Source organism: Fringilla coelebs, assembly GCF_963513975.1.
Source record: "Fringilla coelebs genome assembly, chromosome: 5".
NCBI classification, from domain to species: domain Eukaryota; kingdom Metazoa; phylum Chordata; class Aves; order Passeriformes; family Fringillidae; genus Fringilla; species Fringilla coelebs.
Window position 1 is genome coordinate 56,637,510 of NC_140033.1, and position 142,700 is coordinate 56,780,209.

Below are 142,700 nucleotides of genomic sequence, written 5' to 3' on the forward strand. Positions count from 1 at the left end.
TTTAAAAAGTGAACTTCCTTTCAGCTTTCCTCTGAGGTATGATGGATGCAGGAACAAAAAAGGATTGACCAGCCTGAAGATTCAGGCTCACTTTTCTAGCTCTCAGCTGCCACAGCAGACATACCTTCTTGATAGAAGGAAGGCTGTGGAGGCTGCTCTCTTCTGCTGCCAGAGGTATTGTTGTGCTAGGAAATTTCCACTGCACGTGGCCATGCACGTGACACTGCATTTTGCAGCTGCTTTCATAGCTAAACTAGGGAATATTTAATAGCTCTGGTTATATGAATTATTAAATTAACTCTTTCTTTGTAGTTGCATCCTTGAAACAGCCTATTACCGTAGCATCACCCAGGAAATCATAATGTATATTTATTCTACTCAGATTATTTGGGGAATTAAAGCTCTTAGGAATTTGCTGTACTCCAACACACTGCAAGCTGTTTATTTCAGCTACTGTCTTAATGTATCTATTTTTTAATGAGTAATTTGTCTTACAGAGACAAAATAAGTATCAGATGTAATTTGTCTTACAGAGTCTCCCTCAAAGACTTTCCAGATCTCTGGAGCTCACTATGTAGTATCTTATTGTTTTGTATCAAGCCCATCACAGAATGTTGGTGACCTTCATATATGGCAGATGTCTTGCTGATATCTTTTTGGAAGGATTTTTGTATGTGTAGGTCAGGCTTCTCTGCACAGGAACTAAACCCCTATCTTCTTGGGTACTATTTTTCTCACTCAGCTCTCACTGAGTGAATTAGAGCTGTTGACCACGTTGTTGCTCTCATCGCTGCAGGGTGCCCAGAGCAGCTGTGGCTGCCCCATCCCTGGCAGTGTCCAAGGCCAGGTTGGATGGGGCTCTGAGAACCTGGGCTAGTGGAAGGTGTCCCTGTACATGGCAGGGGGTAGAGTGGGATGGGCTTTAAGATCCCTCCAACCCAAACCATCTGGGGTTTTGCCTGTTTCCTCTGAACAGTAGCTGTACAAAAGCAGCTATTCCTGCAGCTGTACGGTGAGGAACATTTTAGCATCTCATAGGCTCAAACGCGGACTTGAGCTTCCGCATCTGAGTGTCCCTGGGGGTTTTATATTCTGGTAACATCCGGGGAGGTTTTGTCACGCGATGGCCTTTACTCAAATTCCCATTTACTCATGGACTGATCTTTGTTAGGGACTTGTTTCCTGACGATGGGGCAGGCCAAGCCGCAGACGCTTGAGACCAAAACATCCCCAGACAGCAGGGACAGCCCTGAGGCGGCTGGGCGGGGTTCGGGGATTCCCCGTCGGGCCTGCAGCACATTCCTGCCCTCGGGGGAGGGCCGGCCCCGGCCTCGCCGTGCTCCGCGCCCGCCCCGCACACAACATGGCCGGCGGCGGCCCCGGCAGCCCCGCCCCGGGGCGGCGGCCGGAACGGGCGGGGCGATGGCGGCGTTCGGCGGGGACGGCCCGGGCTGAGGGGAGCGGCGGCCGCGCTCCCGCCGGCAGGTGAGCGCGGGGCGTGGGGCGGGTCGTGGGTGTCCGTCCCCTCCCCGACATCCCCCCCTACGCACCCACAGCGCCTCTACACATCCCCAATTCCATCCCCTTCCTCCCCGTACCTGTCCCACATACTCCTCAACACGCCCACACTCACACACACACACACACACACACACACACACACAGATCCCCACACATACACCCACACACACACACCCACCACACACATGCACACAAACACACCACCCCACACCCAGAAATGCACACCCCTCCATCACCCCAAACACACCCGCGCACACACAGGCGTGTGTCTCTTTCAGTCTTGGACTCCTCCTCCCTAACGCTTCGGGAACCTCGCAGCAGGCCCTCCTGGCCTCCTCTGATGGCACAGCCAAAATGGATTTTCCAGTTGTAAACTTAATGGTGAAGCACAATTACATTTTGTATTGTTGGGAGGAAACAGAGGTTGCTGGGTCGGGTGCCAGACGTGCAGCTTCACCCCTGTTTTGCGGTGTGGAAAGTCTGCCATCAGCACCACTGGCTCCTCAGAGTGACGGTGATGCCAACCAGGCTGCTTTTGGATCTCAGTTCATCAATTTGTACCAGAGCAAGAGGTCTCACCTGGGGTTAGGCTGCTGCCAGGCTTCCTTGCTGCCCGTGGGAGCAGTCTGGGCAGGAAAGGCAGTGTTCTGGAGAAGTGACAGGCCTGCTGTGCCTCTGTCACATGCCTGCTGTCTCTGGAGTAGGAGCTCTGGTGTTTTGTGAAACTAAGGATCTTAGCTGACCAGAAGTTTGAATGTGTAGCTAGCTTGTGCAATCTCATCGGGTTATCTAGAATACCTATTTCCAGATTAGAGGATTCCTCTAGAAAAGTACATTGTATTGAAATTATATTATTTGTTGTGCATTCTTGTTTGTGGGTTTTGGCAATCAATTTGTACAAAATTGGAAGATTTTGTTACAGGCCACTTAAACATCATCTGAGATTGATTAAATTCTGCAGAAACCAAGGACTAATTTTCAGTCTGCCTTTGATCCCTCTGTAGCGGGAGGGATAGGTGAGACACCAAGATCCCAAAACAGGAGAAGAATTGTGCTCTTCTAATTTTTCTTTTGATTTCTTGTAAAGCTGTCTCCAGTGTTTTGCTCTGGCTTGATTTCAGCTCACTTTCCTGTGAGGGAATTGCTCAAGTAGTCAGAGAAACAGGTATAATGTTAGGTTTGAATTTTGGTGAACCTCTTGGGGTAGCTTGGAGATGTGAAGAATGTTGGTTTAAAGCCTTTTGAAAAGTTTACATTGTGGTTGCTTAATACCAGTGTAGCCTTTAATGCATTTCCTTTTGAAGGGACAATTGTATCGCAAGCAGACTAATCCCTGAATTTTTAAAACCACAGCAAGGTTTATGCAAACTTCAGTACAAATAAATTAATTGTTTCATTTACTTTTGTTCTGGTAATACCTGGAAAAGCCCAGAGAAAGATCATGACCTTGTAGAACTAAGGATTGTATAAAAGCACACACAAGAAGACAGACCCTGAGCCTTTGTATACTCTTTTCTATCTAAGCTTGATTTCAGGTTGCTTACTAACATGAATAAAAATATACGTGTGCTAAACTTTCTTGAATTGAAGTTTGTTAGTAAACATTTTGGCTTTGTAGGATTTGACAGGATAAATAGTCTGTGTGGGATTATATGGGTTATACCTCCCAGAAAGAAACAGTAGGGGCCTGAGCTTGGTGGCAAATGTACATTCCCATATCTAGTCCTGGAAAATGAAGACCCCTTGAATTCCAGTCCAACATGTTACTTGTAGAAATGGCATTAATATTAAATTGAATTAACATTCATTAATTACATTACTACATTTAGTAAAGGTGGTTTTATGTTTTGATTTACTTTTCAATGGAAAGTTATGTGTAGAAGGAGCAGTAGATTGTGGGTGTGTGATAACCCAGCTCTCTCCTGCTCCTTTGCACGGTGAGTTTTGTTCTTGGGAAAGTAATGTAAGTAATAATAATAAATGTAGGGAAAATAATACAAGTATAGGGAGAACCACCCCCTATCCCCACCCCCATTAGGTTAGTGAGGAAATGGGATGGGATGCCCAGAGAAGCTGTGCTGTGTCTTTGGGGCTTTTCAAAGCATAAATCGGTAAAGCTCTGAGCAAACTGTCCACACCTCGTAGCTAACCCTGCACTGAGCAGGAGGCTGGACCAGGGGACTTGCTGGGGTCCCTTCCTGCCAGAATGACGGAGTGATCCTAACAAAAGGCTGACCTGGCAAGTGAGAGATCTAATGTAGAAAGTGACCTCTGGTGTTAGGAGCTGAACTGCAGTTTGTAAGCATTCTTCTGACAGCCTGGCATTTAGGGAAATCCTCCTGTAAGGGTTCAATGATACCAGTTGCAAGGTCAGTAACTTTAGTTCCCTCCCCTGAGGTACTGCAAATCTTGGTTGTTGATAGAGCATGTACGAGATTTCTCTTGGAATCATGGGTTTTTATTCTACAGGCACCACGTGATCCAGATGAACTTTCCTGCTTCAAAAGAAAGCAAAAATACATGTTCCTAAGTTAGAAACAATGTAATGTCTGTATTGGTTCTTTAAACATTACCCAGTGTAGAATAGGGGGGTTCTGTCAGTAGTATATTTAAGGCAAAGTTTTGTGCCTATTTATAAAAGGTGGGGAGTGTGAAAACCCTCCCTGTAATCAGTGTCCTTGTGTGCAGTTCTCCAGCTGAGAAGTGCAGGGTTTCAGTCTGAGCCTAGATGTTATATTTTCCTGGGGTTTTAAGCTAATAATACTTATGTGAAAGTGTTTTCTAGGTGCCACTTTTCTTCTGCTTTTACTTCCCTGTATCCTCCCTTATTTTCAACTTTAAAATTTTCTGTGTGAACAGGTTGATTCCACTTCAGGATAATGGCAGGAAAAGTAAAGTGGGTAACTGACATAGAAAAATCTGTTCTAATAAACAACTTTGAAAAAAGAGGATGGATTCAGGTGGCAGAAAATGAAGACTGGAATTTTTATTGGTAAGTATGCTACAATTCCCAATTTCTTTTATCAATGTTATGGAGGCTTGCCCTGTTACCAGAATCCAAACTTCTGTGATAAATTGTACTTTCCTTCTCTTCATGATAATTTATATTCAGGCTAACCATTCAACATTTCAATACTGAGAGTGAATGAGAAATTAGACCAAGATTGTGGTAAAAGGAGGACAGTAAATAATCTTCTCATTTGGTGTTTGTCTAATATAAGCCTAAAATGCTGTCCTAGAATGCAGTAATCTATTAATGGCCAGAAACAGTACTCTTTAAATATAGACACAATTTATGATGTTCCTTTCAAATACATCAGAATGGCAGTTTGTGCTGCCAAATGGACCCTTTGTGAACCACTCATTTAAATGGAATCTAAATGGGCAGGAATCTAGTAATCTGTTCATGCTTTTGGAATGCAGTTGGGAGAGTGGGGAAACACTCATGGAAATTGCTGTGTTGTATTGTTTTGGGTTAGTTTTTTTTTCTTTCTGAAATTATAATGTAAGCAGATCGGTAACATTCAGGAAATATTCTTAAATTTTCGCATTGAGACATCTAATTTGGAAAATTCTTTGCATTTATGTCCCTGCTCTTATCTTCTGTGAAAAATGTAGTTGATGACTGATTTAATGACTCTGTCACTGCAGCACTTTCATCTGGTATATAACTAAATGACACAGGTGTTTCTGGCAAGATCTCTTGACCATGTTTGAATTCCTTTTGTAATCCAAGTCACAAGGCAGTCAGTAAAAGGTTGGGTTTGTGGCTTTTCTGAAGAGGAAAGGTGAGTTTCAAGAGTGTGAAGTAACAGATTTAGAAAGAGAATTCTGTAGCATTTGGGTGCCCTTCAGTCATTTTTAGGCCCTGCTGGGGATTGACCTGACTATCAACAAACCAGAGTCCAGTAGGACCCACTTGTCATCTTTCTGTCCTCACTTCCTGCACCAATTTCAGTGGTAGTGGAGGGACTGATTAAACCTACAGCAGGATTTCATTTGCTTTGTTAATAGAACTTCAGGATATTTTGTTGGACTGTCCCTGCAGCAAAATATTAAATATAAAGAGAAAAGAGAGAGAGAAAAAATGAAGAAATTTGAGGGAATATATCTCTAATTTGTCATCCTGAAGTGTGTTTCTTGACAGAAATCACTTGGTGTCTGTCTTTGGTTTCAGGATGAGTGTCCAAACAATCAGAAATGTGTTCAGTGTGGAAACTGGTTACCGCCTCTCTGATGACCAAATTGTCAATCATTTCCCAAACCACTATGAGCTGACCAGAAAAGATTTGATGGTGAAGAATATCAAGAGATACAGAAAAGAACTTGAGAAAGAAGGAAGTCCTCTTGCAGAAAAGGATGAAAATGGGAAATATATTTATTTGGGTATGTTGTTCTTATTTTCAACATTCAGCTTTTTTCTTAGAGAGTCAGTAATTGGAAGAGAACCAGCTTTTTTATGTGTGAAGTGCTGAACCTCTGGAGTGTTATGGCATTAAAGTGGCTACCTTGAAGTGCTCTGTTCCTCTTTTGGGTTTGATTCATTTGGGGTTTCTCAAAAACTGTTTTGGAGAGGTAAAATTGTGGGTTTAAGATACTTTGCAACTAGGTTAGTGGTGAAATCAAAGGGCTCTGCTACTTCGTATGAGAGAGGATTACAGTTTCTTTAATTCAAAAGTGAAAAACTATTATGTGAAAATCTTACAACGGAGCAACAACTAAATCTTTTTGAAGGAAGGCTCTAGACAGGACTGAATGAACAAACACCTCAGAGGGGATATTTGGGAGACGTTGGAGAAGTAATAATGACTGCTAAAAAATAAAATTAAAAGCAAACCAGACAAAAAAAAACCACCCAAGAAACTCAAACCCCAAAACTAAACCAAGGAATGAGGAAAGCAGAGTTGGTTTGGAGGTCAGAAAGCACTGAAGTGAAACAGAATGAGGTATGTGGAGTTGAATTACATCTTGGAAAAGTGAAATGAAAACACTTCATCCATGTAAGAAGGCAGGTCTTCAAGAATGGAACTGAAGGTAATTTAATAGCAAAAAATAAAAAATGTTTTTCTTTAGGTTTCAGTAATCATGGTAAAACTGAGTGTGGGAGCAAAGAAGAATGATAGTTCAGAATAAGATATAATAAATAAGAATAATGGGAGTTACATGGAAATAAAAATTACACAGCCAAAGGGGTTTTTGCCTGCACAGAGCATGATAAAGAATGCTGGTGGAAGCTGATCAACAAAATTGAGAAATTTTAATTGTTTTGTTGAAATGGCATCTAATACTGTAATGGCACAGTATATAAGTGGAAGAAAAAAATCTATCCATGTGAATTAGAATCTATTATTATGAAGTTAGCATTGTGCAACATTTTGCAATTGTTTAAGTGAAAACTGGTATGTAAATGAGATTAAAAGCAACATGAGTCTTAATGAAGGTGGATCATGCCAGACTGGAAAACTGAAAATACAGAGCTTTTCTTTCTTAGTCTTTATGTGTCAGTAGCCTTATCAAATAAAGTGTCTTTAATTGTGCACCTTTTTCCCCCCTTAATTCAGATTTTGTTCCTGTGACTTTTATGCTTCCTGCCGATTATAACCTCTTTGTTGAGGAATTCAGAAAGAATCCCTCCAGCACATGGATTATGAAACCTTGTGGCAAAGCTCAAGGAAAAGGAATATTTCTAATCAACAAACTCTCCCAAATAAAAAAATGGTCTCGAGACAGCAAAACATCTTCGTAAGTTCTTGAAACCAAACCCCTTATTGTACTTTCTGTAATTAGGTGAACTGCATCAACATGCTGATTGTCTGATGCATGGGAAAAGTATGCCATTATTATTATGATTGCTTTGTCATTTTATAGTTAGGTTTGCATTTAATCTCAGTTGTTATCTGGCTTCCTCCTTAAACAGGTTATAATACAACTTGTTTTGGTATGAGGAGGTACACAGAACTGTTCAATTAATATTCTTTATAAAATTGCTTTCAGTGTTGTTGGGGAAAAACTTGGACAGAAAGAAATTGTTCTGCTTCACAGTATTAAATAACAGGAAGCAAGAGAAAAATCTTCCCCTCAGCAATTTCAATAATTGTTTAATATATATTAAATAATATTTTAAATTGGTACAAAAGAAGAATGCATTTCTTTGAAATGAATGTATTTTTCTTTTGTAACACAGAATAATACACATCATGGTGATGATCTCCTTCCAAATGGATGAAATAGGGCAGCAATTTTATGTTTTTCTCTGACTAGAAGTTTTGGTCACACAACTAGTGTTTTATCCTGTGACCAAGTGATTGGCTGAATATCATTGGAGTATTGTTTCCCCTGTTTGATTGGAATCTGAAGAATGTCACAGTCTAAAAGTTACATTAACTTTTCCCAGTGGTTTGCAGTTGCACACCAAGCAGAAATGCAAATATTCCAGTAGTACAAGACCTTGAATAATAAAGGTAATGCACTACATTCTTTTTGCTTGTCTGGACTTTGCCAAGCTCTGAATTCTCTTCAAGGGGAAAAAGGCTGGCTTGTAGAGCTGCATTGTGAATGGCTTGGTCAGCTACTGTGGGAGTTTAAATGGGTAATTGATCTTAGTCATCTCTACAGTAGTTTCATCTTTTTTTTTTAATATATATAAGGCCTGATGCCAAGTGTGTATTATTAACCTCCACAACTTTATACACTGTCTTGGTAAAAGATGCAAGATTTCAGTAAACTCAAAATTTACAGAACACTTCCAAAGAAGTAAAAGACTTCAGGGATTGTATTGTTGCAAATAGCATACTGTGGGACACGTTTTGTGTTTTTCAGGTTTGTGTCTCAGTCTTCCAAAGAAGCCTATGTGATTTCACTCTACATCAACAATCCCTTACTAATTGGTGGAAAGAAATTTGATCTTCGTCTCTACGTTTTGGTGTCTACCTATCGTCCACTGAGATGTTACATGTAAGGTCGCATGTCTTTGTATTTTGTTTAGAGAAAATGTCCAATGTAGTCCAAATAATGTTGTGCATGTTGCACAAGGAAGTTTAACCAGAAACTGGTATCCTAGGATGCTCACTTCCTTGCTTCTCACAGGGATTTAACACATTTTAATGACTTTTTGCATTTAAGGTATAAGCTTGGGTTTTGCCGGTTTTGCACAGTGAAATACACACCAAGTACAAGTGAACTGGATAACATGTTTGTACATCTTACAAACGTTGCCATTCAGAAACATGGGGTAAGTGTGCTGATTTCTTAGATGCTCTTTTGTAGCAAGACTGATTTTCTTTAATTGTCCCAGAAACTTGGAATCAAAAGGTTTTGTCGTACTCTTGCAATTAAAATACTTCACCTTGCACTTACAAATAAATATATTTTAGAATGTAGACATTTTAGAAAGCCACAAATCGGAAGTCAAGATAATGAGTTGCAGCTCTGTAATTGGGTGTGATATTTTCAGTATTGGCTCACAGTAGTTGAGAGCAGGAGTCTCCTTTCATTTAAAAGCCAACATGTTCACTTATGAATTGAACAATGAAATTAATGAGTTTGGATCATGTGGATATGTACTTTTTAATAGTAGTTTAACATCCCCTTCCTCATTTCCCCTTCCCTCTCTCTCTCTGGCAGTTAATTAAATTTCTTCTTTCCAGCACTTATTCATCACAGGATTTTCCAGCCTCTTCCAGTGTTCTCCCAACCTCCTGCCCCTGCCTTCCTTCTGTGGGAAACAAAGGGAATGTGCAGTTGCAAACTTGAGATAAATAAGTGCTGCCTGGCCATCTGGTGGCTTCCTCTTGCATGGACAAAGCTGAAGCTCTGCCTGCAGAACAGTTCTGTCCTGTAATTTGCCATTGATATTCTTGTGGAAACGTGAGAGCTTTGGCAGCCCTTCCTTATGTCATAGTAGGCTGAAATTCAGCAGTGGGGAGGGAAGGTTAGTGGGGCAGGGGTGACATAGATGGGGATAGTGTCACTTCCCAAGCCTTGTTCAGTTGGGGAATGACTTGATAATGATTGTCCCTTTGGTGTTTTTAGCGGATGTCTGTGATTTACAAACCATGCCTCTGGTACAGTCATTAAAACTCTATTGTTGCACTTCCTAATGCCAGAAGCTTTATTTTAGTGGTATGGAAAATAATGTGCACGGACACACACGCACACACGCTCCTGATTATATTAATGTAGGTATACCCATGCACTCATACACAAGATATGTTCAATATATCTTTAATTGAAACCTTGCTTAATATGCCTTCTCTGCTACTGTTCCATAAGATGTGCAGCATAGCAGAACTGTTTTTGTCTGGATATTGCTGCAACAACAATGTAAATGATAATGCTGATAGTTCTTAACCTGGGTAAGTGGTCAAATATGCCATTTTTCAGTACTACAAACATTTTACTGCTCAGCTGCTGATTTGTGAAGTACTTCAAACATGTTTCAGTTTGATGGGACACACTGAGAATTACTTATGGTGAAAGCAGGTCCTAATACAACTTTGAGAAAAAATCCTGGTGGTGTTGCCAGTAGCAGAGAAGATGTGAGGCACGTGGTACATTGTCTGCCTTGTTATTATGCACCCTTCCATCTTCTCTACCAGTTAAAGAATGGCCTTCAAGATTTTTCCCAGATAAGAAAAGTGACCGTGGTGGTGATGTCACTTAGAATAAAGGACAACAGAAATGGGTATAGAAGTAGCAGCCTAAGAATGTGGAATTATTATTAGAATATTTGGAAAACTTTTTATAAATTTTAAACCACTGATATTTGTTCTGTTTTAAATGTGCCTGTAACTTTGGAGGCTTTTAGACTGTACAGCTTTAGTCTTCTAAAACTGTACCTAGTTTGAGCTGTCAGTAATTTATAAAAATTTTGATGAGGTGCTGGAAAATGCATGTGTAATACAAACAAAACAACAATAATTCTTATACATAATTATTTTCACATTGTTTTAATGTCTTTAATGAAACAACTGTGACTGTGTAAAGCTCTACCCAGTTGCAATCTGTTTTGATTTGAGTACTTGTTCTGAAGGGCAAAGAGGGCTGAAACTTTGATCTCTGTTCCCTTGCTGGAATCTGGTGACATTTTTATAATGGAGCAAATCCTGAGAACCATGTTTCAAGTCTTTATTTGTACTGTCCAGTTCTCCAAATTTACTAATGGAGGATCTATAGGAGAAAGCCTAATAATAAGAAAGATGATTCTCTGACCTTGTCCTAGAGGATGACAGAATTTGTTCTTCTGAGAGGTTTTTTCTGCTGTATGCATTCTGTGTTTTGTAATTTAGCAGGCATACAATCATTAATTCTCAGAAATGCTCTGAGGAGAACACTTTATAAAGGGACAAGGCATTTGTCCTGAGAGTTCCTTGAACTGAACATGGGCCTTTCCATCAGTATGAACACCCCTTGCTTTGCTCTTGTCTTTCCATTTAAAGAGAAATAATGCACAGCCTTGATAGCCTCTGAAAAGACAACATAAGGTAACCTCCTGTTTCCCCCTGTTCATTTTCAGTAACACTTCGTGGGGTTTTGTACTGAATTACTTGAAAATTGTAACTTTTAAAAACAATTCAGGTGTCATTTCACTATGTTCTTGAATGTAACTGTTATCAGTAACACCATTAAGAAGATACCAAGGAACAGACAAGTTGTACTTTAAATAAATAAACACAGACAAACACTTTCAAGTGCTCCGTTTTACAACAGCTACCTTCAGTGAAATTCTGCTGTTCCTCATTAATTGTTTTTTCCTTATCCCCAGAGGAGCAAAGTGTTCAGTTCTTTCCTTTTGCATTTTAAAACTTCTATTTCCAAATCATAACTTATACTTTATTATAAAACTAAGTACCCAGTTTTCTTTCTCCTAACAAAGATTTATTACTTTATTTACGATGTGTGATACAGGCCTATTAGAGCTATAATAAAAGCAATTGTTTATGTAGAGGGCAGTTCAAAGTTGAGGTGTTCCTGAAGCTGCAAGAGCAATTAGCCAGTTTTGATTTTAGAGCAGTACTTGTAAATATAAGGGGACTTTTTGTGGGGATGAGAAAAAACCTTCTAGAACAACTTCAAAATCTTAGACTGAGTGAACTCCTTAACTCTTCAGGATGATTACAACCATATCCATGGAGGCAAGTGGACAGTGAGTAACTTACGCCTGTACCTGGAGAGCACCCGTGGAAAGGAAGTCACCAACAAATTATTTGATGAAATCCACTGGATCATTGTGCAGTCCCTGAAGGCTGTTGCGGTGAGTGCTGCCAGCGATAGCATTCCAGCTGCAGGCTTCCCATAACCATTCCAGCTGCAGGCTTCCCATAACCATTCCAGCTGCAGGCTTCCCCATAACCATTCCAGCTTCCCATAACCATTCCCATAACCATAGAAGCGAGCTTGCCATTTAAACCCCTGCATCTCTTTTCTGCTCTTTGAGTGATTATGTTGATCCTGATTTCTGCAGCTCTCTTATCTCTTGATTTTTTGATATCTCTTGAGGGAACTGAATCTTGGGTGGGTGAGTGGGTTGAGCTGTCTGTGGATATTTGAAGGAGTGAATAAATCTCTTTCCTTGAGGCATTTGTGAACGATTTAATATGACTTGATACTGCCCTTGTGAATAGTATTAAGTTCTGCCAAAATGTGTGACGTCATTCCAGCAATAACAAGTATGACAAAGAAAAAAAAACCTCTGGAGGACAGTTTATCAGAGGAAACCTAAGGCTATTAGTTCATCAGAGTTACATAACGTACTTTCGCTACTTTTATGCATAAGTCACAGAGTTATCATGAATTTATTTAAAAAAAAAAGAAGCAGCAGCTAGTTCTCTGCCTGAGTGACTTTCTAGTGTTGGGCTAGTATTCTGTGATCACATTACAGGGCAGGTACCACTCTGGGAGTCAGCTGGGGTAACTGAGTTGACAAGGACTTTCCTGGTCCCAAGTACATTTCTTGTCCTCTCTTTTGGATTGGACCTGGCACCATTTAGAGCTGAATCAGCTCACTTGTGCACTGGCAATTACTACCTTGCTTTATTGATGGCTTGGTGTTCTGCCAGGGGAATAAGCTGAGTCATGGAAGGAGCAGATGAACACCAGAATCAGCACGAGAAACAGGGACAAGGTCGTGCAGCTAGGATCAGTGGGAGCTGGAGAAGCATGCCTTAACCTGGCCTCTGCTGTGCAATCATATCTGAAGGTACTTGGGAGAAAAAAAGGGATATAATGAAATGCTAGCAGAACCTTAGAAGAGGAGAAGTGGTAAAAATGATGGAGCATGAAATCTGTTGTTCCTCTGTCCTTCTGACAATGGCACATGTAATTAGATTCTTGTTCCTTCTCCCCCTTTCAGTCCCTGAAGAAATTAAAATCTTCATTATTAATTATGGGGAAAACATCTCAGAAACTTGCACAAAGTTTTCTCTGAAAGATCTAATGAGCTTCACATAGAAGAAAGTATTATACCATGCATACTGCAAATGTTTAGCAGATGCTGGAAAGCTCCTGGTTCTCTAGCGGATGTGCATCTAAGCAAACTTGATTCTTGGTCTCTCTAACTTTGGGGTTATAGTTACCTTGAGTAATTAAAAATTTTAAATGTATTTTGTAATTGTTTGACCTAAAATTTCTGTATAGTTCAGCAGAATAAAAGAAATATCTTTGAATTGCTTTTCTAAAGTTTAAAGAATTCATAATTATATGAGGCTGTAAATTTTCAAACTTTCTGTTTTCTCCTGATGCATGCAGGCTTTAAATATGGTTATTACTTTTGCAAAGTATAAACCCACTTATTTTCACTATGGAAACATAATGGGAAATGAACATAACTCAATACTTGGCATCAATGCAATCATTAGTATTGAAATATTTACATCCAGCCTCAGAAAAAGAGGCATGCTGAACCTACTAGTTAGCAAGTTTATATTTGAGTTACAATACTGAAAAGTGTTGTAGAAGATTTGTAATGTCATTACATGTAATTTCTAGCAAAGAAAGTGGGTGATTGGGTTACATACTGAAGAGTAGATTTTAATACATATTACTGTCTTTTCTTTTTCCCTAGCCTGTAATGAATAATGATAAACACTGCTTTGAGTGTTATGGATATGACATTATCATTGATGACAAACTTAAACCCTGGCTAATTGAGGTAAAGTTCTATAAAATACAGGAAAAAAAAAAACTTCCTTCTCATTTCACAGAATAAAACTAAGTAGATTTCAATGTAGTCTTTCCTCTTTTTAAACAATATTTTTTGTTTATCGGGTAAGTTTAAGATTAAGAAAAATACTGGAAAGTGAGATAGGTCATGTGATGACCAAGCTAGCATGTGCTTTTCCTTCCTATTTTTTTGGTGTTTCTGTTTGTTTGTGGCTTTCTGTTTTGGTTTCTAAATCCAGTGCATCCATACAACTGCACTTCAGAGCAGTCTGAATGTTAGCAGCCCTGTTAAATATTGGATCAGTACCTGGAAAATGGGCATCGACTTGATGTAGCAAACATCAAATTTAATTTTTAAATGCTGTCATGGCCTTAATGTTACAGATTGAGAGGAAACAAGAGGGGCATACAAGGTATAATTAGTGTATTTGGAAAGCTTTTTTATTTTTTACATAAATTTCTCTTTCGTATATTAACTTTAGCTCTGTATGTTCAATATAAATTTTATCTACCCCTCTTCCTTCTCAATCTAATTTGAAGTGAACTTCGTAAAAAAATGTGTATCATTCTGATACTACTTCTCCAAAATAAATGTGGAACAAAGATACGTTAAAAGAATCCCAGGTTTAATTAAAACAAGATACAATGCAGTGATTTGAATAGAGAGGACTCTCCAGCTCACAATATAACAGGGGAGAACTCAGGTAAGAACTTAGAGAAAAGTTGTTTACCCAGAAGAGAGTCACAGATTTCTGTGTGCGACAGTGGTTCATGTAAACTGGGCAAATTACAAGGACTCAAATGTGTGGGGTTTGTAACCATGTAAACAGAAAATGAAATAAAAATCCTGTCTTGTTTGGTTCACCCTGGTGAAAATCATCTCAACAGAAATCTTCAGGCTGACACTGCAGACACTTAACAGAGTGGTACTTTCCTGTCTAAGTAAAAGGACAAATGCCCAGTGGGGAATTCCTTCCAGAGCCTGAGGAACTGAAAGATGTGCTTTGAGCCACCAAGGCTCAATTTCCCATATGATACACACACACATCACACATGCTGTTTGGAGAACACTCCAAAAAGTGATTCTGACTGGTTTTTTTTCTCCTTTTGTAGGTTAATGCTTCCCCTTCTCTTACTTCCAGCACCGCTAATGATCGCATCTTGAAGTATAATCTAATTAATGACACGCTTAACATTGCTGTGCCTAACGGGGAAATTCCTGACTGCAAATGGAATAAATCTCCACCGAAAGAGGTTCTGGGCAATTATGAAGTCTTGTAAGTTTTATCAATGTTTCATAGAAAGGCCAATGTTTTTCTTTCACCTCACTTTTTTTCATGTGTAATGTAGACCAAAAAGATAAGGTAAACTTCATTCTGATATGGAAAATGGGCACAAAGTACTATTTCATTTCTTTGGACCTGCATTGGAGGGGGGAGTGCATTAAAGAAGAGTTCCCTTGCCTCATGTCCAGAGACAATGTTGTCTGATAAGCTCTTGCTTGCACCTTCTGAGCTTCTAGCAGCTAGAACTGAGAGACAGAGCAAAGAGAATGTTTGTCTTCTACATGTGCAGAACTTTAATTTTATGGAGGCTAATATATACATGGTACTTAAACAGTCAAAATAGTTGGTTCTGGTTTAAAAGTTATTTGATGCAAATTTTCTCTCAGTTCATAGAAACAATGCCTCTTGAGTCCTGTGAATAATGAATGTAATAATAAATAATAGAATTGTCCAATATGTTTTAATTTCCTTGGTCTGTATTATAAGGAGAGAAATTAAGAAAACTGAGATTTTTATATTGGAATGTCTGCAAGATTTATCTAGGATTGATTGGTTTTATGCAGAAGAACAGTGATTTGAATACCATATTGCTGGACACAGTTTCTCATCTTTTTTGAGAAAATGTTTGGATAGATTCTCTAGCACTAGTGGTGCAGTTGCTCAGTATGTCAGGAATGCCCTTTATGTACATAGCTGATCCACTAGTTCATGCTCATCTTAAATACTTCTTCTCTATACTAGTAAAAGCAGTTAAATATAAGTGGTCTGAATTAGGATTTAAGATTTAATGAATGTTATATACATGGTAGCTATGAATACCTATGAAACAGTATAACTAAGTATATTTTATGATTTTCCTACAACATTCTTTAGTATTATCTTTTGTTAATTACAATTACCAATCTATAACCAAATTCTGCTTGGAATTTGCGTAGCAGCTGAAATGTCAGTTTATGCTAAGGTTATCTGAGGCCATAATGGATTAAGATATTTACAGAACCACTCATCACTGTGGTTAAGTGTTACCAAATACGTGTCATCAAATGCATTTTGTTTGATCATGTGGCTCTTTAGTTCACGTCAGTCTTTCCCTTCTCTCTTTGTGATGCAACAGGGGAGTTTTAACACTGCAGCTAACAATCCTCCCTTTGAAGCAATAGCTCAGGAGTTATTTGAACTGGCAGCAGGCTGATCTTCTGCTTAACCACAGACCTGCAGAAGTACATGAGGAACTTCACAAGCACAAAATTTCACAAACTCAGGAGTTTAACTAAAGCTGCCAGATGACTTGTTTCTTTCAAACAGGGGCTGAAGATATTTCAGGATGATCTGTATTGTAAAATTATCGATTCATAGACTCATAGCTGCATGTCATGCTATGCCTGCATAAAGCTGTATGCAGAGCAGCTTGTATCAAACTCCAGTTCTAGACAGTAAGCAGAATAGAATGTAGAAGTAGAGTGTACAGGTCCACTGCTGTTTGTTAGCAGCACAAGGCACTGAAGGGGTTTCCTTGCCTGCAGATATGATGAAGAGATGGCGCAGAGCGACGGGACTGATCGCGACCTGCGGGGTCGTCCTGGGCAGTCCACGGGGGTCAAAGGAAGCCGTGCAAGAGATTCAGGAAAGCCTGTCCTGACCACCTGGAAGTGATGACAGAAAAAACAGCTGCACTCTTGGTAGGAAGACATCAAGATAAATTGAAGTTTTGGAACAGATTTCTATGTTTTGCTGCATTGCATGTGGGAAATACAAACAAAGACAAAACAGCCTTTGAAAAGTGAAACAAACACTCAAAACCCAGGAACTGTACTAGACATATACTGACCTGATAATTATTACAACAATAGATATAGAGTGTGTATGTATATACAGTTATGTTCATATGATTTGTATAAACTAATTCTCAATAATGATAAAGAACTTTATTTATAAAGGTGGCAACTCAAATGCATATTCTGAAAGAAACTCTTTGCTGTTCTGGATAGTATTTATTTCCTCTAGTAGCCTATCCCTTCCTGCCTATAATAAATGAGCTGTGGATTCTATAAAAGGATGATGGTGGTAAACATTAATATTTTCACAGTGATGGTTCAGATTTTTGTAGTAAAAGAAGAGCAACTAGAAAAAATTAGCAATACATGTACTTGAGACTGTTGCCAGTTAATGCAACTATTGATTTATAACCAGTATTAACAAATTGAAAAGCAAGTCTTTATATGCTGAGGGTTGGGGGTTTTTATTTCTTTTAAGTGTTCTGAGCTGCTAACTCTTTAAAGTAGGAAGGTTTATGGACTGAAGAAGTGTTTCAATGGTATATTGATGGACTGTTTTACTAGCCATTAATTTTTATTTTGAGATAGTGCATGTCTGTGAAAAACAGACAAAACAACCAGATACTGTAATAAATCTCATTGCTTGGAGCTGAGGATAAATCTTTATTTGCACCAATATCTCTCAGTATATTTATGCATGTATATAAGTTAAATAGCTGTATATTTTTGTATATTTTATTTAACAAAGGTATTGTTGCACATGGCAAGCTATTTCTGGTAGCTATGATAACAGTTGTGATGATCAGCTACCAAAACTACGATGCAAAACTTAGCTACCAAAACTAAAGAGCAAAAGATAACAATTTCATCCTTCTAACAGCAAAGCATATGAATAAACTAGTGGGGTCTTTGATTGGCTGTTGCTTCCACTTGACTTTCAACGAGATATTGGGTGGTGATTTATAAATGGTAACAGGCATTGGTTGGTTTTATTCTCCTTCTCCCTCCCTCCCTCCCTCCCCCTCCCCTGCCATTCCCCTTCCTTTTTTTTTTTTTTCTTTTTTTTTTTTTTCCCGGTAAAGTTTAACTCTTCCAAATTTTTTAGTTTCTTGAACGCCAGAACCAGACTACCTGCAACTGCACCACTTCACCTGTTTTGGGATGTCCTCCTAGAAGAGGGCAGCAAACTGTGGTCTCCTGGACAGCTGAACACAGTCTGTACAGGGAAGCCTGTGTTGGGGAGGAAGGGCAGATGTGGACTGAGCTGACCAATACCCTTACACAGAATCTAGGGTTTATCCTGGTAGTAAAGAATGAAATCTGTAGGCTGAGTCACTGCAAGCATAGTCTTCATTAATCTTATATATTCCACTTAAATAAAATCTAACTGATTCTCTCTTCATCAGCTTTGAATCTTCTCACTGGCCTCTACAAAAGTATATTCTAGTTGACTCTTGAAATAAATAAGTGAAAGGTAAGATGATCACTGCAGGATGGTAAAGCTCACCTAAATTCCAGGTCTCATATTTTATGTTTGGGTTATTTCGCTTGGGTTTTTTGGTGTGGGGTTTATTGGTGGTGGTGATGGAGGATTGATTTGGTTTTTCTCAATTCCTAACTGTGAGTTCTGCTTGTATATTTGAGCCTTGACAGGCAAGCTGCTCTTAAGTAGTGGTGTAGTCAGATGTGTTAATCATCATAGTGTTGTTTTAATTACTGACGTTCAGTGGGCAGATGTTTTGGGTTTTACCCCTAAGTGCCTGTTAGGGATACAGGGGAAGCAGTAACAGCCCTAGGGACTGTGGGTCTGTAGTAAATAGTATTTTGTAGTATGATTATATTTTTGACAGACAAGTAACACAACAAGGGTACTGTGATAGAAGGAAAATGAAGCTTTCTCTCACTGCTTGTGATTAATTTCTGTAGTGGCTGGGTCAGAGTTTGTGTTGTTGTGGTATTCTTGTATTGCAACAGTAGCACTCCTTTCTGGGAAGGCTTAACAGCAAAACCAGGTCTGGGATTTTAGGATTTATTGCTGTGGAAGGCTATGGAGACTAAATCTAGGGGATACTTTTAGGTGTAATTTCACAATGACCCAATACTGATAATAGCATCTAAATAATCTTTGTTTTCCAAACTGGTTTGTTGGTGGTACTCTGCATGGGCAGTGGTGTTACTGCAGGTAGGCAGTGAGTTGAAACTGGGCCTCCAGAGCACAGATATTAACAACACAAAATGGTAATGGCACTTTCTGTAATATTACTAATACACATGTAATATACTAATATACTGAATATATTAGTATGTAATATACTAATATACTCAATATTCTTATGTAATTGTTTAGGGAGTTTCTGCTGGTTTAGAAAGGGTCAGCTCATTTAAGCTTGCATCCTCAGTATGCAATATTTCAAAAGTCAGGACTGCAAATCTTGCTGTTGCTTTCAAACATTTCTGTCTCAGTGTATAGCAGATACATTAAGTAAAATAAAGTATTTGTAAAGAAGTATTTTATATAGAAAATGTTTTTGTAGCAGACCTGTCAGTTTTAAACATGTAAATCCTTCTCTCTGGCCCAGTGTAGTATTGGGAAAGCATATTTCAAACCCTTGAGGATGAAAAAAATGTAAATGAGATGTAAAATCTCTAGTGAATTATCAGTACTACCTCAAAATAAAAGCACTGAAATATTACTAACTAGGGGAAAAAAGGAAAATAAAAACCTGATAGGAATCTTTGACTATGTAGTAAATAATCTCAGAACTAGAATTAAGATTTCAAATGTTGATACCGCATTTTAGTTATATCTCCAACCAATGTATTACTAGTAATTTATCTTGCTGACCCAAACATGAATTTAATCATGCAATGTTCTTTTTAAAAAACAAGAATTCAAAGACACTGTAAATGCAATGACCCTCTCTTCCTGATCCCATTCCATTTTCTTTGTAAAAACAATAGTCTAGTGATTATATACATCAGACTGCTTTCTTCTCATTTCATTTTCTTGACAGGCTTTTTGCAGAAGTTGTAGTTTGAAGGCCTAATTATATTTTCACTTCTAACATGAAAAACATATGTATGTAAAAGGAGTTTTAAGGAACAAAACTGAAATAACATGGAATTCTAATATACTGAGATTGGTTATCAGTACTAAACTGTCCTGTTTCAACTGGGATAGAGTTCATTTCTTCTCAGTACCTGTTGCAGTGCTGTGTTTTGGGTTTGGAATAAGAATGGTGCTGATAAGTCACTGATGTTTTGAGTTTTTACTAAGTTATGTTTATCCTAAGTCCAGGACTATTTTTTTGTCTTGTCTCATGCTCTGCCAGTGAGGAGGTGCACCAAAGGAGGGGAGAAGCTGGGACAGGTGACCTGAGCTGGCCAGGATATTCCACACCATGGAATGTCATGACCAGTCTCTAAACTGGGGGAGTTACTCAACAGGTCTGATTTGGCTTTGGGAAGGCAGGGTCTGCAGATGGTGAGCAGTTGTATTGTGCATCACTCGTGATTTTTTTCATCATCATCATCATCATCATTATCATCATCATCATCATTATTACTACTACTACTACTAACCATTATTATTGCATTTTATTTTACTTCCAATTATTAAACTGTTCTTATCTCAATATACAAGTTCTACTTCAGTTCTCCTCCTCACTCCACCAGTGTGGGAAGGGGAAGAGAGGGAGCTAAGAGCGGGAGCTAAGTGAGTGTCTGGGTGGTGTTTCATCTCCAGCTGGGCTTAAAACCACAACAGAAGCTCCAGGAAAGCAATCTGTAAGTGAGCAGCAATTCTTCCTTCTCTATGCAGAACTTGAGGCCTCGTGTACGTCAGTGAAATGTTCTTGAGAAACTCAAAATTAGGAAGCTCTGTTGCTACGTACTGTCTGTTTTTAAGGCTCGTTGAAAAATTCTCAGGAGGAATTTGAGTAAGGAAAGAATCTGTGTTAGCTGGAATGAGTGTGCATAAGCAGCTTTTCTGCAGACTTGGAGGGTGCCAAGGAAACAAAAACAGTCATAGCTAATAGTTCTGTGGGAGGAGGAAGAGGATGATATGTGGAAATTATGCTGTGAGATGCTGGTTCGTGCCTAGTCTTGAAAGGTAAAGGTGAAAATCGAGTTAGGAGGAAGAGAAACTGAAAGGGAGAACTTTAATTGCTTACTCAGAGATACAATCTTCACCTTTTCACTAATGCATCTTGAACTAAAACTCTTGCTGTAGTAGGACAGAGCTAATGGTACCAAGTGGTGCCCAGGCTGGTGAGAGCCTGGAGCATGCTAAGCGCTGGAACTGAGGTGATGAGGGACGTGTTCCCCGCTTGAGGCAGGTGTCTGCTGCAGGAGTTCAGGGGAATTGACTACAGGAGTGATGCTGACATGTGTAATAAAAGATGACAAACTTCATGTGGATGCTCTCATTTAGAGATAAGGTAGCTCTTTTTGCTGGAGTCTGATTCTCCAAAAGGTTCGGCTCTGAATGAGAGGACTTAAATCTGAGCAACTGCAAGCAGACAAGCTCTTAGTTTTGAGTAACTAACTGTGGCCTTGGGCCAGTCATCCTCCAAATGTATCTCACAAAGAAACTGTTTTGGCTTTCCCCTTGGCTTTGGGGAGCAAAATAAATCAGAAATAACAGTTCTCAGAAGTTCTGACTTTAGCTAGTATAATAACTTGCCAGGCAGAGCTTATAATAAATGTGTGTCTCAGTCCTAAAATACTGTTCTTCATATGCTCCAGTGCTCCCTGGCATAAGGACAGTATTGTATGAAGAATTAAATGGACAAGCTCTAAACAGCTACAGGAATTGTTATAATGGCATCAGTGTAGAAGGAGTTTATTGTTACAGTTGAATAGTGGGGCTTGCTTCCTAGGCACTAACCTTTCTCCCTATTAATTCTTTGACATGGAAGGAATTAATAGGATTCCCAGAGAATAGCTTCTGTACATGTCTTGAGGAACTTAATTAGTATAAAAGAAACAGTATTATTCCTAAAGCTACTTCACTACTGTTGGCTTTACAATAGGACTTCTGCCTAAAATGTCCCTGTCTCCTGATTCACTTCCTGCTATAAACTCAGAAAAACAATAGACAATTCACAGAAGATATATAGCCCTGTATTTCATCAGCAGAACATGTCAGGCAGAGCTCATTTATCTGTTCAGTTGACTTGGATGGAAATTACGGAAGGGAGCTGACATTCCGTGCCTGCTTTGAGGCAGGCGTTCACTCCAGCCTTTGGGTCAGTGGGAAGGACTCAGTGCCCTGTGGTGCAGAGGTATCCATTTATGCTGACCTGTGTGGCTTCTTAAAAAAAAAAAAGCCAACAAAACAAACAGAAACTTTATTCCTGTCTTCTCTGCAGAAAACGAATGCGGACAGCTGGGAAAAGCCGACTTTAGCCACAATTTTGTTTAAAATTCCATTATTAAGAGGAAATAGAAGCATAAATGAATATCTTGGAAAAATTGGTTGTTTTATACTGAATTGTAGGAAGTTGTGTAGGCTAGGCTCTATGTTTTCCCACCTTTTTTAAGTTGCCTAGGCAAGCTCTCTATACTTGAACTTTCCCAGTAATGACAATCACATAGATAGCTTTGCTATTGACAGAAAGTCTTGTGTGTCTTAAATATTCTGCAATTTTGTACCTATTAAAAGTAAATAATTCACATCTGAGGTAGTCATAGACAATTGTTGTAAAATAGAGTTTGGACGGTATGAAACAGTAATTAAAAACACTCATGAAAAACAAGGAGACAACAAAAAGTACTTCAAATGAGAGTATGGCTTTTATTTGAAAGGTTCTTTCCTAGTGAAAGCTGGGCAGTGAAACAGTGAAATTGATTGATTTGAGTGGAATTAAATTTAATAATCTGAAATTTGTTGTCATTGGTTGGCATATATAGTCACTAATGGCATTACATTTGCAATCAAAATATGGTTTTTGGTTTTTAAATATAGGATTTACATATACATTTAAAGTGTAAATAAAGATTGTAACACATGGAGTTTCTTAGCAAGAGAGGAGTTTGAAGAGAATTCTGGAACGTTACGGCAGCAGTCGAGAAACACAAAATTTGTTCTGAGTGAAGGCAAGAGACAAAATTTCTTTACAGGGAAAGTACTAGTGCCTAGAAGGAAACATGGAATTTCTGAGGACAGCAGAAGAAACAAGAAGCATATTTAAAAATAGATTGTGTTAAAAGTAAAAATAACCGTGGGATACTTATCTAAAATGAGAGGATTATTTTTTTCCCCCACAAACTTCCTGTCCTCTCCTAACAGTCTGAATCAAATGCTCACCAGTGGGGCTGGAGAGACTCTCAGCTGTTCTTCTAAGGAAAAAGATTAACGTAATCTTTCACTGGATGTCACATTTTTATGATAACTGAAAATGTACAGAGAACAACTGCTTTTTAATACTTAGGAAAAAAACATCAAAGTACCAAAATTTTTTATATGGTGGAGTGTGATTCTCTACATAAGTAAATTATTTATGGCATCATAATAGTGTCATCTTGCTGGGATCTTGCATCACTGATGACAGATATAATTAGACCACTAATCTCTTTTAATTCACTATGAGAAAAACTTAATCTTTGAATATACATAAAGCCAATTTACATTAGATAAATTGAAAGAAATTGTACTTTATTAACCTTTGAGGTGTATTTCCCCAAGCAGTTTTTCAAGTGCATATATGTATTTATTCAGTGCATGTAGCCTCAAGCCCTGTATATATTTATACAGACATTAAACTGTGTTACTATAAGTAATGCAGTCAAATTACTATACCTGCATGTAGTGTAGACAAATTCTGCCTTCTTCACAGGAAGAGCAATAGTGTTGATTCAAAAAGTACATTAAAGTGACTCTAATAATGTTGCTTCCAAATTTTTTCAAATACTAAACTTGGAATGGGGTAAAAACTTGGCAGTAAAAAATGTATTTTCAAAACTCTGGCAACATTATTGTCTTACTGGCTTCCAGTGGTGTCTAGGCATTTTTCATTTACGTGTCAAAAGGATAGAAAACATCTTGCAAGCAGAAAAGAATATTCAGCAGGCTCAAAAATACGATTCCCTAAAGTGGCGCCTTGAGAAACTTCCAAATATTAAATTAAGATGTTCATAAAAATTGCCTTTTGGTAAGGTTTATTTTTTCCAGCTAATAGTCTTGATTTTTTTCTCTTCAAAATTAATATTTCATAGCATTTATAAATATATTTCATAGTAGTTATAAAGATGCTAGTTGAGTCATAAAGATGTTTAAGTGAAACACTGAAAAACACAATTGTTATTTCTCAGGTTGTACTAAAATCTGAGTCCAGTTGTATGTACAGAAATGTTGTGTAAATTCCTCATTTCTGATCAATCTCCATCCCCTTGGAAGCCAGAACCAGTTGAAATTTCATATGAAGGTGACTCCCAAAATAACACACTGCCTTTAGACTATGACACAAGGGCTAAACTTATTGTACCTATATGTGTGTGTGTAAATTCTATATTCTATATTCTATAGAAATTATATATTATCTATATAAAAAGTATAATAAGTGTATACGTGGAAATACATTAAAATGTATGTAAATTGAGTAATACATTTGTATACAATTTCCATGTACACATTACAATGTAATAGATATAATTATATGTTATACATATAAATATATATGTATATAATGCTATAAATATGCGTGCATATAATGCATAAGCAGTACATCAGCCTACCTAAGTCAATGCATGGGAATAGCTGAATTGAGGAATATTTTCTTCATTGTTAAAAGACTGTCTGATAGTTTGTGTCACCAGACTCAGGACTTGAAGATCCATTTCTTACTCCTTTTACAGTAATTGTCCCCAAACTGGCCTAAGATAAGAATGTGGGCCGTGGCTTTCACAGGGAGTAGCATAGATGCAATCAGAACTGGGTTTGTGCACAGTTGAGTGGTTTTGGGGCACAAGGTGGTAGCATTCAATGAACTCTGTGTGGAATAGTTGGGATTTTCTGTGTCAATCCACCCCAGGCTGCAGGTTCTGTCCTCTGCCAAACTGGAATTCCCTTTCATCGCAGTATGAGCTCTGTCCTATGATTTACGCTGAATTCCTGTTCTGTTTCTTCCATCTTTGAACAAGTTTGAGCATTATTTGAGCAAACAAAGAGATGAATGACTGTTTTGATGTTAGATTGAAGAAAGTCTAAGTGTTCTGGCATGGAGAATTTCCAGCTTTGACAATGCTCTAGGCAAAACAGAAGCTTAATTCCTTACAGAAAGAGCTGTATTTATGATTGTATATGTCCCCTGTAGGGTGCTGTAAAGAAAGCTTGATCTCATATTAATGAGAGAGACTGTAGAAGACTAAAGTGCAGCTCTGGTCAGAAGTGTAAGAAACAATAAATTACAAGATTTCTCCTCTCAAATGTGAACTGTTAACTTTCAACCCAGGAGAATGAGGAAAGGGAGAAATCATGTTCAGTCTTAGGAAGCTTACCAACCTGGCCAAATTTCACAGTAATGTTAATAGCAATTAATTCAAATCCATTTGTCAAGGACATTCCGAAGATAAATTTTATCCTGGTGTTATGGTCTTACAATCCTACTCAACTAATCTAAGTGAAGTTAATGAGTCACAGACTGAGTGAAAGAGTACAGGAAGACTTGGCGTCAATCTGATTATATGCGGACTTGCATAAGAAACTCGGCCAAGAGGAAAGTACTGTTTTGCAGCCCTACCCAGTGATCCAGAGCTCTTGCTGTCCTCGAACCAGGCTGTCCCCGGGGACAGCGCTGGAGGCACAGCAGTGATGAGAAGGGCAGATGGGAGGGAAATGCAGAAACTAGTGGCGAAGGCAAAGGCTGAAGGGACGAAGGAAGGTCACCGTGGTGGCTGCTGCTTGGAACTTGAAATAGTTCTCTGTCTAAAACAAATAAATCCGAAAGATAGGCGAAGGCGTGAGTAACAGTTCTGATACCGGGCGAGAACCGCGTAGCTCCGCGGAGAGCGGTGTAACCAAAGCAGCAGTGCCATGTCAGAGCTGGCCCCTGTCCTTGAGCCCGTGCCCGGGGCAGCTGCGAGCCCGGCCCGGCCCGGCCCCGGGCGGGCGCTCCCGGTGCCGCAGTGCCGGCGGAGCGCACCGCGCTGTGCGGAGCGGAATCAGCGTCTGCACCGCTGCCGGGCGCGGAAAAGTCCCCGGCACTTCCCGGGATCTGTCAACTCGCTCGCATTTCGCTTCGGGAAACAACATCTGCTTATTCACGGTGCCCCGCAGTGGAGACGGGACACGGACGCAGGGTTATTCCCGCCGCGCCCTGCCACGTTCTGCAGTGCTCCTGTCACCGTTTCCTACACTCGGACACCTGGCTGACGCTGCGGCCGGGCAGGCCGGGCAGCCGCTGTCCCCGGGGTGAGCCCGGGCCGGGTCCGGGGCGGTCGGAGCCCCCCGGGGTGAGTCCGGGGCGGTCGGAGCCCCCCGGGGTGAGCCCGGGCCGGGTCCGGGGCGGTCGGAGCCACCGGGGTGAGCCCGGGCCGGGTCCGGGGCGGTCGGAGCCCCCCGGGGTGAGTCCGGGGCGGTCGGAGCCCCCCGGGGTGAGCCCGGGCCGAGTCCGGGGCGGTCGGAGCCACCGGGGCGAGGGCCGGGGGGACGGGGCCGCGCGCGTGGCTCTGACGGTCCCCGACGGCCACCGGGAAGCGCGCGCCGGTCGCGGGCGCGCGCACCGGCCCTCACCGCCCCCGACGGGGAAGCGGCGTTGATTGGCAGTCACCACAAGCCAATAGACGGCGGCGGAGCGGGAGTTTGCCCGCGCTCTCGGCCAATGGGAAGGCGGCTGGGCGGGCGCCAGAGGGCGGGCGGGGGCGGCGGCGCCGAACGGAGCGCAGGGGTCGGGTCGGTTCCGCCGCGCTCTCGCCGTCTCGTCACCCCCCACCCCCGCCGGGCACGGGCGACGGGCAGGTCCCGGCGCTGCAGGTGAGGGCCGCTCCGCGCCCCGGGGTCCCGCCTTCGGTAGAGGCTCGAGCTGGCGGCCGAGTTGGGATCCCCGTCGGAGCCGTTGGGCAATGGCGGGCGGTGGGTCCGGGTGGGGGGAGCCGCTGGTGCCGCGGCCGCGCCGGCGGCGCTGCCCGTGCTGGGGTCGGGCCGAGCGGGCCGGGCCGGGGCACGACCCCCGGGGAGCCCGCTGAGTGCGGGTCGCCCGCCCCCCGGCGCTGCGGCGGACGCAGGGAAGGTGAAGCTCTCCTTGCACGGCGCCAGGCGGGGAAGGGCAGGGCCGGGGCTTGCGAGGGATGACGACACTGGCTCGGTTCCTGTAGGAGGGGAGAGCTCCCTGCTCGGGGAAGTTTAGTGACCCACTCGGTGGTGGAGGTGGCTTTGGTTTGGGGAGAAAAAGAAGGCGAGGATGGAGTCCTAAACTTGAGCAGCTGGGTTTTCACTCGAGGCTTTGAAAGCTCGGCGCTCCGGATGACGGCAGGTAACGATGCTGATTTGGTGGGAGATGTTTCTACGGGGGAGACTGAGGTTTTAGGCAGCTCAAGCCCTCCTGAGTGCTGGTAATGATCCAGCTCAGTCAAGCTTCTTGGTCTTGCCGTTGCCGCCTTCTATCTTAACTTTCCCTTTTTTGGCCTATGGAAAGAATCTCCTCATGTCCCAGAGCGAAATGCCTGTGTTAGAGACAGACATCTCTTTATGTGCACTGAGGCTACCTGGTTAGGGAAGAACAGGATGGATACAGTGTCTGCCTGGCTCGCTCTATCTGTCCTTCTCAGCTGTCTCTGCTTGGAGTGACTCAGAAGCTGATAGATTTAGTCATCCTTTTGCCTGAGCACTAAAGGAAGCCAGAAAGACGCAAGTGCCATACGCTGTCCTTTGTAAACTGAACATTTTGAAAACTAAATGCAGTCTTGCAGTTTTAAACGCCTGAACTACTTGATTAAAATCATAGATTAGCTAGAATAATTTAAAGCTTGTTCACCACTCCTTACATTTCCTGTACCTGTTTGTGTAAGTTTGATCATTTGACACGGGCTGGGGTAAAAAACAAGCCGCGGTTGTGCTAGGCACTTTTGTTTCTGTTGTGCTCCACAACCTCCTGCTTAAAAGGCTGCCACGAGACTGTTCTCTCTTGCTATTGGGGAGTGGGTGAGGGATTCCCTTCTGCTAATTGGGATTTAATGCCATCATCTGTTCAGCTCTTCTTTAAAGCCAAAAACCTTTCCCTTTTAAAAGTTAAAACAATAGTAGTGTGTTATTATAAGATCCATAGTGAAAGCTGCATTATGTAAGCAACTGAGTGTTCATTCTGGTTTTAGTGCAATAAAAGGATCATTTTCAAACTAAAAGAGTTTGCCAGCTGTGTTTCAGTTGGTCAAAACTTGTTAATTGCATTCTTTACTATTAAGGTTATTAACACTGAACGTTCATGTGCTGGCTGTTTTATACCTGTACCTGCCTGAAATTATATTTTGTCAAACTTGCAATTTGCCTTCAAAGATAGTAGTTATATTCTGCCAATTATGGCTGAATCAGCTTAAACAGGAGCACATATTAGCATAAGGAGCATGTCTGCTGAACACAGTGCGGCATCATTTTAGACTTCCCTGATCTCTGTTCACCACAGCTTCAGTGTGGTGGGCAGAAGAGGTGTGCAGGTGCCACCTTGCTGTGACTGTTCTGTGCTAAAGTGCTCCAAACTCCCTTTGGGAAGTCGTTTACAAATCTGGATCAATTTTTCCCTTTTTTATGCCTTTGAAATACCATCATATTAAAATGGCTTTTTGATTGTGATCTAAATTATTGTGGTCTATGTTTTTAAACAGTGCCTTCCGAAAATACCTAGATGATATATCTTTCTAGTGGGTGGATATCTGCTTTCTTTTCTTGTGACAAGACACTTGAATGTTGGTCTGAAATCAGTGAACCTGTTATTTTTACCAGGTGACATGTTTGGATGATTTAGCGTCAGGAATGAGAAGTTTTGTTCTCGTGGTCTGTCTGTGGAGCATATGGGCACCTTTTCCTGCTCTAGAGCTGAGTGAGCTATGTGCTTAAAGATGTCCATATGTCAGTTCTGTGCTTCCCTGATTGTGGTTAAAATGAGCCTGGAGGTGACTGTGGGTTGTATGGGTAGCCTATAAATGAAGGCTAAGAAAATTCTGTGTTCATTGCAGGAATTTGATGAAACGCTTAGCAGTGCTGCCAGTCAAAAGTTGCCGGTGCTTGTACAAATCTGTGTTGTAATACAAAGTAGCTAAAAGGTAGCTTTGTGTTTCTGAGTTGGTGTCTGGTTTTCTTAGTGTAGGGGCTCCTGGAAAAGCGGCATCTTCTCATGCATTAAGCCAGGAGAAGAGTGGATGCAGACTGAAGGTGGTTTTCAGTTCGGTTTGTTGTTTTGTTTTGTTTTTTTTAATATATTTTTAAACATCCATATAAACTAATACATGCCTTTTTAGTTCTTAGAATCTCTGCTTTTAAAAAAAATACTATGATTTAATGACTTTCTTGTTGCCTGAGGCCTGGAATGAAGTGTCTAATGCTTGAATTTAAGGCTAGTCTGTGAGATTAACAACTTCTTTGTAACATGGGATTTAATTCAAACTCTGTCATAATCCCCAGAAATTCAAGAGGTGACACTGTTCCTTTCAGCTGAACGCAGTTACTGATTTTTGACTTAATGTAATGATTCCCAGGAGATGAAAAGGAAGAAGTAGGAACTACAAGAGTGATGTAACTGGCTGAGGTAAACCAAGCTAAGTGTTCTGTGATTGAACAGGATGCTGTGTTTATTATGAATGTTACCTGGCTTCTTGGCACACTGGGGTTGAGAAGAATAACCTGGAGTGGACAGTAAAACAGCTGCTTACCCTGTGGTTGGTTCACAGTCTCCATAGTCCAATTTATCACAAAACTTGAATGTTGTTCCTATATGTGTTATCCTTTAAGGTCCCTTGCTTAGGAGAGGGGAATTATCCAAATTTCTCTAATGGTGTTGGTCTAGAATCTGCCTTGATGAGTGCTCCTTAGAGTGTGAGGGATTCTGCTTAAGCCACTGGTGCACTTGCTTAGAGTCCTGTGGATCTTGGTGGACAGGATGTGTCAATATTTGAGGAGGTTCCCAGCCCTAATTAGTAAATAGGGGTAGAACTAACATGGCTATTGTAATACTGCGCAGTAATGAGCTCCAAGGCAAAAAGAAAATGTCTCTCAGGCTTTAAGTAAGGTGTTTTGGCTCAAGTTTTTAGATTATGCAAATATTTTAAAACTGTTCTGATTTACCAAGGTATTGTAAACATTTTGATAGCATTGGAAACCTGTATCTCAAACTGTTTGGCTTTGGGCCAGTGCTTATTGTTAATCCTTTCTGCTTGTGTAGGACTCTGCTTTAAAGAACTCATTCCAAGGCATCTAAAGACCAAAAATTTTAAACAACATTCTTTGCCTTTTATCACATACCCTAGAGCAGTGAATGACAGACTACAGTATAAACAGCAGAAATATTGTGAATGAGAAATCTCTATGGTATTATTAAATCTTTCTTTGACAGAGTTTTACTGAAACCAAAAAGGCTGGATTTTATGTCATCTTTTGACATAAACTTGTAAATGTAACGTAGTATATGCCCTGGAAATGGGCACCACTCAGACTTTAAGTGACACTGTGGATGTGAAAGTATGTTCTAAGTATCTTCTTATGCCTGTTGTGATTAATGCTTCATGGAATCCTGCTGTACTTGCAAGCTTTTAGCTTTTGCTATAAAGTAGTAAGTCATTTGCTACTGATAAAACTGGCTGACCTTGGTGTTACTATACTGTTCATCCTGAAGTCCTTGTTGCAGAAGTGTGATATTCTTTCTGTCTTATTTTACTGTGTCTTTGTGCATGAGTAGCACAAACAGTGCTCATAAGTCTGACTTTCATGTGTGATTGTACATTAATCTCTCCCACATACCAGGCAGATCTATTGCCACCTGGTGATTGTAGCCAACAAAATCTGGATGTTGACTGGGCTCCAAAGGGCCTAGCAGAGTTTTTGTGTCTGGCATCTCACAGCTAGGGTTTTGGGTTACAAAACCAGCTTGCACAGAACTTCTTACCTGGCATAGCAATAGTAGGTGAATATTGAAATAAGAATTTTTTTAATTGTTTTTTTTTTTTATTCTCAATGGCAGATGCGCAGCCATACTTGATTAACTTCAAAGTAATATGACAAAGAATATAATGAGCTGGGTTTTTTTCTAATTTCTAACTTAATAGGTTAAATAAAAGGTGAAGGGTGAATATGTTTAATATGCCCTTTTTAAAAGGGGTAATGTGAAGTACAGATTTCAATAAATAATCCGCAGTGAGTCAAAGGACAAATGGGACATGCTTTTGGTTTGACTTAAACCTTTCATCCTGTTCCTTCATTAAGGCTTTCTTGGCAATTTGACAGATACCTACCTCCCTGCTGAGTGGAACAATGCTGCTTTCTTTTTGGAAGAAATGATAAATGGATAATAAACAGGTAGAGATCTGTTAAATGAACTCTGTATTTAATGGGGCCACATATATGCAACATCAATTTGTAGGCATGCTTACTTCCACAGTTCTTAAACAATATTCTCAAAAACATTTTTTCCAAAGTGTTCAGGTTCTCTTCATCCCTTAATAGCTAAAGATAAAAGCTTCAAAACTCATTTTCAATTACCTGAAATAATCTAAGCACTCAAAGTAATCTGATACCTGGTCAACATATAATTGTGCTTAATTTCTAGGTGCTGCTGAGCAGCTTGCTTTAAGGTCTAGAGGGAATTAATTTGAAGGAAATTACTCCTAAGTTTTTGCTGTGTATAGTGAGGTTACGGTTCCATTCCAAAATGTGAACACTGTTCACTCTGTTTCATGTAGGAGAAACTGGGTAACCATTTCCTTTACACAATTTTTCATTAGTTTTTGGGTGTTAGAGAGCTGCATATAAAGAATGCTGTCTGTCTAGTGTCATTCAGATACAGATAGAAATAAATTGAGTGGTTAGCTTTCCCTCTTTTGGGCAATTAAATTCTTAGAAACTGTTACACCCACACATGGGAGTCTTGCCTTTTCACTGATTATTATGTTAGGGCTCTGAGAGTTGAGGGTTTTGTTGTTTTTGAAAGCTGGTGCAACTGAAAGTAGTAACAACCAGCACATATGGATAAAGAATTATCAACCAATAACTTTTGATTCATAGTTCCTCTTCTCAAAGCACACTTCCATGCTGTCTTAAGCAAAGTTCTAAATGGGAAGTTAAGTGAAAAAAAGTTTTATTCTGTTCCTGTGTCATTGATGGCCTATGGTGAGATGACCATAGCTGGATGCCAGCTGCCCACCAAACAACTCTGTCACTCTATTTAACTGGATAGGGCAGAGAAACTCTAACAAAAGGCTCACAAGTTGAGATAAGGACAGACAGAGATCACACTCCAGTTATGATCATGGGCAAAACATACTCGATTCAGGGAAATTAACTCATTGCAAATCAAATCAGAGTAGGGTAGTGAGAAATAAACCCAAATCTTAAAACGCCTTCAACCAACCCTTCCCTTTTTCACAGGCTCAACTTCACTCCTGATTTTTCTGCCTGAGTGGCACAGGGTGGCAAGGAATGGGGGTTGCAGTCAGTTCTTCACAGGTTTATCTCAGCTACTCTTTGCTCTTCACACTCTTTCTCTCCTCCCACGGGAGACAGCCCTTCACAAACTTCTCCTATAAGAGTTCTGTTAGGTTGCAGTTCTTCACAAACTGCTCTGGTGTGGGTCCTTTCCAGGGGGTCAGTCCTTCAAGAGCAGCCCACTCCAGTGCAGGTCCCCCACAGGGTCACAGGTCCTGCCAGGAGCCTGTTCCAGCCTGGGCTAGCCATGGGGGGTCACAGTCCCCTTTGGACTTTCATGGCTCAACTGTGGTGTCCTCCATGGGTTGCAAATTTGGCTGTATCCTCAGGAGCATGGGATGGAGATGGCTTTAATGAATAGGCAGTTTTGGTATGTGGATCATGCATTAGCATTCTATAGACACTTTAAGATATTATTATTTGATTAAACATATTTTAATTGCTGCATCTCTTAAAAGATGTAATTAAATTGATTATTATCCAATTGCTAATAGTATGCAGAAGAAATGCAAAGGAATCATTAATAGACTTAATCCAGGAAAGAACCATTTGTAATCATCTGATCTTTTCTGAAAAAGACTATCCATAGGACTTGTGTGAATGGATCCCTGTTGGAATTTGATACATCCACAGAGAAAATTTCTCATTTAGGTAAAATGGATGTAGAGTCTACCACAACCCTGTTAGGTGCCCAGTTAGCTAATTAGTCCTGCCACCCCTAACAGAGTAATCTCTCTGATGTATAGTCAGGTAATATATACTTAACAGCACTTCATTTAGGTCCTAAAATTAATTAAGTACGTTCAGCTGAGTGTTCTACTCCATTTCAGAATTCTTCAAACTTGATGCTTAAAATATTTGTTCATATTTATGAGATAGGGAGATTAAACTTTGTCTTGGTACAGCCCAATGCGAATTGCAAATTAGAATATTTAGGTTGTGCTCATTTCAGCAAACAGTCCAGATAGGTTTATCAGCACTGATTTTGGTCTTATTTTATATTTCCTCAGGCTTTTTTAAAATTTGTCTGGGCAGCAGATCAGTCACAATTCCTGATCTGTTCACAGGTCACCAGTAATAATGGTAAATAGCTTAGCAGTAGCTTGATTAACACATCCAGCTTTGTAATATTTCTTGACTCAGTCTTTTCAGGGTTTAAAATAAATGTATCATCAGACTGAGCTTGTATTATTCTGTATCTTGATCAGAATAACTAAACCATCACTCAGAATGGTGTCCTCATAAAAAAGAAAGTGATGCTAAGGATTTGGTTGTATAGCATCTTTCTTTTTACTACGTAATAATGATTATCAATTTGGTATGCTCAGATGGAATCTCACTTGTTCTAATTGATTTATCCTGGTTCTGGCCAGGACAGGTTAATTTGTACAGTAGGCAGGAGGGGCATGGCCAGGACCTGGAGGTTATTCTGTACCACATCACGTAATTTTCCAGGGATGGGGGGAGAGACTCCCTTCAGGAGCATGAAGGAGGGAATGCCTGAGCATTGTCGGGATGTTTCTTTGTTCTGAGCCTGCTAGAGCATCCCAAATTGTATTTTAAAATTCTTGAACAAAACCTCGTTTGGGCTCCTAAGTCCTTTTAATTTCTAATTTGAAGGCTAATAATCATACCACTCAGATATTTGTCAGCATTCTTCTTCTGTCTTGTTACTACATTAAAGTGAGTGATAGCATTGTTGTGAAGGTTGTTACAGTAAGGATAATAACGAAGCTTTAAATATATTTGCAGTCTACCAATACAACTATTTCTGTGTTCATTCTGCTATCTTCCATCATTTCTATATTTTCTTATATTTGTTACTGTGAACTTCCCCTCTTTTCCACTTCTCATAGAGGTATTTCTGTAGGTAAGGTGGTTTTGTTCTCTAATGTGGCTTTGAGGACAGCTATTAAAAAAAGTCTTGTGTAATTTTTTGTTATTCTCATATTATATAGTAATATTAAAATAATACTGAAGTAATATTGTTTTATCAGGTTGCCAAAGCTGAGCTTCTCAGGACAGGATGACCTCTAGTTCTGTCATCCATTTCTCTTTTGAGGTATGGATGCATGGAGTTCCTTCATGGGGAATGCAAGGTGCTCTTTGAGTTAGGACACTGTCACCTATAAATCCCATACAAATTTTGCGGTTGGGAGGGTGAAATGTGCAACGTACATGGGTGGGACCAAAGGGCCCCACAGTGATGTGCCATTCTGCTTCCCACAGCAGCTCATTGCAGAAGCAGCTGTGTGTGCTGTGCTGTGTAGTGTGCATTAGTGGCCCCTGGTGGATACCACTTAGTGCTGGTGTGGTGCAGAGACTCTGTGGAGTGTTAAGTGTTCTTTAAAATTGCTAATATTTCAAATGAATATTTTTGCAGAAGTGTCGCTGCTCCTTTCTTGACCAGTCCTCTCTCCCTCATAACCACATACAAGCTCTTCAGCTGTGTGACATGTACAGTGAAGTTTCAGTGTTGTTTAATAGGCTTGATTTATGTTCCCAGAGGCAATAATAATCTCTTACCTGTATGCCTGCTGCTTACACATAAGCAATGAAAAAATCTTTTTGCCTTTCTTTCAGGGTGCCAGCCTTTTCTGAAGGGTATCTTGTGTGTCGTCTGTGTACTTGCCTATTCTTTGTGTTAGCATAATGTCTTGTAGCTTGTTAAAGCAGCTCCAAAGTTTGTTGCTGTTTCTACTGGCAGTGATAAGTTACTTCAACCCCAGTGATAGTCTGTGTTGTGACTAAAACAGGAAATCAGTTTTTCACTGGTACTCAGCTATTTGTTCTTGCTATGTGCCCCGTGGCGGTGTTTATCTTGCTGTGCTGTGTCTGGGGTCAGTTCTTTGGTCCAGCAAGAAACTTTTTATTTTTGCAGAGTCATTTTCAGCTGGATAAAGCTTAGCACCTGACTTCCCAAACAGAATCGATGGCAGAGGGATGACTGGGGGTGTGGCACAAACAGTATCAGTCACTGTCAGTGGAATGAATTTGTGCCGTAACAAAGAGATCAGACTACGTATGAGCTATGGAGTGCAGTGAATAATTTCTGTAAAGTTGACCTATAAAGTGAATGCTGAATGTAAACAGATGCTTTTATAATCAGATGCATGCCAAAGGTGGTCAGGTGTAATCAAGGAAGGGAAATGGAATGGATATAATGCAACGTTGCTGTTTGCCCTGGCAGCTGAAGCTGTGCTACATGAACTGCTGAAATACAACTGAGAAAGATGTGATTCTTCTTGACTCACACTCTACCCTTACACTGTCTACAGTTAAGGGAATTGCAGATATGCTTGAACTTGTTTCTTGTTTTTACCAATTTTAAATGCATGGGTGAATAGAAAATAAGTATAAAATTATATTAAATTCATCAATTTAAGGGTAAACTTGTGGGTGTTTTTTGCTTAAAATATTTTGGAGTGGAAGAAGACAATTGAAATACTTTTTAAACTTAAACAAGTTCTAAGTGGAAAGGAGACAGAGTCCTTGCCTTTTTACTTTTAGAATATTCACTTGTAAATTATATTGGTGTTTCTAAAGGTTAATGCTGATATTTTATTCTTATGTAATGAAATACAGTATTTACAGGAAAAAAAGTGGATGCTCAATAATTGTTTTGAAACTCCTAGGAGATAATTTAGATTAATCTGTTGGCACATTATTGTTAAACCAAGTGTTGAAGAAATAGCTTTGAATTTCAATTCAATATTTAATTTCCAAAATTGATGCAATTTTGTGGAAAGGATCAAGTATGTATTATAATGTTAATATCTTCTTTCCTTTTTTTTTTTCCATTCTCCCAGGGTAAAATGTGGGTGTACAAAAACCCCATGCCATTGCTATCATTTCCTAAACTGAAAAACTGCTTCCGTCCCCTATTAAAACCTCTTTGGGTTTGTGTTTTTGGGTGTTTGTTTTTTGTGCTTTTTGGTTTTGTGAGGATTTTTTGTTCATTTGGTGGATTTTGTTTGGGTTTTGCTGATTTTGAGGTCTTTTTAGGGTTGATTGATTGATTGATTGATTGGGTTTGCTTTTGGGGTTTTTTTAAGAATTACTGGAATTTGAGTAGTTGGTTTACTTTTGTTCTGTGATACTCTCCAATCTGCTTTCCTTGGGTATTCTGAGTGAACTACTGTACCACCAGATTTATTTTTCTTTTGGCAGGTGCTTAGATTGGCTAGCAGAAAACATCTTAGAACAGCATTGGAGAACATTTTGTGGTTTTCTTTGTTTAATTGTTATCTGCACTGGTAAAGGTACTTGGGATATCATGAATGTCTTGTCTCTTCATTGAGCTAGGACCAAATTTATTAATGTTCATACACACAAATTTGAAGGAATTAAAGGACAATCCATATAGTTGTAAGTGATCTGTATGTGAACCTTAAAATTTATTTGAAATGAGATTTGATCATAAAATTGGTTTGAATTTGGCTAAGAAATTCTTTGTCCTAAGTAGCATATAGACAACTGCTTCTGCTTTGGCTTGTTGCATCCCTAGATCAGAGAGCAACATGTGGGTTTAGTCTGTATCAAATGACTGTATTTTTAGCTCTTAGTTTAGCATAGGCTATTCCATAGTTTCTGGTAGCATGTAAATCCCGTGGTGTGTGATGCCATGAGTAAAATCTGTGCTGTGCAATGTTAATCGTTGTCAGGTCAGTCCCAAACAGATCCATAACTGATAAACACAAATTGATGAAACAAGTATCGTACAGTGATTCTGAATTTATTTTGGGCTATGCAAGATAACCTATAGTTTCTGTGCTTTATACTTTGATTAGTCTGATAAAATATGCTGTTGTTTCTGTTTCTGCAGAGATCCACTTTGCTGGGGTTTTTTACTAGCCCTGTACAGAAACTAAAACTGTGATTGGAGATCTCCCTTTATCCCTCCTCCCCTTTCTTGCAAAAGAGGCTGGATAGGAAGCACCTTTGTTTCTACTTGTTGTTAGGCATTGCAAAAACACTTTGTGTAATTAAGGAAAAGTAGTACTAACTTTAGCATGTAATTAATGTGTTGCTGAACGAAATTACTAGTTTTACAGTAATAATTTTAGAAGCTTTTATGTCACTGCAAAGGTATCATTGCGCAGCAGGAAAGAAATGAACAATTTTGGAAGTTTTCAAGTTCATCTAAAGGTATTTTATTTGGTTTGTGGTTTTTTTTTTTGCATTTGAAGTATTTATTTCACATATGGATTATTTCATACATACGGATAAAATACTGTGTTTTCTGAGTGAATATTGCTATCCCAGTATAATATCTTTTGCTATGATTTGGTATGAGTTGTGAATGATGTTAGTATTTCAGTTTTGAAGTTTATAGTGTGTTTGGGTTTTTTGTAATTTTCAGGGTTGTGTAAAGCATCTAATTTATCTATACTCACTGGGATGAAATTTATTAGGTAGGAAAAATACCATCAAGATCTGTTGTACAAATTGGCTCCTTAAAGCTGAAGATTTTATAAACACGCTTCTCAAAGTATGTTTTGAATTTGCCAAGGAAAAATGTACCACATGAATCCTTCAATTTTTTTTTTATTGTAGTGAATAGTCAGAGAACAAAGTTATGTAATCTCATTTCAGGAAAAAAAAAGCTTTTCTGAAGATCTTGTGAAACACTCTTTGTAATGCAATACCAATTAACTTGTGCAGTGTTCAACCCTGCAAATGGGGAGAAATAAGCAATGTAGAACTTACAGCTCTTGTTAAATTGCTTTGTCAACTGTTGTTGCAATCCTCCAGGAATCTCCACATTGCTTCCCAGAATGAATTAAATTTGAGCTACTTTCTCTAGTTATGCAGCTGAAGCGGCTCAAGAGAATTACTGGAATGTGCAAAGAATAGCATATTGCACCTAGGCTTTGACATTAGAATTTATGTAGCTGTGAATTCTGAAAGAGCTCCTGGAAGTCCAACCACACAAGCTTAAAAAGACATTTATGTCTTGTTTCCCAGTTGTTTTTCTGTCCTAAGGGGAGGAGAAATCATCTCAGGTGAAAGACAAGTACAAGTAGGGATTTGGCATATATATGTCAAATATATAAAATGAAAATGCAACAGCTTGGAGTTTTGTCTAAAGCTAGGCTGCTGAAACTTAAATATTCAGGCAAGAAGTTAGGTATTTGAAAATTCATTTAAGAATTTGTTATTTGATTCTTTCTGGTTTTCTCTGGAATTGAGAGTTTGATACAGAATTGTTATCTGTGTTAAGCTGAGTAAGCCATATGGAAGTAACTTGCCTCCAAATCCTGAAATAATTTAATATATTCTGGAATATTAGTGCTGAAATGCCCTAACTAGAGGATTGTAAAATATGAATTTAGAAGTTTTCAAAATTTGGATAAGTTTTCAGTGCCTTTATCTTGTAGGCAAAAGTACTGGCTTTGTACTTTGATATATTGGATCCCTTGAGCCTGAAGTTTTTCTCATAGCTAAAAGTACCCTTCCTGTGTAATTGTGTCCTGATTACTTTGTATCAGTGACATTAGGAGGAGCTTTTTTCAACCTGTCTATGCTGGTGCTGTCTTCCTTTGACTTTCACCTTTCCATACACCAGAAAATGGGCAGTGGTGATGCGTTTTGATTGTTAGTTGGAACCACGGGGGAGTTAGTAAAAGTAATTTTAAAGCTAATTTTGCTAGGACTTAGTCACAGCTGTGAGCCAGCAGTAATGTTCAAATGACCTTCTTTATTGCTGCACTATTTTTAGGTTGAAAAGGTTGTCTTTAGAAATGTCTTTATTTGGTGAATGTTGTAGGGATATAGTTCACATATTCTCACACAAGCATCCAGGGAGAACTTTGAAAAACCTGTAGGACTCTTCTGATATTGCTTAACAGTTATGATGCAGTTCTAAATTGCTCCAGTTGGTACCAGGCATCATTACTGAGAGCCTCATAGTGAAGACCCACAGAAGATCTGTGTGGTAACTACTCTGTCTTCTTTTAGAAGAAGTTCTTACAGCTGAACTCCAGGTGGATGTTAGCTCTGACAAAATGTTGGCTAGACTGGTTGGGTGTCGTTAAAATTCTTCAACTTGTGTGTCAATAAGAATAGACACACAAATATTTCTGAAAGAACAGCTGCCTTCCTTTGAAAGGAGTTTTAGGTGTCAGTGGTAGAAATGCAAGTCTGAAATAGTTTGGATTTAGGGCTTTATCTCATGCCAGTGGATGTTACAATAAAAATATGTTCATATGATAAGGAGCAGATAGTTATACCAGGATGTACCATGGCCATACCAAAGACTACTTGTTGAATATGTGTGTACCAAATGAGTGTTTTTTCTAGCCTAATTATCTGAGTACCTGCAATTTATGTCCTTTAAAATGGACCACACTGAAAGACCTATATCATTACATGAATTAAGTATGGTGTGAACTTTTTGTGTTGTACCAGTACCATAATTTTTTCTTCACGTATTCATAGTTAAAGGATTAGCGAATGGCTTTGGCTGCAGAATTCATCTGTGTAGCTTTTTACTTCAGCATAAGAAAAAAAAAAAATGGACTACAGTTGTGTGTGTGCAGAAGGTAAAAAAGCATATGAAATGAATGCAACACAAGAATGACACTAGCTTTTCCCTTTCAGAAGTTGAGTAATGTCTTGTGAATTGGTAGACAATTGATTGCAGAGTCCCCACCACTGAACACTTCGAAGCTGTGACTGGACAGGATGCTGGGTGATCTCAGCAAGGCTCCCTTTCCCATGAAAGATTGGACTAGAGAGGTCAGGCTGCTGCACAGTTCTGTGATCATTATAACTTGACAAATACTCAGCTGAAGTATTTCTTGTGGGATCTGATAACTGTAGAAAAGTGTGGCTGTTGAACACTCTTTGAAGAGATATTGAGTAGTCCAGCCTCATCTGGTCCCAGGACTAGTTTTCAGGATCCTGTGACCCTCACCATAATCCTCATTTTTTTCCCAATTTCATCAGTTATTGTGTCGACTTCCCAATTAAAATCTGGTGTTAAAAATGCAAACAGATCTAATGTCTATCTTCTGTGGACCTGAAAGTAATGGATTTTTTTCCTGATGAAAACAAGGACAGCTAGACTGTCCTCTGTCACAATAACTAGATCATCAATTGTCAGACTCAAATGAGCAGAATTTCCAATGCTAAAGTGTCACTGGTCCATGACAGGATCAATAATCATTAGCCTTCCTTGGTTTGAAATTGGCATTTTCAGCTGGCTACAGGCTTTTAAAGATATTGTGATAAGTATAAAGTAGATATGAAGATGTTTTCCCATGAAATATACTGAATATTCAAATTCTTCATAGCTCTTTTAAGGGGAAAAGGTAGGCAATTTGTTGGAAGGTGCCAAGAGTTGGACATTTCATTTTCAGTTTCATAAATCACAAGATAGAGAATAAATACATGTTGTCTAATGAATCAAGCTTATTAAGCTCTTGAATACTCTACATAGCACATTCTTTACCCAGTGCTCTTTTTTAGAAGTAAAATATAGTTGGTTTTTAGGTGTATTATCTGTTTGTATGATTTTGGGTGACTGATGCATCAACTAGATATTTTGCCTTGGTGAAGCAGCTCTTTTATCCTTCAGATATGGACAGTTGCACAGATTTTTTTCAGTATAAAATGAATTTCAAGTTAAACACAAAAGGAAAGAAAGAAACCTCTCTAGGAGTATATTTCTGTGTACCCTTCAGATATTGTACCACAGGTTAATAATACTTAATGACAAGAAAACCCTTATAGCTATACTCACCATCTCTCTTTTGTGCCTTTAGTCTTCTCTTTTTAAATTATACATCTGTCTTAAAAATTACTTTGCCTGTTCTGAGATAACCTTAGTAGATACTCCAAAGTATATTTTAAAAATATTTTTTACAGTTGTTCTTTCATGTGCTCTCTACCCTTAAGCTTTAGGAGTAAGGACAAAACAACTTTGAAACAGCTGTGGTCTGAGCCATGACTGTGTGAAGGTTCCTTGTGACCCTGACTCTTCAGCTGTTGTGCTGCCTTTATTAGGAACAAGTGTTAATGAGCTCATGGCTGGAGTTACTGGAGGGATTCTCTTTGTGGGTTTGAGAAACTTCTCACCTTCTCCAGAAAGATTGAAGTGACCAAGGAGTTACCATGGGTACTGTTTATTACTAGAGGGGGCATTAGCTTTGTGGGTTTAGGAGGCTTTCTGGAGGTGGGGCGACTTTTTCCCACAATGTTTGTATATTAAGGCTTTAAGCCTTCAGAACCAGAAGTGAGAAATGTCTGTAGTTAAGTTTCACAGGTGTTCTCAGCTGAAATTCTCTTGACTTGAATTGTGAAGCTAAAGAGTGTGATTATGAAAAGCATCATATGAGTTGCTTGTAAAATATTATAAACAATATCTTTCTGTATGCAATTTCTGTCATGTTCTCTTAATTGTCTAATGCTTTTTCCTGCAGTATTTCCAAGTCTTATATATCTATTTTATTCTACCATAAGATAAAGATAGTTCAATGTGAAATTTATTATTCATTGAATAAGAACATCACTTGGCTTTCTTATTCTTGGAGAAATAGAAATCTTATTTTCAGTTAAACTTGGAAGGTATTTCTCTATAATTGAAGCTTTCATCTTGCAGCTGTTTCAGCTGTTGAATCATTTAATCCTTTTTTTGATTCCTTTGCTGCTCAGCCTCTTAACTGACAAGTCATGTGGAGATATGGCTTTATAATGGCAGTCATATGTGGACAGGTGACTCATTTCAGTAACCACAAACTATTGTAGAGCACTGGCTGAGATATTATTGTCAGCAGGGACACAGAGCCCTGCCCACAATGTCATGGTGCAGTTCTGTTTGTGTGCATTGTCACCTCACTCTGGCCTTGGACAGGCACTGGGGATATCCCAGCTGTCAGCTCAAATACAAACCTTAGGAAGCAAGTGTGGGATGGAATCTAGTGAGACATTCAAGCTGAACTCAAAAGCACAAGATCATTTCTAAGTGGTAGGTAGTAAAATTCCTTGGAGGTGGACCCTGGCAGTGCCTTTTATAAGACGGCTGAAAATCTCAATGTGTTAAACAGTTCTAGGCTAAAACTCTAGTTTATGTATGGGTTTATATATTTGTGTGCATATAGACCATTACATATGTGGCTTATGCACAAAATACATGTTAGAAATCCAGTTCAAGCTGTTCCTTTTGAGCATGTGCAAGTTGGATGTTGTAATTCAGAATAACTTTATTACATGATACTGACTTTGGTCTGTTGAGATTGCTTCACGTTATTATGCATCGTGCAAAAATACCAATTGAATTCTATTTTCAGTTAAAAGATGATGTTGCATTTGAATGTAATGACTCCAGACTTTCTGGAGTCTAACATTAAGCAGTTTTGTGATCATGATGTAGAATGATTTGCAGTAAACTAAATAGCTTAAGAAATTTGATCACTTTATTCTGAAGCTATTTGAGCCTGCTTTTCTCAGCTGTTACAACCATCATACAGCTATTTTGTGAGTGTGGGTGTTACTGACATATGAGTTAAGTTAAATTCAAAAAGAAAAAAGGTGTGTTATTGTACCTTTAGTAGCAATTGGTTGAGAATCCTTGTGTAACCATTTAAAATGCCAAAGTTAGCAGCATATATGACAAAAAAGGCAGTTGTGTAATTCCTGCTTTTACTAAGACTTTGTTTCTATACTGCGATCAACTTTAGTCTTATTTGATATTAGTCTTGTGTGCTTGAATTTTCAACAGCAGGGTTTTTCAGACTCTGCCCTTGAGAGAGCACTAAATTGAACTTGGTTGGGGTTATGTGCCTTCCTTTTTTCTGTCTTCTGATTGTTTCCCATATGCAGGTTACATGCTGCTGTTTCAGTGCTCCACAGTCAGTGATGGCACAGCTTCATTAACTGCAAAAACACAATGGTGACGGTGTGGGCAAGAACTGTCAGCTCATGGGGCCTCTTGTCCCACTTTCCTTGAACTTCAGTCCAATTTAGGTTGCAGAGTCGGTAGCTGACCTTACTTGTACTTTGGTCAAGCATTATTTTGAAATGGCATAAAAAGCTTTCCTTTTCCTGAAAAGTGGTAGCAGGGTAGAAAAGACTACTCTTTGTGAGGTTAGTTGACCAAATTTAAGCATTCATTTCACATTATTATGTTTAGGGATTCTGCATTTGAGTGATTTGTGTGTTTGAGAGCTGTGTAAGATCACATAACATGTATCCAGATTGCTGAAAATCACGGGGAAGCCTGGCTGCTCTGCTGTGCTTTCCTCTCTAAACCCTTAATAAGATTAGTGAAACCTTTGCGAACCAAAGAAAAGCTCTCACCTTGTCCCTTGCCTAACCTGGATCTCATGTGCCACTTTTAAAGCAGCTCCTTGTTTTGCACGCTGAAAACTCCTGATTTTTCAGTTGCATTAGGGTTCAAGTAGGTGTAAGTGTACTGTATGAGTTTTTAAAATAGCCCCAAACAAACCAAAACAAACAACCCTCCCTATTCTGTCTATGGTTGTCAAATTGCATGTACAGGGAAGGCCATAAAATATGATCTCTGATCCTAATATTTAAGTATGATACTTCCAGGTAGCTTAGACCAATGAGTTTAGTACACGGTAAGGAGCCAGTTCATTATATTTATTACAAAAAAAAATTACATGTTTTTAGGGAATGTTTAATTCTACTAAGTCAGCAACTTGTGTTTTATAGATTACTAAGTTGTAAGTAGAGGTATTCTGACCTTTTTTCAGTAATTGCCATTTCAGGACCAGAAAATTTAATTGCCTAGAAAGATGAGAAGTACTGGCTAAAATTTACCTCAGATTCACTGAGCTGAAAATCTGTTTAAAGAGAATTCAAGAGTTTCTTTTGTAAGTGGCCATGTTAATGAAGCTAAGTATTGAGTAACCTTCTCTCCAACTTTAACACAGCCAAACAATTTAAATTCTCTTAGTAGTTCTTTCGAAGTTGCATTCGGTTTGCTTTAAAATCTGAATTAATCTTATTTAATCCTAAATATGAAATACAGTCACATGCTCTTTTGTGCTGTTACAGTAGCATGCATAGCATTCATTTTAAACACTTGAACAGATCTTTTATTGTTCATAAATGAATAATTACTTATTTAACTTACTGTAAAGAAGGATAGTTGAAGTTAAATGTGCCTGTGGTTGTTTTCTTTCGTCATTTATGAATTGTATTCTGCAGAGGTCTGTACATTTTGTATCAGTTCCAAAAATGAAACTGATGAAATGGTGCTCAATCTGATGACTGTCACAGCTGAAAATGTTGCTTTTAAGTTGTAAGGCCATCTTCTTTAGCAGTTTTTACATTGATAGTGTTTTCCCCAAATGCTGAACTACCCTGTAATGTATTTTGAGAGTCAAAGAATGTTGCGTGATGATTTGACCTGCTTTTTGTCAGCAGGGCTTTGGCAGTGAGGGGATAATGACTGCAGAAAGAATTTGTAATTATGGAAACTACTTTTTAAAGCCTTTTCACAGCTTTGATGTGAGCCAGCAGTTATGGAAGTGGTAACTTAATTTCTGCTTTAGGGTACAAGTCCTGGGTACAGTTCTTTGCTAGCTTTGGCTGTCCCTTGAGCAAAAGCTATACTAGCAATTAATTTCTGGTGTTATATAGGCTATTTGTGTTGAGGATCTAGCCTAGAAAATTGCTGGGTTTGCTGACTGGAGAACAATCCATTCAGCTCCTAGGGGTTTTGTGTGGAACTGTGATGTCTCTGTACTGTTTATATCAAGTATAACATGAGCACATTGTGGTCTGTTATTTTACTGTCTGGGGGTCTTCTCTTTCACCTTCAGCAATGTCTTTCTGAAACACTCTGTAGGAAGGTCTGTTATTCTTTGTGCTTTCTCTTTATCCATGGTAATGAAATCATCACTTCCGCTTTTCCTTGTATTTATATCTCCAAAAAGTGACAGAAAAATTCACTACTACTTGAAGAGTTCACAGATTTTCATGGGCTCACTCGTGCAGGTTCCCCTGCCTCAATCAGCCTTCCTAATTTTTGCCAGTTATAGTCATCTGTATCTCTCTAAGGTAAGCAGAAAATAGGGCGTTCTGGCATGTTGTTAATGCCCAGATTTAGGCTTTGAAAACAAGTCTCTGTTAAAGACCAGGCTGAATTTGGTTCAAGTGAGGTGTCTGAATTGGTTCTTTCCTCAAGTAAAGAAAAGTAGCTCCTCAGTGCAACCTTCAGATTCAGGAAGACTGCCTGGTTTCACCTTCATTTAAAGGTTTAGATATACTTCTATTCAATGCATGTCAGTATTTCATTAATTTTTACTACAGCCCTGTATTTCCTGAGATGGAAAAGTACAGCTTTTGACTATGAAACACTGAAATGACACATCTGTTTCCTAAGTGACGCATCTGCAAGGAGTGCCTACGTGTTTCACTGAAATATTTTAAAACACTCTCATCCACTGAAGCCAGTTGTATGATTAAAAATACTTTCCTTTCAAATGGGCCACCCATAGTCTTACCTAAAGGTTATAGTACACCAAATATTCAGCTTTGCAGCTATAGAGAATCATATTATGACTGAAAACCCTGTGTTATTTTGAGTGCTGCAGTGTGGAGGGGGGAGGAAAGACATTAGCTTGAGCTACAAGGTTTTCATCAGCCCACAGGAAGTGCTCAAGTACACGCTGATGAGAGAATTGTGTTTGTGGAAATGGAGGTTGGGCAGTACTGTGCAGGTACTGTGGTTATCTGTGCAGTTATGCTGCCCAGCTCCATAGCTGGAAAAAATACAAGTGAATTAAGGCATGCCTTTTCAGGTAAATGGCTTGTAAACAGAATGTGGAATGACTTTCCAAACAACTGTCATAGTTGCTTTTTCCTACCAAAATGTAGTCTACAGTGTCACAGCTACAGTGATACAAAAGTACTTTTGGCTGAGTGTGATGATTTGCAATGTTTGTTTGAATGTAAGGGAGTGTGTTTATCATGTTTGTATCGATGGCTCTGGGCTCATACAGCCTGCTGTCCACAACACACATCCATTTCTAGAATGGTTATTGAATTGCTTTTTATTTATGTCCTTTTGTGAGGTTTGTGTTTTGAAGTAGAGCAGTGTTCATGCTGGGTGGTAAGTTTTGATGTCTGAGGCAGTGCTTCTTTTAATGCTCTTTTTTGCTTCTTAATTATAGACTGTTTTAGAACAGTTGTGTGTGTGTCACTGCTCTCTGCAACTGTTTTGTCAGTGCAGCTGTAAGTGCTGTTTTATGGTTCCTCTCCTGGAGAATCCATCGCTATCACTGCTTTGCATTCTCCTTGTTTTTGCACTGTTGTAAAATTCTATTGAAACCAAATATGAAATATATATGCTTTAGATATTTCCCTTGACATTTTACAAAAGTAAATTTTCATTATGAGTGTATATAGCAAGCCATCTAATTCCACTAGATTAGGGAATTAAAGGGTCAATTAAAGGGTCAATTATTTATTTTTTTAAAGTACCTGGACACTTAAAGATTTCTTGCAAACTAAATGCTTACAAAGTGTAATTTGCAAGTTGAAGACATGTGGTCTTTTGCTGCCTTCATGCTTTTTTTTTGAAACAAACCTAAAAGCATATTTATCTCGAATTTATTTATTGAGGGATGGCAAGATATTATGGTTAATTTCATTTTGGGAGACTTTGACAGGACATATAAATTAGTGTGTGATGTCACAGGCGTTACAAAAGTGAACATTCTGAAAGGGTGAAGACCTATAATTAAATTAAAGTTCTTCCTGCATGTTACCATTTTAATCACTTGATCCTAAACAGTAGAAAACCTCTGATTTGAAAAATCAAAGAATATTTTTTAATGTTATTTTAATTGACAAATAATCCTGAGTTCTTCAGCTGGTTTTCTGGCAAAATTTATTCAAAGACAAATTTTATGCACTTTTTTCCTTGCAGCGAAGAAAACGTTAATGTGGATTTTTTCCCTCATACCTCCAGATCAAAAAAAAAGTATAGTCTGAAAATGTTAAGATTTGTTTTAAATAGATGCAAATATTTTAAAGCTCCCCACATCACTTCATCAACTTTGCATCTTAGCTGGTATACCTATGCCATTTAAAGCATGTATTTTGCAGTGTTAATAATTTCTGTGGTCCATGTCTAACTTTAAATAAAAACCTCTGCAAAGCCTCTGAAGGCAATTAATAGCTTCCCTGGTTAGAACAAAAATTGCACAATTAAAATAAAACACCTACAGTCATTGGCTTGTCAAGCTGAGGATAAAAAATAACTTTTCCCCAGTCAGTGTTGCTATTTCAAGTATTTCCTGGTTAATTGGAAAGATGCAGAGGGAGGCTCTGCTGGCAGCATGTGGGAGCTCTTAGGGATGGTTAGGTCATGAATGTGCAAAAAACCAGCATGTGTAACAGCAGCATGTCTAACCAGCATGTCTGGCCACTAATTATAGGGAGGGAGGACAGGAGATAAGAGCTGCTAACTCCAGGGCTCTGCCAGTCTTCTTTGGAGCGTGAGAATGAGGTTTTAATTTACATGGATGAAACCAAATGTGCAGGCTAAGATCTTCTTGAGAATGTTGGGTCGTTTCATGTTTCAGGTATACTTCTGTGCTGTGTGTTATTCCAATTGTTTGATCAGTAATTTTAAGTTTCATTTATTTAGTAAAATAATCAGTAATGACCAAATGGCCGTTCTTACTCTTTTTCTTATGTATTGTGAAATGTATCTGCTGTAAGATTGCATCACACAGTGTTAATGTGCCTGAAGAGTTCAGTTTTAGAGACTGTCTCCTCACAAGAGTTGTGGGGGGTTTTTTTACAGGTGGTAATTATCACAGAAATTTAATCTCTTTAGTGATCTTCTGATGTGTGCTGAAACTATGGCTTGAATGTGTGTTCATGGCTTGTATATTTAGGGCAGTGAATGTGTGCTACTTTCAGTGGTTTCACATTCAGCATTTAACAGACGTGGGCATGGGCAAATATAATCCAGTACCAAGGAGGTTGTTGTGGACCAAGCAACCTTAAACTCAGGATTTCCTTAATTGAGAAGTGCAGAGGGTTGTGTTACTCAGGGTTATGAATGACATCTATGAACTGATAGCTTTTTTGTTATCTAATGTCATTTTATGTTATTTGCTAACTGAAAAATATCTAGGTGGCAAATTATTCAGTTGTCCAAACTAGAAAATCTAGGAGTAAGCATTTTTCTCAGTCTCAGAGGAGTGTGCCTGGTAGAAAATAAGCTTGCAGGGTCTGTAACAGCATGCATTTCCTAGATTCCTTCCTTTAGTGCTCACGGCTCATCGAATAGGTTGCTGTCAACTTCTTTCCAAAAATCATTTGGTGCATGGCTCTGCCAACTATAACATAGAGGCTGAATTCCCCAAGAAACAGTGATTCAATTTCCTTTTATGGACTTTTCTCTGGTGTTTGTTGCTGTGGTTGTTTTCTCGATGGAGACTAAGGGATTATCTTAAATCCCTGTGGAGGAGGGTGCTATTCTGCCTGTTTTATACATTGAAGAAGAGCTAGGTCCAAGCCATCAATTTGAGACTCTGCCTTTAAAAATCTAAGGCCTAACTTCTGTTCATAAAATGCTGTCATGTCTACTGATTGCAATTAGAAGACTTCACAGCACTGAGTAGCAGTGATTAATTATGGTTTGATGCATTTCTTCCCTGCACCCAGGGGCTGGAATTTTTTGGTGTCACTTGAATGTATAAACCAAACCATTCTTTTTTCTTGTATTTACTTTTCATATTAATTCATGAACTTCGCAGTGTCAGTAGCTGTGATTCTTAACAGCTTTTGTTACGTGATTTCACAATATTGCTAAAGAAGTTATGTCACTTTTTTCTATGTAAACAGTAAACAGATTCCAACACTGAAGAAACTGGGAAGTCTTCTAGAGCAAGTTCTTTGGACAAAATAGAAAAGAAAATAGCATCTAAATTGCTTTATTTAACCAGAGAATGAGATTGGGCATATTCATGGCAGGTACGCTAGATAGCAAACCACAGTAGTTCACACTTAAAGCATAGATTATATTTATTTCTGTACAAGAAAGTCCTGTTTCCTTCCTATTCTGTGTGTAACAAAACCTGAGACTTCAGTGAATAATAAGGAAAAATATTATAGCTGAAAGTTCTTAGGAGCAGCTAATTGAAGTTGTGTCATGTCCTTATACGTAAGTAATTCACTCCTTAGTCATGGAACTTGGAATCTTGATAGTCAGATCCATGGTGACAAATGCTGTCATTCCAAAAATAAGTTTAAAAGGTAATGTGACCAGGTGCTTTTCCCTTCTAGAGGACAGACTGTCTCTGTCTCAGCTTGCATCTCTAGAGTCCTTGGAGAAAATGCATGGCTATACCATTTGGTTTTCTAAGTATTTAATTTTTTTCCTTCCCTGTCTCATCTTGAGGATAGTTATCACTGGAATAGGTTGTACAGAGAGGTTTTGCCATCTCCATCCCTGGTGGTTTTCAAGATCCATTGGTATGAAAGTCCTGAGCAACCTGTGCTGATCATGCTTGGAAGGTTGTGTCACTCTGAGATGTTTCTCTGTTGTGGACCAGTTTGTCACCTAGGGCCACAGTTTAGTGATTGCAATGCTTTAAAGCAGCCTATTGTACATGGGACTGTAATTAGAATTTTTTTTTAGTGCTGTCTTTTTGAGTATAGTGAAATATATTTTCAAAATGAACATAATCTTGCAAAAGAAGTCAGAATGTTAAAATCTCACTTTAAACAACCCTACCTGTTTCACAGTAAGAGTTCATCAGTTATTTGTTATTAAAAGCCTGAGGGGGTTTAACTGAAGGATTTCTTTAAAAGCTTTTTCCCATCTTCCTGTTGAAAAATGCCTTAAGAGAAATTTTGAGATTGACTGGATTATTTTAGCTTCTTAACAGTGTGCATTTGTTGCACAGAAAAAAAAAAACAACCAACAATTTTTTCAACATGAACAAAGCTAGGAATTTTGCAAATTGCTTTCAAAGTAATATCAAAACCAACTTCTTGAGAGCAGAGGCAGCATCTTGTGTTCAGCTGCTTTTGTGTGTGGTATCTGAAGGTCTGCTTGCTCATTATTAGTTAATATTTTCTAAAATCCTTGTGTGCTAAGCTCTCGGGATGTTTGTAGCACTTCTTTTCACACAGTGTGGCACCGGCAGTGAGGAAGAAATTCAAGGTCTGTAGCATAAAGCATGGCTAGAATGTTCCCTAAGAGGAAGCTTAAAAAAAAAAGCCACATTTATTTATTAAGGCCCATTTCCTTGTAGCAAAGATCAATGTATCCTAATTTACAAGAATTGCTTAAAAGTCAGGCCAAGACACTGGAGCCTTGTTTGTTTGCATCATTTCCGTAGCTATTACAGTATGTACTGTTTAGGATGGAGTTACTTTCTGCACTTGGACTTGGTGACTTATTTTTAGCCTCTATAAGCTCTTGTGGATGAAGTGTGCTTGTGACAAAAGGCAGCAGGGGCTCTGAACTGGTAAGGCTTTCTCTGGGCTGCTTTTTTTGGTGGCTACAGCACTGTGCTACTGTTTGCTTAGCTGCTGGGGGACAAGAAAAAGGTGCCAAAAAGATGTGCCTGGAGTTGTGGAATGAGAGGAAAAAGAGTGGATGAAGCCCAACTGTTGTGAGAATATAGGAAGTGGGTGTGGGCACTGTGCTTTCCTATGGAGTTATTGGTTTTGCTGCAATCCAGCTGACCAAAGAACCCACAGCTCTGTGGGATGCAGGTGGAGAATCTGTGCAGAACTCATCTTTCTTGGTGTATTCATCTAAATTGTCTAGATTTTATGTGACATCTGTACTTATTCATAGGCTTTCTTTTATAGTAAAATGGAAGACCCTGCAAAACAAAAAAAAAAAGTGCAATGAACTTTACTTGTGAAAACCTCTGCAAATTCACTTGGAGGATGGGAGGACCAAACCCTGACAAAAAATGTGCTAAAGGCCTGGCTTCTGTAATAATTCTATTTTGTGAGGATAGCATGACTCACACCGCTTAATGTTCCTATCTCAGTATACAGTTTATTTTTAAGTAGGGCTGAAAAAACAGTGTTTTTCTGTACCAGTTGTTGCTATGACTTCACAATGTTTCCCTAAATACGCTTGCTCATACTTTCTCACAGCATAGTATTTGGCATATTAAAACCTTAATTCCATCAGTATTTCCTGAGTGCTGATTGTTTTAATGCTTCTATGGAAAAAAAGGATAACTCCATGTATTATGTAGTTCTAGTTGAGGAGGAATAAAAGGGTTTTTTTTTAAAAACCCAGTCACCACAACCTGTTCCTTCATTTAAGAAAATGTTCCTGTGTTTGAGCTTTTTCAATCTTTCCATGTAACTTTTCAGAGTAAATTTGCAGGAATGATATAATTTAAGCTATTTTGTTAAACGTAAGTGGACACGGTATTATTACTTCAGAACATTTTAATTGTCATTTTTTATCTGTAATTGGAGGGAAAAAAATACTGCTAGTGTGGTTTGGGAGAGTGGGATGGATGACTGGATGGGATGATCTGAAACTTTTCTTTAAGTTTATACTTCAGACTTTCTTTTTCCATATTGCTGAACTGTGCAGCTGTCTGACAGATCTCTTTCAAATGGCAGTGAACACTTTGGCTGAAAGATCTTGCTGCAGAGGAGAAAAGCTGCCCTAACCCTTCCTGACAACCTTTGGAACCTCATTCCTGCCTCGTTCTGCGTGGCATGCCCGGCTGTTTCATTTTAAACTATTCTTATGAATTGGTCCAGCTAGTTGCAAACTTACTGCAGTTTGGTTTCCTCCTTCTACTGCTTTATAGCTGTCTAAAAAGGATGTGGAAAAATACACTTGTGTTATCACAGATGTAATCTTTGCTTTCCTGAATGTATTGTAAAAATTGCAAGGGACAAAATTTATCTGGAAAGAACACATTCCATGTAAAGGTGTGCTGCTAGAGAAACTGACAATTGCATAGTGTTTAAACTTTTCCCTCTTGGCTCAGTAAAACACAGGTGGAAAAGCTGGGGGTTTTTTGTAATTACTAATAACATAATTTGAAGATTGTTACGCTAATATATAAAAATAATTTGCCTCTATATGATCTTCCTCTCTAGTATGCCATTTTGTAGAACCCTTAAAAAGTCTTTTAAAAATAGAATTCTAACAATTGATGTTCCTGTTGTGGTTTTTAGTTCCATATTCAGTGTTAAGGTTATGTAAGCTTTTTGTGAATTGCATTATGTAAATGAATTGGATGAAAAACTGATAAGGAGAAATATCTTGTCTTCCCAGCCAGAGTAATTTTGTTATGTTTGTGCTGTAACTGTCCAAAGAACTATATTGTTTCAGTAGCTGGGTTTTGTTATGAACGAGTGCCTACCCTTATGGCAGGGTTATTCTCCGTGCATCCCAGAAATGCTAATTTAGTGTTGAATTCTCCTTGCCTGGGAGGCTTTTGGTGCTGTTTCTCTTAGCAGCTTGTCATAACCACTGGGCAGCAAGGTCAGGTTTGGAGATATTTTCAGCCCCTTTTTGAAGGGGCCATGGTACTTTCAGGGAAGCAAGACTGACAAGGCAAAAAACAAAAAAGACAGGGAGCTTCAATTTACAGTCTACTGATAAAAGTATTCATCCCATAAGGGGTGGTAAAATCTATTTACCTGTATATATCCCTGGTAGCAGTTAGAGATAAACTTGTCAGGAGACATCCAAACAGGGGAACCTGGTGAAATATCTGCAGAGATCAGACAGGGATTTGTGTGTGTGTTTTGGGAAGCAGCTGTTTCCTTTCTCTCCTACCTCTTGGTCTCCAGCCCACAAACTGCATTTGTGGATGCAGGCGCCTGGATTTTTGTCTCAGTAGTGCTTCTGACATTAATCCTACGTGTTAGCTTAGGGTAACCCTAACCTTTCTCATACCTAGTCATTCATAAAGTCATCTGCTTTGATGAGGATAGATTATATTTTTCTTCATTGCAGCTGTGTCTGTAAAAGTGAAAATGCCTGAATTGTTAAAGTAATGACTTCTTTCTAATAAAGCTCAGAATTCGGAGCTGATGGGTTTTGTTTGTTTGTTTTGCTCAAATAGAACAATGACAAGAAGACATTTATTTTTCTTTAAATCAACAAATTTTGGCCTTAAATATTTCTGGTGGGTTTCACCTTTTCCAGTGGAAAAGGAATAGGACTCAGTGCAGGTTACTGTTGCAGAAGCAAAGGTCAGCTGATTCTCTTGCAGGAATGCTTTGAAAGTGGAATAGTTAACGAGTAAACATCTCACTGCTCAATCTTTTATTTTGGTTATGGTAGGAAATTTTACCATTAAATGATATTTTATCATTAAATTATCATTAAATGAACTCAAGAGTCTAGTGAAATGTGATATAAGTAGATGCATTGAGTGTTTTCTGGACAACCAATGTCAGATAAGAGCCACAAACTGTGTAGTAGAAGTTTTCTGTTCCAAAATGCCCTGTGTGGTTACCTCTTGTTTTTATCTGGCATCTCTAGATATCAAAATACTGAATGAAATTGCTTAAGATAATTTTTTTTCATTACTTCAAAACTCCACTAATAATGCTCATAGTTTTTTTCTTTTTTTTACAGATTCTGAAGGTCTTTAAGCTCTGAATACTTACAAGCTCTTCATATATAACAATGTCTGGCTCATATGATGACTCCGTTGGAGTAGAAGTTTCTAGTGATAGCTTCTGGGAGGTAATCCAAATGTTCTGTTCAATATTTTGATTTTATTTTTTTTACTTGTGTATTAGAAAATCTGATTTTTGTGCACTGTAAATTGTGGAGAGAACTGCAACACACGACACATTGGTTATTGTGATCTGCAGAAATAGCCTTCAGAGTAGAAATTACCACTTGGATTTTTACCTATTTTTTTGAGGGCTTTAATGGGCACAAACTTGAGGATCATCCATTTGGGTATGGTATGGAATTCAGAATTGAACCTTTGTCAATTTTTATTGTCAAGGAAAGCCATACGTGAGTAGCTTTTAAAATGATCAGTGTTAAATCTGAAGTAACTGTTCCAAGCTACTGTAAGTGTGCCTAAATTACAAAAGTAAGATACTGTGTGGGTGTACTGCCTGTCTCCTGTTTGTATCTAGATAGAAGTATAAACTTTCTTGAGACAAGTTATTCTTATCTCAGTGTAAAAGCATACGTACAGAAAGATAATATGAAGTACTTTGTGATATCAGCAATTTGTGCTGCCCCAATCTGACAGAGGCTTTCAGATGCTGTGATAATTTAAGCCCTGAAGAAAGGAAAATTCATAAAGCAGAAACACTTTTACAAAAACATTGAGTAAAAAGAAAGGTTTGGCAGTGTCAATACTGGCACAATTGGACATAAGTAACTGTCCAAATTAGCTGTATTCAGTAGGACAAACTTTTACCATTTGAGAGGGAGCTCTTTTGAGTTTGAACTATAGCAAACATGAAAATGGCTTGGGAGAACCTGTCTGAATTTACCAAAGACCTATGTTACACAGCTTGATTTTGGTGACCTGATATTGTACTTCCTTTGAAATGTAAGCTTTTCTAGACTGCTGAACTGTGCTGTTTGTGGTGACGGCATATTACATTTTGATGCAATCTCCCATGTTTTTTCAGTATATTCTCTAAAAGGCCTAATGCTAGTGGGGATCTGTTGAGTACAGTTTTTTGAGGAGACTATTACTATTATGTTAAATATATCTGTCTTTTTATAAGAAGTTCTTTTAAAATCACTCCATTTTAAGCCTTGACCCCTTTTGTTGTAGGGGTGCTCTGTAGGATGACTGCAGACAGGCTGTGGGACCATTTGATGTGCAACCACAAAGATTGTTCTTGTTAAAATGATGATTGGAAAGGCATGGCAATCAGGTGAAATTCCAGGTGACAAGAGAGAGTGAAACATTGTACCTGGCTCTAAAAGGGGTAGAAAGGAGAACCCTGAGAACTAGTGCTCTTGGAGGTGTCTCTCAACTGGCTGTGATCCTGAACAATCTGAGCTGTCACACCTGCTCTGAGCAGGGGATTGGGCTACCTGATCTCTAGAGGGTCCTTCCAACCTCAGTTTTACTGTGTGGTTTGTTTTATGCTGAGGCAACTTCCTCTCAGGCTTGCTTGCTAGAAGTGTTTCAAAATAAAATGAGGAGGCAGTCAGGAAAAAAGAATTCTGGAGGGATATTTTGATGTGTGTTGGGATATTTTGATGTGTGTTGTGCATCATATACTTGGCAGTAGCGCATAATTTTTGGCTGGCTGTTCTGTACCAAGCTGTTGTCTTCCATCAAATAATCATGTCTGGAAGCATAAAAGCTGAGTGAATAAGAATGAAATTTTCTGTAAACTGGGATGATTATGTTTGGACAAATTGGAACTCAAAGAATTAAATCCAATAAAGGATGATCAGAAATGGCAATTACCTTAAATGAGTGCCTTCATGAAGGTTTGTTTAAATGTATTTGATGCTTATTATAGGTGGCTTATTTGTGTTTGTGCTATTGGTGACTTAGTTTACATCATTTTGTAAACAATACTACTCAAGTCTGTTTCCTTGGACTTGTCTGTGTGTTCTTTCCAAAAGGTCAGGACTGCAGTCTGTTTCATAAGCAGTGTGAGTAGACTAATGTATAATGCATGAGCATACCTTTCTTTATCTTTGGACAAGGAAATGTTAGACTTCTGTATAGCAAGCACTTGGTTTCCTTATAGGTTTTTCTGTGCTTTGTCTTCTTTTGATGTATAACCACAAAGATTGTTCTTGTTAAAATGGTTCCATGGCAATCAGGTGAAATTCCAGGTGACAGGAAAGGGTGAAACATTGTACCTGGCTCTAAAAGAGGTAGGAAGGAGGTTACTGCTGACCTGTCAAACTCACCTCTGTGCCTGGGAAGATCATAGGACAGACTCTCTTAGAAGCTCTGATAAGGCACAAGGAGGACAGGGAGGTGATTTGAGACAACCAAGGGCAAATCTTGTATGACCAGCCTTGTGGCCTTTTCCAGTGGAGCAGCTCCTTCAGTGGGCAAGAGAAAGGGCCCAGGTGTCATTTATGTGGATTGCTGTAAAGCCTTTGACATGGTCCCCCACAACACCCTTCTCTCCAAGTTGGGGAGACATGGATTCTGTGGGTGGATTGCTGGATGGAAAAGGAATTAGTTGGGTGGTTGCATCCAGAGGGAAGCTGTCAGTGGCTCAGAATCCCAAGGGACATTGGTTACAACTGGTGTCCCTCGGGTCCATACTAGGACCAGTATTTAAGATCTTCCTTAATGGCATAGAGGGATCAAGGGCACCTTCAGCAGCTTTGCAGATGACACCAAGCTGAGGGTGCAGTGACAATCCAGAGAGACCTGGACAAGCTCAAGCAGTGGCCCATGAGAATCTCATGAGGTTTAACCAGACCAAGTGCTGGTGCTGCCCCTGTCTTGGGCACATCCCTGTGTGTGATGGATCCAGGCTGGGGATGAGCAGAAGGAGCAGCCCTGGCAGAAGGATTTGGGGGTGCTGTGGGTGAGAGCTGGCCCTGCCCCAACCCAGAGCCCCCCTGTGCTGGGCAGCACCCAGAGCCCCAGGGCAGGGGGGATTCTGCCCCTCTGCCCCACCCTGCTGAGCCCCCCCTGCAGGGCTGCATCCAGCTCTGGGATCCCAGCACAGGAAGGACAGGGAGCTGCTGGAGCCAGGCCAGAGCAGGGACACCAAGGGGATCAGAGGGATGGAGCAGCTCTGCTGGGAAGAAAGGCTGAGGGAATTGGGATTGGTCAGCCTGGAGAGGAGAAGGCTTTGGGGTGACCTCATTGTGCCCTTGCAGTGCCTGAAGGGAGTCCACAGGAAAGATGGAGAGAGACTCTTGACAAGGGCCTGGAGTGACAGGACAAGGGGGAATGGCTTCACACTGACAGAGAGCAGGTTTAGATTGGATATCAGGAAGAAATTGTTCCCTGTGAGGGTGCTGAGGCCCTGGCACAGGGTGCCCAGAGAAGCTGTGCCTCATCCCTGGCAGTGTCCAAGGCCAAGCTGGATGTGGCTCTGAGCAAGCTGGGATAGGGGAAGGTGTCCCTGCCCATGGCAGGGGGGTAGAACTGGATGATCTTTAACATCCCTTCCAACCCAAGCCATTCCATGATACTTCTGGTTTGGAGTCATCTGTCCAAACTAAATTTGACTGCTATTTAGTCTAAACCCCATCTTTTTTAATATGTTCTGAATTGGTTGGTTTGTTTCTGAAGACTGCAACTTTGAATTCTGGTCTTAATCTTTCTCAAAAGGGTTAAACAGCTTTGATAAATGTGTTTTGTTTGATTTGATTAGAAAACCTGTGATGCCTCTGGAATGCCAGTTGAGCGCCTCATGTCACAGGAAGTAAAGAACTCTTAATCAGTTTGGAAGTTGTTTTGTTACTACAGATCTGACATTTATACCCTTGTTAGAGGTTTTTCAAGATTTTTGACACACTAAGTTTTTTCTTTGTTTTTAAAGTCAGCTTGCAGTTTGTTAAGTCACCTTGATATGTTTTAGTGCCACAGCTGAAAGCAGTGAATGTATTTGAACTTGGCTGTGGCACAGAAGTGTCAGTCTGGCAGGGTGAGCTTTTGAGTTTGTTCCCTCACACTCCAAAACAGCTCAGATTTATTTACCTTTGAATTGTGCTGCAAAGCCCATCTTCTTCTTAAAGGCATTTGGGAAAGAGTGAGGTGGCTGGCTGTTGGACCTAGCTGAAAAACTGACTGTCAAAGCTGGTTTTTGCTCTATTGAAACTAAAACATTTTTAGTTGTTGAAAGTTGGTTGTTCTGTTGAGCTGATGAGAACCATACCTAATAAAATGTTGATAAATGGAAGTTCAAAACTTCTGCCATTGCTGTTGACAGAATTTTCATTTTTAGGACGTGAAACACTTTGTTCTCTATCAGTTTGCTGACTCTAGAAGGCTTTGGTTTCTTTTGGCACTGTCACTGCCTTTGCTATGGTTTCCTCCTAAAAAATGTAAATCTGGAGTCTGTAGTTGCCTGGTAGTAGATTTACTACTCTAACCTTGTCTGGTTGCATATGCTCAGACTGTCCATGAAGCAGTTCAGTGCAGGTTATTTCATCTGTTAAACTTTTTTTATTAAGTTGCTATTTCAACACTGTTCATGGAAATTTCCAGTTCTGGCACTTAGAGTTAAGTTCAGTGCTGGAAATACAATACAAATAGTAACTTGTTTCCTCTAAAGGTTAGTAGTTTTTATTACAACACAGATATACTTATCAGGTTCTGATTTGTGGTTGGGAAATTGCTGTCTTGTTGAAAGGGAATTGGAGAAGTTGCTGTTTGAACTTGTGTTCATGGTGATGGCTTACTGTAGATCTGGCAGTGAAAAAATGTGGGTAGGTCAAGGCTTAGGCAGGGGTAGTATCTTGTATCAGAACAGCTGATATGAGTGAAAAAAATAGGCTTTCAGAATTATACGTGTTTGTTAAGTATGCCAAAGAAATAGCAGCAGCTTTCTAAATAAAATGGAAGTGTTTTTTTCATATTTGGTAAAACCAAGATACTACTTTAAGGCTTTTTGTCTTCTAGCAGGATGACAAATCCTTTTCAGTAGAACAAATCCTTTTCTTCACCTCCAATTTCTTTAGATGTTTAGTCAATAAAAGTACTTTAGGAGTCCGAGAATTTCGTACGTTTTAATATAGCTTACTTAGAGAACAAAAAGTTCTCTAAGTAAAAATACTAAAAATAGACTTTCTGAAGGGTAGTTCCCACAATAGCACTGGAGGATTTCATCAAAGTTTCAGTTGTAGTAATGTCTTAAATTACCTAAGTGATGGAAACTTCACTCTCCTAATTTATTTTTCTGTCAAGCCTCAATGTACCTTGATGTGTCTGGTTAAGCTCATGACTCTCTCTGGGTGTGGAAATCCTAGAGACTGAGGAATCCTGTTGATATGCTCCAAGAAGGGATTCCTTCATCTGTGTTAATTGCTGACAAGGATGATGTGCTCTGGGTAGTCAAAGATTGTTGCTGATAGCTTGAAGCAGGATGGCAGCAGGTTTTCCAAGGGAAAGTGGAAAAGGTACAGTTTGAAAGTATTTCTATTTCTTTCTCATCTATCACTTGGAGTTTAAGCATTGCATGACTGCTGTAAATGCATCATAATCATCTAGGGCACTTTCTGCATCCAAAAATAGACCAGTCCAAAAACTGGTTAGTTCCAACATTGTGTTGCTTTAGTTAAGCATGAGAAGTGGGCATGAGACCTATTGGTCTTGTCCTACTGGAGCAGTTTGGAATGTCTGTGAAGGAATTTGGTGTATTAATAATTAACAAAATGCATCATAAAGTTTGCCTTCTGTTTATTAAGCTCCAGCCTTATGCTGGTAATCACTATCAGGGATCTATTAAAAGAAAAATGCCTTGGGCAAGATGAGACCAATGCTCTTGTTCAGTTACATACTTGTGAAGGTAAGAAAGCCAATGAGTGAGTGTTCCTAGAGATCAAAGTGGAAGTGTATGCATATCTTGCAAGGTAAGACATCAAAAGGAGCAGCTACCCTGCCTGTGGAGGCACTTACTTTAAATGAGCTCTAGGTCCCTCAGAGACTGTGTGCTTCCTTATCTCCCTGGCTTTCTGCTAACATCAGCAGCATGGAGCCCATTTATTGCAGGGCTGTTTCAAACACCTACTTACCCAAACAGAAATAGTCACTGAACAGCTGCTAAACCTGCAGCTGGGATTATTTTAGCCCTGTGAGTGATTCCCTTGGAGGACAGGACCTGGTGTGCATTCTGAAGTGCTGAACACAGGGCTTTTGTTGCATTCTGAAGGATTTGCTGACAATCCATTAGCAATATAAGACTTTCAACCTCTCAAAGTGGAAGTTGATCCCCTGTGTAGTATGGATGAATTAAATTTGGCCTCTGTTTGCATTGGCATTGTCCCCTGCCCCCTCCTAACCACATAAAAAGCCAACAAAGCAAGCAACTAAAAAACTCCTACCCAAAATGAAAACCCCAACCAACCAAAGCAAGATCCAAATGCAACATTCTGGATAAAAATATTTGGACTCTGCAATAGTAGATTCCTGTCGCATGATTGTTTTTTAAATCTCCTCCTAACTTTGAGCAATGGAATATTTTTCATTTATATTGCCAGTGTTTGCTTTACTGCTGTATTTGGCTTAAGATTTTGTGTGTTTAAGAGCTTTCTCAGGATTTTTCTTGTAATCAGGGGTGAATTTATATGCATAAACTTAAACTTACTCAGAGCTAATGCTTATAGGTACTTGGACTGTGTGTGCTAATTATGCACCAAGATAATTATTCTTATTTATAAAAACCACACAGTGGTTGTAGATGTTTAAGCTGGTTGAAATGTGGATCTAGTGGGTGTAGAATGTTTAAGCTGGTTGAAATGTTTGGAAACTTCCCATTTGACGTAGCTGGAAAGAAATTTTCCTCATGGTTTAATGGAATGCTGGAAATAGTGTGTGTCCCTGTGTTGTCCATTGGTATGTGTGGGTTTGACTAGGAACCTTTAAAGCTTATTATTCTGTCTCATGCCTAGGAGTATTTGTCCCTAAAAATACCTTGTTGGCTTTCTTTTGAATGGTTCCATTTCATAAAGGCTGATTTGTTATGAATAAGCTCTGCAAGCTTGGAAAAAGAGTTGACAAATCTATCTTCAGGCATTTGAAACTCCTGAAGTATTTGTGGTATAATGTTTGTCGTGGTGTGCTGAAATTACCTAACAGGAGTTTAGCAATAGCTGAATGTTTGCCACCTTCTGGGCTGCTAACAAATGAAAATACTCTTTTTTCCTCTCAGTGGACCAGAAAAACCTGCAAGGTGTGTTAAACACTCTAGGCTTTGTGCTGCTCTATGAATATTCCTTAAAATAAAAAAAAGTTTAACAGTTGAGGTGAAGGAGCCTACATAATTTAAGACTTCCCTTTGTGTTTAGTGCTGTGAAATTGTAGAATAATGAAGTTGCAAACTCTTAGATAAATTCCCACTAAAGATCCTATCAGTGGCAGTGCTTGGCTCCCTTGGTAAAAGGCAAGCTGCCTGCACTGCCAACTGTAGGATGATCAATGCCTCATCAGAGGGTGCCTCTGAGGTTTTTTCTGGACCTTACAGATTCCCTAAGTCTTAGATTTAGCAGAGGATTTGAGGTGACATTGCTGTGCTCATGCCTGAGAGAAAGTTATAAAATCAGAAGGAATGCTTTCTTGTTTAAGCTAAATGGAGACCTGACTGCATCTATAGTGCCTGTAAGAGATAAACGGGGCAAAATAGCATCAACTGAGATTTATTAGCAGCAAAACTCAGTATTTTTTTTTCAGTGGAAAAGGGTTAAAACTGATGGTTAATTCAAATTAGAAGAGGTAGGAAGAGTGACACAAAACTATGAATCACAATTTTCCCAGAATGAACTGATTGCATCCAAAAAGTGACCATTATAATGATATTTTTAAGAAATAAACTCTTGGTTATTTCCTTTTGAAGTGTTTCTGACAACTAAGGGTAAATAGCAAGTGAATTTGATACCATGTAATAAACGATCTCTTTCAGTTGGATGTATTGTTAATGCTAAAATGAAAGTGGGGTATAGTTTTTAAATAGCTATTTTTCTACTTGAAATGGTAAGAAAGTTTATAGTCTTACAAGTTACTTTTCTGAAACAAATATTTTATGTGTAGGACATGAAGACTTGGAACATCATGTCATAACTTCATTCATGTCTTAGTTGTCTGCTGTCTGTTTAGCAAGAAGTAGTGCAATGCTCAGAATGATCAGGAAATTATTCTAACTAGCAAAATCATGTATGTTCATGTACTGTACAGGGCTAATTGAGAAATCTGAAAATTGTCAGGCATTATGTAAAATGGGCCTGACTAAAACAAAGAAGCACAGGATTTTTTTGTTTGAGTTGTTCCTGGTGAGTTGCTACAAATAAAAGAATTCTTCATTTTTAATTTGCTCAAATACTTCTTGTGAAGGGGAATGGGGAAGTCTTGCAGAGTGCTTGCCATTTACCTCAAAAACTGGAGAGAAGAGTCTTGAATAAACAACGTATAAGATCATGTTTTTCAGAGTTCAGGGTATCTTGAGTTGTTCCTAGGTTTTTCATTTATTGTTATAACTTCTCTACAGTTAATCTAGTAGTTCCTTGACAACATAAAGACTTAAATTCTTTTCCCTTTACTTGGCTCTGTGGCCTAAGGACCTTGTGTCTCAAATCTTATGTCCTACAGTGACAAGCTGCACATTCCACATCTCTAAAATGTCATTGCAGTGTCCCTAACTTAAAATGCAATTTTAAAAAGAAACCACTAGGTTTTCAAAATGTTACATGCCAGGTTATATAACTTAGGTTCTCTGTCATGGAACACAGAAAAAAAGGCTGTATTTCCAAAATTCTAGCATTCCTGAAAGGGAAAATCTCAATGTAAAAGGTTTTCTTTGCAATACCAGGTTATTTTCTAGTATTGTGGGCCTGGTTCCTCTTTTTACTGATTCTAAACTGTGATGCTGAGTTCCTTCAGGCCTCCTGTGAGGAGGAGGTGGTGGGTGAATTATCTGTGGTGTGCATGCAGCTCTTTAAAGGTGCCCTTGAGATAACAGTGAATGGTCACAGGTAGTCTCAGTTCAGTTCTCTGAATACCTGCCTGAAATTTGGCAACTGCTTGATGTTACGTGAGGTTTGAGTTTGCTCAGAATGAAAGGATTAAGTATACCACAAGGCTGCCAGCTTTCATTCAATATTACCATTTAAAATGCTAATTTAATAGTGAGAATTTATGAAAGGAAATGTTCGTGCTACAGACATAAATCCCTGGGCGCATAACTGGAGACACAAATTGATGCTAATATAAGGCTTCAGTAGTTGTGCCAAGCTAACATAACCCGTTTTGAAAGTTTGCTTGATTGTGAACCTACAGCTGGAGTAATTTTGAGCAGATGAATGATTTGTCTTTCATTACAAAGACTGTAGATGTTCTTGGAGGTATTTAATTCCCTTAACACCTTGATTACATATGTATAACTGCTTACTTCTCCATTTCTGTTTCTCCTGAAAATAGAAGGCTATTTTTCATGCTTTCTTGGTAGTAGCTGCAATCAGTTGACATGGATGCATTGACTCTCTCTGGTAGCTTCTTATCTTCAGTTATATTGTGGCTTATGTTTAAATGGGCAGGGGGTGTGTGTATGCATTTGTTTACGTGATTTAGACAAACCAGTGACTACTAACTAGTGCCTTACTTAGATGCTAACTAAATTCCTTTGATCTGTTTAAATGGATCTAGTCCAAACCAAAAAACATGCTTAGATGAATTCTTTGAAGCCACTAGGATAAATGGTTTTGTCATGTCGTTGATGGTTTTATTCTTTTCCCAGATTTAATGAGAAGACCTAGCATATGTCTGTATTTATAGTTTTATATATTTATTCCTCCAGTATTTAGTACAGGGATTTTTTTCCCCTTTGAAGAGTATTCGCCTGTATACCATTTTTCTCCATGAAATGGCTTGCATTACATCTGCTGACAAAATTCTGAATAAATGTGAACCTAAAAGTTCGATGTTTTTCTCTGTCAGATGTGAAGCAGATATGATTCAAATGTAAAAATGACTAACACACTTTGAGTATTTGAATATTTAATCTACTGCATTGCTGCTAATCTTTGTTTTTCAGTCAGGTGGTTTGGGCAGATAAGAAACTGGCTGTGATATTTAATAGCCTGTGCAAGTTCTCTTAACAGAGTTCTTAGGTCTTGTTTAATGTTTACAAAAGCCAGCCTGAGTGACCTTGAATTCAGTGGAAATGTTACTCTGGGAGCAGTGTGAGGCTTTTTTCCCTTTCAGACATTTAGATTTGTTATTCCATGTTGCTGTGTGCGCAAGAGTGAAAGGGGAGTGTTAATTATATAATGGATGTTCATTATATGGTGTACATTTTGCTCCATGTCCTCATTTTATTATAGCTTGTGCACTGGGGGACTGTGGGGGTTTTTTCCTTTAGTATTTACAATTCTAAGTATGGTAACTCCACGTCATTGCTGTCAGTATCTTCCCACATTAAATTCTAGAGTATACTTTGGAAATAATTGCTAACTGGGTTTTCAGCAGTGACTGCATTCTTAAAAGCTATTATTATGGTTAATAGAGATGTTGCAATGCTCCTTTGCATGTCTCTGCAGTTTTATTAATCCTGAAAGATTAAACACAGAATAAAATTAAGGTATTAGGTACTTGATAATGAATATTGAAGAGGGAAAGAATACTCTATTATTTCTCTTAATTTTCTCCACTATCTAGAACATTACCAAGAAATAATCATGCAGAACAATTGTGGTGATTGCCCATAATTACATTGCAGACTTAATAAAATATAATAAAGCTTTCACTTTTGAAATTAACAACTTTCTTTTACAGGGGAACTTTTAGCCTTTGCTGCATTGTTGCAGTTAGGTTTTATGATTAATTTTAATGTTTCAGTTAGGTTTTATGATTAATTGATTTAAGATGAATGAACCTGATTCTATAATTATTTCCTGCTGTATTATCTTACTCTTAGTTTACAGTATTTCTGTTAATTAGAGATTTCTCTTGGTTTCAGAGTTTTCAAGCAGAAATTAAGTCTTTGTCTCTTGGTAGGTTGGAAATTACAAGAGGACAGTAAAACGAATTGATGATGGGCACAGACTTTGCAATGATCTCATGAACTGTATTCACGAACGGGCACGGATAGAGAAGGTCTATGCTCAGCAGCTCACAGAATGGGCTAAAAGGTGGAAGCAGCTTGTGGAGAAAGGTAATGCTGAGTTTGAACTCTGACAACTTTCTCAAATGGAAAAAAATGTTTCTGTATATCTTTGTTTTGGTAAGTACAAAGTAGAAATACTGTATGTTTTAGCCTATAATGGAGTTTTTGTAAGAGGCTCAGTAATGTGACAAATGGCCAAGCTTTTTTGGATAAAAACCCAACCAAGCAAATCCCTGCTCTTTTGCAAGTTTGCTTGCTTCTTGCTGAAGCAGATGCATCTTGCCTTCAGTACCACGTCATGCTCTAGAGAACTGTCTGTTTCTAGATAATTACCAGTACGGTTTGAAAAGGGATTCTGGATGACAAGGGGGCAGTGACTGTGGGGGAAAACCTGGTAATTAAAGACCTAGGCATTGCTCTAATGGAAGGCTAAGGTGATGCTATTTGATATATTCTGCAATAGTTTATCCTTCCATGGTTATTCACCCTTCAAAAAGTATGTTGGGAAACTGAAGGCAGTTTAGAGGGGAGCTCACATGTGGAATACTGAGAATTGTGGTACAGGGGTAAGGACTCCAGACTAAATGAATATTATTTTTTCTAGCTTAAAAGTTTGTAATACTCTAAATTTATATGAAAAGAAATTGTTCCCTTTTTCTAGGTTTGCATCAACATTGTTCACAAGTGAATATAAGTCAATAGTTTCAGGTAGTTTCTTGGGAATAATATAAGTTCCATGTGGGTGATGGTTACTGAGAATGACACTTTTTGTTGTGTTTAGGCCCACAGTATGGAACAGTAGAAAGGGCTTGGTGTGCTTTTATGTCAGAAGCTGAAAAAGTGAGTGAACTACATCTAGAAGTAAAAGGTTCACTGATGAATGAAGATTTTGAAAAAATCAAGAACTGGCAGAAGGAAGCCTTTCATAAGCAAATGATGGGAGGATTTAAGGAAACCAAAGAAGCAGAAGATGGATTTAGGAAAGCTCAGAAACCCTGGGCAAAAAAGCTGAAAGAGGTACAGCAGTAGATTATGTATTAGATATCCTGTGTTATAATATACTAATGTTTCAAATCTCTATAAGGGAGTAAACTCCCTCTTCTTTCTGCTGGACCCTCCTTTCTCTTAAAGATCTCTTGCTTTCTGTCCTCTTCTGAAAATAAATATTTTTCTCTTGGTCTCTCCTAATCTTGGTGAATTCATTGAAAATCTGGGAAAAGTGAAATTTAAACTATCATTTTAACAGTATCTTATTTCATGCAATTGAAAATTATGAAATAAATGAGGGGAAATGTGTTTGTGGGGTTCCCCCCCATATAACATTATTCTTAAATAACAGGTTGGTAGAAGAAGGGGGAGCAGGTGAACATGGGCATGAGTGAGAAGTGTTCAGTTGGGGACTTTCTGTAAACCTTTTGTTGAATCTGTTCAACACTTCTCTAAGCTGTACGAGTGACATTTCTTGTATGGTGAAAGAATGCTCTGATAATTTCCTTACATTGATTCTTATGTGTTGTTCGTTCTTTGGCCTAAATGAAAACAATTTCCCCCTCTCCCCCAAAAGAGAAAAATCATCCTGAAAACAAAACCTGACCGTTTCTTCCTTGCAACATGCTTTTGTGGCTAAGATTTTATGGTTGCTGTAGACTGTTCCAGATGAGAAGACTCAAATCCCTTTTGTAGGTGGAAGCTGCAAAGAAAGCTTACCATGCTGCCTGCAAGGAGGAGAAACTGGCTATATCCAGAGAAACAAACAGCAAAGCTGATCCAGCACTGAATCCTGAACAACTGAAGAAATTACAAGACAAAGTGGAGAGAAGCAAACAAGATGTATTAAAGGTATACTGAATGTTTTTTGACCTATAGCTTGTGGATATTTAAGCTCTTTTTTCCTCCTGAATGTGCTGTGAACACCAGTTCACATAGCTCTCTGTCAGTTCCAGTTCTGTACCAAAGTTTAGTTTTCTCCCAAGAACGTGTTCTTGCCAGTTTTTCCTCTCTGAAGATGAATAATATATGGCCTCTATTTCATTTAAATACTTTCAGCAGGGAGCTAAGCACAGTAAGCCAGCAAACTTCTAGGGCAGAGTTTTGCTTATTTACTAGTGAGGACTGAGCTATTTCACTCAAGAATCTGAGAGACAAATGCTTAAAACTTGCTGACAACTCAGTAAGTATGTCATCATTCTTGACTGCAGAATGCATTTTTAAAAAATGAAGCTGATATAATCCACTTAAATAAATGCTGTTCTGTTACACAGTTTGCTTTATCTCTTCAGTGGGCTGCTACTGAGAGACTTTTAATGTTTGATTCCTCAAGGATGTCTTTTTCCTTTGAGAATGCTTTTCAGGGATCTGGAATGTTATGTTGGGATGTTTTAATTCTTGCCCATGGACTACTTCTGTAAATTAGTGCAGAGTCTGAGGTTGTATTTGTTAGCTGAGCTCACAGTGTATGCAATTTATGTTCACAAGGATGTACACAATGTTTGGGGTTTTGGTCATAACTCACAGTATACTATGTAAATTACTAGAGGAGATAAAACAGCACTTTAAAAGATCTCCAAATCCTTTCAATAACTTGAAAGACTTCCTGCTCTGATTTTCTCTGTAACTCCTTTGGTTTTTATCTTCAGAGTTACAGTAACATTTGTCATGGTTTCTGTTAAAAAGCCAGGGAAGAGTCTTGGAAGTTTATTGTAACTGTTTCTGCAGTTTCCTTAGATAATTCCCATTGTGCCCTCAGGCGGGTACAGTGGTCATGAGAAGAGTTTGCAGCCTGGCAACTTGTGGTCTAAACCTCAGGCATTACTGCATTGGTAGGTCTGTGTTGCAGGGCAGTAATGAAATATATTGCTAACAGTTTGGTTTTGTGCCCCCAGACGAAAGAGAAGTATGAAAAGTCATTGAAAGAATTAGATAATGCTACTCCTCAGTATATGGAGAACATGGAGCAGGTGTTTGAGCAGTGCCAGCAGTTTGAGGAAAAGCGGTTGCGTTTCTTCCGAGAAGTGTTACTGGAAGTCCAGAAACACCTTGACTTGTCCAACGTTGCAAGGTAAACCTGCTAGACTTCAAAATTAATGCCTAGTATACTTTTCTGTGGAAAGTAATAAGTGTTTCAAGTAGATCAGAGTTCAGAGTTCTGATTTCTTTCTAATGTGTTGCTTCAGTTTAAAAGTGTAAATGAAGAGATTAATTCTTTGTTTTGTCTAAAGTGAGATTAGCACCTATCTCTAACATTTGCCAGAACCAACAAACCTTCATTCTTGTGGTGTTTTGTAATCAAAAATGTTCCAATTAGAAGGGATTCAGCACTTAGAACCAAAAAATGCTGGATCAAAGATTGGGAAAAGAGGGTCTTGGTTTATTGTGTGTCTTCTATATTTATTAGAGAACAAGCTGGAATTTATTAGTGTAGGACAGCATGAAATTTGTAGTCAATACATTTATTGTTAAAATATTAGACCTCAGTAATGAAATTACCTCAATCTGGAGATGAATTTAAGATCCACAAGTTAACCACTACTGAACTCTTGTCCACCTTAATTTCAAAGTCTGCTCTTTATACTGTCACATGTATCAAGCGTGTCCTGTATTTTGTTCTTTCTGCCCAAGCCCTCACTGTATTCCAAGAAAGCTAAATTTTTGCTAGGGAGCTCCAGACACAGGAACACTTGCAGTGAGTGCTGTAACCATGGCAGTGTTTTACATCCCACTTCTAACAGCAGAGGTCACGTGCACTCTGCTTAGCACTTCCAGTGCAAGGAGAAGAGGAAGAACTGATTTTAACCTGAGTAGTGTCCCAGACTGGCTTGCTATATTGTCACACAAATGTTAGTGCTGGCATGAGGAAAGGGGGTGGTACAGAGACAAGAACAAAAATAGAGCAAGCAGTAGGTAAGGGCAAAACCACTTATTTTGGCACCATTACCATTTTGGGTGGCTTCAGAGTTCTTATGGAGCTACTGTGGGAGACAGTTTGTTTTTACTATCAGAGTGGATAGTTGGTAGAATTGCTGCCCATTGATTCAGTTTCATTAGGTTAAAGAAGCTGCAAATCAGAAATAAATGAGAAATAGTTGACCGATTGGACAAGGTTGGGGGATGAACGCAGAAAATGACCAAGTGGAGAGGCAATGATCTCCTCTTAAGATACTTAGAATTCCAGTTGTCATAATAAGCATCAAACAACAGAGCTATTAGGGTGAAACCAGGGAAAAAGCAGCTCTAACTGTTGATCTGTTTCCTTATCTTTGCCTCTTTAGTGCAGAGATAAAAGATGTAGAATTAGTCATGAAAAGAAAGTTTCATTTTTAACTGTAATGATGCTAAAAAGCACAGTCCAGAAGATAGCCTGTAGAGATGTAGACCTAAAGTTTATTGTTGATTTAACTGATGGCTGGTAATGATGTATTCTCTTTCTCAAAATACATGCCTCTTCATTGATTAAATACATTGAAATGACTGCTGATATAGAAAAAGCCCATACTGTGTATATGTTAAAGCAGTCAAGTATTGTATAGAAATTGAGAAATGTGGAAGTGTATTTTGAGATAGTTTGACTCTTGACAATGTAGCACTAATGAATTCTAATTCTAAATTTTATGTGATTTGGTCTGGAAGGATTTTCACAAATACTCTACCTTGAGTATAATAGCAGATTAACTATATATAAAATAATAAAATAGCAGCTCTGTGTCTCTTATTTTAAGCCTTGTGACTGTTTTGTTGAGATTTTTTTAAACCCTGGGTTTCCATATTGCACCATATTGGTGGCTTTGATATAAATGTATTGTCATGCACATTACCATGTGCATGGTCTAGCATCAGAGCTGTATCTGCAACATCACTTCTTTCTGTTAATGAAAAACAACTAGAGTGAGAGATAAGAAAAGGTCGTGAGGTTCTTTTTCACAGTGTTTGATTCAAAGAGTACAGTTAGTAAAATCAGACAGTACCCAAACTAGTAAAAGCAGTTAGCAGATATTATACCTGCATAGGAAAATGTTTAACCCATTTACCTTTGCTTCAAGTTTAGGGGTTTTATTTTTATAATTGCTTACAATCCTCAGGATTAAAACAGAAGTTTTCACAGAGTCCTGTGGACTTAGCACAAAACCAGTTTCTACTGTCTTGTAGATAAGCTTTGAAATTCAAGAAGCTTCCAAGACTGCAGTTCAGTTGTTGAAATACAGTCCTATGTTTATATATATTTTAATGACAGCCAATTAAATTACACAAGAGTCATAGTTTGATTTTATGGTGTGGTGAACTTTGAGCAAATTTACTTGTTGGACTATTCTTCCCTTTTTACAGGCAGTTAACAGGTCTGTCAGTTTTTAAAAATCTATCTTGCTATAAGTTTCTTCAATACTATTGTGAACTTTAAAATTTTTTTTTAACTGCTTAAGGATTTGCCATGATTCTAAATGTGATACTAAATTAGAAGACAAATTTGTTTTTCAGTTACAAAAATATCTACCGTGAGCTGGAACAGAATATCAAAACAGCAGATGCTGTTGAAGACTTGCGGTGGTTCAGAGCTAATCAAGGTCCAGGGATGTCAATGAATTGGCCTCAGTTTGAGGTAAGGTCACAGTACTTAAACCACAGAATTGTTTTGTCTAGTTTTTTCCTCTTTGCTTTTTGTAATATTTCTTTCTGGTGTCATTCTTAACTTCAAGCTTCCAACACTGAATCTTTTTGTTTTGCAAGTCAAAGGGTTTTCTTATCTCAGTTTTCATTGGGCCACAACTTTTGGCAGTGATTATGTTGGGCACCTATTTAAAGAGAAAAAGGGTAAACCAGAGAACTACAGTGCCTTTTTTAAAGCTTAAGCCATTACTGAAGATGTTAGCCACTGTTTAGTTGATACATCTCTGACACCTACATATGTTATCTTTTATGTTTTACTTCTCCCCTTTGGTGGGAGACTTCAGTTTGAATTTCCTTCCTGTTAGCAGGTAATTGTAGCATATGCTGTAAAGACTCTGAAAAAGTCTGAACTAAACAGTTCAAAATTTGAAATTTGATACTTAAAATTCAATACTGCTCTATTTTTTAAAAAAAGTTCCATTTTTACCCAGTTAGTCATTTTATTGCTGGATGCCATTTTCAAAAGAAAGGAGTTTTTCTATGTTGTGTTCTGTTACCATAGCCTACAAGAAATATGCACAAAATATGTCAGTGCAGATCATACTACTCATGTGTGATACCTAGGTCATACATGCTCTAGCTAGATCAAGTGGAATGAGTTGGACCAGAATCATGGGTTTAGTTGAAATAAGTTCCAGAGATTAAATAAATGGAGTGGAAGCATAAACTCTGGAGTGTCTCACTGTAACACTTGTTTTGAAAATACTGAGTAACTCCAGATTAGATGTTTGAGGAAGAAAATTCACAGCAGTACTGTAGAATTTCTTTGCCTGAAACACTGAAGTGCAGTTACTTCTGTGTGGGGAAAATGCTATCCTTTTTCTTAAACATTATAATTAACAAATTAAATGCTCCTATTACTGTTTTCCTAATCAAGTTTTTTCTCGTTTACATGCTACAAGGATGACGTAAGTAAAAAAAGTCATGATCAAATGACTATGAAATTGCATTGTAAACTGCAGATATGCATAGGTCAGTGGTCTTTTAACTGTGGTCACTCAGAAATCCAATATGTATTTTACAAAGTTAAAATAATGAGGTATTTGAAGAGCTGTGCAGAGTGCACTGGACTGACTCTGCTACATAGGAGTAATAGCAACTCTGAAAACTTCCATTTCCTGATAAAAATACTTATCTCAAATGCCATCTTTTGTATAGCAAACTCTCCTGACTTTTTTTCTACTTTTAAGACTTCTGAGAGGAACCATCTCAGCATAGGCTATTTGCTTGCATCCAGTTTGTTTTCTTTTGGTTCCTGCTTTGTATCAGTATAGTGTATATAGTATAACAGGATATCAAAGCTTAACTTTGACTTGATGCAGGAGCTGTGTTTAGGTCTCACCATGCCTGTCCCATCTGCTTCTGAATGGTTCAAAACATCAAGAAGGGTCTACAAGTGGCATCATTAGTCTTGTCAATACTTGTGTTGATTTGAGCCTTAATGCCTATATATGGCTTTTTAGGACAATGAATTTCACTAAATCCAGACTGAAGTACCTTTAGGGCTTAAATCTTAGGCACAGATTTAAATTAGCTTCTTCTTTGTAAGTCATCTGAGAGTCCTTCTTGAGAAGTAAGCCCTGTCTTACAATGCCTTTTTTAATTGAATGTTAGAGATACCTTTTAAAGCCAGGTGTCTTGGCATTATTTGAAACTGTGAGCCCTCACAGTGCATCTTAAATATCTGTACTGGCCAGCTCTTTTGATTGCTCCAGCTGTGTGCCACATGTCTGGTATTTTAAGTCTTTTCTAGTGGTTCAGAATATTAAACAGGGAAGTGCAGGTAACTGGGATTTTGTGAGTAGCACAGACACCTGTTTGCATTGCTGGAGTAGGAACTAGATGAGAATTGTAAATGAAATGTTTGGAGTGACTTGTCTTTAGTAATTATTTATAGTGTTGTATATATAGATGAATGTTCCACAAGTCAGTCTGAAAATTCAATATGATAATTACTTGTTCAATTGAATTTCTCAATCCCGTTTTGCACTCATTGGTAGGAGTGGTCTGCAGACCTCAATCGCACTCTCAGTAGAAGAGAAAAGAAGAAGGCTTCTGATGGAGTGACTCTGACTGGCATCAATCAGACAGGAGACCAAGTTTCACAGCCTAACAAACATAGCAGGTAGCTGTTTTTATGCCTAAAAACACGAATTGAAAAAGATTATTGCCTTCAAATGCACTAAGCTCTGCTGGATCAAAAAGTCGCTGTCCAATCAAATGATAATTATCTGTGAGCATTTTTAGTGATGTCTCTGCATTTCACACATTAATTTGGGAATTATTCTTCATTTTATAGCTCTCTTTCCATTGGGAGCTGAAAGAAAACAAACTTCATGAGAAACTGAACTTTCTGTACTTGATCTGGTGATCTCTTCCTACCTTCCCATCTCTAGAAATGACAATAATACTTTGAGGTCTTAGTTTGCAAAACATTTAGTCACATCAGAATTCTGGATGTGATTAATACAAAGCTGTTAATGTCAACTGCTTTAAAAAGGAACGAAGCTGGCCAGAAAAATTGCATTGCCTTTTATTGCAGGCAGTAGGAAAAAAGAAATTGTGGCCCACAAAAGATATTCTGGTTGTGGAGGAATGCTCCATATGTGAGACTTTCCAAGCTTTCTTGAGTCTCATGCTGCATTTGATAGATGTTTTCGTTTTGTTTAGACTTTCCAAGCTTTCTTGAGTCTTATGCTGCATTTGATAGATGTTTTTGTTTTGTTTAGTTGTTTATTTAAATTTTTTTGGCTGAAGGAGGGGTCTGCTAAGAAACTGCTTAGTGGGACACCAGTGGCAGTGTTCTCTAATACAGATAGGGTCACCATAATGCTTTTTCTTTTCCAAATTAGCAGTCTTAGTGTCCAGAGTAACACAGTGCAGTCAGTACAATCAAGTTACAATCCCTTTGAAGATGAAGAAGATACTGGGAGTACTGTCAGTGAAAAGGAGGACAATAAGATCAAAAAGTTGGTGAAATGTTGTTTTTTAATTGTTTTCACATTTGCACTTTCTCTATCCAGGGTTTTCTATTTTCGGTTTCTATAACACTACGCTGGTCAGTGCATGATGAGTTTTTAAGCAGTTGTGTCAGCAACACTGTAACCTAACTTGTCTATCCTAACAGATGCCATATCTGTTGCTTGATCTTTGGTTTCAAACTAGTGTGGTTATTGGCAGTTGCTAACAGAACTGCTGTTGCTTTTTTTCCTTCCTTTCCCAGTCCTATAAAATGTTAAAACTGATGTGTTTTTCTAGTGAAACTGCTTCTGGAGCTTTACTGCTCTGTGTCTTCTCACTGAACAAATCTGCTTTCAAGATGCTTTCTTTTTTTGTTTAGGACCTTCTCGAGCAGCTGCCTGTTGCTTCAGTGTACACTCTAGGGATATTCCACTCTCTTAACTGGCATGTGCATGCTGAACAGTGAACTCCCCTTTAAATGATCAAGTTGTTGCAGTATAATGAAGTTTTTTTATTGGTGGATTGCAATATAGAAAAAGTGTTGGAAGCTATCGTAGAGGTGCATAGTGGTTTGGGAGGAAGGTTCTGCAAAGCAATTTAAATGTTTTACCTAAACCAGATAATTCCTCTCATTGACTGTGGCATCCCTTTTACCTTTCCAGAGTAAATAATCCCACGGATTATGTGGATTTTTTGAGAGAGAAGTCCTTTGAATTTGTGGGGAGATTGATGTGTGTTAGTTTTGCCTTTTTCTAACTTTTTAAATGCTTTGCAAGAATGTTTTTATTTTTTAATGATGTATTGTTAGTTAAAGCTAGATGAGAAGATACCAGAAAGAAAGTTTCAAGGCTGGGCCTTAGAGTGGAGTTCAAGCATATTTAGGGGTGTCTTAATGGTATTTCTAGTCTCCTATTTTAAAGGCGGAAAATAGTAATTTCAAAATTGATTTTCAGTGTTAGCAGCTATGAGAAAAACCAAAGCTACCCTACAGATTGGTCTGATGAAGAGTCCAACAACCCCTTCTCCTCCACTGATGCAAATGGAGACACCAATCCCTTTGATGAAGACACCCCTCCTGCCATGGAGGTGAGAGTACGTGCACTCTATGACTACGAGGGCCAGGAGCAAGATGAGCTCAGCTTCAAGGCTGGTAAGTTTGCAACGTTCACTTTAAAATATTAATCAAAAAGGAGAAAGGCAGGGGATTTTCTTCTCTCCTCACCTATTATTTTCTGAAGTCACCTGTTTCTCTGGATGTAAAATTCCACATGCAGGATCTTATCTAACCATCATCCCTCCTAACAGTGCTTTTGGTATCCCCTCTTTGGCAGCACTGACTCCTAAGCTCTTTGAAATGTGTTGGGTTGCCTCTGAGATACTCCTTTCTTACTACCTTAAGTGAAACAAAACTACCTGCAGAACTGAAAATTCTCTCTCTCCCTTTTCTTCCTTGGTGACAATAACATCTGCTGCTTTTATCTGTTTGGAAATGCCAACATACAGAGTTGTTTTTTTAAAGGAAAATACTGCAGCAGCAATTCTTAAAACTGTATTAAATCAACTGTTTAAATTGAAAGCATTCCATTTTTGGCATCCAACTTTCTGCACTGCTAACTTTTTAGGGTTGAAAATTTAGCCACAGACAGATACTTTTTAAACTGTCTCTTTTCACCCCTCTTCAGTGTATGTTAAGCACAGGGATTGTCTTTACCTGGGTTTTTTCAGTCTTGTATTATATTAGGGTACACTTAGTACACCTCTTCCTTCTTAAGGTGTTGTATCTCCCTTGAGCCCTAAACCCTTTTTACCCTCGCTGTGACAGGAGCTGAGAGAACAGAATAGATGCAACTGATGGGGGAGACCCATCACGCACTGTTTCCACACACAGGAAGGTGACATCAGGGTGTGATGGCTGCACACCACAGGTGCTGCTGCCTCAAGCTGAAATCTGCCCCCTGTTCATGATTTTGAAGCCAATTGTTCAGCTGTCTTGCCCAGAATTGCAGGAGACATTTTCCAACCAGGAATTCAAGAACAAGATTGCAGAAGTAGTTTAGCAAAAGCAAACAGAACTTCATTTTGTGCAAATGGGAGAGATAGACACACTTTGAGTTTGTCTCTTTTCCTATTTGCTTGTCTTTTATTCCCATCTCCTCTAATAACCAGATTAATTGTAATAGAAAAACAGGATTCAAGTGTTGAAAAGAAATTCCAGAAAGCTTTTGTCTGCCTCCCTTTCAGCTAGAGTTAGTTAAGGTTAGTGCTATTTCTATACCACCTGCTCTGGTTCTTAGGTGGATGTTAGGGCTAAAAGTTAGGAAACCAGTCCATGTTGTAGGTAATCAGGGAACTGCAGGACGTCTGTTCTGCTGATGAAGGGGTTGCTCAGAACAGTGTGTCCCCTGGTCATATTCTAAATGCAGTTTGTGCTTTCTGAACCAAAACACCCCCCAGCTCAGGTGGTGGTGCTGCACTTTTAACTCACCTCTTTTTGTTAGTGAAACCACTGAATATCTGACTTTTCTTCTTTGTAGACTAGTATTGTAGGCTTCCAGAGAGGAGGAATGGGTTATTTGTCCATGAACTTTGCTAAATTGTGCCCTGACAGAAGTACAGAAGTAACAAAACATCTGGTACTTTCTGTGGAATGCACACAAGCCGAAAGTTACTTTTCATTCTATAGACTTTACCTGCTCCATTTTTCTCAGCAGGGGATGGAAGCATGCTAATCCTCTTGAAAGGGTTTACAGTAATGAGTCTTTGCTTGGCAAAACTATGCAGTGTTTATATACACAGATGGAATGGTTAAATACAAAGTTACGTGTTGTGTGCTGGAGCTCCAGCTGTGTCACTTGGATGAAACCACTGAACCAAGTGGCTCTCAGTGTGTGAGGTCTGTAGAAATAAAGCAGAGGAGGTATGAACTGTGAGATATATGCAGACTTCACTTAAAAAGAGTTCAGTACTTTGAAGGAAGAGCATTAAAGAATATTGCAACACCAAATGATGTCATTGATAGGAAAGGGATGATGTGCCTAGATCATGAGTCCCCTCAGAGATGCTGAATTAACAAGATGGCTACTTAGTTATTAGGCAGAAGTGTTAGTGTGACCAGCTTTAGATTGAACATACAAAAATCCAAGGAAGAGAACTCACTAGGTTAGGTAGGAGCCAATTTAAAATGTACTCAATCCTGTGCTCCTCTGTAGATATCCCTAGGCTCCTAAGCAGCTGTCAGCAGAGGATTAATACATCTGAAGGATTTGTTCAAGAGTGCATGGATATTCTCAGACAGGATTTCCTTGGGTATTCAAAGAATTTACCTGCAAAATGCTTCTAAATACATGTTACAGAATATGTGCTCTGCACAGTGTCCATTAAATGTACTTTAATACATGAAACTCATTTTTTTAGTGGAGTAGCTTTACATCTGGTGCTTTGTGTTTTGTTTGGTTTTTTCTCTTGGCAAACAGCTGTGGGAGGCTTCCAAAGAGCAAGAATAACTCCATTCATATCCTATGAGAGGTTTTAGAAGCATGTACGAGGATGGGACATAATTATTTACAATATTTGTATTGTGGCCCTTGGTGGCTGAGAATAGTGACAGTAAAGGTTGTCCCTGCAATGCTGTCAAGAGTATGTTATTGTGTGTTCTGGTTTTATCATCAGTGGTTTCATTGTAACTGCTGTGCAAATGACACTTAAGAGTGTTAATATTTTCTTAGACCTCCAGGATCACTGAGTTTCCAAGCCCAAGCTCTGATCCAAATGCAGTTGTTAGGGCATACCGTCATTGAAATGTGAATTTGGGTACTCTTTGTTTCCAGTCTTTATTAACACACACTTCATGGAAGGTTTGAAATTGTACACTCCCATTCGGCAGCATTAGAAAAAGTGGAAAAGTTGTAACATATTTCCATAAACCGAGTAGAGTCTGAAGTGCCAAACATTTGTTCACTGGGTATTTATTTGTTCATTTGTTCAATGGGTATTTATTAGTTTTCTGATAAAAACTAGAAGAGATGAAACTTTAACCTTTTTATCAAAGAGAAAAGCTATAAAGATGAGTTATCTTGAGAAGATTTATTATGAAGCTTGTCCATTTCTACCAAAGAATTTGGTAGAATTCATTTCTACATTAGGCTAGTTTATATTCTCCTAAATGACACCAAGAGTCTCTACTATTTGGGACTATAATTAGTGATTAATATTTTCATCCTCTATTTCCTATCCTAAGATAAAACACACATCAGTTTAATCTAGGGAAAACATTTGACACAAATTAGTTGCACGGGAGGAAATAATTGTTACTCAATGTGGTCTTTTTTGCCTGGCTGAGGTGGAGCTTCCTTTGCTCCTATAGAGCCTCTTGGAGTCTGCAGGCTCTCAAAAGTAAAAGTATTCCCTGAGGATGTGGAATATCAGATGTGCGTTGCAGTCAAAATGAAGCTATCTTATAGTTCATGAATGTCTGAATGGATAGTCTGGAAGTTAGCAAGCGAATTCTGAGTTATTTAACCTTTGTAGCATTTTCTTCCATGTTTCCCTTAAAACCTTAAGACAATAAGCCTAATGAAACATTTCTTTGACTTGCACTGAGATGGGGAAAATGTTCCTTCTTTTCTTCAGGGGATGAGTTAACCAAAATGGAGAATGAGGATGAGCAGGGCTGGTGCAAAGGACGCCTGGACAATGGACAAGTTGGTTTATACCCAGCAAACTATGTGGAACCAATCCAGTGACAAAGGACAAAATAAACACAGAAGTGTCACAAGAGCTCTGTAGGCCTGTACAGTATATTTAGGTGAAGTGAGAGGAAACTGAATGGATGTACAGAGTGTATATATTTTAATGAAAAGGTGAGAGCTTGATACCCAAATAAGGCTGAATGAAAGACAAAAGCTTGACATTGTTCTCACAACTTGTACACAATGCAAAGGAAAGGAGTAAGGTTGAAAAAATAGTATGATAGGAAAAATACTTTTTAAACTTTTTCTTCCCATATGGTCTGTTATTGTGGATCCTAAACATTTTTGCATTTTCTATGCTTATGCCTCATCCTACACCAGGTATGTGGCTTACGCTCACTTTTGTTTAATCAGTTATTTTAAGTGACCTTCAGTAACTTGCAACTTTAATTTTAAAGATTATTATAGTTAATTTTTTATTTGTTCTTATCAATGTATGAAAGATGCAGTATTTTTTTATTTAAATGCTATGTAGTTAAGCACCTTTTTGTATGCTTTATCAATTAATACTTAAATTATGACATAGATTTAGTTACCACTTGACTGAATGAAAGCTCTTTCCATGTTGTAGTAATCTTTCTGTGTTGTCAGCATGGCTTGAAGTTGTAAATGGAGTTGTAAAACAAAATACTGTATTTAATAAATATCTGTTACAGAAGGTTATTTGTAGCAGAGATATCTGCAGGTGTCATGGGTTGGGATTCTATTACAAATGTTCTTTATGTGGGTTGACACTTGAACTAAGAGTTTTCCATCTAGATCTTAAGTGGCATTGAAAAGAAATATGAATTATGCATAAGCCCAGAAGAGTGGCTATTTCCAGCACATGTTTGCAGGGAAAAAAAAAATCTCCTTTTAACTGCTAATGATTTTTGGGTGATTTGAAATGTTAAATCTGTGAAGGCTGATTATCTTGAACAGAGAAGACTGTAAAATAGACTAAATGCTTTTATTAATAGTCTATATATGTTGTGTATATGTACATATAATTTGATATTCCAAAATATGAAGAGCATGGCTATTAGTTATCAAGCCTTTTGGTGTCAATAAGATTTAGACTATTTTAAGAGTTTAAATTATAGGTATATTTAAATCTGCTTTCCTGCCATATTCATTACTGTACCATAGACAAAGTATTCTGTGATAAGATTTTTCAGAAGTACAGTAAATACACTAATATACTCAAAATCAGTATTTGTGGATAAATTAATGAGTCAAAGTATAAACTAGCTTTAGTCCAAACATGGATTATTGTAGCAGAACACTGTAAAATCTACATTTGTTTGCAGTTACAACTTGGCCAGGTGTAATCGTGTCAAATATGCACTTGTGACATTGCAAACTGGGTTGTAAAACTACAGCAGATCTGTGTTAAAACTAAGTATCAGGTAAGTAGATATGCCATGTTAGGAAGCTACACTGTAATGAAGTTAACAAATCCTTTTAAAACACTGTTGGTAATCTTGGACCCTATCGTTTGCTTTTTGAGCTTTTAGATATATTTAGTCATCATTTTCGGTGAATCCAAATGTGCAAGCTTAGAAAGTGGATGTATGTATATGTCTGTCAACAAAAACTTACCAACATATTTGTTCATCCACAGGACAGTTGCTAAAATTGTCAGGAATTACTGGTTTGGGTCTCTGTATTGTAAAATATTTTAGAAAACAATAAAATCTGTTAATCTCTTAAATACACAGAATGCACCTTTTACTATTTCAATGTATGTCAAAGCACAAATAATCATCTGTGCATTTCATTGCAATTCATAGTGACAAAACCTGCCTTGTGTAAAAAAGCTACAAGCAGGAGTGTCACATAGGTGACATTGTGCCATTTACAAAAAAGGAATGCACAGGAATTCTTGGCAAAACATTCCAGCAAAATCTCATGGAAGAAGAGGAAGCTGTCTTTTATGGGTGTACAGAGTCCACTGTGATGCTGCTTTCTGTGGTGTTGTCAAGCCTCAGATAGCGTGGGTGAGCAGCTAAGCTTTTTATTTCTTTTTAAATATAGTATCTGAATATTTTCTGCCCTTGAGTTTTCTTGTTGACTGGCAGTGATTAATGCAGTGCTGTTTGTGACAGCTGGCTGAAGGTTTTCTCTCGTCTCCCCCATCAACACCTGCTGAACAGCAGATCCCAGAGGTTCATAATCAGTGGCACAGGGTCTGTTTGGAGGCCTGTCACCAGTGGTGTCCCCCAGGATTAATTGTTTAATATATTCATCAGTGCCTTGGGTGAAAGGCTCGGTGGTGACACAGAGCTGGGAGGAGCAGCCAATCCCCCTGGAGGTGCCCAGCCCTTCCCAAGGACCTCAGCAGGGTGGTCTGAAATCCAGAAAAGGAAATGCAGGGTCCTGCACCTGGGGAAGAATAACCCTGGGCACCAGGACAGGCTGGCGGTCACCTGCTGGAGAGCAGCTCTGTGGAGGAGGGCCTGGGGGTCCTGGTGGGCAGTGAGCTGGCCCTGAGGGCAAGGACACCAGTCAGAACTCTGGAAGGTACTGCTGCAGGTGTTTCACACTTCTGTGATCCTAAGTAACTTATTACATAATCAATAAATAAGCAACTGCCACCCTTCTACTTAAGCTTTTACTAAATCTACAAGTCCAAACAGGAATCACTCTGGGGGACACACAGCTATCCTCCCACTTTTTATTACTGTGGTCAGTAACTGATTAAATGTTCATTTATTTCATAGCAGTTTACTTCAGCTTTTATGAGGGACATTAGCAAGAACTCTTTGAACATGCAAGTCACTTGTTACCTCAGCTAGATCATCTTGACACATGAAATCTCCAAGCCTGCAAGGTAAAAAACCAGATCAATTGTGAAGTACTGTGGTGATAGACACTCCTAAGAATCTGTATGCAGAAATCACTGAAATCTGACTGCCCTGGCAGAGATAAAACATCATGTGGCAAATGCAGGTGAGTTTTGCAGTGAGGTGCTACATGCAGCTGGAACTTTGTGAGAACGTTTTAAATCCCAGTAAATAGCAAGAGTTTGGCTTTGCACTGGGCAATGGTGTTAGGATGTGCACACTTCCAAGAGTAGAGAGCTCCATGAAACCTCACCTGTTTGAAGTGGTTATGCTTCATGATATTATCAGGACAAACACTGCATTAGTACTAAATAAAAAAGTTGAACTGGTTTCATCAACTGGTTTTTAATGTAGATCTTAAACTCCATTTCCATGTGCTGGGAGAAACATTTGAATGCTTGATCTTTCTCTTCTAGGGAATTATTTATACTGCAGTGATACATCTATGAATTATTTATACTGCAGTGATACATCTGTGACTGCTGTCCCTTTGAGGTTACCATTTGCAGAGGGCTGGCCTGAAACCTGATGAACTGCACTTGTCATGAGGCAACATATTTACAGCATAGCTGTGAGCAGGGACAAACTTTGCTTAGTGTGACTGAGCATCAAGGGACATCAAGCAGAATTTCTTCTTGCCTAAGGGACCCTTTGGCACTGAAAAGCAGTGAAGATGTAGCTGGCATGACCTGGGACTGTACCTATATTCCACCATTTCTCAGCAGCACCATGAGGAGAAACCAAGGAGGGAGGCTTGATAATAACTGGCAAACAGCACTGGTAGAATTTTACAGAACTAAAAGCTTTGAATATTGGAAATGGCAGCAAATGTTTTGGAGCTTTGAGAAAGTAGGTGTCCACTGAAGCTGTAATACCACACAACTCCAGGCAGATGCAAGTGCCAATTCCTGATTATCAAATTAGCCAAAGAACAGACTCTTGTCAGGAGATAATCCCAAATGGTTCTCCCTTGTATTTATATGCCCTGGCAGGGCTGTCTGGCCAGCTGCAGGAGCCAAGCCTTGCTGTGGCAGTTGGTTAGGTGAGGGTAGGAGAAGGTTACTTCTCCTGTGCTTCGTCAGCTCACAGACCAGCTCTTGTGCCCAAAAAATGCCCATATAATACAGGAAGAACCCCTCCATTTCTGAATGGCTGTGCAGAAAAGGGGGGACTAGCACAGGATCAGTCAGGGAGGAAGGGCCTCCGAATGTCTTCAGTCCCATCTCTGGTTCAACACTGAACTTAGGACAGGTTGCTGAGTGTTGCTGACAAGCTCCGAGGAGAGAGTGTGCACAGCTGCTGTGGGCAAACTGCTCCAGTATCTGACTGTTCTCATCATGAAACCATCTCCTCTTCATATAAAATTGGAACTGTGTTCTGGGTTAGTGTGAATTCAGGGCCCTTGGCTTTTGATGTGCAAACCAGCACCCTCCCCTCTTCCCCCATAACACTCTGGCAGTGAATTGCTCTCATTTACACATGATTAGAGAGCTCCTAATGCAGGGCAGTGTGCACTTCCAGGTGTTTATTTCTGAGCATACACATATAACAAGTGTTCCTCCATACATCTATTTGTCAGACCAGCTGGCATGGAAGCAATTCTTAAGGTGTTCCCTGTGCTCTGGGAATACAAATATGTGTTCTGGCCATTCTTGGGAACCACCAGCAAGATGTGATATTGCCACACTGAGGTACAATTGGCAAAGTAGCTCTTGTGGGCCGTTTCCCCACCACTGCAGCTGTTCTCTCTCTGTGCCTTCCCTCTTTCTGCACTCCACTTAAATCACAAACTTGCTGAAGAATGAGAGACCCACCTCTATTCCCTAGAAAAATTCATCACTTTTGAGGGTTTATTCTGTTGGCTTCCTTAAGACCAGTTTGCTTCTTCCCTGGCCTGGACAATCACCATCAGGGGGAGAATAGGATGTGGGGGGTATTTCCAAAATTTCTTTAACAAATTGGTGTTCATTCTCATGGCAAAGGAAATGACAGCACAGCATTCCATGGATAGTGGTACCTGGGAAGGAATCTGTGGGCCTTGGATTGATTTTTTCAAGATGAAATTCTGCTGAGAGTTTAGGACATAAACAGTATCAGGCCAGGGGAGACAGTGATGCTCACCAAATTAGGGGACCCTCAGTGCCTAATCCACAGCCACCCTTGAAGGTAAGTTATGTGGTTTGGGAGTTTTTTGTGGTTTGGTTGGTTGGATTTACTTTGGGCTTTTTTCTATTTACTCAATGTGCAGAGCAGCCAGCGAACTATAACTACTGCCTTTTCCTTGCTGGAGATGGACCAGCTCATCCCTTCCTTCGTGTTCTCCATTCTCTGTATTACCTGTCTTCCACAACCTGGGGCTGCTCTGTGATTGCAGGACCTGCTGACACTCTTCCAGCTCACAGACAGAGATGCTTTTATTCCATCTTGTCCAGAACTCATCTGGCAATCATCTGAGCTTGCAGTCTGCAGCAGGAATCTGCCACAGAGTGAACTGCAAAGTGTGCCTTTAGGACAGAGGTGCTGTGTGTTTTGAGCACTGCCACAGGCTCATTCCCCTCTGGCTGCCTGCATGGAGACCTGTGAGCTGCCTGCACAACGTTGCTTTGAACAGCAGCAGCTTTTTCACATCCCAGCTTGGGACAGAGAGGTACCACTTGCTGAGAGAGGTCAGCAAAGACAGAGGGACAGCCCCTCTGTGGTGTTACTTGCCTGTGACTCCCAGAGATGCATTCTGGGGTCTCAGCATGCTGCAGTGGCAGCACCTTGGTTTTTTGATGTTAGAAGTCCCAGTTAAATGGCAAGATTGTACCACTCCTTTTTTTTTTCCTTTTGTGGGTTTTTTTTTTTTTTGGTTGGTTGGTCTTGATTTTGGTTTTTGTTATTTTTTTTTAATCCTTGCCAGGGTAACTAGTGCCTGACTCCTGTGGATAAGCCAGGAGCTGCAGAGTCAGGGCACACCTCTGGGCTGCCCCGCTGAGTGTCCAGTGTGGGGCCAGCACTTGGCACACGCTCCTGCAGAGATCCCTGTCCCAGTGCTGGGGACTGTCCCAGTGTCCCTCTGTGGCTGCCCTGAGCAGCAGGGCCAGGACTGGCAGTGACCCCAAACAACTTCCCCAGAGACCAGTAAGAACTGGGGCTTCTGAGCTGCTGGGGGAGACCAGGAAGCTGCTGATGTAAGGCATGGGAGGTGGTGCAGGGTGGAGGCTGGGGCAAAGCTTTGGAACTGATGACTTAGACAGCTGGATGGCCCAGTCTGTGGAGGAGAGGGGAACCCAAAACTTGTGCTTGCCATGGGGTAGAAGGTGTATCAAGGAAAGGCCTATCACAGAGAAGATATTTTGCAAGCTCCTGGAATTCAGTGGCACTGAAGAGACCAGGTAGTTCTGTAAGGCCATTGTGATGATTTTTCTCTCTTGGTATCAGAGAAGAATTAAAAAGTGCCTCCCACACCTGGTGAGGGTGGAAGGCCTGAGGATGGAGAGCCTGACACAGTTCCCCTGTACTGAACTCACTGCCATGCAAGGCTCTGCAAGGTGGATTGGTACCTGTGGTTGCTCAAGCAGATCTGTCTCTCCCTGTAGTCACAGTGGATGCCACACAGGAATTTCGTGCTGACATCAACAAAGGCCCATCAGCACACTGTGTGCTGCCACTCTCAGTGGGACAGAACCAGCTCAGGCACAGAGAACTCCATTACACTGCAGGGAAGCCTTGTTGGCCTGCAAAGACAGAGAGGAAGGAGAGTCAGAAACACCAGCAGCTTTGATCTCACAACTCTCCTGTGAATTAATTCTGTATTATTCATGTTACAGACAATATAGCTCGCATCACCAACTTCAGAGAATACTTCTTTTGACTTGTTAAGCATCTTTAAAGGTAAGACACATCTAAGTAAATACAATATGCCATGTGCATTTAAGTTGATTTTGGTATGTTCCCAAAATTTGAAAAACAGCTTATTTTGCCTCAGTTACACATTCCATCCAAATTTTGATATGGATTGTCAGTTTATTATTTTAAAATTTTAGTAAAGATATGTTTTAGTTACATACTGCAAGCTTAAGTGGTTATGTGGTATCTAAATTGCTGAATGAAATTATTCTAATTGGATTTAGTACAAACTGTCCCCTCTCCATGTTAAAAAATTCCTTGCCTAACTTAATAATTGTGTTCATTCCTGAATGATGAGGTGAACTTGTAACCTTTTTGATAGAGCTCATCTTTTTTGGTTGTTTATCTTTTGCATGTAGCAGGAAAAGCCTTGAGAGATTATTTGCCTCAGAGTAATCCTGGAGAGCAGGTTATAGTCCTGTCCTGCACAGTGCTAAGAGTGATCTGTGGCACTGCCACCCACCCCCCCTGAGAGCAGGCACTGCTCCAAGCTGCTGGCATCAGGCACAACTCTGCCTTAACTGCAGCTGAGCTTTTTGGACTCTGAGATGAGGCAGGTAAATTGGTCACAGGACCAGAACACAGGTACAATTCTGTAAATGCTTTCCACTGACTGAGAGTGCTTTTTTTCCAGCTGGGTTTGGGTTTGGTTTGGTTTTTTCTTTTCCACCTCACCAGCCACATCCCACATCCTTTAGGGCAGATAAACACTAAAGTGCTCATAAGGAAATGTGCTTTTTTTATTCTTATTATTCACTAAAGCACATAAGAAAATGAAGCATTTACAATATTCAGATACTAACAAGACATTTCCTGTGTGCACCTGAGCAGCAACAGCCGAGGCCCCTGCCCCTGCTGTAGCATGGGAAGTCCAGGTTCGCTGCTCTGTATTTGAGGGAGAGCTTGGGAGCCACCTCCTGGAGGATTGTGCCAGTGGGAAGCAGATGCCATCCTCCTCCACAGCAAGATGAGGAAACACAGGCCTGCTGGGCTCTCCCTTCCACCTTTCCATTCCATCTCTGCTCGTTGCCCTCCTCATTGCACTTCCCAAGTCAGGGACGAGTCTATAAGGCCCTCCCACCTTATGGTGGGACCACAAAACCGACTTTGCCTGCAGAGAAGGCTTGAATGGCTCTGTTTGTACAGAACACAAACACAAATGTACATAAATGGAGACCAAAACCTGATGGCTTTGATATCTCCCTGCAGCTGTCCAGGCACTTACACAACCTTAAGGGTGGGATTTGCCATTCAGCCACAGCCCTTGTTCCAGCACTGTCACTTAACCTCAGGCAGATCCAGTTCCAATGCAAACCTCGAGCCCAGCCGCACAAGGATCTCCTGTAATCCACCCCTTAGCCTGGTATTCATTTTTAACACTCCTCCAGAGCCCTGCTGATCCCCAAGCTTCAGAAAGCACCTGGCAAACAAAGCCACCTCCCCAGCAGAGAGCAAACAGAACCTGGTGACAGGAGACAAGACACTGCTGGTATTAAATACCTGTCTGGATATGCCAGTGCATTCCTGCTTTACACACTGCAATTTATGTTTCAAACAAGCACAATGCAAAGTGCAGGTCAGACATCACATGGGTAGAAGATATTAGATTTTTACTGAGCCTGTGATGGGCACAGAACTGTGTGAGTGATGGTTGTCAGTGAATAGCTTAAAGAGCTGCCATGACTGAGACTTTCCTTGCCATTCAAGAGCTTTTTGGTTGCCCCAGTTACAGGTTTTTTTCAGATTTCTCAGCCCTAAAAGAAAATCTGAGTGATTTTATTCAAGTTTGAAGTTAGCTCAGCTCTAAGGAGGGAGTGGGACTTGTTGACTTTCCCCTGCAAATTTTTCTGAGGCTCTCAAGTGGTGATGGTTGTGAAAAGGAGAGGAAAAGGATCAATAGGATATATTTAGACTTCCAATGTATTTTAATTGCAGTAACTATATTGATTATCTATTTATTATATAATAATTGTAATAATTTTCCTTGCACTTTATAAAACTATGATCTATGCCATAGCTGGAACATGATGCTACATGTGATAATCAGAGGGCATTTATGAAAGGTGAATCAGAGAGTGCTGTTCCCTGAGGTTTGGCTTTGTATCAAAGTGCACAGTTTGGGCTTCAGCCACCACACTGCCTCAAGGTCCCAGGATGATTTTCTCTGTAACATTCAATTTATTAATCCAAATGTTGCCCAGACATTACTGGAGATGAGTAGGTGCTCAGTTCCTTAGCTGTCTGTGCACATTCCACTCTTCCCTTTCTCCATCAGCTGTTGTGCAGCTTTTGGATCACCCCCAACAGTTACTGCTGAGGAGCTGACCTCCAGCAGCTCGTGTGTGATCCTGCCTGTGGATTGGGTGCCGTGCTTGCAACTCCTCTTTGGGGAATCTTCTTTTTGGGGTTAAATCGTGAAAATATGAATTTACTGGGCAGAAATGCTGGTGTTTCCTGTGTGCCCAAAGCACCCAGGGAAACAGGCATGAGACAAAACAAGAAGGGCTCTCCAAGAAACCATTCCTATGTGCATGGAGACAGAGCTGGCACCTGGCTTGGGGAAGTCTCTGCAGTGAAACGAGAACCCACCGGCTGTTTCCCAATTACAGGTTTGATTTTTTTCCTTATTGCCTATCTTCTAGTGCCATCTACTGGCTCTGACTGAATGGCTTCTTCATTGGCCCCGGAGTAAATATCTTTAGCGTACTCTATTCACTTAAGAGCTACAAGTTTTGACAAGGGACCCTCAGAGAGGGCTTTGGGGATGGATTAACTGAGAAACAATTAACTGAGAAACATAACACTTGAGGAATGGTAAGCTCAGACCATAATTGGGAAGAAATAATGGATAAAGAAATGAGAAGACAATTCTGAAAAGTCAGCTCTTAAGTACTGCATTTCAGCATTTTGAAAACAAGTAATTTTGGGTTTCTTTGTTGGTGTATTTATTTTGAAGGAAAGCTTTTGTTTGGAAAACAGCCCCCCAGAACCCTCCCAATGTTTCATATAAACAGATCTATATAAATGGGGGTAAAATGCATCTTGAGAGTAAATTACATTTTTGTGGCCTTACCTGCAGCCAGGATTAGCAAAATGACTCCAAGAAGCACCTCAAAGCTCTCTCAGGGGAAGGAAAGTAACTGCTTGCTTGGACAAGAGTATCCTGCAGTTTGTTTCTCTCCAAATGTGCTGTCAGGGAATAACACCCTGCAGGTATTGGCTGTTTCATGGTGCCAGCAAACTGCAGGTAATATTATAACTATCAGTGTCCTGTAAAGGATCAGATAGGTATTGAATCAGGCAAAAATCATTCATTCATTCAATCATTCAATCATTCATCAAAATCTTTGATTTTGCTGTTGATATGAGAAGGATCTTTATCATAGTTGGGCCCTGACAAATGTCCTCTTCTCTCCTCTTACACACAGCTTCTGGGCAAAGCCACCTGAACACACCAATGCTCCTGCTCAGAACAGGAAAGGAGAGAAGGCTCCAAGTCCAGCCCTTCCATGTTGCTGCAACTCAGCCAAGTATTGAACCAGTTAGCTGTCAGCAGGTCTCCTTCTGCCAGGAACAGAGTAGTGACCTCCCGTGGGTAGGTACCATGTGGGCCAGGAATATTGTTGTGATTCCTGTACATCCTTTCCCAGGGAAAGGACTGGAGCTGAGCTGAGCACTGGATGACACCCATGTGGAACAGATCCTTCCCCTCCTTTGTCCAAAGCCCAATGGCAAAGCATGGAATAACTCACAAGCAGGGCCTGGAATGAAAATGGTTCTGTTAAAATTAGGCAAAAAATGCAGTAAGAAAAAATGGGCATCCTTTTTGTGTATGAAGTAAATGTAGGGGAAAAAAAATTGGGAAATGGTACTTTAATTTGGTGCCACTTCTCATTTTTTATGGATAAAACCTATAGTGAGCAATCAGAAGAGAAGTGGGAAACCAGGAGCCTTTGCTTTTCACAGTGGACTTAATTTCCATTTTCTCCTCTCTTTCAAGACAGGAAAAAACACTTAACTCATCCCATCTTTGCCAAGAACTTCGGTGTTGGAGCAGCCAAACCCAACAGGCTCCAGAACTGCTGGCCTGCACTGGAGAGCCCCAGGTCCTGCCCGTGGTGTGGGGTGAGTCCCCAGCTGTCCCCAGAGTGCCCCAAATCCAGAGGGATCTGTCCTGGTTTCAGGCTGTCCTTGCCCTGCAGTCCCCAACACCTGGGACCCAGAGAGAGCCCTGTCCAAAGGGGCCTTTGGCTCCTTGTCAGGAATGTGGTGGCAGCCCCAGGAGCAACTGGGAGGTGAGAACTGGGGCAGTGTCTGAGACTGAGCCAGGTCAGGTCAGTGTTTATCTGGAGGGGCTTGGCCCCACACACTGAGTTTCAGCAGGATCAGGGTCACAGATGCTGCATTTTGTGCATCCTGAGAGTTTCTGTCCCCCCTTGAGATTTCCTGCTGGGATGTGGCACCACAGGGAGCAGAATTAAACCTGCACCTCCTGTGGGCATTGCTGGCCTCTCTGTTGTGCCATCAGACCATGGGAATTTGCTGCTGTCACTGCCACTGCCACCCCAGCTGGGAGCTGTGTCCTCCTGGCAGCTTTGCCAGCCCCAACATGAGCTCCAGAGGTGCCTCAGCACTGTGTTGGAAGTGTTTGCTGGGAATGTGCCTCATCCCTGGGAGGATTCTTTTGCTCCCGGGTGGCCAGACAGGGCTTTGGGGCTTGTCAGCTTCAGAGTTTGAAGGAAGAAGTCACAGAAAGGGAGAAGGACAAGGAGATTTGTCAGAGTGGTGCTGTCAGATCCCACTTGACAGTCTGTGCTTGGTGTGTGAGGTTGTTGTGCATTTGCAATGCAGGGAATGAATGTCCCCTTCCCAGTTCAGCAGATCCCAAGGGCTCTTACAGGAATATTTATCCTTTACTTCCCTTTGTGATAACTTCATCTCTACCCTTCCTGGAGAAAACCTCATGGCAGAAGCAGTTTGCAAAGGAGCCCAGAGCTGTGTTTGGAGCAGAGAACAGAGAGTGCTGAGAGCTGCATCTGCCTGTGCTGCCCCAGCCTGGCAATATCCTCATGGAACAGCCTGGGCAGATGGGATTAGATGGAGCAAAATCCCTTCATGGGGGGGGGGGTTTCTCCTGTGCAGATCAGGCATGGAGCAGGCAGTGAACTTTGGGAATCAACAGATTTCCCCCAGAAAGCATCACTCACATCATCATGAATGACATGACCTGTGCCCACTGCTCAGGATTCACCCAGCCAAAATCAAGAGCAAAGGTTGGTCTGGGTTTGAGAACTTGAAATAACTTTGAAACAGAATAAATCACCTTTTTCTTCTTTTTTCCAGATGCTGGACTTGCCTCTGTGGACATGTGCTGAGCTCTCACTGCAGGGAACTGTCAGGTCTTGATGGCTGTGAGTTCATGTTCTTCTCACTGAGGAACTGGAAATAATTATTAATTAATTGCAGAAAAGTCTTCTGAAACCTTTCCACTTTTGTGCCCCTCTGTGTGGAACAAGGGCAGAGAGAGCCAGCAGAGGAGCAGCCTCAGGCTGGAGAGGGGCAGGAGAAAGGCAAAGGGACCTCCCTGGTGTCACCAGGGCACCCGTGGGGAACAGAAGGGACACTGTGAGGGCGAGTGGAGGTGAGGAGTGGACAGTTTGGGGCAAAATCTGAGTTCATCTGCAGGGAAATAAGTAGGGGATATTTTGGAGGGGAAAGCTCAGGTGATGAGTTCACCCAGCTTGGCCCAAGTTGAGTTTGCACGAAGTGGGACCAGAGGTGAAGGTCAGTCCAAAGCCAACCCTGCTCAACCTCTAAGTCCCAGAATAAATTCTACAAGCTGCCCATGGAGGGACTAAAAATACTTGAAAACAGAACCAGGAGCATTCCAAGAGCAAACCAGAAGGTTCCTAGGAATCCCATTACAGTGTTGTCATAGCCTTTTTAACAGATCTTTAAGATTTTTATGACAACATGGCATTTCTCTGTTGGGATCATTCACTCCATGGGCTGTGGGGTTTATTTGGATTTGAACTCCCTCGCAGTGGCCCTGACACTGCTCAGGAGCTGGGAGAAAAAGCAGAGTTAGAGCTCCTGGCAGGGCCAGGATGTTTTCCCCCAGAGGGACACACTGAGGAAACACCAAGGAACGTTCCTGGCAGGGAGTGGGAGTCACCAAGGGCTCCGTGCAGCTCTAGGCCAAGAAACTGGCCCCAGCTTGAGCACCTGCGTGATTTTGGGCTGTGAACACTCACCTGCAGGAAACGCCTCTCTGCAGGTGGGACAGCCCTGACACTCTCCAGAAGAATTTTGGCCATGGACCAAGTGAACCCTCAGGACCTGTCCTGCTCATTTCTCCCTGGAAAGGGACATGGAAGGAGCATCTTTACAGCTGTTGGGTAAATCCTGGAAAGGGCAGGAAACCAAGGTTATTGGAAGAGTTTTGTGCTGCCAGGTACCAGCCACTTCTGCTCTAGAGCCAGTCTAGGGACTGGTGGGTAAAGAAGCATTAGCGGGAAAGAAGGAGCTACATTTGCATAGGAATTCCCTTGCTGGCAGCAGCCATCCCCATCCCAGGCAGGACCTTCCTCATGAACCCGAGATTGGCTCAGGTGCTTGGAGCAGAGTGCTGAAAAGGCCAAGATTCTGAATTCAATCCCTGCATGGATCAATCACTTATCACCGTTTGACTTGATGATCCTCGTGGCTCTTTCCAGCCCAGAATCTCCTGTGCACTGGAAATAAAGAGCAAACAGTTTTCACTGGCTTTTTAAACCCACGGGTTTTTCCATCGGGGATTGCGAGCCGCAGAGAAAAGTGGGGGAGAGGAAGGAGAGCATCAAGTCTCACCGGGCAGATGTCGGATGAGCGGCTGGAGCAGGACTGAGCCCAGGCGGGGCCCCGGTCCCTCACCGAGCGCAGTCCGGACTCGGCCCCAGCGCCCGGCCCGGAGCGGCTCCTCCCGCCCGCGGCGATCCCGGTCCTCACCCCAGCCCAAATCCCGAATCCCGCCCGCCGAGGGAGAAGCGGCTCCACCCGGGTCCCCCAGCAGACAGCGGCAGGACCTGGACCCAGATCTCAGCGCCCCAAGCCCCGCGCAGCGCTCCGAGCGACGGTCCCGCCGCACCCTCCTCCGGAAGGGGTCCTGGCAGGGGGTGTGGGTGGGTTAGGGGAGACTCCGTCCTGCGGAGGGGATGGGGATGGGTTAGGGAGGGCCCCCTCCTTAGGAGGGGTCCTGGATGGGTGGGGGGCTTGGAGAGGGCCCTCTCTGGAGGAGGGGGTCCCGGGGGGATGATCGGGGTGCCCCCGCAGTGTGCTGTGTGGAAGCCGGAGTGCCGGCGCTGTGTGTGAACAGCACTGCGGACCCGCCGAACGGGTCCGGCCCCGTGTGGGGACTCCAGCGAGGGCGGGGGACGCCGGGCTCCGGCCCTCTGGGCTTTATTCTCCGGCACCCCGAGCCCCGCGGCTGCGGGAAAGAGGGAGAGGGAAAGACGGGGAGAGAAGAGATGGAGTTGAGGAGGGGTAGACAGGTGGGTCGGGATGAGGAGGGAAGCGGGAGGGGACGAGAAAGGCCAGGTGAGGGTGTGAAATATGCTTATTATATCATTGGCTCTTCGCAAATATTAAAATGAATACTATATGTGTTATGTTCCAAATTTATGCTGTATTAATCTCTTTTAAGTAGTGTGGTAAATATAATTTTTAGGCTATAGCATAATATTAAAATAGAAACTATGTGATGTAAGATACTTTTTGTTACTAGCTCAAGGAATGGATAAGATTAATCAAGAAATTCTTCACATAGAGACAAGACTAACAAGACACCAAGATTCCACGAGAAGAATTATTGCATCCTTATCGGTATAGCCCAGACTTCGAGGGACCAAAACAATTGATTTACAAGATGAGGGGGGGACGCTGACATTAAGCAGAGATACCCTTAGTTTGAAAGTAATATTTGAATAATGTATGAGATATTTTATTGTCCTAACGTTGATTATCCAAACTTTTATTGTCCTAATTTTTATTACTATTTTCATTACTATTAAACGTCTAAAATTTTAACACAAGTGAATGGTGTTTTTCACAGGGGGAAGAGGGAGCGTGGACAGAGGAGGGGGAGAGGAGAATAGAAGGAGATAGCGAGGTAGGGACAGGAGAGGAAGAAGTGAGGGGGTCAGATTTGGGGGCAGAAGAGGGAAGGGTTTCGAGGTGAGAGGGAAGGGGGAGAGAGGGAAGGGGAATATGGGGAGAAGGGAGGAGGGGAAGAGGGGAGGACAAGAGGGGAGGCCTAAGCCCCCGCGCCTCACCTGCGGAGCCAGCACAGGGAGCACCGGCCCCTCCCGTGATCTCGGTGGGCAAAGGGGGGGGGGGGGGGGGGGGGCCGCGGCGATTTCCGGGGATTAAATAACCTCGGCCCCGCCCCGCGCACCTGAGCAGGGCCTGGCCCCGCCCCTGAAGCCCCGGCCCCGCCCCTGAAGCCCCGGCCCCGCCTCACGGAGCCTCGGCCCCGCCTCACGGAGCCCCAGCCCCGCCTCCCGGAGCTCCGGCCCCGCCCCGGCCCCGCCTCACGGAGCCCCGCCGTGCCCGGGATGGGGCCGGTCCCATCGCTCGCGCCCCAGCCCCTCACGCCCGGACCGAGCCGGGGCTGGGACCGGCTCTGGGACCGGGGTTTCGGGTCCGGGTCCTGCCCGTGTCCGCTGGGGGTCCCGGGGCCGGAGGACCGGGGCGGGATTGGCGCTGGGATGGGCACCGGGCTCTCCTCGGGAGGGAGGAGCCGCTCCGGGACGGACACCGGGGCCGAGCCCGGCGCTGCCGCTTCTGCCCCGGCTGCGGCCCCGCCGGAGCTCCGGGACGCCCCAGACCCCGCCGGGCCCCGCCGGGCCGGGGGAATTTGTTTTGAACTTTTTATCCAGCCTAGGCAGATAACTCTCCTGGAGAATGTTTTGCGGAAAAGATCAAAAACTCTACAACTCGTGAAAGCTGTAAAGTCGGTATGTTTATTGCAGCGCTGGACGCATGCAGGGATTACTCTCCTCAAAAGGCATGCGTGCCTCTGGGGGGTCTAAGTCCCGTTTTTATCCCTGTCTACAAATGCATATGCGTACAATTTCACAATAGGTTCATACATATTCATTCTACTGATTTCATGTGACACTTGCTACTAATTCTTCAGAAGGAACTCTTGGGTAAGGTTGCTTTGCTCTGTCTGCTCTTCTCCTCCCCCCTTATCTCTTGTCCCTCGGCTGAAGCAGTCTCTCTAAGCACAGGCCCTTCAAGAGAACAGGCAGTGAGACTAAACAGCAAGCTACAGACTTAATTCAAAGATCACATTTCACTTGAATCAAAATGGATTTATTTCTACCCTGGAAAATTTCTACTCTGTCTCATGAAACCCCAAAAATAAAAGATATTTGGGGACGGGGGGTTGGGGTACGCGCATGAAAAAAATTAAAGGCCCATTGGGAAAAATAAAAGCCCATTGGGAACAGCTCATTTCCAATCCTGGACCAACTTCTGTGTGATCCGCTGGGATTCCAGCTGCTCCTACGGGATTTTTGGCCCGCGGGACTCTAATGAAGTGCCAGGGACTGAGCACGACAGGAGATAATGGGAAAACTCTCTGGATCAGGCAGTGTCCCAAAGAGCTGGCAGTGTCCAGCATTCCTGGCTGGAATTTGGGGATCCCAGCACAGCCCTTCCATGGTGTCCCTGTGGACCTGGCAGTGCCCAGCATTCCTGGCTGGAATTTGGAGGTGACAGCCCCCCTTCTGTAGTGTTCCTGTGTCTCTGCTCACCATCCCTGCCCAGGGTTTGGGGGTTCCAGCACAGCCCCCCCAGTACATCCTGCTGCTTCCTCAAGTTCCCTTTACCCAGGATTATTTTTGGGGTGGGGGCACCCAAACCCAGCAGAATTGGCTTTAACCAGTTTTGGGGGATCTCCCCTCTCCCCTCCTCACTGAATTCCCGCTGCCAGATCCCAGCCTGAGGCTCAGCTCCCCATCCCCTCAATCCCTCCGAGGAACCGGAGTTGGATTTCCCAATCCAGCAGGGCAGTAGTGCTGTTCCTCCTCACTGCGTGTCTTGATTGCAGTAACTGCTTAAGAAATAATTCAAAGAAATTTGGAGAATGAAGAGACAATAAGGAAGAGCTGCCAGCTCCAACCAAGGGCTGCTCAAACCCCTTCTCATTATTTGCTTTAATTAACCAATGCAAATGAACCAGTCCAAACCACATAAATATGGTTTTACTCTTTTTAATTGAGTTCTAGAGAAATATTGCAAAATACAAAAAAAACCCATTTTTAACCCCAAAACTCTTCTAGGAGATGCACAGGGCAGGACTGCACTGCACTCCCAAATTGGGAGAACTGGGAGAAAGGAAAATCCAGAGTGAGATTCCTGGGAGATTGGTGCAGCTTCTGCAGCCAGAACAATCCTTGGTCTGAGCACGCACCTGTGGGATGTCCTCAATATCCTCCCGGGCCTTTTCATTAAAAGCAGATTTCCACAGAGAATTAATGAAATACAGAAAATTAAATGGGAAGGGAAAGGAGCAGCTCCCTCAGGACAGTAGGCTGCAGCATCCAAAAGAAAATGAACACAAAGATTATGGATTGGGACCATCCCAAATCCCCTGTGTGGAATACCACTCTGCTTTGCTCTATAAATCACCACTTCTCTCAGTGAACAAACCCTTCAGCTTTGCTTAATGCAGGACACCAAACTCAGCCTTTTCCTTGAGAAGCAAATAGAAATAATTTGTGCCTGCTCAGGAGCAGAAGGAGCAGCTGGTCTGGCAAGGGCCCAGGGTTGAGGGTGGAGCAGAGCTGGGACTCCGTGGTGGGACTCCACGTTCCTCCCCACGTGGCTGCTGAGTCCCGTTCACTGGGTCAGCCTGCTGCCAGCCAGCAGCTGTTTCCCATTTCCCACTCCACACTTATGTTCCATCTCTGGCATTTCCAGTGCTTTGCATTTCAGTAGGAGTTGGGAGCCTGTCTCCCATGGCAGCAGTGCCAGGAGCCCAGGGCAGGAGGAGGAGCTGCATGGAAGCACAAACTGGTTTCTCACCTAAGCGCTGCTGATCGCTGCTGCTGAAACCCAGTTCTTGCAGTAAATCAATCCCAAGTGTTTGCTCCTCCATTCTGCCACAGCTCACCTCCAATACCAGTGGATTTGGAGCCTTTCAGTGGTCAGGGCAGCTCCAGCTGGCACAGACAAGACCTTGGTGGGGACTCTTTCTTGTCAGCAATTTGCCAAGGGATCCTCAAAACACCAATCCTGTTGTTTTCATTTGTGGAACCAGTGGGATTCTCAACCCTGCAAGAGGCAGAAGCAACCTTAACCCTGGCCTCTCCTCACTAGGACTTCCAAAATAAGGCAAGGTTTGTGTGTCTGTTGAAATCGCCTTCAAAGGCACTGATTTTACAGAGAGGGGATTCCACCCGTCATGAAATTCATCGGGAATTAGAAATGGACACAAAATAAAAAGGAATTATTCCTATGCCCTACACCACGTACTCTTCTCATCACTCTGCAACACTCCCCCTATGTGACAGAAAAGACACACTCAGGGTAGGGTTAAACTGGGCTTCCTTTCTTTTCCCAGGCCAAACTAAGGAAGCATATCCAGAATCCCCACTCTTGGGAGTTGGTGCATTTCCTATTTGGGCCACTGGAACTGGAAAATCTTATTCCCAGGTCTCATGAGGAGAAGCAGCTGAAGTGAACACAGGAACCCCAGCAAATCTGAATCTTTCCACCCAATCAATAAAGCCTTTCTGTGAATATCAAACCTGGGCCTCCAGAGCTTTTTTAAGCAGGAGTTACATCCCTGGATTTGTTCATTTCCTAATATTATCTCTTCCCAACAAAGCACTGGGCATCCAAGGAATATAGAAATGGATGTGCTAACCACTGGTTACCTCTCTGGAATGTCAGAGCTTGAAAAGAAGGGCAGCTGGGGCTTTTCCTGGTGGTACCCGTGAGGTGTATTTTACCTAAGAGCCCCTTGCCACATCTTCCCCTGAATTCACCAAAAATCCACCTGTTCATTCCCCAGCTGCTTCCTCCCTCTTTTCCTTGATCCAACAGAATTTTAATAGGTGAATATTCCCCTCTGGACTAGTACCTTTCATTCCAAACCTAACAGCAAACCATTTCTTTTCACCTTCATTATTAGGATTTCACCAGGAGCTGGTGGATGGAAAATGATCTTGTCCTGGCCCCTGCTGGATGCCCGGAGCAGGGATTCTTTCCCTCCTTCCCCTGTCCCCTTTCTGGCTTTGTTCCACAGCTTTTGCTCCAATCCTTGGATCCTTTCCTCTCTCTGGGAGCTCCCAGCAGTTCCACACCCTCTTTTCTCCCATCCTGATAATTTCTCCGGGAATGGATCTGTGCATTTCAATTCCCTTTTCTTTCCTCCAACAATTCCCACCAATCCAGATCTAAAACTGGCACAAGGAGCACTCAGTGCCCACAAATCCAAATCCAGACCTTGCCATCCCTAAACCAGCAACTCCAAACACACAATCCTGGAAAATTTGCATTAATTCAAACCCAACATGCAGGCCCCACGTCTCAGGCTGCAGCACAAAGACAGCGCAACAAGTGATGCACAGGAGCTGTGGGATGTTCTGCTCCTCTGCAGTGGCATTTATGGCTGAGCAGGTCAGAACAAGGCCTGAGCAGACAGGACTGGAGAATGAACACAAGCAACGACGCCTGTGCTTGGCAGGGGCCTGGAGCATCCCAGTCCAGGCCCTGGGCTTTATGTGCCTGCTTCTACTGCAGTGAACCTGGCATGGGGACTGGTAAATCACAGACCCTACAATGAGACACCTCCTCAAGCAGAAATAAAATCCAGCAAAGCCCACAGCCACATTTAGAAACCCTCCAGCAAAAAAACCCTTGGAAAAGCAAAGATGGTGTGGCGACCTGGAGCTCCAGGGGACTGAGGAGAAGGTGGGCAAGAAGCAGCCAGCAAACAGCTGCCACTGCTTCTCCCTCCAACCACTGTAGCAAGGGCAGCTTCCCTGCAATTTCACACTCAGCATCTCTTCCAAGCTAATCAGGCCACCAAAAGGCACTCCAAGATTTACTTCGGACTTTTTTAGTGCTGCGCTTGCCATGATTCTTTGGGCACAAGGAACCTTCCAGACTGTCCCACACCTTCACATCCCACTGGCTTGTTTTGGCACAGCTGGAAAAGTTCACTGTCCCTTCCAAAAGGATCTTTCTGCAGTCTCTTTCTGAAGCCAGAACATCCCCAGCTTTGCTTTCCCCTTAAATGTTCTGTTCCCTGCACAGCCAAGGCCCTTCCAGTGCTTGGCAAGTGCCAGCCGAGGAATCCAAGCCCAGAGCCTGCCTGGGAGGGAAGAACATGCGTGCCACAGGAAGAGCATCCCAAACCTGTCACTGCCAGCCCTCCTTTCTCACCAGGCCTCCAATGGCACCAGAACTGCCCCTGCAGGCAGAAATCCCCCTTGGGAACAGCACGAGCTGTCTCCAATGTACCACTGGGCTGGGAGAACAGACCAGCAGCTCACAGGGAGACCAGGGGCACCTGCTGAGCCAACAGCAGCTGTGAGAAAGGCACGGAGAGAGCACCGCACCAAAACTACATTAAAACAAATGCCAGCACCTCGGGAGCCGCTCCAGTCTTGAGTTCCTACAGCAAAACCAAAAGGATTTTTATTTTTAGATGCTTGGGAGAAGCTCATCCCATTTTTACCCATTTCTGTGGTTTGTTTCCAGCCTGCTGATGTTCATTTCCCAGCTCTCACCCGGCTGCCAGCGCTAGGGCTGGCTCCACACAGACACGCGAGGCTGCTGCCAGCTGCCATTCCTGCAGCTCCGGGACATGAACACCGCACACCTCCCACCTCCCCAGCCCCAGTCCGCCCAGCACTCCCAGGGAGCGGCTGGCAGCGGCAATTCTCCCTGCCGGCCCTGCCTGGCAAACCCCGCCTGCAGCTCCGGCCGCCACCCCGCACCTCCTGCGAGACAGGAGCTGCATCCTGCTCCCGGTGTCCCCACAGCCCGTGTCCCCGCACCGGGAAACGCCGCGGAAAATCCCGCTGGAGGCGCGGGGCGGGGTTCAGGCAATGGAACAGGAACAGGCGTATTTGAGAGGCGCGCGCTCCATCTAGGACGCAATTTCCTCCCCTACCCAAGGCGCACGCGCAAAACACCGACATCTTTGGAAGGTCAATTAAGCCCAGCGCCGGCAGCCATGTTCGGTGTGGAACACGAAACTTCCTGTCAAGTCCGCCATCTTTGGTGCTGGCAGAAATAATGTCCTGTTAAGACGCCCTCTTTGGTGCGACATCACGTGACTTCCTGCTCATGCCGCCACACTGGATAGTGGCAAAAGTCCCTTTCGGATGAGACACTACCTTTGGTGTGGCATCACGTGATTTCCGGGTTATCCCGCCATCTTTGGTGCTGGCGGAAGCAACAGTTCGGTGAGACGCCATGTTGGTGCTGCGTCACGTGACTACACCCCTCCTTCGCTATCTTGGGTGCTGGCAGAAGCCGCTTCCGGTTGGACCGCCATCTTTGATGCTGGCGGAAGCAACAGCTCAGTGAGACGCCATTTTGTGTTGCATCACGTGACCGCCTCGCTCCGTCGCCATCTTGGGTGCTGGCAGAAGCCGCTTCCGGTTGGGCCGCCATCTTTGGTGTGGCACCACTAAGGCCCTGGCTCCTTACAAAGGTGTCTTCTCGGCTGCCTGACGCCGACCCCGCTGCAATGCCGACCTGGCCCCAGCGTCCGTCCTGGCCTGCCCCTTCCCGCCATCGCGCCTCCCGCGGTGACACACAGACCGTCACTTTGGAAAGGATTGCACAGCCCGGCAACGGCTTCAGGAAGAACCATGAAATGAAAGGAAAGGCCATTTTCAAGAGAGGTGCTGGAGGGGCGAAGGCAGCGTGTGCGGTTCAGGGCTGAGCTGCTCCCGCCAAGCCTCTGCCTGGGCTCTGATCCGCAGCTGCCCAGCTCCCGCCAAGGCTCCCCGCAGGTCTCTGGCGGCTGCTCGCAGCTCACCCGTGTCTTGCCCTGACCAAGCAGGGAGGTGACGGGGGCTCTGCCCGTCTCCGTTGTGTTCTGCAGTGCAGGCACACACGCTCAGTGCCGCTCTGTGTGTGGTCTCCGTGCTGTTCCAGTCGTTGGTAAAGATGTGGTTTGTGGTCCGCGTGAGCGGCTGGGGAAGGGATTTCTGAAGGGAAATTTAGGTACTTCACTTGTTTGTGACTAGCCCCTAAATTACCACTTGCAAAGCCCTTTGCAAACACATTCATCCCGTTCCTTTGGCTCCTCACAGAGCCAGGAGCTGGGCTGGCATCCAGTCTCTTTAAAATGGTAAACAAAGGTCCAGGAGCAAGCCAGTGCAGACTGTCACCGCACAATTCAGTGCTCTGGAGAGCTAATTGTCTTCATCAGGTCCTTCCAGCTATACCTTGCACTCTGTTAGAACAACGCCACCTCCTGTGCCCTTGCCTTATGTCACCTTAACCCCTCAGATGACACCTGGAGCCTTGGAAGGAGCAGGGACACAAAGCAGCAGGCAGGGAACAGGATCATCATCATCATCACCATTTTTTTCCAATTTCGTGTCTTTCAGCTCTGGCCTGGAATCAGGTTTTTCATATATCACAGCCAGCCAGGTACTCAGCATTAATTTGCTCAGAAGTTTTCCCTGTGTTTTGTGACACACAAATCCTTGTGGCAGTCCTTTAAATCCTTCCATCTGGAAGGATCCGAAATTGTTTATGAACAATAATTCTTGGGTACCTCAAGTTTGAAACACATCCTCTGTCACAGAGTGAATTCAATCCGACAATTCCCAGGTCAGTTCCAAGCTCTGGGTTATTTTGGGATGAATTGTTCTTCATTTCCCACAATGGAGCAGATGTATATAGATCACCATGCACCAACTTAACATATCAAAATGGATCCTTAGACAAATTTTGAAGTATTTTGTTAATTTATTTTGCTTAAAATTCTTGACTAGTGCGATGTCAGTTCACAGACTTCTCTCACTGGAAGTTTTATTTCCCCGGCTCACCTTGGTGTTTCTCAGAGAGGGCTGGGCGGTGCTTGCAGAACACCATGGAAATCAAGGAACAGTGACAGTAATTGTCAGTTCCTCTGCCAGTAACTTTGTTACCTTGTCCCACATCACCTCCCATGGCTTTAATGGCAATGTTTTTTATCCTTTACCTACCCCTTATGTCTTACTCTGAAGCGTTCTGCTTGGTAGGGCAGCATTTTGCATTTGACTGGTGGACCCTGCAGATACTTAATCTAGAAACCATTTTGATTCCTTTTCGATTAAAGAATTCACAATACTTCCCATTAAAGTCAGTGCCAGGCTTGGGGTTTTCCCCCTTAATGAAAGTCTTCAAAAAACCCCAACCTTTAAACAACTCAGTAGGTTTTGTAAAACTGCCTCCATTCCAATATTAAAGATGTTCTTTGAGAAGCAGCTCTTGACAATATAAAATATATATCACACACTATACTGTTTACTGTAAAGGAAAAGAAAAAGAATTCAGCATTATTTTTGTATTAGTATATTAGATATACATTATACATATATTATATATACAAATATTTGTATATTATTTGAAAAAAAAATCAGTACATGAAATTATTTGGAAATTCTGTGTTAAAATTTAGTTTTTACAATTGTTGAAACAGAACCTTTCTTCTTTATGGAAAGGGTTTGTTTGTTTGTTTGTTTGTTTGTTTTCCCCCCAAAATACAATTACAGAAATTGATTTGTATCTGCAAAATGTTTATGTTTTGATCAACAGCACATTTTGTAATTGCAAAATCTGGTGGTTCAATCTGTCTTTGCACTACCTGATGGGATCAGTGTGTCCTGCTCCAGACCTGCAGGCACCTTGCATATTCCCTACCATGTAAAACCTTCATAATCCTGTTTTTCCCCTCAGATTTTCCAGCAGAGCCTGAGGCCCCTGAAATAAATAAATAGAAAAAGTTATTAATATCCATAAATCACCAAATAAGCTGTATCTATGGGGTCCAGAATTCTTATGGGATGTTTTGCCAGTTTTCAGCACTCCAGATTCACTGGGGTTGGTTTGATCCCCACAGGATCCTGGAGAAAGAAGGGAATGAATAATTCTGCATCCAGTCTGAGGGCTACATGATATGTTGAATAATTGCACATCAAGTGAAAAGGATGAAAAGGACTATTCCAAACAGCTCATTTGCTGAAAAAAAGACAGCATCCTGTGAGAGGAGAAATTTGTGATAATCTAATTAAGAAATATGTAATTATCCCTACATTTAAGGGGTTTGAGCTTCCAGTTTACTTAGGAGGGAAGTCAGCCTCACCTAGATCCATGGGAAAGGTATGGAGCAAGTAATCCTGGATATCCAGACACATGAAGGACAAGCCAATCTCAAGCAATCTGTGATTCTGTATTGCTCTAAGTTCTATAAAATAGTAATTTACAACAAGTTGATGGCAAATATTCAGAGAATGTAGAGAGGCAGAAATTACTTAGCCCATGCAAAAGTTTTTGTTACCTCAGTTGGTGCATTGATTTCTTCAGATATAATTTTTGAAACGACTTTGAATACTGAAGCAGATGAAATGTATTATAAATTGGCAGCTAGAAAAGAAAAAATAAGATTATTTTATAATATTTTTCCATATTAAAATAAAAAACCCAGGGGAAAACATTGAAAATTTTCTATCACAGTATATTTCACAGCTTGTATATTTAATTTTTTTTTTTTTGTTGTTGAATGGGTTTTTCAGTAAACTCTAAAATTAACTTGAAGAAAAAAAAATCAACAAACAACTTAACTGAAAATAAATTCAATGTATCAAGTGCACATCAGTGTCTTGATTATACATTTTCTGTAACATAATTAAACTATCCTCTTGAAATTGTTTCCAATGAGCACCTTAGAAATTTTCATGTATCGTGAAAAATAAAATTGGAAACAGAATGACATATTCTTAAAGTAATTTAATGAATACAGCATTGAGGATTAAAAGCTATGGGATAAAAAAATACTTTTTGCTTCTTATGTGTACAGAGGGATGCAGTGAGAACTGTCATAGCAGCTGGCTTTGCTGTCTCAGACAAGTTCAGCAAAAGATGCTCTCCAAAGACCTCCTTTTTAGCTGCAAGAACTGTCAAAGAATTGTTGAGAAGTGGAGATCAGGAGGGCAGATAAAGGAAAAGGAAAGAATAAACAGGACCGTGCCCTTGAGTGTTCAGGTGTACAGAGAAGTAAGGAACAACTTTGTGTGTATAGAAACACGTTATTTCCTTGCCTGTGGAGGAAGTGGAGAAGGCCATGTCCCCGATGCTCCAGTTCAGGCATCCATCTGGGAGAAAATGATGGACTAAATAGGAGAATGTGGAATAAAGATGGGCTGCTGGTGAGTGCAGACTGCAAAGGAGAGTAGAAACATCACCAAAACTACGCTCGTGGAGGCTGTCCAAAAACTGGGAGAAGGACAGGGAAAAGGAAGAAGACACAGGCAACAAGCCGAGAGAGAGATACGGGCAGTGGCAGCGAAATGAGGCAGCAGCGGGACAGCAGCGGTGAAAACGAAATGCCATGGGAGGCTGGGAACTGGAGGACACCCGCGGGAATGAAAGTGCCGACGGGAGAGAAGCGGGAAGAAATACGGGTGACCGCGCCAATGCACACACCCCGCAGCCCCTCAGCGCACCCTCAGCAGCGCGCTCCGACCTCGCACGGAGCGCCCGCACCCCAAACCCGCCCGCTGCGCGCCCCCGCGCGATCTGCCTCCAGCGCCGCGCCCGCGCAGCGCCCCGAGCGGGGCGGCCTCCGGGACCGCGCACAGGGACACTCGGACACACGGACACCCGGACACACGGACACCCGGACACACACACTTATGTGCACGTGTAGCCACGGACAGGCACGGACAAGCGGCCGGAGAGCGCCCACCCACGCCGGGCGGTGCCATGTCCCCGAATCACGGAATACGCCCTGCGTTGGAAGCGACCCACAAGGATCATCGAGTCCAGTTCCCGGCTCTGCGCGAGACCGTTCCCAACAATCCCACCCTGTGCATCCCTGAGAGCGCTGTCCAAACGCTCCTGGAGCTCTGGCAGCCTTGAGGCTGTGACCATCCCTGGGGAGCCTGATCAGTGCCTGACACCCCCGGGGGAAGAACCTTTTTCTGATATCCAACCTAAACTTCATCTGACACAGCTCCAGCCGTTCCCTGTGTCCTGTTCTTGGTCACCAGAGAGCGGAGATCATGGCCTGCCCCTCCGCTTCCCCTCACGAAGAAGTTGTAGATTGCACGCGATGAGTTGTAGACTGTAGATTCTCTCCTCGCGCCGTGCCGTGCCGTGCCGTGCCGTGCCGTGCCGTGCCGTGCCGTGCCGTGCCGTGCCGTGCCGTGCCATTCAGCGCCGCGCCGACACGGGACGCACACCCGACACCGCCCGCTGGCTGCCGGCGCGGTCCCTTTAAATGCTAATGAGGCGGCGCGCGTGCCGCGCCGGCCCCCGCTGACTCTGTTAAAACTTCGGCGGGGCCATTTTGGGGGCAGTAAGACCGAGCGCGGCCGAGCACCCAACACCTCCGCCCGGCACCATGAGCGAGGCGCCGGAGACCAGCGCCGCCAGCCCCGCGCCCGCCGCGCCGCCCGTCCCGGCCGCGGCTGCCGCTGCCGCGCCGTCCGCGCCCGCCGTCCCGGACGCCGCTCCCAAGAGCCCCGCCAGCGCCGCCGCACCGGGTGCGGCTGTTGCTGAGGCGGCCCCCGGTGCCGCCGCCCCAGCCACAACCACGGCGGCCGAGTCGGCGAAGAAAGTGCTGGGTGAGTACCGGGCCCTGCTCGCAACTTCGCGGCGCACCTGCAGCGGGGCGCGGGGTCCGCCGCCGCCCGCAGCCCGGGCCGTCCCCCCCCCCCGCCCCCCCACGCCCGCAGTGAGTCAGGCCGGGCCGCCTCCTCCCCGTGGGCCGGGGGAGCCGCGCGGCGCCGGCCGTGACGCGCTCGGGAGCTGGGCGGGAGCCCGTGTGTGCCTCATCGGCCCGGAGCGTGCGGGACAGCGAGCGCGGCACAGCCGGGCTCAGCCCCTTCCCGGCACCTGCCGGCGGCTTCTCCCCCGGGAAGTGCTGCTGGAAACCATGTGTGCCTCTCCTTAATGTTAAGGTCCTGGAACAACTTTTCTATCCATAAAGAATCTTGCTTTAGTAATGCTTCCAGGTTTAGTGGGGTTTGTTTGTTTTGAAGGTTTTTTTGGAGGGGCGGGGTTTGGTTTCTACTTTACTATCAGTAAGAAGTCAAACGAAGTGTCTGGTTGCCAAGCCCGGTGCGTAGCAAGTGTGGCTCTTTTTCATTGCAATTAAATAGGCTCAACCTGTTGAAAAGGACAGGACTTAAGTCTGCGGGCTGCTGCCGATAGGGGTGTACTGTTTCTAACTGTGTAACTTCTGAGGGTTTGGTAAAGGCAAAGTTGAAGCTGACTTGCAGTGTAGAGTCCTAAATTTCCTTAAGGATACACAGGACCTTCCCTTCTGAAGGGGAGAGCTGAGATCTTGCTGCAAGAAAGAGAAGCTAGGTAAAGGATTTCTCTGGGGTGGAGTTAGGAAGAATTCTAGCAAAGCAGAGCTCGGAGGTGCAGTTTGTGTAATTCTTTTTTTTTTCCCCGTTACCTCATTTGTCAGTAATTAGTACACAGGAATCAGCACATCCATATCTGCTGGTATATCTGGCTGTTTCTTGCCTTCTTGCTTGTTTCATTCCTGGTAATGCTTTTATCTTGTTCACCTATTCCTATTGCTTGGACAGAAGAGGTGACGGGAAGTAAAGGTAGAAGTGCCTTTCCTGACCTAGCAGGAAAATGAAAATGGTGATGGTTTTGCAAAATGGCCTTATTGCTAGGCAAGCTTTTTGTAAGGAATGATGAGGAAAAGGATCACTGTAAATACTAATTGAAATGGACTTATATTAAAGTCCACCACAAATGTCCCTGGTAATGGTCACCTGTGTAGCTATGTTCCCTTAAGCCTCCTTTTATAATGATCCCATTAGAAGCAAAATCTTATGCTTGCTTGAGGCATCGAAATGTCTGACTTCTAGGAATATGGGTAAAGGTTACTCAACTTTCTCTTTTTGCCTGGTCACAGGAAGCTTTGGCTCTCCTTGTTAAAAGGCTATTTTGTCATGGGTAGGAGTGGCTGGTGATTGTTTCCTCTGATAGTGTCAGAGGACAGTATCTTGTAGAAATATGTGGGCTTCCACTTGCTGGTGGGATGTACGTCAGCACATCAACTGCCTTCTGTGACTCATCAGTTTAGCTGGTTACTGTGTTTTCCTCTGGGCTTGTTCTTGCCAGACTTCCCTGCTCCAGCTTACTAGTGACTGTGTCATGGATGTTCAGTGTCATGCTTTTGTCTGAGGTTCTTCTGGCCCACAGTGATGCTTAGGGGAGACTGTAAATGTGTGCAGGGAATAGCATTTTGCTAGCACACTGTTTTAGGGGTAATATGTTGGAGTCACCCTCATGGAACAAAGTTGTTTTTAAACTGTGTGCGTACTCCTCCACTTAGCAGCAGCCAGCTGGCCACAGAGTGAGTTTTGACTGCCTCTCCTTCCCCAGCCTCTTGACCCCTCTGAGGGTTTTTGTCATGCTTCATAGGCTTCTTCCTAATCTTGTTCAAGTAGGCTAACAGATTCCAAAGCTGTTTTGCAGAGGAGGGAAGGGATGATTTTGAGGGAAGTGGTGGTACTGGCATTGTTTCTCAAAGCAGGCTGAAACCTGCAGGTACTGTTGGCACTATTTTCTGTGTTCCCCTGTCCCCCTCCTATTGACTTGTGTGAGTGTAGGGAGCTCTTGTAGCCAATGCCATTGTGGTAGCAGGAGGTGTCTGTATGTGGTGATGTCCCTATGAAACTAAACCTAAAAGCACAGCTATAAATAGTGGTGCTGAACACTTTACTGAACTGGTGTTTGGCACTGAAGGAATGTTTTTCTGTTCCAGTAAACAAGAATTCTTGGGAATGCGTGTCCTACAAGGCAGAGTCCTTTTTTCTAGGTGATATCTCAGTCATGTTTAAGACTTCACTGCTTCTGAATAAGAACATTTTCTACTAAGAAGTATATTAAAGAAGACCAAAAACATCACTTCTAAAAGGGCAATGGGAAAGGCCTGTTATTGACAGTAATAACAGCAGCAGTGCTGCAATGCACTGCTGTTGTCAGATGCTCTTACTTGAGAGGTGTATGAGAACGGCAAGACTCCATGTGCCCAAAGGTCTGGCTGGCTCTGTCATCTCCTTGTGAATATTTAGAAAGGAATACAGGTGTAGACTAGATGAAAGTAACAATTTACAGTGTGTTCTTGCCTCTAGCAGAGTGGTGTGGACTTCTAAACTGGAGATTCTCTAGTTTGTTTTCCTTTTTATTGACTCTTGAGTTCCTGCCACCCCCAAAACATGTATGTGCAGTTTTTAGCAAGCAGTTGTCTGTAGGTGACTAGACCCTTTTCAAGTAAGTACTGCACAGGTTGCTTAAGTAGCTGTAATCAAGCTGTGTTAACAAGTAACAGCTCTTAAATTATAGAGGTTAGAACTCTCCTTTAACTAAGGGTTTGAAAAGTACAAGTTGGTGGTGTCCATTCAGTTGCTGTGAGGTAAGGAGAGGTTGAACTGTCTCCATCACTGTTGAGTTCCTCCTACACATTCCTACAAGTTGGAGAAACAGGTTTTGCCAGGTCCTGTAAGACACTGCAGTGTGGCTTCTAAGTAGATGCTGTTTTACTGTTGAGACAGGAGCTTGCCTTGATACTGAAAGTCTTGGAACACGAAGTTGGTCACTTTGTAACTAAAGAATTGATGCCTAGAGGGGCTAACCTGGAGTGGAGGCTAAACAGTGTTAAAGGAATAAAGCAGGTATTTATTAAAAGGCGTTCAAAGGATACACTTTGGGTGGTACAAGAGCCCGGCTGTGGATCTACCCAAGATGTATGACCGGTCACGAGTTTGAATAAGTTTTGGTCTAGTTACATATTGGGATTAATTGTCCAATTACAGCTTCAGCTTATGAAGTCCCATCCTCTCACATTGCCCTCAATTTGCTGTTGTTTGTACTTTTTGGGCCTGAAGCTGCAACCTGAAGCTTGGTTCTCAGGCTGGGAAAGGATTGTTTTGTCTAATTCAGCTGTGAAGAGAACTTGCTAACACTTTATATGAAGTTCAGAGTTACTAAGACAGTACAGAATCTGAAAAATATGAAAGCTAAAACTTAAGGCATCACTATCACAGATCATTTTAGCAGTAGGAGGACTTAAAAAAAAAAAAAAAAAAAGAAAAAGTCTTGTGGGATCTTACTTGGTTAGTGTGATGCTGACAATGCAAGAAGGAGCTTTTCCAGAATAAGGATGTGCTGCCTTTCTACTTGAGAGGGTTGCACAGTACTTGATACTGCTTCTTTGGGCAGTTCTGGTTTCCAAGGAAGAAAGAAGGGTAACTGTAAGTAAAAGAGAGGAATTGATTGTAAACAGTTTCCTTCAGCTATGTTTCATATCTAGCTACTAACCTGAAGAGAACTGATGAACTGCAGTGGAATTTTCAGCTTTGCTGCCCATTTCTAGGATAGGGAGTAAAAAAGGGATGGATGGTCTATTCTGAAAATAGAGCTAGGTTTTGTGTTGTGGGGTAAACCCTTGACTGAAGAATAGTGTCTTAAAGCACTGTGTCTTGTTACTGCATTAGAATGAGCTGAACTGGGAGATGAAGGCACACTGTGAGTGTTAAGGGAACAGAATAGGTCTGGTTGCAATTTCATATGCAATTATAAAAGTATTTCTGTAACATTGTTGTACTTTCTTATATTTTAGATTAACTTCTTTAATTTTCTTTCCAGCCACCAAAGTTCTTGGCACAGTCAAGTGGTTCAATGTCAGAAATGGATATGGCTTTATCAACAGGTATGTTTAAATTCTGATAGTTGTTTTTATTCCGTACTAAGACTCGTAGTGCACAAGATAGGCCATGTATTCCTGATTGCAACAAAGACCTCAGGACCTGACCACAAGCTCATGCAGTTGATAGTCAGCTTAGGCCAGGCACTCAGCAAACTTTCTTAAGCACCTCAGCCCCCAAAGGTTATGTGTATGGGGAGAAAACAGAAAGGGTCAAACTTTACAAATTTGGTCTGTTACCTGTTTCTCATGTGTACTTCTACTACACTCTTAATGAGCTACATATTCTTTAGTGACTGCCTAGCTTTTTTAAAGGCCGGAGAAAGGTAGGAGGATATGGGGAAATGCCTTTGGGTAAACTTAGTGTTAACTGCTTGGTCAGAATACCTCCTGTGGCTACTCATTGAGATTCTCTGATAGTGTCTCACTGAAAATATGCCAGGCCTGGGTTTCATAGAAAATTTCTCTTTGTATATTTTGGTCTTTTCCCCTCTTCTCTGGGCACAAACAAAGCTCTGAATAGCATTGAGAATCCAAGCAGCTGTAGGTGAGATTGGTCATCTGTAACCTTAGATGCAGAAGACCCATGCTTCCAATTTACTGGAGGAAACTCTGGCTTTTAAGGCTGAAATATCTTTGTGGTTTAGAGGCTTAAATGTTTTGTGTGCTTTTTTGAGGAATGAAACTGCTGCATGCTGAACACTCGTCTTCCAAAAAACATACCTGACAAGTTATTTCACTCTGCAAGTCCTTGAGCTATTACACATCAGGCAGGTTTGGGTGAGTTGGACAGTGCAGAAAGAGGTAGAAGACCCCACGTTCATGGATCTGAAGCCAGTTGTGGTGTGGTATTAATCTCAGTCTCTGGAGGTTATTATCCAGTGTTATATAAGCTTAGAAGAAGAGTTTTAATTAGGAAGTCCTCTTAAAATCTGTAATGGCAGTTGATGTAAGAGCCTTCACCTGGTTGTGGTGTAATAACTTGTTAGCTTTCTTCCTAATGTGAAGTCTGCTATTGCTTCAATTGAGGACAACAAATTTGGGATTATGCATTATCTTCACAAACTTTTTGACCCACCTGTTGTGCTTGCTGAGAAGGAATTGAGTGAACAGATGGCAGGGCTTAGGCTCTTTTTTATTGTATGGGAACACAGATTCAAGGTCTCAGACTTATCTCTGTGTTTTGTATGTGGAAGCCTGAAGTGTCTGGTCTAATCCAGAAAACCCTCACGTTCATGTCTGGGTCCTCCTCCTGTGGACTCTTCCAACACCTCTTGTGCCTCTTTGCTTTGAATTTCACTGAAAGGAGATCTCTGTTAACAGCTGTGGCTAGTCCTGTTGATAGTCTTGTTTGACCTCTGGGGTAACAGCTCAGGTTGCAGTCCCTCTGGAAGTGTTTTTGGAGAGTTAGAGTAGTGAAAAACAAGCAGTCCAGTCAGCAACTCTGCCCTGCATAAAAGAAAACACAGAAATTTGCCAGAAGATTACAGAGAACCTCCCCCATCCTCTCACCCTTTTGAAGGCCCGGGAACCCTTTCTGTTCTCAAGCAAATGACCATAGAAGTTCAGAGCAGGGTTTTGGTAGCATAGGCTTAGACAGAATGCATGGAATTCAGGGCATGTGCTACAGGCTGGGAGAAAGAGGGTTTCACTTGAAAAGCTAGGAATTTCTATGAAAGTCTCTTTAGTCTAAACTCTTACAACTTCTCACTTTCTTTTCACAGAAACGATACCAAAGAAGATGTGTTTGTTCATCAGGTAAGACAGCAGGAGTTGTGCTTAGACATGTGTGCTATGGTAGGTTTCTAATGCAGCTTCCTGCAACAGCTACTCAGCTGTGTCCTGGCTTTTCCTTAGAATATTTTCTGCAGATAACTTGAGTGGATGTGTATGTTGAAGGTTTCAGGTAGAAATGTTAGGTTGTTTTCCTTCCCTATGAAGGGCTAGGTATTTTAACCCTCCTTAACCCTTTTTTGTCTGCTCTAATTTGAATGCTAAAGGTGTTTTTTTGGTGTGCTTTTTGTTTGGCTGTCTCTCCTTGGTGAGATGATTCCTCTGTGAATACCTTGCTGCTGTTGTCTCTTCTTGCCCTGTTTCCTTGTGTTCCTTGTGCCTTTTGTGTCTTCCTACCCTCTTCACTTGCAGGTCTGTTCTGTCTGCCCTCCCTGGTATTGGAGAGAAAGTGATCTAGTCTGGCTCTTGACCAGCCTGGGTTGCCATCAGCTGTTTCTGCACAAGGCAGCTGCTCTTAGGCAGAAGAGGAGGAAGGCTGTGTGCCAAGTATGCCCAAGCAGAGAGAGCTTGCCCAGCGGCTCTTTATTGGTTAATTTTCCTTGCACTGCCAGGAGGCTGTTCTAAGTTTATACTGTGACTCTCAGGTTGCAGGCAAATAATGGCAAGACAGAGGATGATGTCTCCTTGCTGATGTCAAATGAATAGTTGGCTTAGATCCGGTTTTGCATCATTCACCAGAAAGTGCAATCTTGTCCCTCGAGTTTGTCCCATGTAAAATGTCTGCAGGCTCATGTGATCTTCAAAAGCATGAGCTTTCTCTGTGGTGTGACAGTATTTCTATCAAATGTAACCAGGAAGTTTGTTCCCAGAGCTGGTCACTGAGAATGAGGATATGTGCATATATCCTTAGCTGGTGAGTCAACACTGGGAGTTAGTTTAGTTCTTGTGTCTTGATGACTAAATAGTGGTAACTGTGGTAACAGTTTCTCTGGGTCATAGGATGTACACCCATTATCTGAACTTGGCTGGAGCTGGAAGGTGATAAATCTAGTGCCTGTTATGAGAGAAAATTATGTTGGGAAGTGTGCACAGTACATGTTCTTGGTTCAGCTGGTGGGTTTGAGAGCAAGAGCTGTCAATGCATATATGGACTTTTGATGGTCATTTTCCTTCCTTAGCAGCCTGTGCTGTGGGCATGCTGACACATCTGTGGTCTGGTGGGATTATGTCCAGAGGAGGGTGGAACAGTTCTGGAAGAGAAACATGTTCTGGATAGGCAGCACTGCCTTAAAGACAAACGAGGTTTCCTTGATACTTGTGAGACAATATCCTGGGAAATGGCTGTTGTGCTGATGACAGATAACATGGATCAGTGTTACTCTCCTTGGGAGGGCTGCCAGCTGAGACCCAAGCAGAAAGGTAGTGTTATCTGTGCTGTTTTGTCTCCTTCACCTGTAGAGGAGATTATTCCCCTAAATGTAAACTGGTGAGTGTGTATGGAGAGGGGTGGGCACTTCCCATCTCCTGTGGCTGAATTCCTTCTGGTGTGAGCAAAACTGATTTTGTTTCAGAAATACCACATCATGTGCAGGCCTGCATCAGATTAACCCTCTTGGCAGGCTGAGCATGGCAGGGTAGAGGCTTCTAGTGCTGCTCTGGTTTGGCAGCAGTCAGATGTTCCTCATCCTGTACATGGATGTGCTCACTCCCAGAGCCTGGGACATACTGGCCAGAGCTCTTGATGAGGTTGTCTGAGGAGGGAGGCAAATCCATGCTGTGAGCAAACATCCTGCTTCAAGCTCCCTCTGTGCTGATAGTGCTGCTCTGCCCCTCCCTCGTGCCTGGGAGGGGCTGGATTATGCTCCTAATCCCTTCAGAATAAGGCTGACCTAGTTGAATAGATACAGCTTCTCCCTGCCTCCCCTGCATGGAACGGGCGATCTCATGATTGGAATGGGGGTTAGTGCTTGGTGTCTGGCTATTGGGTGCTATTTATAACTAGTACAGATTAAAATGCTTTTCTTTTTAGGGCATGCATGGCTTGCTTTGAGTTAACCCTTTGTCTTGCAGGGGCCCCAGGCAGTGTTTTTGGGAAGGGCAGCTCTTCACTTTGCATCCCTGTCTGGTTGGTTGGTTGGTGCAAGGTGCTCTCCAGGGCACCGTGTCAAGTCAGCTACAGGTGCTGTGAGCAGAAGGGATCCAGCTGCCTCATGGGCTACAGTGTGTCTCACAATTTAACAACAGGAAAAGTGTCAGCAGCCAGAGCAGTTACATTTAAATAGGTAGAGTTTAAATGAGCGAGCTGTGAGGAGGAGTAATTTTTCTCTTCACTTCACTGGATTGTGTTGATCATGCACAGCCTGAATTACCTGCACCAGGAATCAGTGTAACAAATTTTGGCTGTTACTGGGACAATGCTGGATGTGCTGATGATGTGATGGTATGAGTGTATGGAAAGAACTCTTTCAAACAAGAACCTGAACTAGCTCTGGAGGCACTTCTGGTTGCTTGTTCATTAGTGTTCCCCCTGAGAAAGGAAAGACTTTGTTGTTGAGTGTTGTCTGTTAATATGAAACATCTGTCTTTTGAATCAGAGAAGCTGGAGCCTGCAGCCTGCTGGTAAACAGTAACAGGGAGAATAGTGCTCTCTTCCCTTTGGATACACAGAGTAAAAGTCTTTTCATCAAGCTTAGAGCTTAGGCTTGTTAGAGGTTTATTATAGTGATGTTTATCTGCAGCTGAAGTAGTAAAGCTTTAGAGTTTCTGCTTGGATTTCTAGGATTTACTTGAAGTTGTCCTGATTGCCTTTATATAACAAGCTCCAGCCTACTGCAGCCTCTACCTTCTGTTGGCAGTTGCAGATCTGTGTTCTTGAAGCTTCTGCCCATAAAGCTGGGAACAGAACATGTGGAATACTGTTGCTTTTATCTTTCATTATGCTTTTTGAAGGCTATTTGAGGAGTTTCCTCTATTTTACGTGTACACTCTGCTGAAAAGAAATTTGTTAGTCCTTTTTTCTTCTGCACTTACAGGGAAGGGGAAGGAGTTTGAAATACAGCTTATTGACATCTGTCACATGCAAAGCACAAGTCTTAAAAGTTTTAGTTGTTTCGGTACAAATAGTACTAAATCATTAACTTTGCTGCAGATTAAGGGTTTTAGTACAAGTATATAAAATTTATGGAAAAGCAAGCACTTTGATCTGATTTTTAGAAGTGGGACAGTTACACTAAAAAGTCAGCAGAAAGCAAACAAAGTTGTTTGAGATAATTGTGGAGTCTCTGCTTGGTAAAGTAATTCCCAAAGGAACTGACTTGAACAGCTCATTCTGTTTCTGTATTAAAAAACCCCAAACCTCTTGGAATATTTTTGCTTTGACAGTTATAGTATGTACACTCTTGCATCATTCCTTAGGCTATTAGGGATGCTGCAGGGTATAGGGAAAGGTATGGTTAGAAGGACATGCTGGTCTGTGGCCTGAAACACATAGGAGACTGTATTGAGCAGCAAGGTAAGTAGGTTTCCTAGACTAGTCAAGATGAGCTTTAAACTGAATAAAGTTTTCCTTCACTTGGAAATATTATCGGGCTGTTCATGACTAAATATTGTTGCTGTGCAAAGGTAACAGCTCCACTGATGGTCATTCTGCGGTTTTTCTTGAACTGTAGACAGACAGGACAACTGGCTCTCCTGTTTCTGCCCTACATCCCATTTCTTAAGCCAGGTTTATGCCCTGTGTTTCCATGTGTTTCTCTTTGCTGGCTCTGCACCTTCCTCCTTCTTTCTAACTAAAGGTTCCCACATCAGGAATGTGAATTGGTCTTTAATAATCTAGTGCAAGATAATAATCTTTCCGTGAGAATTTAGCTACTGGATTAGCTTGTACAATGCACATTTTGGTCTTTTCTCCCTGACATCTTCCAGTTTGCAAAGCCTTGCCCAATGAACAGACCATAGGCTTGTCTTGATAAAAGCCTTTTGTGGAGTTCTAGAAATACCCCACAGAGTACAAGTGAGGTATTTGTAACTGCAAATTGCTCCAGGAGGTTTGAGTGTTTCCTGTGAGTCTGAGGAGGTGTACATCTGGCTTTGAACCAAACCCATGTTGTTATTTTTATGTAACAATAGTAGTACTATTATTAATAGCTATTATTATACTACTTTGGGGTTTCTGTCCAGGAGATGGATAAGATTCCATCTGTCTGTTCTGGTACTAGTCTCTGTTACCACAGACTCACCTAATATTTGGGGTCTCCTTTACAGTGCTTAGATCAAATTCTAATTTGTTACACCAGAGTTACAGTAATTATTTTCTAGTTGCTATGACTTGCCATGATACCATATAGTTAATGCTTTTACAGAAATGCTTGAGTCCTGAGTTCTCTTTAGATGGTCTACAGCTCTCCTAATGACTGAAGGCAGGGATCACACTTGCTGCTAGTGCTGCCTTGGTACAGCTTGGAGGAAATCAGGCACTGAGTATGAGCTCTGTTCATGCAGAGATTTGCAATAATTTCCATATCCAGTGTGCTGGACAGAGGAGATCCTGGGGCAGCAGCTGATTTATGAACTCATAAATAGCAAGAGCAGAGTATTGGTGGGCCTGTGAAATAAGAGACATCTGTCTATTTGAAATACCTTAGTGTAGTGACTGCTCTGGTGTGTTGAGTTGGAATTGCAGCAGAGAAATACTGCCCTTCCCTCATCTGTGGGGCTAAGAATGTGTAAGATAAGTAACATAAAATAATATATTTTTATGCATCTTCCTTTCAAGACGGCGATAAAGAAAAACAATCCACGGAAGTACCTGCGCAGCGTTGGTGATGGAGAGACTGTAGAATTTGATGTGGTTGAGGGAGAGAAGGTAAGAGATCATGGAGCCTCACAGTGTGGTCCAACAGAGATAACATCACACAACTTTAGCTGTGTCTTTGATGTCTCTGATGTGTTAACCACTGAGTTGGTGGCATTCATATAGCTTTTCTGGGGGAAATCTGTTTTTTAAAGATGTCATTAAAGCATATTTCTAGATATGTACCAAAACTACTAGGGAACTGCATCCTAGAGCTTCTGGAATGTGCAGTTGTTACTTGGGACAACATGGGAAGCCTACAGCCTGCCCAATAATTATTAACTGAGGCCTATATTGCCCTGAACAATTTGTCTTAGAGTCTGGTAGCTTAATAACTGTAAGAACTTTCAATTTCCTTATGCTTCTGCTTTCCTGAACATTTTTTGAGGTTTGTTTTTGACTGTCAGTTCCTTCTTGCTTCCTCCTCTGAACTCAGGCCGTTGGATAGAATTTCAGTATCTTAACTCACGATAACTCCCTTGGTTAAGGGGTTGGGAATAACAAACCTCCTTTTGCCTTGAGCAGGAGAAAGTTCCAAGTTACAGTGATTCCTTATGCAAAAAAAGCCTCTTTCTTCTTTTCATCTTCTCCCTGTAGCTGGTTGTTCTTTTCTCACACCACCCTGGCTACCTTTCTTTTGCCCTTACAGGGTGCAGAAGCAGCTAATGTCACTGGTCCAGATGGTGTCCCGGTGGAAGGCAGCCGCTATGCTGCAGACCGGCGCCGCTATCGACGGGGCTACTTTGGCCGACGCCGGGGCCCACCTCGGAGTGTGAGTTCCATTTCCCTGCATTGCTACTGCCACACACAATACTGGCAGGGCTGTTTCTCACTTGACTGTCTGAGGCACTTCTGATCATGCAACGTAGATCTCATAAACTGTCAAGTTATGGTGTACAAGGCATCTTGACAAAACCAGAACTGTTTGGTATTGCAAAGTGCATAAGCACTATAAAGCTGTTGTAAACTGAGAAGTGTTTTTTTCTTTTTGAGTTCTGAGTCTCTCAATTATACCTCAACTGTTGTCAGATACTACCTGTTCTTACTATCTATCCTAGTTCCTTTGGATATTTAGTTATCCTGATCAATTTTATATATGAGAGAACATCACAGATGATTGCAGGGTTTTTAATTGTGTATGGTCATGGTGGTTAAAATGGCTGTGCAAAATGGGAAGCATACCTGTCAAACTCAAGGTAGACTACTATGGGCTGTTAGGAGGCTACAGCTTTTGCTCCTGCTGAATCAGATGCAGAAGATACACTTCTGTTTCTAGATAACTTGCTAAATTCCTTCTTTTAAAGGGAAGAATAATACACGAGAAACTCTAACTCATGTAACATTTTATAAAACAGACATTACTGATGGCTGGCATTTAGAACACAAACCACAAACAAAAATCAAACCAGAAAAAACACCCAAACCAACGTGCAGCTTTATTAATTAACAACTAAAGGGGAAAGATAACCACTGCATCTCTGAAAGATTGAAAGGACTGTGTAGAAAGAGTATTTGATGTGAGGTAATACAATTTATCTATCTTAAAATTTCTTGATGTTTTTGTGGGGGGTTCCCTGTGGAATGGGGCTTTGTGTAGAATGTGGTCTGTGGCAAATTTGTGTGATGTCTTTGTTAGCTTTTCAAATAAAGAATTGTCCTGATCAGTTGCTGCCTTGCCATAACGTGTACCCCTTACAGTGCATTTCATGTAGTGAAATGCAGTTAATATGTATCAGAGAGAATGTTTCTAAGAACAGCTTCTTAGTCTGTGAGGAGCAGGGGCAGCACTGATGGCTCTTGTTTTGTCCTCATCTTAAGTTTGCCGAGATTTAAGCCTTTTGAGAATCTGCTGCTTCTTTTTACCCAATATGCTGGGATTTCTGTACTGATATATTTGTTTTGAGCTTGCATTCAGGGTTATGGTTAATATACTGCCTGTCAAATACAACACTTTTTTTCTTTCGGTAGCAGGGTGGTGAGGGAGAAATCAAGGATGGGGTCACAGAAGGAGGACAACTTCAGCAAGTGCACAGGAATCCTACCTACCGTCCCCGCTATCGCAGGTCTGTACAGTTCCTCTGCTCAGTTACTCAGATGCTTTTGTGCTGTGTACAGACTTCCAAGTGTGGGAACACTTATGCAAATGGTAGGAACAGTGAGAAGCATTTTAAGTACTTGGAGAAATTTGTTTCATGTGCTTGTATGTTTAGAATCATAATGGCCCAGAAAGGGCTAAGAATTCTTAGCACCCCATTACTTCTCACAACTGAACACCATACTGAAGTGAGCTGCAGTGTCCATGTCCTCCCAGCTGAACACTCATACTTTTCTGGATAAGTAATAACTTATGCTTTATCTGGGACCCTGCTGGGGGTGTTGGTGGTGAAAACTTGTGTGTAAGCTGGTAAATGTGGAGTTGCAGCCCAGAAAGCCACTCATATCCTGGGCTGCAGCAGGAGCAGCATGGCCAGCAGGCTGAGGGAACTGATTGCCTAGTACTTGAATGGGGCTTATAAGAAAGTGGCTTATAAGAAAAGATGGAGATTAACTTCTTAATAATGCCTGTTGTGTTAGCATGAGGGATAATGGTTTTAAACTAAAAGAGATTTAGTATAAATGGAAGGAAGACCTTTTTTACTATGAGTGTGGTAGAACACTGAAACAGTATTCTACTGAAAAGGTTGCCCAGAGAGGTGGTAGATGCCCCTTACAAGGTCAGGTTGGAGAGCGCTCTGAGCAACCTGATCTAGTTGAAGGGGGTTGGACAAATGGCCTTTAAAGGTCCTCAAGGAGCTGGTTTGTCTGCCATTCATTCAGTTCCCCCCATCATATTGTTCTTGTTTATCAAGTAGTTTATGAAGTCAAATTCCAATACAGAATTTAGAGGTGAACTATGAAAATGATGTAATCCCCATTTTTTCATGTGCATGTCTGTTCAGAAACAAAAAGTAAGAGATGAGTAACAGTGCAAGAGCAGCAACAAGCTGAATTTGATAGGGATAACAAGACTGTTCTTAATTGTAATGACTTGCTTGTTCCATGCACAGTGGATCCATCCTTTTGGAATCTGGGTCTAAAACCACAAGCCTTCCACCTCTAGTTTGGGCTTTGCTGTTTATGCATACTCATATTCAATTTGGCTCTTTTATCTAGGACTGTGTGAAATGGGATACTACTGATGCTTGCTGCTTGTTGGCATCCAAGCTGAATAAATTTAATTCCTGGAAGTCTTCATGAGTTTTGGGCAGTCAGAGATAGCACCATAGCAAGTCCAGTGAGGCTTTTGCACGTCATGTGGGTGAATCACAGGCTGAGTAACTTGTCCATGACTAATGGAAGCTTGTGATTTTCTGATGCAATTTTCCTATGAGAGGAAGGATACAGCCTATCAGTGCACAGCACTTCTGTTTGAGTTCACAGGTATTGCTTTTGTTTACAGGCACTCAAACCAGTGACACTGGCACTTTTTTTATGTTCCTTTCAAAAAACTAAATTGGTTTTTGGGACTAGGTAGCTGTGGATTAGCTAATGGGAACTGGAGTTTGGCTGTGTTTTGACAGTTTATAAACATTGTTTATACTAGAAATGAGGTGAAATGCTCTTGTATATATCAAGAACATGGACTTGATAGCTTAGTGTTAATCAGGTCCAGCTCACCTGTGACAGGTGCTTTTCCTAATTGGTTAAGAGGGGCAACATGAGGCCAAGATCCAGGAATGGTTTTCAGGTAGAAGTGAGGAGGATTGCAAGGAACTCCACCATTAATTAGGAATAGGACTAGGCTGGTATTTAGCCATGCCAAAGCTAACTCAGCACAATCAGCCTGTGTGGCCACTACTGGCTTGTTTCTTCTGCTAGCCAGCAATTCAAAGGGGCTAGCTGCATCTTCATTGCAGGATAGACAGTAGAATATGGTGATGTAGTGTCAGCAGTGAAGAGACACCCACTTTCCTTGTCTTTCCTTTCCAACCATATGCCAGCCAAACCCTGAAGGGATGGTTTGCTAGCGCTCAAAACTGTTGAGGATGACACTTGGTTTTGGGAGGTTTTGCTGGGCTAAAATTACTGTAGTTTAACCTTTCTTGATTTTGTTCTCACCACCTCTTCCTGCCCCTCTCAGAGGGCCCCCTCGCCCACGCCCTGCCCCGGCGACTGGAGAGGCTGAAAACAAGGAGAACCATCACGAGGCCAATGCCATGAGCCAGCAGCCGCTGCGCCGCGGCTACCGGCGTCCCTACAACTACCGGCGCCGGCCGCGCCCAGCCAGCGCTCCGGCACAGGAGGGCAAAGAGGTACGGACAGCGAGCTGCTCAGAGGCACGAGCACCTCTCCTGCCAGGGAAGGCTGGGGGAATTGCACTGGCCCAGCCTGGGCAAGAGAAGGCTTTGGGGGAACCTCGTTGTGGCCTTCCAGGGCCTGAAGGGAAAGATGAGTCAAGACAGTTGCAAGGGCCTGGAGTGACAGGACAAGGGGAAATGAGTTAAAACTGAAAGAGTAGGTTTAGATTGGATATGAGGGAAAAATATTTTCCCTGTGAGGATGGTGAGGCACTGACACAGGTTGCCCAGGTAAGCTGTGGTTGCCCAATCCCTGGAAGAGTTCAAGGCCAGGTTGGATGCGGCTCTGAGCAGCCACAGGGATAGTGGAAGGCATCCCTGCCTATGGCAGAGGGTTGGAATGAGGTGATCTTCAAGGTCCCCTTCCAATTCAAACAATTTTATGATTGTATGTAGCAGAGGTTTTAATGGTGTGAATGTTGAAGACCTTCTGCCCTGTGTGAGTTTTTAATAAATGTATTCATGTGCTGGATAAGTCTGATGGCCAAATCTGACATGCTGATTTCCTTGCCTGCTTCTTCTGACCCTCTTTGAGAATAAGCACCAGATCTTAAAAGGAAAGGAACTTAAAAGGCAGTGGGACAGGGAGTGCTTTGGCTTCTGGATAGTTCTTAATTGGGGTCAGACTGTAACAACTATTTTTGAAGCGGAAACACTTGTGTTTTCCTCCTTCCACAAACCTTAACTCTGTATGTAGCATGAGAGATGGATTTGAAAGCTCTAGATCCATTTCCTGAACTGTTTGAACCAGATAATTTCAGGAAACTGTTTGCAAACAGAGATTCTACTTTAATGAGGAAAGATTTTCTCATTCACTGTCTACTTCAGGTGTTCCTTGACAGAATCTGCTGTGTAATACTCAATTACAAGAAATACACTAAAATTTGATATTTTCTGGAGATGCATTTTTTCTTGATTGTTTTAAAACCTGCCTTATGCTGGCTGTACTGCTGGAGGGAGGAAGGGTGTGGAGGTCAGCCTTTGCCTCTAATAGGAGTTTGTTGTGTCTCAGACAAAGACAACTGAAACACCTGCTGAAAATCCTGCTCCAGTGACAGAGCAGAGTGGCGCTGAGTAATGTCCGGCTCCCCAGGCACCTTTACCATCGCTCAGGTAAGGAATATGGACAGTTCTGTTTGCCAGTGAAAGCAGAGTGGATATGCTTCTAGGATTCTGGCCACATCCCCTTATCTATGGCTTGGTATTTGTGACAAGTTCTGAGAGTGCTGTAGAGGCAAACCAAGATACTGCTTTTCTCTTCTTTCTTCCCTCTGCCGCTGTATTTGCCACAAAGTTTTACTTTATAATTGATTTCTTTTTTTTTCCAGGAACCTCTCTGGTCTGTATAGTAACAGCATCTGATAATGAGTTATTTTATTTTAGGAAGATCCTGATTATAGACAGGATAAGCCAGTTGTGCTTATCCTGCCTGTTATAATTATTTTCATCTGACATTTTGTCTATTTATTGAGACAGTGAAACTTAAACTGCATTTTTTTAACATGTGGCTCTTCAACAGGTGTCCTAAAGTGCAACTCAAAAGTAACACCAAAGAAACACACGAGCAATAAATTGTCAACAGTGATGATGAAAGCAACTATTTGAAATACCAAAATGTTAAAGAAAATCTACCAGCAGCTGAGATCCAGGGAACGCCTACAAGATAGATGCATGAAGAGAGAAAGAGAGCGAGATTCAGAAAGAACAACCTCCCTAGTTTTAACAGCAACTGTGGAGCTATTTGGTTTTTGGGGTTTTTTTCCCTAGAATTTCACTGTTTTGCTAGTATTGATTTTTTTCAATTTTTCTTTTGGTATCAAACTGAAAAGGGAAAAAAAAAAACCAAAGAACTAAAATTGAAATAAAATGCTTTTTTTATTGGATGCTGGTGCTAAACCTCCCAAGTGTGAGTTTTTTTTTCTATGCCAGTCCTGTTCACTGCAGGACATGGGGAGGACAAACTTCCGCTTTCCTTGTTAAGATCTATTTGAAACTGTGCAGCATGGGTGACGTTCCTCACAAATAAAAGTGATTTCAACTACCAAAAAAAATCTGGTTTAGAGTGTTTTTTCATGTTTGCTTTTAAAATAATGAATTATTTTAATCTTGTTCCTTCAGCATTTATATGTGAAAGAGAGCTGCCTCTTTGGTGTGTCTTGTTGGATGATACCTGAGCGTGGTTATGTGGATATACTTTAATACAAAACTTCAAAGAATTCACAAAACAGCTGTAACTTAGTGTTCCCTCTGTTCCTTTGGCTCTAATGATGTTTAATAGTTGGGTTTTCCTGTTACTGTCTTGTGGCAGGAGTTTGGGGGATGTGGAGTGAGTTCTGGAAGATTTTTTCCCTCATCTGTTTTGCTAGGCTTTTGTGTTGTGTAAACAGTGGAATCCAAGTTTTGAGACTCTGCTCAAGAAGGACACTGGTGTAGTAACTACCGCTTTATCTAAACTTCTGTTTTGAATAATGTTTGACTGGCTTCTCCACTCTTTATTTCAAACCAGGTAAATTTCTGTACCTGTGCCATCTTGTATTAATGAGCAAAGTACTAAACTATCTTATAAAATATCAGTGGTGTTTTAATGTTCCTCCCTAAAATTTGGCTGCCTTTTAGGTGTTATCAGTCTGCTTCTAGCTGTTGAATAGGGATTCATATCTTGTGTCCTTCATTGTCTAGTCCAGCATTTCTCACTGTCTTGCAGTTGCTGTTACCCAAATCCTAGATAAGCATATTTGTTTCTCAAACAAATAATCCTGTTATTCTTCAGGAATTGAGCAGAGAATGCAGGGCATAGTTGCACTCAAAAGCTCTTTGCTTCCAGCTTCTGGGAAGGTGAGGAAGGGCCCTTGCACACCCTATCGCCTTTGCCCTGGGGACAAGGAGGGTGGGCAAAGGCTGAGTGGTGCATGAGTTGCACTGCTTATAGAGATTAGGAACCTCTTAATGAGTTGTGAAGTGAAAGCCACAGGCTTGGTTGAGGAAGAAATAGTCACTTGGAAGATGAAGAAATATGTCTGTTTTGACACAACATCAAATGCAATGAGGTGAGGAAAATAGAAGTAATGGTACCTTAAAAAAATCCTTAAGCAGGATAAGTTTTTTTAGGCTTAAATTTTGTCCCAAACTAAATGTGCAGGCATACTGGGGAGAGGTTGATAATTTCACCATAACAAGCAGATGCAAGATGTTCATAAATACTGAAATGTTACTGCAGAACTTGTCACAAAAGCTACTTTAACTGCCTTCAATAGGTGTTTTTCCTTGAGAGATTTGATAGGCTAAAGAGCATTTTCTTAATCTCTGCACAACTGTAGGTCAGATTGAATCAGATTAACAGAAGTACCTGGCTAGCTATTTTTTTTTTAATGAATGGAGAAAGTGAGGAAGAGATGCAAGTAATGTCCTAGCATTGAGTTCTATTTGTTATTTCTGTCCTGCCTCTAGTAACAATGTTTGCATAAAACAGAAGCCAGTGACTGCCATAACCTACTTCATCCCTCAGTTCCCTGGTTATGAAAATGTAAGCTTAACTCTAGCAAAGTTTAAAGCACTTACTAAAATTACATCTTAAGTGTCTTGGGCTGTACATAAATTGTTCCTTAACTAGGCCTCTTACGCTCTTGTTAGCTGAATTTGCCAGGAAAAAAAAATATAAACCTGGTGCTCAATAATGAGGGTAATTTCTCTTGGCAGCTGGTGCCTGTGCTGTAAATTGGGCTATGGGTTATTTGCCTCAAGCAGAATTTCAGATGAAAGCTTAGTTTGTGTTGTGTTGGTTTGATTTCTTAAAAAGACATTTAGCTCCATGGATTTTGAATTTACAGAGTAGCTAATGTGCTGCAAAAACATTCTCTGTGGCTTGTGAACTTTTGAGGAAGATAAAGGAAGGTAGTTCTGTAGGCCTTCCTTTGTGGATTGTTTCATTTCAACATAATTGCAATACAAGGCATTCACAGCCTGGAGAGATAGGTATACTGTAAGCTTCTGTCTTGGACAGTGCTGCTGCCATGGGAGAACTACACAGGTGCAACAAGTGCCTTGGAAGTGAAAGACCTTCTGTGTGAAAAAGCCCTGGAAATAAAGCCTATGCTACATAGTTTGCTATGAGGCCTGTGAAATCTGCTGTGGATGTCTGACTCTGTTACTTGTGGATTTTTTACAGAGTCTCTTTGCAGATCCTGAGTTCAAAGCCATGGCCTTAGACATCATTCTGCTTTCTGCTGGTTTGGCTTTTTGGAGAACCAATGAGCCTTCAGCGCTGCTGTGATTCTGTAGAGAGAAAGTCTATGCTCTGAAGTCCTCAGAGTTGTAGGAAAAATCATCTGTATGAGCCAAGTGGCAGTGGGATCCTTCCGCAGGTGAAAAGGGGATGAGATGATTTTGGAGGCCATGTCAAATAAGTGGTAGCTTAAGCTTTCTCTTTTGTGCTGTTTGCAATAACGGAGCAAGGCTGCTGTGATTGAATTTTGAGTCCTAGAGCAGGACGATGATGCGCTGAGCAGAAAATAGATCTTGATGACTTAGTACCACCAGCTGAGATGAGTAATTAATATCTTAAGGTTTTAAAATGTGATAGAAAAGACTCAGAGCTTCATTATATTTTCTGACTACTGTCAAAATACATTATTCTTCAATGTTTGGCTGTAAGTTTTGACTTGTAAATGGTGACTTCAGTAGGACTACAAAGGTCCTTAGAATTAATCTATTATACACTGTCATTTTCATACCAGTAGTACCTATGTGATACAGTTCTTGTTCAGAAAAAAAGATCATTATTTTAATAGTATGTGTAAATAGATATATTTACATATAATTTTATCTGTATATTTATATAGTATTTATATATAATCTGTTACAGATTCAGTTTCAGGAAAAAATTGCTGCAAGAATCTGGATTGAAATTTTGAAAGTATGCTAAAAGGTAAAACAGCTCATATAGATTCTTGAGTTTTTCTGAGGTAATTTGGGCTATAATACAGAACTGGAAGGCAGTAGTAGTAAATGAAATAAATGTTCTAAACAGAGCTCTAGGACATGTTCTGACTAGGTCGAGATGCCTGAGTGAGAAATTTTCTCATTTCAGCCCCCTTTCAGTTGTTTTACACTGGAAAGAAGGGCACAGTTTCAACCAGAAGAATTTCCATCAGAATTATACAGGCAGCTTTGTATAAGTCTCATCTGTTTCTTGGTAAGAAACCATTAATGGAAACTCTAAAACAGAGTATTGAGAGTATTTATGGCTCCACTTGATGGCTCTTGGATAGGTTACTCCTGGGCATCAGCCTCTTGACCTGCCAACAGGTGCAGTGCATAACTGAGATCAGTAAATTTTGCTGTGCCATGGATGTTAAAGCATTGCAGTGTTACACCCCACACAACTGCTGACACTTCTCATCACAGAAAATGGGTGCTGGGCAGTTAAGAGATGTCAGCAATCTAGTTTACTGGTACAGTTATGTGAGCACTAGATGGGGCTGTTACTCCACTTATTTTCTGGAAATTCATGGACACACTCCTGTGACAGGAAATAAAGGTGTTGCAATGTGGGCTATCTGGGTTCTGCTGCAGGCTCGAGGGGGGTTGAAATAGGGTAGATGGTGAGTAATAACCCAGTAAATAAATAAAGGCTAAAAACAGCAAAGTAAAAATATAAATACCTTGCTGTATAGTTTTTCTAGGAATAAGCACTGCTGCCTATCCCTAACTTTCCTCTCATAATCATCACATAACTGCAAAGACAATCCTGGGGAGAAGTGAAGACCTACCCACGGGAAAGTCAAATGTAGAGTTCAAAGTTTGTTCTTACCATTTGTATCTCTAGCAATACTTGGTATTAAAAAAAAAACCAAACAAACACCCAAAGTTAAATTGCCTACATATTTTTTACTTCAGTGGAGAAACATTTTTTCTGAATTTAGCTCAACCAATCTCAAAGAAATACACAGCCTAAACATTGGCAAACTTTCAGGCATTATTTAGATGTGATTTAAATCATTACCTTTTCGGAGGAGATGGAGGTGCTCTCACTTGCTGCATGGTGGTTACTTTCTAGTTAAAAGACTGATTTTAATAAAAGGGAAAATTCTTAAAACTTATTGCACTGAATTCCATCTCTGATAAATTACTCATTTATGTAAAACCACAAACCATGAGGTGCTGCTCTTAATCCACATCCCGACTAAAGAAGAAATTTTTTTGTCCTTTTCTAATACTTCACAGTAAGAACGTATGGAAAGAAGCATGTTTTAAAATATTGTTAGTTTCGTTTCTGTAGCAATGCCACCACACTCACTACAGTCTATAATGGTAAAAAAAAAATTGTCATGCTATCTTCAGAGGAACAGTCTTTCTGGGGAAATTAGTTCAAAGAAATGGTTAAAAATCTAATGGAAGAGGATGCAACAACTATAGATGATCTATCTAAATAACAAAACTATGTAATTGAACACCTAGATGATAATACTAAATAAAACCATCTAAATCTATCTGCAGATCTAGAATTTAACCTGTGTTTCATTTGGGAAAATAAGCAATTCTTCAGTTTTCTTTGAAAGGCAGGGGCTAGTGCAATGCCACTAGGCTGGTCTTCTACAGCATCCCTGCTCCCCATCCCCCCAGTTTGTTCAGGTTTCTAAGAATTCCAGTTATGCTGACTGTGGAGTATGATCTTCCAGGCAAAAGGTCAGAGGGTGTGTCAACTGTGTGTGCAAACTCTACAGGGATTACTGATGGGCATCATGCAAACACACACATTGCTGCCCTTTACCCTCAACTATATGAAGCTATATGTGTAATCTCATTAAAATAATTCCACAGACATTCACAAATAAGTCATTCTTAGCAAGAGGAAAGCCCGTTTCCCATAGTGCCTGTGAAACCTCCACAGCTGGGAGAAAAAAGGACCTAAGTGATTTTCCAAGGAATGTCATTTTGGCAGCATGACCAAGTTCAATTTATTCCTTTTTTTGCCCTTCACCTCTAGATTCCAGTAGCACCTCTTGCCATTTCTTCTCCATCTGCTCTTTGCACATCAGGAAGACATCTTCCAAGTGCTGCATGGCGTTGGACCAGTCTGGGTTGGTCTGGATGGCCACACAGTCGTAGGCCATCCAGGCTGCACACACTGCAAGCAAAACAGGTATTACTATTTTCAGGCCAGGAAAAAGCAATGACTGATTCAATAAATAAATTCGATAAGCAAATTCAATTAATAAAATGAATTATTTATCAGTTCAGATCTCAGAAAAGGCTGGAAAATAAAATGGAAGCTGCCTACAGTAATACTGGATTAAATAGACTATTCAGTATTACTTCTTTATAAATGTCTCAAAATAGTTCATAATGAAAGTACACTGATGTAATTTATGGAACAAGGATGGACACTTCACCTAAAAATGACAACAGAACAGGTAATCAAATAGAAAGGGTCAAGAGAGTGTTTTAAAATATATGAATATTTATAAGGAATCCTCCCTCCAGACTGGTTACAGCTTGTGTTAGGTGAGGAAGAATAAGATCAAGGAGATTGCAACAGAGAGGAAATATTTTAAGGACAACTTAAGTAATGAAATTGATCTTGAAATAATCAGTACCTTAAATAATGGAATTGATTTTGAAACAATGAGTATCTGATAAAGCTGAGCAAATAGTTTTAGCATTTATGTACTAATGTACGCTTACATACTTTCCCTTTTATTTTACCAAGAATTCACTGTAGTACACTGACCTGAGAGGTGATATGTATCCATTTTTTAGAATTAAGTCTCATTTCATAGACTATATTTTAATAATTGTACATTAAACACCTGAGTAATATTTCTGTTTCTAATCAACACTGAACTAAGCATGCATCATCACCTATTGATTTTTAATTCTGAGCCGTCTGAACCACCTAAATTATTTGTATGCTTTTTCACAATTAAGTATGAGGGCATTAGTTGATGGTGATTGTTTTAATTACATTTCTATCACACAGAAGTTTACAGAATAACTGTTAAAATAAATCTTCAGTGTCTTTAGTACAAAAATACATTTCATACCTAATAAAGACCTGTACCTGTTAGTTTTTCCATTTCCTCCAGAAGTTCCTCCATGTCTGTTTTAAAGCTCTCCATCATCTTTCCCCTGTTATAATAGTTTCCTTCCTGAGATTCTGATTCAGCCATCTATAAGGAAACCAGGAATTTCCTACTTTATTTTACTCTAAAGTGAGTTGATTTTCATAGTTGAAACAAAGTAACATTGCAATAAAAAATAAAATAAAAGCATTTACTTTTTAGATTTACATCTGAATTCAGTAAGAATCTGACTTTAAGGTTACTGGTAATCTGTATGCTGCATATTACTTGTGACTCATTTTGAAATTAGTAGAAAGAATTAGCTAAAATATGCCGTGCTTGTGCAAAAATAAAGATTTTTGGTATCAGTAATAGAAGACCATTGTGTCAAACCCTTCACTAGCAAACTTCATTACCCTGTTACAGTTGTCTTCCAGCTTCTCTCCCAAATACTGTGACCCAGGACAACTCCTTATTTTCGAAGTTAGGTGTAAAATCCCCATTTGTAACCAGCATTTATTTCACAATTGCAGGCTCCAGCCAGGTTAAGTACAAACACGAAGTTCTGTCACCATGGAGGGAGACAAATGATTATGATTCCCTAACCTCTGCTTAGTTGAAGGAAATGAAATTCTAGGATGCAAAAATGCTTGAGGCAAAAATAGAGTTTTAGAACCTTAGTGTTCACTGAAAATGTGACACAAAGTATTGCCTTTAATTTCCTTTTCTGAAAACCATCAATGGATGGGACGGAACTGCGAAGAAAGAGACGGAAGAGCTTCAGTGTAGTGACTTTATACATCATACAGCAGAGTTTTTATCTTATGCTAGTGGGTATCTGTTTTCTGGGCTTTATTGCCGATATCTGCGGAAGGAACGCGACCGGCGGTTTGCAATGGCTTTACAGCATTTTAAACCGGCGCCAAACCTCGGACGCTAGGTGTTCCAAGTGTCTCTTCATACAGCGAGGTAAAACTGAGGTTAAGCGGGCATCCCCCTCGCCCCGGTGCTGTCCCACACCACGGGCACCTTTCGGCCGCCGCCACGGCCGCGTCCCCCGGGGCGCCGGGGCCGCGCCGCCGGCCGCCCTCAGGGCCAGGGCGGGCGGTAACGGGACACCAAACAGCGCCCGGCCGCCGCGCCGCCCCTCCCGCCCGCGCATTGCCCGGGCTCGCGAGCTCGGTTGATTCTGTGTTTCACGAACACAATCGCTTGGGAGAGCTCGGCGGCCGGGGAAGCGGCGCGGTTGGCGCTCCGCGGCGCTGGGCTGTGGCTGTGGCTGTGGCACCGTGTCCCGGCTCCGTGTCCCGCCGGCCCCTCGCTTCCAGCGCCGCCGCGGCCGGCTCTGTGCGGCATGGCAGACAGAATCACAGAATCACTAGGTTGGAAGAGACCTTCAAGATCATCGAGTCCAACCCATACCCATAACACCTCAAGTAAACCATGACACCGAGTGCCGCATCCAGTCTTTTTAAAACTCATCCATGAATGGTGACTCCACCACCCTGGGCAGACAATTCCATAAGGAACTTTTCTCCTAATATCCAACCTATATTTCCCTTGGCACAGCCTAAGACTGTGTCCTCTGGTTCTGTCAGTTGCTGCCTGGAGAAAGAGACCAACCCCTCCTGACTACACCCACCTTCAGGTAGAGAGTACACCTCTCAGCTGTAGAGAGTGACAAGGCCACCCCTGAGTCTCCTTTTCTCCAGGCTAAACACCCCCAGCTGCCTCAGTCATTCCCCACTGGGTTTGTGTTCCAAGCCCCTCTCCAGCCTCGTTGCCTCCTCTGAACGCGCTCAAGGGTCTCAACGTCCTTCCTGAACTGAGGGACCAGAACTGGGCACAGCACTCAAGGTGTGGCCTCACCTGTGCCGAGTACAGGGGAAGAATGACCTCCCTGCTCCTGCTGGCCACACTATTCCTGATACAGGCCAGGATGCCACTGGCCTTCTTGGCCACCAGGGCACACTGCTGGTTCATGTTCAGCCGGCTATTGAACAGTACCCCCAGGTCCCTTTCTGCCTGGGCACTGTCCACCCACACTGTCCCCAGCCTATAGCGTTGCAGGGGGTTACTGTGGCCAAAATGCAGGACTCGGCGCTTGGACTTATAAAAGATCATCTTATTGGGCTCCGCCCATCCATCAAACCGAGCCGTGTGTATGGTTTGGGTGCTTTCTACGTGTGCTGCAGCTGTCCTGCAGATAGAGGATGGTTATGTTAATAAAACTGCCAGTCTGCTGCCTTTCAATGTGCTTAACCATAAAGAAAAAGCAGAGAAGGACAGAGGATGTTAAACAGGACCGGGCCGGGCGTGCTGGGCAGCCCCGGAGCCGGGGAGGTGCCCCCCTCCGCGCCCGCAGCCCCCGTGCAGCGCGGGCCGCCCTCCTCTGCCGGCCCTGCCCGCACCGCCGAGCCGCAGGAGCTGCACTGGTGGCGGCAGCGGCCGCGCCAGGTGGCCTGCGGGGGTTTCAGGGGCTTTCCTGACAGTAACACAGAAGGTACATCTTAACCCCCGAGTTCAAAGCTGGGTGGAGCTCTGCTGCTTTCCTCAGGGAGTCTCTCCCTGCCTGCGGAATGGAGGAGACGTCCGACCAGGGCCGGCAATGGCAGCACAACGGGCAGCAGGTTCACGGCTAAGGAGAGTAGGTTTATATTGGATATAAGGAAAAAATACTTGCCAGAGAGGGTGGTGAGAAGTTGGAACAGCTTGTCTTGAGAAAGTTGTGGATGCCCATCCCTGGAACTGTTCAGGGTCAGGCTGTATGGACTAGTGGAAAGTGCCTCTGCCTACGGAAGGGGGATTGGAACTGCACGGTCTATGAAGGTCCCTTCCATACTGTTCTGTGATTCTATGACCTTTGCATCATTAAAACAAAAAAAGCTGGAGAAGGTGTTTGCAGGACTAGGCAAAATCAGGTTAGAACTTTTCTGGAGAAACAGCAAGGCTCAAGGTTTGTCAAGAGTTAATAGATAGGAATTATCTGGTTTATAGCAGAGTCCATTTCTGAATTGTCCGTGGTCCAAGTCATGTCCCATTCCAGATCAATATCCAAACCTTGAATGGTTTGGGCTGTCTCTTGTTATCCTTTTCATCCTCACAAACACAAACTTAGTCCTGTTTTTAAATTATTTGGTATATTAGTATTCTCATTATGCAGACCTGCTCATCTCTTGCAATCACCATTCATTTCACTGCCAGCTGAGCAGCTAGTTTGAAGATGAGACTCTATCTTCAAAATAAAATCAAGTATTTATTCACCTAAGTTGCATGAATGCAACTTTATCACAGAGCATTGTGTTGCTAAAGTTTTGCAGGGGTTCAAAAGCAGCTGAGTAAAATCCCTGAATAAAAGAAGTGCTAGAAAATTACCGGACCTTCAGCTGGCTGATGAAGATTGATGCCCAATCATAAGGTCATTTCAGTTTTCTACTGCATTTCTTTTCATATCGTGCAACCTCTGGAAATTTCAAATAAATACTGCAGGGCTGAATTGAAAATCACAACAGAATTGCCATTAAAAAAAACAGGCTTGTAATTTTTCTTGATTAAGAAAACTTGCTACTTTGAGAGGCAAAGCTCATGAGGCAGAGCAGACACTTGGGATAACGATGGGAGGATTTCTTTAGCTTTAAGATCATTCCTGTGCTGTGCCATGTTGTGCATATCTGCAAAAACTACATCTAGGGTGTGTATCCCAGAAAAGCGCTGCCCTTCCTCTGCATGGCCCTTTCCCCAGCCACATCTTGTTCTTTCTCACAGTGTGTTGTTGCCAACAATCCTTGGTTGGCTCTGCAGCTGCCTGGCTGTTGCTGCTCGAGACTTACACATTAGCCCCTTATCTTCTGAGTTTCTACATCTCTGTGGGCTTACGTTGACCAAAAGATCAGTCACAGTCTATCAGCTATAAGCCACAGTTTTAAGTGTGCCTTATATTAGAAGGTGAAATAACTCAAGAAGTTCACTACTTAGTCCCAGAACCCATCTTGAGGCTATGGTACAGCAGCTGTGTGTGGTTAGGATGGTTTCTACGTGTGCTCTGGCTGTCTTGGAGATAAAGAACATAGTTAGGTTAATAAAACTGCCAGTCTGCTGCCTTTCAGTGTGGTTAATCATAAAGAAAAAACAGAGAAGGATAGAGGATGTTAAACAGGCAATGTTTTCTTTGTGGATGCACATACAATACAAGACATAGCAGGAAAAGTCTGTTTTTCACAGGACAATAAATTACTTCTGTCACGTCACTAAGCAGGGGGAAAGGCTTGTTGATGAATGAAGAGGATTATATAGGCTGAAGCCTGAACTCTGAACCATTAATATATCTTATCCAACCAGTCAGACTGGGAGCACAACAGAGACACTGGTGGGGGAAATTAAAAGCTGCAGCCATTGCTGCTTTTGCATATGCTTACCCTGAATATTTAACCCTTTACCTTTCACATTCCCTTCCACAGTAGGGAGGTGTAGAAACTGAAAGGAGGAAGATTTTTAGTTGTCATATTTTTAAACAGGAATCTGAATGGATTTTCCTCCAGGTGCCCTTGAGGAGGGTGCCTGTGGAATGTAACTCATTTCAGTAGGGAACTAATTTAAATGAGGAACTGTTATTTGCATTTTACCTACTATTTAATGGAGGTATTTAATGAGGTATAAGACAGATCCCCTGCTCCTTCATGGAGAAAACACTGCAGAGAATCAATGCAAATTAGTACCAGAATGAGAGGAAAGCTGAAATCAGAGTCTAAGCCTACATTCTGCAGCTGTAGTGATCTTTCTATTTCAAGAAAATTTTCAGTCTAGAAGATGTCTCTCCTGGTTTCTCAGGGGATAAAAATCAATATCACAGGACTATTTTGCTGATACTACTTTTCCCACTCCTGCCAATGTCTGTAGAGAGATCAAGCAATGAAGAAATCACTCCTGCTTTTCACTATTTTGCACACATGAGTAATGACAGCTGGAAGAATAATGCTAAGGAGAAGTCTCTTTTAAATTCACTATTGTCTTTTGATACCTAAAGATACCAATTGTGCCACAACTAAAATTTTCCCCAGAACAACACAATTATATGCAGCAACAAAATGTTAATAGGAGTAGATGAGTTTGGCCAAAACAGTTGGCAGAGATCACATTATCAGCTGTATCTTCCCCAAGCCACCTGCACTGAGTTGCTGAGTGTGAAATGAAGTTTGTCTCTTGTGAAAAAAGCGTATTTTATGAGTCTTTTTGCAAATATTAAAATGAATATTATATGTGTTGTGTTAGAAAGTAATGCTGTATTAATTCTCTTAAGTAGTGTGTTAAATATAGTTTTAGGTTATAACAAAATGTTAAAATAGAAACTATGCTATGTAGGATACTTTTTTCTAAAGCAAGGACTCACACTGAGACAGCAGTCACAGGTCACCTAAATCTTTCAGAGAAAGAGGATTTATTGCTCCATTATCAGGAGAAACAAACTTCTTCCCACCTCGCTTGGGCAGGATGAGGCCGTAAGGATTATGAGGAAGAAATTGACGATGACCAGACACAATCCTGTATTTGAATGGAATTTATGCATCATGTATGAGATGTATGAATATGCAACAGGCTATTGTTTTTAAGGGTTAATCTTCTGTTAACAGGTGTCCCTTTTTGGGCTTATGCTGCCCAGAAAAGGTAGCCGGACATCCGTAACTCTTTGTTTCTATTGTCTCATGTTGTCCTGATTCAAATTGTCCAAATTATTATTACTCTAATTGTATTACTATATTTATAACCATTTTATTACTATTAAACTTTTAAAATTTTAAAAACAAGTGATTGGCATTTTTCACATCTCTCAACAAGAACTAGGTCTCATGTTGTTTACTCTTGCAATGCAACTGTCTCTCACTCCTATGAAGTAGGCAAGCAAATAATCTTGTGTAGACTCACATAAGCAGGACTCAGGAATCTGAAACTCTTAACACAAGATTTATCAGTGATAGGGGAGGGCAGACCAACAGCTGGGGCTTGTATATATGGATTGGTTGGGAAGAAAGTCCCCAGAACTAAAATGCAGAGGTGTGATGAAGATTAGACTCCACAGCTGCTGAGGATACCAGTGGAGCACAGTGGATACCAGTGGAGACCCCCAGGGCATCATGGCAGGAAAAGGTCACAGGGAAGTTCAGGAATATTGCCTGGTGTGTTTGGGGAGCTCAGAGTGGTGTGAAGAAAGGGCAGGGGAAAGCCAAACTTTCCTAACTTCTGGCAGAATGCATGGACAGCCCGAGCAGGAGGGATACCAAGGGGCAAGGCAGAATGTGAAAACCCCTGTGTTTCTGCTGTCTGCTGTAGCATGTTTTGATATCATTAGTCTTTTGTCTCTTTCTTCATTTGCAGACTGTGTTCCCGATGGAATGCTTTTTCAGCCTCTGCAGTCCTAGGGGTTTTGTACACATTTTCTGTTCCAAGAGCCCATTCTTTTTAAACGTGAATCTGAAGCCAGAAGTGCATGAGTTCTGTTTATTACATAACCTGTCCCTCTTGATCTGTGTTGGTGTGCCTTTCAAACCCCACTGCAGGTGCCTGCCCGAGGGCTCTTTGCTGTGCCTGTCTCTGTAGTCAGCCCATGAGCAGCTGGTGTGTGGAAGCCAGGCAGACCTGTTCTGCAAGTGTGTGCCTTCCTGTCAGCTGTGTGTTGGACATCCCCGGGGAGACAGCTGAGGCGACCTAGAGCAGCAAAGAGCCGAAGCTGGGCGGGACTGAAGTAGAAAAATCAGAGGAGGAACTTAATCATAAGAATTGCAACCCTACCAAGGTAATCATCAGAGTTACTGGGAGTGGCCTCACAAACTGGGAACCGGCAGCAGGAGAGCTTCAGGAAAAGACAACCGCAGGGTAAGGGAAGTGGTGTAATTCAGGTAAGTGAGAGAAAGCACTTCTGGAAGATCAGCCCATGCATATTTATTTCTTAAAAGACTTTTATTAACATAAATGTAACCTGAATTAGAAGGTGGCTGTACTGTAAAGGCTGTATGTCTGTGTGTGTGTGTGTGCATGTGCTTACTGCTGGTAGTGAAGCTACTTACAGACATTTCTGTGATCATAATGGTGTTGGGGTTTGAGGAAAAATTAAAAAGAAGGATGTCCTCTACACACTGTCTGATTTGAATGAAATAGCTCACAGGCATTTTTTAAAGAGGAAGAAATTAACAAAGTAATTAAATTTTGTATAAAATTAGCCTCAATTCACTGAAACAGAGTGATGCTATGCATGTATGTATAAATATGTCCAGTCTTTAGTTAAGTAATCCAAGCCTAGGGTTGAATTCAGAACTAATTACCATTTTACTCCAATCACTGTTACTTGATTGTAATGCAGTGATCTCTAACCTAAAGTGGTGCAGATATCTAGATGTTCATGTGTTTACCTGTGTGTGTGCATGAGCTACTGATTAAATTACAAACAAAATCTGTGTTAAGTCCACCAAGAAACATCCAGAACTTGGGAAACTAAAACTAAAGTTGTCTACACAGCTTCAGGTGGCTGTGAATTTTTGAAAGCAGATTTATGTTGGATTTCTGAAACCATTAAGCAGCAATGTGATATCATACAGTGTTTTTATCACACAGTAGATTTTTCACAACAAGAGCTATACGTATGCGTTGTCCTTTGAAACAACAATTCTTCATTCTTCTCATGTTCTGTCTTAGCTTTTGCTGTCACAGTTTTTCAGAATTTCTGTATTTGTGCTGGGGTTTGGTACAGGTTTAATACAGGCAGCTACCAGCAAAATCAGAGCTCAGTTAGCAGGGAGACATTTTCAAAGGTAGTATATGATTTTGCTTTCATAAAAGGAAGCCATAGGTGATAGTGTACTGTTGAAAGTTTGGCCTCTAGACTTTTAATAGCCTGCTCATTAAGGGCTTCATCTTAATTATTCCTTGGGGTTTTATATTATTTTAAGTCCTTCTTCGGATTATCTGTGAGGAATTACTTTGGGTGGCCTTAAGTCATTGGGAATGTTCAAGACATATGTTAATTTTCCAGAAACTATTGTAGTCTATGTCTGCATTAGAAAAAATATCTTTGTCTTAATCCTCATTCAGGTTCTGTACCATTTCACACTTCTGTACTTAGATTTCCTTATGCAGCACAAATAAATTAATTTCTTTAGATGATCTAAGCAAAACCTAGCACCGTAAAAACTTGCATATCTCCACTGAAATGGTGCCAGTTAGAGCTAACATTTTTAGCATAAAAGCACAGCAGCAATGAGTTCTCCTGACTCATTTCTCAGTGCAGTGGTGACTGTTAAGTTTGCCTGTTTTTTCTGCTATATTGAAAAAGAGCCAAGTTTCCTCTAAGTAACCACCTGCTCAAATAGCAGCATGGGCCTCATTATTTGCTGTTTTCTCTATGGTCTAGCTCTTCAAAAGTGGTCAGCCCAATTTTCTTCCACTCCTTTAATATGCTTCTGTAGCAGCTAGCCTAAGTTTGATATTTAAGTATTGCTTCTAATTTTGGACCAAAAGAAAATCTTGTGTTTCTGTATCTGATTTTTGAAACACTTTGTTTTCTTACAGGGTGTAACAGCTACCAGCTGTTCCAAAAGTGAGTTATAATACTGAATCTTTATAGCTGAGACAGCGCTACAGCAAGCCACAGGATATTATTTTTAGTCCTTGTTCACAAGGCCAGAAGGGACTCTGATGTGGCTGGTCAGAATTTCCCATTCAGCACAGGCAAAGATGCTGCTTGGTAACCCACAGGTGCCTTGCAGTGAGAGATGAGGTGACTCCATAGGCCAGGGAAACCTTGCAAAAATGACATGGTCTGCCAGGCTGTTGGAAATAGTCTCTAAGGTCTTCTGCTGGCAGAAGAGACAGAATATGCAGTCTAACAAATGGATGGCTGAAACCTGTCAGGCTCATTTTTTATTTGTTTTGGATGCTGCTTTTAGTAAACAGTGGACATGGCAGGGGAACTGTTTGCTTTACAATGGTGCTTTATTCCTCTCTCTTCTCTGACATTCAATGTCCACAACTGCCCACACCTGTGGTTTCCTGCTGGTTTGGTTCCTGCAACTCCCTGGTAGCTCCTCTCCCTTCCTGCTGCACAGCCAGCGCAGTGCGCTTGTGCAGAGCAGCTGCCAAAGCCTTGACTGTTGACCATGTTCAAAGGTCAGATAAAAGAGGAGGGAAATAATAAAAGCAGCAGTGAAATAGTAATAGGAAAAGCTGGAGAGCAAGGTTTTGCTACTGCAAGAAATTGAGTAGAAGACATAATGTTTAAGGTTTTGTCTTCTATCAGTCAGGAAGTGTGCTGGACTGAAGTTGCTGAATTACTCAGCTGTTCTTTATGTGCCTGTAGTCACATTACAGCTGGTCCTCCCAATTGGTGCATGAAAAACAAGTATAAGAATATTTTTGTAATAAAGTGGTGTGCAGTTAACATGGGACAGGATATCTGGAGAAATAACTGCATTAAGTCCATGTCAGCTCATAGCATTTTTTAAAGGGTCTAATGAAGATCTAGATGAATCTTAGTCTTTATTTTTGTCCTATTTAATTAATCAGCTGTTTCTTTAGACCTTTAGCTAATCATTACAAAAGGATTTACATGTTTGCACTGATGATGGGAACTGCTCATAGCTTACAAATTAGACATATTCAGGGGCAAAACTGTATATTTGCTGTTAATATGGACAACTTACTCTCCTGAACGTGGCAGGAGCAAGCAGCAGGCAGCTTCTGTGTGGGTAGTATTCAAGCTGTCTGTTCCCATATATTCCATGGGTGTCTTAAGTCTTGATATTTCTTTTCAGTCTTCACCTCAAAGTTTGTCAGTCAGCTTCTTAAGTCTTAATCCTGGCACTTTAAATAACATAATTGAACTTAATGAGAACTTCAAGGCCATAAAATGTCAGAGAGGATTGATTATTTTAGGGCTTTACATTTGTGTGAATGCTTCTGCTATTGCTAAGGGGACAGTATCCATCTGAGAATGAATGACAAGGGACTGGAAAAATCATGGTAAGTCTTCTGGCACACAGTGCTTGTGGATCTGTGCTGACATAGGGAGTGGTTTCACACTGCAGCTTTTGAATTAGCCGTTCACCCCTGACTAATACCAGCCACTAAAATGGCAGGAAATCACCATGGCAAAAGAGCAGTGGATTTTTCCTGCTAGGTTAGTGGTTTGAATCAATTTACCGTGTGATCAATTGCACAACTGAGAGCAAAACAAGCAGTGAGAAGACAGCAAAGACAGGAGATAATCCCTTCTTTTGGCATTGGTGACCACTTAATTCAGGTCAGCTACATTCACATTCAGTATTTGGGTTTCCTGAACTGGTTTAAGCAGTTCCCACAGCTGCCACCTTCTTGTTGCTCATTCCTGTCCCTGTGTTGCCCTCTGTGCTTTCCCTAAATTGCCAGGGCAGCAAAACAGCTTGGCAAGCAAACGTGGCTGGAAACAAAATGTCACCTGTCCCCAAGTGTTCATCCTGTTGGCAAATGTGCACAGAGGAGCAGTGTTGGTGTAGGATGGGGGCTAATTAACCTGTCGCTGCTGCCAGGCTGTGGAACTGCTGTGCCACGTGTAGTACACCAAGTAGTCTGCTACAAGCAGTTTGCAAGTGCAGGTGACTGTAGTTTAACTTCTGCTAAGGTTTTGCCTTGTATTTTCCATTGTCTAAGAGCAGCTGCTTCTGCTATTTTTAGGTACTGTGGTCTTCATTGTGTATTTAGCTTTGACATCAGGATTTGGGTTCAGAAGTGTCAGAAATCTCTGCAGAAGGATCTGGACAGGCTGGATCCATGGGCCCAGGCCACTCGTGTGGGATTCAACAAGGCCAGCTTGTGGGTCCTGCCCTTGGGTCACACCAGCCCCCTGCAGCTGCAGGCTGGGGCAGAGGGGCTGGGAAGCTGGGAAAGGCCTGGGGGTGCTGGGGACAGCGGCTGGACGGGAGCCCAGGTGTGCCCAGGGGGCAGGAGGCCAATGGCACCTGGGCTGTGCCAGCCATGGGGTGGCAGCAGGGCCAGGGCAGTGACTGTCCCCTGGGCTGGCACTGCTGGGGCCACACCTCAGATCCTGGGGCACTGCTGGGAACCTCAGGACAAGAAAGGCACGGAGGGGCTGGAGCGTGTCCAGAGAAGGGAACGGAGCTGGGGAAGGGGCTGGAGCAGCAGGAGGGGCTGAGGGAGCTGGGGGGGCTCAGCCTGGAGAAAAGGAGGCTCAGGGGGAACCTTCTGGCTCTGCACAACTCCCTGACAGGAGGGACAGCTGGGGGGGTCAGGCTCTGCTCCCAGGGAACAAGGGACAGGACAAAAGGAAACAGCCTCAAGTTGTGTCAGGGGATGTTTACATTAGATCAGGAAAAATTTATTTACTTAGAGTCATTAAACATTGGGATAGGCTGCCCAGTGAAGTTGGTGGAGTCACCATGCCTGGAAATGTACAAAAAGCTTGTGGATGTGGCACATGAGGGCATGGTTTAGTGGTGAACATGGTGGTGGTGCTGGGCTGACTGATTTGAGTTTTTAATGATCTTCTCCAATCTTTATGATTCTATGAATTCTAGTGAGTGGAATTCAGTCTGTGTAAAAGAATATTAAAAATCCAGTGGAATAAACAAGCTGACATTTAGCTAAAACTGCACAAATTCTCTAATGCAAATTCTAAATTGGAGTCAAGAACAGTGTATATGTGCACATGATCTAGACAGCACAGATCTTGGTACAGTGTTAACCCACAGGCAAGGAAAATCAGAATGCCAGTGAAGTACAGGTTTTGATCCTTTTAAGATATTTTTGTTTCCTTTATCCTGTCTTGGTACTGGAAAAATGTCTTCATTTAATAAAATAAGTAGTTGAGCACTGCCAGTAGTCCTGCTCTGTGTTTTAGTATGCACATGAACACGTTAGTTGCACATAACTTTCATGTATCTCCCATTGGAAAAAATATTAAATGTATAATGTGAGTTCTGTGGATTTCTGAGTTACCGTTCTCCTTGTGAGGATAGGAATATAAGAACTGCAATGATGTTACTGTTAAACAAGTAAGCTGCAGAAACAGCCTAGTACAGGAATTTATTTAGTCTTGGCCTGAAAAGCTGCACTGAAAGGCACTTCAGAATTACCTCAGTGAGCAAAACTTCTTTTTCTGCTTACTGAGTATTGTGAGAGGATAGAGAGATAGAGTGTAAGTGGGCTTCTGTAATCAATCTTTTCCAGTGCCTACACCTCCATAAGCACCTGCAGCACATGGGAGTGCCACGGCAAATAAAGTGCCAGTGACTGCCAGTGTTTTTATTCCTGGATCCCATGGTTCTGCTCTGAGTATGGTTGGAAAAAGCGAGTGCCACCCACTGGCATCACTGCTGGGAGGTGCATAAAGAGTAGGGAGGAATTTTTTTTACAGACAGGGACCAGTGTAGACATGGTTGCTGTGTCAGAGCTTTTTCCATGGATCTTTGCTGCTCTCTCTGTAAGCACAAATTGGGATATATGTGCTTTTGTTTGCCTGTGCATGCATAGTGTGTAAATGCCAGTGTGCATTTCTAGTAAGCACCTGTACAAAGCCATTGGCAAGTTTTACGATGGAGCTTGGACTGTTCTTGACTTATTCAATATGATTGCTGGCTAATGGTCCTGAAGTCTGAGAGTGGTCCTGTGTGTGTGTGTGTGTGTGTGTGTGTGTGTGTTACAGCTGAGGTGGGTTATTTCAGTGTGCTTACTTTCAGAGTGTGCCTGAAAAGCTTAGTATTATTGGTGTGTTATTACTCCTTTGACTGGATTCCTGGTGTAGCCAACCTTGGAACCAGGTAAATCTGCTAGCACATTAGGAATGAAATTAAATAAAAAAAGGAAACAGACTTTTTGTGATACCTTAAAGCACAGGTATATTCCATTTTCCTCTCTCTGCTGTCCCTGATGTGCAACTGGTAAAGAATAATTTCACTTATTAATTTTAAGCATGAGAACAAACTGTTAAACATTTCATCACCAAATTCTATAAAATCAATGCCTTATATTTGCCATTGAGGTTAATTGCCTAAAATTCATAGCTGAAAACACAGTAGGTGCTTACAGGATAAAAGTCGCAATTCCTATAAAATGTTCTAGATAATACTGTTTGCAAAGCTGTTAAGTCTTACATTTTGGCAATGTTTATAAGAAGCAGTGACTAAACAAGGTGCATGCTTGTACAGGCTCTGGATTTTCAGCTACAAATGCAGAAGAGTTGCAGATGTTGTGCTTCAGAATACCTACAGACTTGGCAGTGCTCGGGAGTTGGTACCACAGAGCTCTAGTGACAGCTCTTTTTCTCCTTGTTTGTACAGCAACAGTAGAAGTTGTGGCAAGGACTGTAGTCAAGAATGACATTTTCTCTGCATGATGCTGATCTGTTCACTTGTAATAGACCAGAAGATAAAATGCTGAGCCATTCTGGCATCTTAAAAATGTGTCAGCTAGGAGGGTATTCTTTAAATATAATTAGGTTCATATCTATGGATTTTTGCCAGCTTTTAGGACTATTTGCTTGTGGAGCACTGTAGAACAAGCTAAACCCTAAATTCTCTCTGGTCATACATAGGACATGATAGTGGATGTCCTGTGTCATTCTGTAAGCCTTCAAATCCCACTGCTGCTTCATGCAGCCACTGATTGTAAGGGGTAGAAAGCTCCCTATTCGCTTCACTTGTTGCTTCATCAACATCCTTTCTCCCAATAAACTTTGTTATTATTCTTTATGTCTGTGCAGGAAGTGGGGGCTGGAGGCCTGCTTGCTTGTAACTGAACATGGCAGGGGATGTGAAAAGATTCTCACGGATGCTGCTAGAGTGCAATAGCAATGACAAGCTATGTGGTAAGATTCACACATTCCTTTAATAAGATTTCACATGCTTGCAAGAAGGCCAGGTTCACTAAAAAGTGTGCCAAGCCCTTTCTTCTCCTACACTGCATCCCAGCCCACACAGAAAGACTTGATGGAGCTTCCCCTGCATTGTGTTTCAGGGAAGAAATGTTTATGGGGATGAAGCCTCTGTGGCTGGATTCATCTCACATAATTTTAGCCATTTAAGAGAATTGCTACTTTGAATGAGGAGTACAGCAGTCATTAAAGATTCCCTGCAGCTTCCCAAAGGACCAGTTTTGTGGGATTTTGATTTCATGACTTTCTGCCATCTTTGGGAATGGAAAAAATGGTCTCAACCACCTCCAAATCTGAGGACATGAGAAAGATAGCTGGCTTCACAAGCCTTGCTAATTGAAATGTCTTCCAGTCAAATTCCAAAGGTGACACACCTAGTTTCCTTTAAAATGCTCGGTGTAATTTTACTGGAAGGAGCTGGAGCTGTAATTGCACGTGATGATGTAGCAATATCCAGCCCATCCCATCTCCCTGCTGTCCTGCTGCCAGTGCTGTTTCTGTTTCGCTGGTGGATGTGACTTCAAATGGCTACAATTCCTGGCCTGCACATTAAAGCATCTAAATAAGTGACCTTAGGTGTGGGAGTCTTAGTGATTTCATGCAGTTTAGGTACTCAGCACCTTTGGAAAAATAAGGTGGCAGCACTAACAGTGTTCAGCTATTCCAGAGGATGGAA

At 41.6% G+C, this 142,700-nt stretch overlaps 5 protein-coding genes and 1 long non-coding RNA gene across 12 annotated transcripts in view; 4 read left to right on the plus strand and 2 right to left on the minus strand.

Annotated features, from left to right (window-relative positions):
* Window positions 1–1,417: 1,417 nt before the first annotated feature.
* TTLL1 (TTL family tubulin polyglutamylase complex subunit L1) lies at window positions 1,418–18,286 on the plus strand. Its single transcript, XM_084205917.1, has 10 exons — window positions 1,418–1,485; window positions 4,381–4,513; window positions 5,699–5,907; window positions 7,083–7,263; window positions 8,341–8,475; window positions 8,644–8,752; window positions 11,630–11,773; window positions 13,583–13,669; window positions 14,794–14,957; window positions 16,490–18,286. Exons 2-10 carry the CDS (start codon window positions 4,401–4,403, stop codon window positions 16,617–16,619), a joined length of 1,272 nt encoding a protein of 423 aa, XP_084062043.1. The 5' UTR covers window positions 1,418–1,485; window positions 4,381–4,400; the 3' UTR covers window positions 16,620–18,286.
* An 8,296-nt stretch (window positions 18,287–26,582) lies between these two features.
* PACSIN2 (protein kinase C and casein kinase substrate in neurons 2) lies at window positions 26,583–80,149 on the plus strand. 5 transcript variants are annotated; one of them, XM_084205899.1, is made up of 11 exons: window positions 26,583–26,714; window positions 53,944–54,054; window positions 64,985–65,141; window positions 65,875–66,110; window positions 66,777–66,932; window positions 67,976–68,151; window positions 70,563–70,683; window positions 72,752–72,876; window positions 73,604–73,720; window positions 74,666–74,862; window positions 78,342–80,149. In XM_084205899.1, exons 2-11 carry the CDS (start codon window positions 53,995–53,997, stop codon window positions 78,452–78,454), a joined length of 1,458 nt encoding a protein of 485 aa, XP_084062025.1. In that variant the 5' UTR covers window positions 26,583–26,714; window positions 53,944–53,994; the 3' UTR covers window positions 78,455–80,149. The 5 variants fall into 5 exon arrangements, with proteins under 5 accessions (XP_084062025.1, XP_084062029.1, XP_084062027.1 ...); XM_084205903.1 differs by having other exon boundaries at window positions 73,607–73,720; XM_084205901.1 differs by lacking the exon at window positions 26,583–26,714 and adding an exon at window positions 27,120–27,213.
* A 21,037-nt stretch (window positions 80,150–101,186) lies between these two features.
* LOC311154345 lies at window positions 101,187–104,648 on the minus strand. 2 transcript variants are annotated; one of them, XR_014616198.1, is made up of 5 exons: window positions 104,391–104,648; window positions 103,497–103,615; window positions 102,737–102,822; window positions 102,542–102,643; window positions 101,187–102,159 (listed from the first exon to the last, which is right to left on the minus strand). It is a non-coding gene; the product is annotated as an uncharacterized lncRNA (long non-coding RNA). The 2 variants fall into 2 exon arrangements; XR_014616199.1 differs by having other exon boundaries at window positions 101,187–102,643; window positions 104,391–104,645.
* Window positions 104,649–104,745: 97 nt separating this feature from the next.
* On the plus strand, window positions 104,746–121,938 carry YBX3 (Y-box binding protein 3). Of its 2 annotated transcripts, none has more exons than XM_084206733.1 (9): window positions 104,746–105,023; window positions 109,075–109,138; window positions 110,857–110,890; window positions 115,641–115,730; window positions 116,368–116,490; window positions 117,687–117,781; window positions 119,839–120,010; window positions 121,068–121,168; window positions 121,575–121,938. In XM_084206733.1, the coding sequence occupies exons 1-8, from the start codon at window positions 104,801–104,803 to the stop codon at window positions 121,131–121,133; spliced, it is 867 nt and encodes a 288-aa protein (XP_084062859.1). In that variant the 5' UTR covers window positions 104,746–104,800; the 3' UTR covers window positions 121,134–121,168; window positions 121,575–121,938. The 2 variants fall into 2 exon arrangements, with proteins under 2 accessions (XP_084062859.1, XP_084062860.1); XM_084206734.1 differs by having other exon boundaries at window positions 117,690–117,781.
* Window positions 121,939–127,011: 5,073 nt separating this feature from the next.
* SYCE3 (synaptonemal complex central element protein 3) lies at window positions 127,012–129,099 on the minus strand (the record flags this gene model as incomplete). Its single annotated transcript, XM_084206396.1, has 3 exons — window positions 129,044–129,099; window positions 128,115–128,223; window positions 127,012–127,181 (listed from the first exon to the last, which is right to left on the minus strand). Exons 1-3 carry the CDS (start codon window positions 129,074–129,076, stop codon window positions 127,012–127,014), a joined length of 312 nt encoding a protein of 103 aa, XP_084062522.1. The 5' UTR covers window positions 129,077–129,099.
* Window positions 129,100–140,516: 11,417 nt separating this feature from the next.
* STYK1 (serine/threonine/tyrosine kinase 1) overlaps window positions 140,517–142,700 on the plus strand; it is a gene marked incomplete at its 3' end in the record, with an annotated part of 7,592 nt that continues 5,408 nt past the window's right edge. The window contains exons 1-2 of the mRNA XM_084206041.1: window positions 140,517–140,575; window positions 141,854–141,958. Of these exons, the coding sequence (XP_084062167.1) occupies window positions 141,892–141,958 (67 nt within the window). The 5' untranslated portion in view covers window positions 140,517–140,575; window positions 141,854–141,891. The remainder of the gene's footprint in view (window positions 140,576–141,853; window positions 141,959–142,700) is intronic.

Bases quoted from the DNA above. Each gene is read 5' to 3' on its own strand.
- TTLL1 (XM_084205917.1), top strand. From the start codon at position 4,401: ATGGCAGGAAAAGTAAAGTGGGTAACTGACATAGAAAAATCTGTTCTA. The intron at 5,908-7,082 runs GTATGTTGTTCT...CCCTTAATTCAG, and splicing joins TGGGAAATATATTTATTTGG to ATTTTGTTCCTGTGACTTTT. The intron at 8,753-11,629 runs GTAAGTGTGCTG...TTAACTCTTCAG, and splicing joins TTGCCATTCAGAAACATGGG to GATGATTACAACCATATCCA.
- PACSIN2 (XM_084205899.1), top strand. From the start codon at position 53,995: ATGTCTGGCTCATATGATGACTCCGTTGGAGTAGAAGTTTCTAGTGAT. The intron at 66,111-66,776 runs GTACAGCAGTAG...TCCCTTTTGTAG, and splicing joins GGGCAAAAAAGCTGAAAGAG to GTGGAAGCTGCAAAGAAAGC. The intron at 74,863-78,341 runs GTAAGTTTGCAA...TCTTTTCTTCAG, and splicing joins TGAGCTCAGCTTCAAGGCTG to GGGATGAGTTAACCAAAATG.
- YBX3 (XM_084206733.1), top strand. From the start codon at position 104,801: ATGAGCGAGGCGCCGGAGACCAGCGCCGCCAGCCCCGCGCCCGCCGCG. The intron at 116,491-117,686 runs GTGAGTTCCATT...TTCTTTCGGTAG, and splicing joins GCCGGGGCCCACCTCGGAGT to CAGGGTGGTGAGGGAGAAAT. The intron at 117,782-119,838 runs GTCTGTACAGTT...TGCCCCTCTCAG, and splicing joins TACCGTCCCCGCTATCGCAG to AGGGCCCCCTCGCCCACGCC.